The following is a 144,179-nucleotide window of genomic DNA, read 5'->3' on the forward strand; positions in this document are numbered from 1 at the left end:
CGTTTCATTTTAAATTGGGGGTCCAGAGACACAAAACTTGAAAAGTCTATATTTTCCTAATTTGGAATTACACTTATAACTAGGTATTTGGCTTTTTTTACCACTCTATGATCAGCCCAATTGATCTGCCTAGTCATGACAATCTGGGTTTTTCCCTTATTTAGTGAATACCCTGATATCTTCCCAAAATTCTGTGCTTCATGTTCTATGGCTTTAATAGCCCTCTCAGGGTCGGGCGTGATGAAAACTGAGGTATAAACCTTTTATGGCTTGAAAGGCATTAGGTCTAAGTTCATCCTTTTCATAACGCACCACAGAAACAGCCAGGAGACCTGATTGAATGCTTTTTTGGCGTCAAGTAGTATAAGCACCATTGGGTCTCCTGAAATCTGTGCTGCGTCGAACAGGGTGATGGTTCTCCGGATATGGTCAGTAGTACCCCTCTCCAGAATGACACCATGTTGTCATATGGATACCAGATGTTCAATTTTGGTAGATAGTCAGGAGGCGAAGATTTTACCATAGATTTTAGTGTCACCATTTACGAGTGTAATTGGGCGATACTAGTCCATTTCGAAGGGGGGTTTATTTTTTTTAAGGAAGATAATTATCTTGGCTGTCGCCCAGGAAGCTGGAGGGGTGGCCCCATTAAAAATCTGTTCTACCAACGCCGTAATTATTCTGCAAATCTGAGTGGAGAAAACTTTATAAAAGTACACTGGGATGCTGTTGGTGCCCGCCACCTTGCCGTCTGGTAGATTTGCCAGGGCATAAGCTATTTCCTCCCAGGAGGGGAGATCTTCTAGTTGCCTACAGTCGTCGGTGTCAAGATGTGGCAATGACACTGAGTCCAGATATTTATCTATCTCCTCATGTCTAATAGCTTGAGAATCATTACCTTCTTCAGTGTATAATCGAGAGTAGAAGTCGCGAAAGGCCGCCCTGCTCTCGCTAGGCTCGCTAGTGACATCCCCTGTGGGAGTCTGTATAGAGTGTATCCCGTTTGTAGTAAGATGTTGCGTTATCCTTACCACTAGCTGGTGGCCGACCTGCTCTCTGTATTCGTATATCTTTTTCCTTGCAGTGACCCATTTTGCGGCTGCTTTTCCTGCCAAGATTGAGTCAATTTCTGCCCTATGGATGACAAATTCTAACTGGGCGGGTTCGATGTCTGCCCCCTGGCAGACACCGACTTAATAGTGAACGAGAACTTGGAGCCTCTTGCTGCAGATACCAAAAAGGCACTGAATAGGCTCAACAGTTTACATTTGACTATCGTGGGCCGTTGTAACGTTATCAAAATGATGTTCTTCCCCAAAATTCTATACTATTTTAGAGCTATCCCTCTTGAGTTTACGAATCAAGCTCTACAGAAATGTGACCTTTGTTCTCCCAATTCATTTGGGCTTATTCTCAGCCCAGAAGATCACTTACATTTCTTTCTCTTCCTCTCTCGAGAGGGGGTTGGGCCCTCCCAAACTTGCGACTATATTATTGAGCTTCGGCTTTACAAGGATGCACCATATTGCTCCAAGAACAATTTTCTATCTCCCACAAGGTGCTCCCGTCACCATTTGATATATTGCTGGGTCCTGAGGCTAAAGGCTGTTTGTGGCGCCAATTAGAGTTTGAGTACTTTAAGAGGGTAAGATTTAAGACCCTTATCGGAGTGCACAAGGTATTCATGGCCATGCGTAAGCTTCTTGGGCTGGGTAGACTTAATTATTATACCCCCACTAATAACAACTCCAAATTGCCTGGAACTTTTGGGAGGTCTTACTTCCAAAAATGGTATAGTTCAGGGATAAAAACACTAGGGGCCCTCTACTCGCCCACTGGGGTCTTGGCCTTTGAAGCACTTCAGGCGAGATTTAATTTGAGCCAGAATGAGGTTTATAAGTATTATGCAATTAGGGACTTTCTTTCACGGAAGGCCGGGGGGCCCTCGGGCTTTGAGAAACACGAACTCGTAGAGAGATTGTCTGCACCCTGTGTTCCCCGGCTAGGGTCCATCTATGCCTTGTTAAACAAGCTTATGCCTGATGATATGGCCTCAATTTCTAACAAATGGCAGCAGACATTGGAAATTTCTGACAATATCTTTCATCTAGCCTTTCAATACGCACAGAGCGACCTTTTATCGGCCAACTTAAAAGCACAATTTTATAAAACATGCTTCTTCCTTCATTATACGCCAAGCAGAATTGCCAAGTGGGGTACTGGTAAAGGCACGTACTGTCCCCCGATGTGCTGAATATAGTGCAGACTCTGTGCATATATTTGCTCTGTGTATAGAATTGATTACCCAGATACAAGCCTTTTAAGTAAAGAAGTAGCACAGGACGTTTCGCTAACTCCCACGACCATCCTGCAGGGGATTTGTTACTCTATTAGCAGAAGGAAGGTGGGGCCTTAATTTTTGTTGCCATGGCTGTTTACAGGCTTTGTATAACCTCTGCCTGGATTGATCCAACTCCCCCTTTATTTTCGCACTGGTTGGCCCGGCTATTGTCAATAGGAAATCTTAAAAAGGCTATTTATGGGTACGAGCTATAAAAAAGGGAATTGTAATTTGGGAACCCCTGTGCAGATGGCTCTCCCAAGTCAATCAATAAACTGTATTGTGTATTGAGCCATAAAGGTGGGACCGATTTGTATAGCTCTGTCTCTTTTACATTCAATCCTATTTTTCAAGCACTGTACACATTCTAATATGCTGCAATATACTCTGCCTTTGCGTTGTTTACATTTTTTTGCACTTTCAGCACTGGTCACTTTATCCAAGAACTACTTAAAGGTGGACTTATAACATTATACTTGAGCTTTATATCTTGGATGGACTAAAATACATGTAGTCTAGATGGTGTTTTAAATTAACTTACTTAGGAATTGCGCAATCGGATAATCACTTCCTTCTTCTTTTGTCCTTCCTTTCATCAACCTAATGTATCTGTGATTTTCTTAGTGGGTAGGGTGGGGGGGTAGGTGGACGGAATGTTTTGTATTTTTGAAGGCTCTCTCTTGTAAATTGCACACTAAAATAATTTTTTTCAAAGAATAAAAAGGAATTACACTTATAAGATGTATTAAGGTAACCCAATGTTAACATATGGCAGCGATAGGCTTTGCAATAGTGAAATACAAATCTTTACTGCCAAGTCATGTAAAACTTATAAGTACATATCCTACTTTTTAAATACGCTTCACCCTGCCCTTGGGGCTGTCTAGGGTCTACCTTAGGGGTGACTTATATGTATTAAAAAGGAAGGTTTGTGTCTGGCAAGAGGGTTAACTTAGATATAGGAAAGCATAGGAACGTCATCCCTGTGCACACCGCACAGCTATGTGTCCCCAAGGTTTCAAAGAAAAATCATAAATATTTAGATCATTGCATCACTCATTAAAAGTAATGTACACATGTGGTTTGAAAAAGCAATTTCATTTGAATGGTTTTTGATACCACAAATATAGTGAACAAACAAAGAATCTGAGTCTCATACAGTTTCAAAAATTCTAACAAACAATGCATTTACATATGCTGAGTAATGTGCTCAAGGCATATTCAGTGATTCAATTACAACAGGCCCAATGCATTTCGGGTTGTTATACCCTTCATCAGGAAAAATACGTTCTTCAGTTGTATGTCAATTATGGTCTCCTACCGGAACATTGAATAAAACAGAAGAATAAAATATACACTGTGGCGCGATACTGGATTTACAAAATGTACGTATCTGTGTTAGCCCTGTGCGAAATTAGTAGTGCAATGTGGCATGCTCCTTGTGAAACTCAATGCGTGCAGAACCACTGCCTCCGGCTCTAGGTGAGTCTCCTCCTTGTTCCCTGAAAGCACCTTCATTCATTGCCATAATCATCCACTTATAAATAGCGGCCCGATAACCACCGCATTTATTTTATTCAAATGCACTAATCTAAACAAAGTGAACTTCAGTGTTGTGAGTGAAGATAAAAGTGAATTAATTACTTGTGTGCACGGGATCCAACCAAAGTGGGTTGATATGCTCTTTCAAGACTACTTGCCAAAAATGAACAACTGGATCCCAGAGCTCAAAATGTTTTTTCGATCGCAAAAATAATTTGTCTGAAAATAACGAAAGAAAAGTGTGAGTGGTGTTAGGGTTAACACATAGTGGCTCCAACACATGTGACTAAACAGGGTTTAGTCACGTGTCAGATTAGGTAACAGGAGGGTTAACTTGCCAGGTCGACATGGCAGTTTAAAACTGCACACACAGACTCTCATTTGGTAGGTCTAAGACATGTTTAAAGGGCTACTTAAGTGGGTGGCACAGTCAGTCTTGTAGGCCTACTAGAAGCATTTAATTTACAGTCCCTGGGCACATGTAGTGCACTTTACTAGGGACTTATAAGTAAATTAAATAAGTCAATTATGGAGAAGCCAATGTTACCATGTTTTCAGATGAGAGCACATGCACTTTAGCACTATTTAGAAGTGGTAAAGTGCCCAGAGTCCTAAAGCCAGCAAAAACAAAATCCGCAAAAAGAGGAGGAGGAAGGAAAAATGTTTGGGGGTGACCCTGCAGAAATGGCCATTTCCAACAGGGTTCCTACTCTAATCATGTATATTGTTATACCCCAAGATGTTGCTTTATGATGAATTTCTCATTTTATGTCTGCTGGGCTCAAGACACACAAATTTGTCCATTGTAACTTAAGAAAAAGTAAGATACGTTTTTTCGTTCATTAATTGCTGGACGTTTCGCAGCTGGACCACAAAAGGCAATTTCCCAAATCAACTGTTTCTGGCACCAAGGTTCAGATACGTTTCCTGTTTTTGTCTGTAGGTTGTGTAAGCTGTGCTTTATTTTTATGATATTCAATGTATTGTGTTTGAAATTAAATGTACTATTGATAAATGTAAATATTGATATAAACGTGTGCCCTTGAAATATAAAACAAAATTGTGAAGACAATGATATTGTGCAAAGTTGATCTTCCTTTATGAGCCATAAAGTTCAACACATTTGGCAATTATAATTTCAGTTAGTCACATTCTAATAAAAGGTATTTATTAAGTTGATAACATGAGGGAAATATGTACTACCTTACACATATTTCCTGCATTTCCCTTTATGCTATGTGAATTCCATAAGTGATTTCCTGAGACCATTATACGTTGAACTTGATATTTCATTGTCACACTCACTGTATGTTCATCTATTCCTATAGATGTGTTGTCTGTATTTTTGAGGAACTCTACTCCAAGACTCTTGAGTTTCAAAGTGACTACTAACTTCCAACATTGTACGAGTGTTTCTCCCTCCTCCCCTACTACCTTCATCCTTGTTCTGTGAATACTCTGTGGCTACCCACTGTGTTCTCAGAGTTTGAGGGAAGGGAGGGATTGGTTTGAGACCAAGTGGCATTTTAGTCATATACAGCAAAATGACTGTAGGGTTGTTCCCCCAACCATTTATTTTGCATCCTCTGTCTTAGTGAATTAAAAAAAATCAGAACTGTTGAATCTTGCTGTATAGCGAGCGAGGAAGTATTGTGGATAGGTAAAAGTGCATCTCTATGCGATCTAAATGCTTCTGATGAGAACAGCTATTGTAGTGGAACAAATCCAGATCCTGCTAGAACGATGGCCATGGTGAGTGTGAAACAATATTTAGGCAGTATCCATTCAAGAGTGGTGGCCAGTGCAGGTAAGAGTGGTGAGGCGGAGCAGGTGGATTAAGGGGGGAGTCAACAGATGACTACGAGGAAAAAGAAAAAAAAAGAAAACCACGTACCTTGCTCTCACCGCATCGCCCTCGTCTGTAAACTCCGCCCACCCCACTCTGCCCCACTGCTCTTACCTGCACTGGCCATCAGGACAAGTCTCAGTTCTTGCTATTTGACGAGCAGAGCAGTTATGTTTGTTGATGTTGTATGCTCTCCAGTAATTACCTGAAGGTCAGGAGTACATCCAGTACGGCACAGCCCTCCTGCTTTCCCAGAGAAAGGATTCCTGGTAAAAAATCTATTTAAAAAGGTAATCTAAAATCTATCCATAGATCTGCTTCAAATTGTTTTCAATTTTCTCAGTAAAATCTTCATAAAACCTTCTAAAGGAAGACTCACCATTGGAAATAGCCATCCAAGTGGAGGGTAAATGCGAAAGGAAATATAACGTTGAGTTTAAAAAACAAATGTCAAGATCTTGATAACAAGTTACCTTAGTGTAGCTCTTTGACTTAGAGGCAGAGCATTTATTAGAACAATAGAAAGGATTTACAGGACTGAGAACAAATTCTGGAGATTGTAACTAGAGTGCAGTGTTTCTCAAAAATAACTCACTTATGTTGAAGCATGAACAAGAATAATGGTATGACTACTGAACTATCTAGAAACTAGCTCAAACCTGGTGACCAGTGAGCATTGATGTATATATTTTTTGCAGTATATTTATTAACTAATAATTGTTGTCGTTGTTCAGTCATAGCAAGTGACATGTTATAACAGCTTGTACCGAACATTCTATCTAACAAGTCATCGAGACAGTTCAGTGCTGGACCCCAAATGATCCACAGCCAGGATGTTCGGCCCATCCTCTCTCCTACTTCGCCTCATGTTGAATCCACTTTCTAAATGCAGAGGCATAGTATCGCTGTTTGATGGATGCGGCAGCAAGAAGCTGTGCATCAATTTGAGCAGCCGGGACATCTTTGGAATGCTTTATTTTCTGGCAACTTGGGCTGACAAAGGGGCTGCGGGCAGAAGAGGTCCATTGCCCAGGAGAAGCACGGGGACACCAAAGCTCCAAACAGCTTTAAAAAGAGGAAAAAAAGGATGACTTCAAGGAGGATGTTACATGGGAATAATTGCAAAAAGTACAATTGATGGACAGAAACCAGAATAATGTCATACATTCTCCCCAGTACAGAGATCTGGGCCTAAATCCATTGTTCTTTTGCTCACCATGCCATTCCAGTTTGGACCCAGCCATATGCAAATCAGTCTTGACCCTGCGCTTAATGGGAACAGTCCAGTCCGAACTGCTAGGCCAGGTCCTCCCTGGACTGGAAACAAGCAGTCTTGGACCGGTTGTGGGGTTTCACCCCTCATCAGCCAGGATAGCTTGACTCCAGTGGCTTTGAGATCATGGGACCCACGTCTGGGCATACCCGCCCCACTCGGGGTGATAAAGCAAAAAGTACAATTGATGGACAGAATGCAGAACAATGTCATACATTACAGTCTCCGTCCATTATCTCCTTGTGTTTGCTTTGTTCGCCCTAAGTTGGCAGGGTATGCCCAGATGTGGGTCCCTTGCTCACTTTGCCACTGGATTCAAGCTAGTCTGGCTGATGAAGGGTGTTACCCAGAAACCGGTCCCAGGATTCTTGTTTCCTTTTCAGGGAAGACCTGGCTTGGCAGTTCTGCTTGACTGTTCCCATGAAGCACAGGGTCAAGACTAATTTGCATATAGCTGAGTCTGAACTGAGGTGGCGAAGTGAGCTGAAGAATGATGATGGATTCAACCCAGATCTGTGTCTGGGGGTGAGTATGTGAAAAGTTTTAGTGCTCCATCCATCAACTCCTTGTGTTTGATTGGTTCGCCCTAAGTTGGCAGGGTATGTCCAGTAGTGGGTCCCTTGCTGACTTCGCCACAGGATTCACGGCTAGCCTGGCTGATGAAGGGTGTTACCTAGAAACCGGTCCCAGAATGCTTGTTGACGGTTCAGGAAAGACCTGGCTTGGCAGTTCGGGCTGGACTGTTCCCATGAGGCACAGGGTCAAGACTGATTTGCATATTGCTGGGTCTGCGGAATGAGCAGAAGGATGATGATGGATTTAACCCAGATCTAAGAGTGACTGGGGATGAGTGTCTGAAAGGTTTCAACGCTCCGTCCATCATCTCCTTGTGTTTACATGGGGAGAATCATTAGGTTTCACACTAGGGGTAAGTGCTTGGCTGTGTTCTAGTCATGTGCATATTTACCTGGCAGTGGGTTTCTGGACAGGATTCTTCCCTAAATTTGCAATGTTTCTGCTGTTGTGTGGCTCATAATTTTGCAAATTACAAGATGGCATTAGGGACTGCGTGGAGGAAGAAAAAAATTATCAAGTATGGGGAAACATTTAAAATCTGCTGAATTGATAGGGAACCTGGATGCTACTTCATCGTTAGCCCTCAGAGCAAAAACACATGCAGAGCTAGAGATATCAGCATCGGCAAGAGCAGATCGCAGCTTCCAGTCTCGCCATGGGTCCGGGCTGGCAATAACTCCATTGAGCTCTGGCAATCTAACAGCAAATCATTATGAAGGAGTGTCGGAACTGGTAGGTGCACCTCAGGAGATGGGGATAGTAGGCAGCGCCCCCACGGTGGACTCCCTAACAGGGGCAGAAATACTAAACGAGAGTAGCAAGAGCAGCAAATTGACTGAATGTGAGGAAAATGAGAAGGCGACTGAAGCTAAAAATTATATGCTGACACAGTGGACTCTACTGCTACTGCTAATCAAATCAAAACAAAAGAGTAACCGCTGTTCATGAAAGAGAAAGTAATGCCACGGGGACACCTGGGTGTACTTCATCCTTCTGATGTGGTTCTGCCAGTAGCCTTCCACAGTCTTGCCCGAGGCTCAACTATAGGATCATTACAGTTTCAGGACAGTGATTCCCTGCAATGACAGCAATCTCATTCGCAATCTCAGTCTTTAAGTCTAGCTCAGAGATGATCTCGCAAGAGCAGCCCCAAATCTTATTATCATCTCGGCCCCAAATGACACAAGAACAGAATGGGTAGGAAGGTGCAAGCATCACCGTGCAGTAGGATATAAAGATTATGCTTAATGTCATGTTGTATGAATTTAGAGAACTAAAAGCCTCACAAGCAATTGAAATTGCAGACCTGCACCGAAGTTTATCTAAAATCTAAGAAGCAATGGCAAATTTTCCAGAAAAAGAGTGCAGGAAGCCAAACCTAGAATTTTGCAACCAGAAGACCAGGTTGGTGTGATGCAAGAGCAAGTCAGCCAAGTCAGGAAGCAAAAGTCTTCACTGAAATATAAAATTGAGGAGCTGGAAAATCACTTGAGTTGCTCTATTGAGCCTGGTTGAAGTTACTGAGGGCTGCTGGGGCTCCGCAGGTCCTTCACTGGGTAGATTCTTTCATCATGATGCATGTGATTTGGCAATCACACAAGCACATTGGATCCAAACTCAACCATTCCCTAATTCGAAACTGTCATTGACAATATTGGTGAACTTTGTTGACTATCGCATTAAAGAAAGTATACTAGCCACAGCAATTGAGAAGAAACAGTTTTCAACCCTGAAATACCTCACTGTCATATATTTCCTGACAAGTCGGCTGCGGCAGCCACCGCTGAAAAGTATTTGTGAAAATGTTGTATTTGTGTAAAGCACAGGGCGCTCAAGCAGCAATTAAGGTGAAGAGTCTTGGTCACAGGGCAGTTTCACATGTTCACTAATCTTGTTAAGGCTCAAGAGTTTCTGCAAAAGATTTCTAATTAAGTGTAAAATAATGAGTGTGGAATTGGGTCAGTGGAATAGATGAATTTGATGTGGCGTTGGAGGTGGGGCGGGTGGGTTGTCTGTCCACAGAGGTGCAACACCCTGGCACCCAGGGCAGGCCACTGCCGTAGTGACACGGGTATTGTGGGCTATTCCACTCTCGCAGGGTTTGGGTGCTCGGGTGGGGGACACGGGGTGGCTTAGATGGAGGGGGAATTAATGGGTGCTGGAGAGCACTTTCAGCAAAAAAGAGCAGAATCATAATCGATTATGTATTTTTTGCATTTCGCTATATAGGGAGGACAGGATTAAGAGTGTGCTATCGTGGTAATGGGTCTTAAAGCTAGATTTATTTCTTGCAATGTCAATGGTATGTCTAACAAGCAGAAGTACTGGGGATTAATAGATGGTTAACTCGTTTTCCCCACAAGCTCCATTTCTTCTGGGGAACCACCTTAAAAGCAACTTCCCAAACCTTTTTTTACCTAAGCATTATTCAAAGATATATTTCGCTTGAGCTGGGTTGACAGTCAGGGCGGTAGCAGTGTACCTAGGTAAAGGAGTGGAATGGTTGCTCTCTCAAGTTATCAGGGACCCTAAATACAGAATGATCGGGCTGAAAGTTAGTGTAAACGGCAATCCCTTGGGTTTGCTGAAATATTATGCCTCGATTATTGAAGACCCAGATGCAATAAACCAGATCAACAATAGGGCTATGGGAGCAGAGGGCCCAATCATTATAGAGGGGATTTTAATTTTATCCAGGATGTAGTGTGGGATACATCCAACAAAACTAGAAAACAATTAAATCTGAAAACAAAAAAAGTGGTAGATGCAATGAAGCAGGATTACCAATTGATCCACCTGTGGTGTGAGGAACCCTTGGGAATTTCGCATTACACATGCTTTTCATGCAGCTTTAATGCAGCTTCCTATATTGATTATTTTCTAATTCCTCGCTCCCTGAAATGTGTGGGTTCAGGCATCTGGGCAAACCCATTTTCGGATCTCTCCCTGGTCACCACTGAAGTAGAGTTGGAGGTACGGAGAAGGGAGAGGTCCAGTTGGCAGATGGATCACAATTGTCTTGCCAATCAATAGTGGTCAAAGGATATGAGAACATTCATTGGGGATTGTGTTCTGTTGAATAAAGGTACAGCATCACTGTTTTTGGTCTGGTAGCCTTTATGGCAACATTCTGGGGGCATATAATTGCTTATATGGCTCAACGATCTAAAAACTGTGCGGAACGTATGGCTGAGCTCCAATCCACAGTTGATGCTGCTCTCCAGAAGAGGAATAGGTCCCAGGGTTCACAATCTCTTAAAGATAATCAACTGGGTAAAGCTAAACATGATTTGAGGGAACTTTTTATTCTGGAGGAAATCAATAGCTCAAGGGCCTTCCAACAGCAGGTATTTGCTGAAAACAAGATGATTGGGAAATTTCTTGCCTGGTCAATGCAGGGTTAAACAGAATGGGACACTAGTTATCGATTTACAGAAGCCAGGGTCTGGGGAAATGGTTCGTGATAGAGTCTAAGTGTCAAAGGTTATCTTACAGCACTATAGAAATTTGCAAGAAAATACTCTGTCCCTCACTAAAGTATATCCCAATGCTTTCAGCCCTTTATGCTGCCGCAGTTGGCAAATGCTCAGGTAGAGCGAATGGTTGTGGGTATATTAGCGGCAGAGATGTAGCAAGCTCTTGCCTCAATACCTTGCGGGAAGGCTTGTGGCAATTGCGATCTTCCTGCAGAGTTTTTTAAAGCATTTGCCGGAGAGCTTACACCCTTTTTGATGGAGCTCTTTAATTTCATAAGGGAAGGAGGGGAGGTTCCATTGACTTTTAAAGAATCAACAGTTGTCAACTTTTTGAAAAAGGATAAAACTCCAAGAGATGTCAACTCATATTGACCAATCAGCTTGTTAAATACAGATTAAAAGCTTTTAATGAAAATATGGGCAAATCGTATTACTCCGTCAGCCCAGGATGCAATACCTAATGATCAGACAGGGTTTGCTGCAGGTAGGGTATGTCATCCAAAACAGGTTTCTTAATGCACGCACTAGATTGTTTTGCTGTAAACCAGACCCCTTCAGTCATAATAATGGTTGATACAGAGAAAGCATTTGACCTGGTAAATTGGGATGCTCTCTTGGTTTTCTTTCTCAATTTACTGTAATGCTTCGAAATCTGTATCAAGAGGCTCAAGCGAAAGTGTTTATTAATTCTAATCTAGCAGGGGAACGCGCCAGGGTTGTCCTTTTCCCCCAGTTTTATCTACATTTTTTATAGAGCCCTTGCCAGTGAGGGATAATGAGGGGATTGAGGCTCCTCTAATAGAGATGTCAAAATTAAAATTATTTGTGGATGATAGTATTCTCTACCTTAAGCCAGAAAAGTAGTTCATCCAGAAGCTGTTTGAGGAGTTCAAGCAGTTCAGAATGATCAGGGGATATAACATCAATCAGAGTAAAACAGAACTGTTTTTATATAACACCTCTGCTAGTACTCTCCCCTCTTCTCTTCAGCAACAGGCTCGTTCTCTTAACCTGATCCGATATTTAGGGATATATGTAACAAATTGCTATTCCCAGCTTTACCAATTAAACTATGTCATTATGATGAAGAAGATTAAGGATTTGTTGGACAAATGAACACTTTTTCCTCTCTCACTTGTAGGTAAGTTAGCCCTTAATAAAATGTCCATTCTATCCTTGATGTTGATATATTTTTTCAAATATCCCTATAAAAATTAGCAAGACTTATTTTAAGGAACTTGAGGTACTCTTCCGGCGATTTGTGTGGAATAAGAAGGCCTCCAGGGTTAAACTCTCAGTACTCCAATTAGAAATGTTAGGGCGGGTTGGCATTACCTCAGGTGCAGATCTATTATGAAGTATCTCTTATGGATATATTAGTAAGATCAATGGACACAAAGAGGGTGGTAGATAGTTTTTTTAGATAAAATGGTCCAGGAGGTGGAATCTCAGCTTTTGGTCTTCATTAAGACGGCCAAACTCCCAAAAAAACAAGATATATAATTGGCCAGACCTCAAGCATTGTTTTTATCAAAAAGTATATCAGCAGGCTATGAGTATTGGGTGTTAAAGGAATGTAAATATGCCAGGTTGAGAATATCATAACAGTTCCTCAAGATTTTGGAACACAAACGGTTTTAAAGAATTTGGACACTTCTTGGTGAGGGGTAAATATATCACTTGTCAACATCTCCATGTGAGGTGTGGTGATCGATGTAAGTTTTTTTCTGAGGTTTCAGCTGATTATCAGTTTTTGAAATAATGTTGACTTGAATCCAGCTTAAATTCTCACTCGGCAATACGTGCTCTGCACAGGTCAAAACTTAGGTGTATTGATAACGGGTATAGACTGTTACGGAACCAAAAGGGCAGTCAGCAGGTGAAAAATGCTCTAGATAAAGTCAGACTGTCTACAAAATGCACTCTCTCGGAGGTAGAGGGGCATTCGATCTCGTTATTAGGCCACAAGGCTTTAAGAGCAGCAAATTTTAAGAGGATGTCCTTTTTATCCCGCTGGATGGAATATTACACCCCAGGGGCTCTCCACAGAATGTATCCAGCAGTGGAGGATCATTGCTTTTGCTGCCAGTAACAGGGGATAGGTGGTTGGCTGCAAATTCTTTTACCTGCTAAAAGTTTGCTCAGTTTTAGGAAAAAGTGTTTTCAGCCCTTAGTCTTGGTTTTCAGACTAGGATCGATCCGGAGGCTAGTGTGGAACTCTTTGGGTTCTTAAGTAAGAGGCAGAGTATCTTGATTGGAAAAGCGGGTGAGGTGTTTATTGCGATAGCCTCCCTAATTGCTCGCTCATTGATCCTCCAGAACTGGAAGACATCTAGAGTATCAACATATTAAGAGTGGCATGATAGAAAAAGAGCTGGATGAAAAAGCTTGAAGAGGCATATGCGAAAAGAATTGGGGGCATAAATAGATTTAATGCCTCATGGCAGTTTATGGAGGTAATAGAAAATGCAAGAGTAGTAGGGCTGTTTTCAAAGGCATGATTGTACTTTCAGGTACAGATATTGTTATATATGTACAGTAAAATTATCCTGCTGGCAGCTATATTATGTTTGTTAAAGGTATGATCGCGCTTGGTGTGTGGGCTGCTGGTAGATTGGTACCCAACAAAACCTTTTTTGCACTTTAGCGGATGGGTGCTATTGCATTTGTATTTTAGGCACTATTGCACTTTTTGTGTTGGCTGCTGCTATACAAGTATCTTCCAAAATGTCTGCCCTTTTGTGGGTTGCCCCCCATTTCTCTATATTATACGCACAAATTCTCTTTCTGCTGCTGCATAAGTGTAAGGAACTATGGAGGTAAAAAAATATAATTTGGCACAAAGGCACTTTACTTTTGTGTCTAATATATTGTTGTCTTAAATGATTGGCCACACATTAAATGTTTGATCTTAATCTTGCAATCTAATGAGTACGATATTAACAGCTATTTATATTTAATGTTGATGAAATGTTTTCTCTTGTATAGAATTAAATTATGAATCTACTCAATAACAAAAAAAGAGAAACTGTTCAGGTACAATTACTATTAGATCTCCTTTAGAAAGTGAGGAAGGGTTTATTGGTTGTGCATGTTTATGTGACATGTATATCCCTAGTAATCTGATTGCACCTTTTCCTTAAAAGAGCATACTGACCTGGGCAACTGAATGGGCCATAAGAGTCACTAGCTGACTACAGTCCACAGAATTATAAATTGGGAGACAGAACTAAGATCTCTAAGACCTCAGAGTCTTGTTCTCTCTCTCTTTCCCAAGCCTTTCCCCCTACTCTCTGGCATACAGCCTTCATGTTCATCTTTGGAACATTCTTCATATTAAGAGAGCAGGGGTTTTTTGAATCTCTTTTGCACAGTCACAGGGAAGCAGGTTGATGAGTGTTTTTACAGTTCTGACAGTGGGCCAGAGTGAGGTCCTGTGTCGGTTCATACACAGCATCTGATATTTTTAGTTGTTATGGAAACTTGTGTCAAAAGGGCATTGGGGGAAGCTGAACGATTCATGCTCAGTTCGTGATGATCTTCATCAATATGGACAGAATGGGAATATTTCTGTCCAAAGGTAGTTTTCCTCAATGAACAGACAGAGCACATGCCTTCTTAATATACTTTGACAGAAAATAATAATTCATTTATTGGTCTTTGCATATTTTAGTGACATTGGTCCTTTGTCAAAAGGATGGGCAAACATATGTCACTGCACTTCACGGAAGTCTTTTTTCTACAAGATGCACTCTATCTATCCAGCCACAAAACATGTTGGGCACAATACTGTAACACCTTTTTTATTGCTCTACAGGAGTAATATGCAACCATGGGTCCTCACGCCAGCTGCCACTGCAGAAGTTATCCTGTCCAGCTTGATGGCAGTCCACTACCCTCCGCTGCCTGTTGCTGCCCTCTGTTTGTGCCTCCACTGCTCATTTCTGGCTCTGTTTTGCATTTTGTGAACATCTTTCTGCCCTCTGTTTTGCCTTTTCTGCTCATTGTTCTGCCCTCTGTTTTGCCTTTTCTGCTCATTTTTCTGCCCTCCATTTTGCCTTTTCTGCTTGCTTTTCTGCCCTCTGTTTTCCTTGTCTGCTCGTTTTTCTGTCCTTTGTTTTGCCTTTTCTGGTCCTTTTTTCTGCTTTCTGTTCTACCTTTTCTACTTGTTTTCTGCCCTTTACTTTGCCTTTTTCTGCTCGTTTCTTCCCAAAGTTTCCCTCCTCCTGCTGTTTCCCTCCTCCCGCCAAACAGTGTCCCTCCCTCCCCAAGACCTACTTAATGGAGGCCGCCCTGAGATCATGTAGTGGGCGCATGCAGAGGGCATGCCACTGATGCACCAAAGGCAAGCCCGTCTGAACCCGTCCACGCCTGGACTAAGCCCAGCACCAGGAACCCTGGCCCTCTCGCCACCCACCGCTAGATCACCAAGAAGCTCTTCGCTCTGAGCCCCGGACACCAAAACAACTGCTTCTGCACTTCCTCCCCACGATAAACCAAAGGACCTTTCACCTCCTGCAACACAGGGCCATCAGCCTGCCCTGGATCCCTTGCCACTTCCGCCCAGAAGAGCGGAAACCCGGAACTGCTCCAATGCATCCTGCTCAGCACCCAGTCCCTCTGCAAGCATGCCATGGAAATATGGGACACCATCACCACCAGTTCCCCTGATGTTGCCTTCATCATCAAAACATGGCTCAACCCATCCTCAAACCTCAACATCACCCAGTGGCTACAAGATGATACACAAAGACCACACTAATAAACACGGCAGGGGCATCCCCATCATCTTCAAAGAAACCATCCAATGCATAGTCATCAATGACGACCTAACACCCCTCATGGAATATCCCAATTTCCAACTACATACCGACAACAACAACACAATAAAACGCACCCTCGTATACAGACCCCCCAGATCCTGACCAGCTTTCTGCGATGCAATCTACAACCTGATTGCTCCCCTATCCTTTGACTCCTACCACCACATCTTACTCAACGACCTCATCTTCCACATCGGCAATCAGTGTCCGCTCACCACTCAGACAACCACAGCCATCATGTCATCCATTCACTCCAGGGCACCCACTGCCCCCTGCCCCGACCGTCTTTTCAACCTCGGAACAGACACTATCAGCACAAAATTTACCAGTATCATCAACACCTCCATCACCAAAGCAGCAATCCCGAACAGATGGAATCAAAAATGCTCCCTGCTCCCCAACCAGGCCAAAGTACTGGAGAAGGCCATCAACAAACAGCTTACCGAATACCTGGAACAAAACCACCTACGTGGCGCCTCCCAAGCAGGATTCAATGACAACCACAGCACCGAGACTGCCCTGATCGGTCGCAGAGACGACATAAGAAACCTCCCTGAACACAGAGAGACTGTGTCCCTGATCCTCCTCGACCTCAGCTGCCTTCAACTCTGTTTCTCACCACACCCTCATGAACAGACTCTACAATATCGGCACTCAGCAAAACGCCCTCAAGTGGATTGCCTCTTTCCTCACAGTATGCACACAGAGCATCCGGCTGCCTCCCTTAACCTCCGAACCCAAGGACATCTTATGCGGTGTATCCCAAGGATCAGCCCTGAGCCCCACCGTGTTCAAAACCTTTATGACCCTCCTTGTAGACATCGTCAGAGCTCATGGTCTCAACTTAAGTTTCTAGCCAGACAACACTTAACTCATCCTCTTGCTCAGCGAAGACACCTCCACCACAGAATCCACTTCTGCGACACCATGACCAATGTAGCCAACTCGATGAGAGACAACTGACTTAAACTCAAATCCATTAAGACAGTAGTACTGATCTTCAGGAAGAACACAAATGTGTGGGACAACAGCTGGTGGCCAGTAGAACTTGGACAAATACCTACACCTACAGACCATGCATGCAACCTAGGCATCATCCTCGACAGTGAACTGACTATAAAACGACAAATCAATGCTGTTCCCTCCTCCTACTTTCACTACCTTCACACTCCCCGCAGAATCTTCAGTTGGATCACAGTTAATCCCCAGAAAAACCATCACCCAGTCCCTCATCACCAGCCAGCTCGACTACAGCAATGCTATCTACCCCGGCATCTCCAACCAGCTCATCAAAAGACTCCAGACAATAAAGAATGCTGCAGCCAAACTCATACCGGACCTCCCCAAATGGGCTCACATCATCCCCCACCTTAGAAACCTCCGCTGGCTCTCCATCGAAAAGATATGTTGAATATCCACAGGCACGCCCACAAAGCTCTGCATGATCCAGGACATGCCCACATCAACCAACGACTGACGTTCCACCTACCCGCAATACCCGCAAGACACCTGCGATCATCTTTTGCCTCGTTTTCTGAATCCAATTAAGGAGTTTGTTTACATGAAACTATGTAAGATGTGGTTAACTTATCACTGGAACACTGTTGACCTGAGATTTCAGATTACCTGATGAGGTGGCTAAACTACCAGGATTTAAGAAGTGGGATCTATTAGGTATATTGTCACTGCAGCATGAGTGTGATGCAAATGAGATTGTCTCATTTGAAAATCTCCAGAAGATGAAATGGCCCCATCTCAAACATTCAAATAGTCAGAGCTATGATACACCTTGCACACTAGGATCCCAGCAGATGAAGAGACACAAGAGGACTCCCCGTTAGAGAGGAGACTGATCACCTCTAAGGCCATATCTCTTATATATAGCACTCCACTATAAATATAGTTATGATCAATACACAAAACAACTGACAAAGATAGGGAGGAATGGCAAATTAACACAGGGACCATAGAAGATGACTAGTTGTGGGAGGCAGAGTGATTCCCCCGCAAAGTGGCCCTAAAAGTCAGATATAGACTTATACAACTGAAAAACCTGCATAGGGTATACTACGCTAGAACATAGTTGCATAGAATTAGGAAGGGCTGGGACAGAAGGATGCCTACGGAACTGCGGGAAGCAAGGTACATTTTTCCACATCTTGTGGGAATGCCAGAAACTCCAAAGGTACAGGCAGATGGTGATATGGAAAGGCGTGGTTGCCATCAGCTACAAGAAACCACTTATAAACCTGGGATTTATGGTGCCTAAATGGGACATAGCCCCGAAATGGGGGGGACAACATTTCCCACAATACGAGAGCAGAAGAGGAGCCTGGACTCGTGCATGAACCAGAAAAAAGCATTTGCAAACATCGGGATGCCCTAAGAAATTTGACAAGATATGGGTCTGTGGCTAGAGGGTAGGGGAAGAGAACATACTATCAAATAATCGCAGATCACAGTGAACAGTCTTTGCATTTCCCACTTCCACCTTTCCTTCCATCCCCCAGACCCTCCCTACACACAAAGAGTCAATATCACTGACATTGGTAAATGATAGGAGTGATGTACTTCAATTATTGATTGGTAATGTAAACGGCCGGCTTAACTGTCGCTCTATGTGGGAAGGGAAGGTGGTCATGGAAACAATACTGACTTTTTTACTGTCTCATGATAAAAACTCAATACATTTTTAGGTCGAGCATTCAAGACCTCTTGTATATACTTTACTATATACTTATATGTGTATGTACTTTGTGGGCTATGGAGATCAGCCCTAGGACTTGTCTACTTCCGTTTAGGGACTTTTTTTCTGTTCAACTGCCTTTATTTAACTGTCTTGATAGAAAATGACCGGTAGAAGTCAGTTAAATACCAGAATTGCTTTCTGCTTGTTTAACTGCCTCTATTTAACTGTATGATAGAAGACAACCAGTAGAAGTCGGTAAAATTCCAGAATTGCTTTCTGCTAAGGGACTTTCTTTTTTTCATTTTTCTGGCAACACAAATTTTCATGCCTGCACCGGTGCGGGCCCAATAACCACTGTGTCCCGGAAGTGGATGCCTGGGACACAGGATGTGAGCCAGCCCTGGGGATGGGGTCCCCAGGGCCCTTAATGACTCAAGGAGGGGAGGCTTGTGTCCCCCCCTCCCTTTTTTTAAAAGTAGCGGCCCCTGGGAAAGGGGTTCCCAGGATCTTTTAAAGGCTCAGGAAGGGAGGGGGGGCGCACAGACTCCCTCCTCTTAAAAAATATATTGGGCCCCAGGGGCTGCTTTCCCTGAAGCTGCATACGGCTGGTGGAGGGGAGCCCTGCACCCCCTCTCCTCTTATTAATCACTTGGGTCCTGGAGGATGTGATCCCTGCGACCATAAACGGCCCAGGGAGTGAGGCCAGACTTCCTCCTCCCCTTAATTACAGAATGCGGCTCTGGGCAGCCGTTGTAGGGTTTTTTCCATCCATGGGACCTAAGTGGGCAGAGTATCCCTCCCCTGACAGGGGACTAATTACTTGAGTCCTGTAATGGCTGCCAGTAACATTTTTCTAATGTTGCTGGCAGCCGATCAGAGTGCACGCTCCTGCAGAAGTCTGACAACGGCGGGAGTGAGATGGCCCAAAAGGCGGAAAGGTTTCTGAGCCAATCAGAGTGCTCTATTTTTTTTTAACTTAGTTCAAGGGATTCTCGAAAGAGTCCCTCGACCCTCACTGGCCAGATATACAAATATTTTTGAACCTTCATTTTTTTAAAACAACTGAATGGACCTATACCAAATCACAAAACTCACAATCTGTGGACCAAGATCTACCTTCCTGCCAAAATTTGGCCAGCAGTTTTTGCTGTAGCCCTCCCTAAAGAGGTCTATTGAAACTGCATAGGGATTTGGGACCCCATTTATCTGGAAACTTGCTTGACGGATCACCCCAAAACTTTCCATGCACAAGCTAGTCAAAATGTAGCATCTTTTTGGGAAGTTTCATGGAGATTCGTCAAACGCGGCCAAAAATATTAGCAACACAAAAAAGCTTTTCATATGGAATAGCTAACCTACCTATAACCACACTCACAAAGATGTGTTAATGTCTACCTAGGTTGGTTGTGTCTGTACTTTTGCATATTATTGAATGGTCGCCCCTTTTACTTAAGTTTAAAGTTGACACTGTAACGGACTGCGGCCATGTTTGGCCCTTCCTTATCACTAGATATGCGGCGTATTTCACTATATTCGAACATAAGTGGGCCTCAGTGAAAGCCGTAATTTGCCAGTCCTTCTTATCACCCCATTCCTTGCCCTGTACTAAATCATGGATATGACAGTTTGCTTGTGACGTTGTTTTTGAACAGATAAGTTTGGGAATCATGCACACCCTGGCACCTTACCTACGCTATACCATTCAAAACTCCGTATAGAATAATAGTGTGGAACATCAGGGATGAATTCAATGCAAAAACAATACAGAATAGGTTCTATCTTAGAGAAGTGGAAAATCTAGATTGCCTTCCTTCAAGGGATCCATCTTGTGCACAGGAAGATACCTAGATTGCAGCGCCGATGGGCAATATCCAGCACAAGGTACTCAGCATTTACGAGTAGAGGGAATTTGATTTGGCACAAGGCAGATGTTTCATTTGAAGTGGAATTGCCTCATTTTGACAATTAGGTTCAATATATGTTGCTTAAGGGCAGGTTAGATGGGGTGTCACAGATAATGTGGTGTATTTACTCCCCTAATATTGACTAGTTCACTTTCTAGCCCACATTTTGTATTTGCATAGCCAACTAGGAGTATCTGCCCTGGAAGACTGGGGAGAATTCAAATGTGTTTTTGACACAGTATTAGATTGTTCCCATCAATCTCACCCCAGTTTACTCCTGTACACAGTAAATGTAGAACACTGGGAAATATATGGCACCTAGTGATTGCACAACCCAACCAAACTAGAGTAGTCAGTTTACTCCAAGGTGCATGATATGCATTCATGTCAGGACAAAATAGTCTGCATTCCCGGGCTGCAACAACAGATTTCCTCTATAACATATACATCTAAAATGGTTTTGACCACAACATTCTTCAGGTGGTGACAGCCTTGGTTAATGCAATGCCACCTATTCCAACATGGGCATGCAGATCACGGTTGAAGACGTTGGACCATGCGCAAGGGCGAGATGGTATCAAATGCTGCATACAAATTCAACAGTACTAAGATAGCTGCCCACCCTGATCTACCTGGCGCCTGATGCCATCTGCTGCTACAATGAGTGCTGTCTCCGTACTATGAAAGCAGATCTTCTTTAAAGTGCTTTGCATGGTCTTTCAAGCAGCGGAGCATAAAGGATTGCGACATCTGAAATCCTTTTAATAGGTATCTTTCAGGCAGATCTCTTAGGTCCTCTGCTGTTAGAAATGTGATTTTTCCCATCTATCATAGAGCCAGATGGGGAGAGTGAAAAGATCCACTTCAACGCAGTAAATGAAGATAGGTATCTTAATTTGGTAAGATGCAGTGACAGGTACCTCCAGTTCTCTCTTCCAGCTTCACAGCTGCAACTCCTCCTTACTTCAAAGAGTGGCAGTTTCAGTTCAGTTAGTACGGCATAATAACCATGGTTGAAACGCGATCCCGGAGACACGATTCGTGTCGGGCGTGCTCGCTACAGACTAACCAACGGTTGTGTGCCTGGTCCATTGGGGTTGAGAGTTTCCGAGGGCGGGGGCCACCAGGTGTTGTCCCATTCAGAGGAGGTGGAGGCATGGATGAGGACTTCTGTTTTCTCTGAGTTGAGCTTCAGGCAGCTGCGGCTCATCCAAGATGCAACGTTTTTCTTCCCTTCTTGGAAGCTGGGCCTAGTGATGTCAGGTTCCTTGGTGAGGGATAGGATGAGCTGGGTGTTGTCGGCGGATGAGACTATGTTGAGTCCGTGTTTTCTGATGATGGTTGCGAGGGGGGCCATGCAGACGTTGAAGAGTGTGGAGCTGAGGGAGGATCCTTGGAGTACTCTACATCTGATCTCTGTTGGTTTGGAGAGGAAGGGCGGGAGTTTTATTCTTTGTGTTCTGCCTGAGAGGAAAGATCGTATCTAGTCTAGGGCTGTTCCGTGGATGCCGGCGTCGTGGAGTATGGTGGCTAGTCTGCGGGGGGAGATGGTATTGAAGGCTGCTGACAGGACCAAGAGGATGAGTGTTGCTCTGAGGCCTTGGTCGAGGAGGGGATCGGATGTCTCAGTGCTGTGGTTGCTGCAGAATCCAGATTGAGAGGTGTCTAGGATGTTGTTAGTTTCTATGAAGTGTGCAAGCTGGGTGTTGACGGCTTTCTCTGTGACTTTGTCGGTGTCGGTGAAAGGGAGTAGTGGGATCGGCCTGAAGGTCTTGAGATCCGTCGGGTCTGCGGAGGGCTTCTTAAGGAGGGGATTTGTGCATTTCCAGTCATAGGGGAATGTGGCGTTCTCGAGGGAGCAGTTGATAGTTTGTTGTAGTTCCTGTGCGATGATGGTGGAGGCCCTGTGGAAGGTGTGCGGTGGGCAGGGGTCAGTAGGTGCTCCGGAGTGGATGCTTTTCAAAGTCTTTGCGGTGTCTTCTGTGGTGAGAGTCCAGATGGTGAGGGTCTGTTGGATGGCTTCGCTGGGCGGGGGTGTTTAGGCGGTGCCGTGGTCTTGGTCGTCGAAGTTGTAATAGAGCTTCTTGATTTTGAGGTGGAAGGAGGAGCTGAGTTCGTTGCAGAGGTCTTGGGAGGGAGGGACATCGGTTCTTTCGCTGTTTGGTCTGGCTAATTTTTGTATGATGGCGAAGAGTACCTTTAAGTTGTGGGAGTTGGAGAGGATTCGGTCTTGGATTAAGTTTCTCCTTGTTGATTTGATGAGTTGGTGGTGTGAAGTGGTGGCTGCCTTGTAGGCAGAGCGTGTTTTACTGTTTCTCCACGTTTCCTCCAGTCGTCGGCAAGAGCGCTTGGATTCTTGGAGGTCTGTGGTGAACCAGGTGGCTTTTGTATTGTGTCGTCTCATGGTGTTCAGGAGGGGGGCAAGAGTGTTGGTGCAGTTGGCAATCCATTGGTAGAGATTGCTCGCTGCTGTGTTGGCGTCTGTCATAGTATGATGGGGAGGAGTGCAGCTGAGGGCGGATGTGAGGAGTTCTTTGGGGACTTTGTTTCAGTTTCTGTGTGGGAGGTCGGGCATGCGCTTGTGTGTGGTAGGTTTTGAGAAGGAGATTGAAACCTCTGCGGTTTATACAGTGTTCTCTGCCCAGCTGACCCATAAACTGAGAAGTCTATATTGAGGCATTTGTGTCCCTCCACTAGAGTCTTTGATTCTCTCTATTCTCAGACTAAGCAGGGATCCTCAAGAAATGGTCTCTTACTGGCTACTACTGATTTTAAACAAACTATAAAATATTAGGTAAGTTCACTGCCTTCCGGCTTGTTCCACAGCTCCCCAGGTTGAATCACCTTGACCAGAATGGATTTGTGCCAGACACAATACCCCCATTCATGTACCTGGGTTTGGGGGACTCAATAAGTAATTCTGAAGTGACATGGCAACGAGCAGCCTGTGTGAGTGTAGCTCTTTTTAAATTGCTTTTTTATTGATTTTAATGCATCATAAATAACGCAACTTGCTTAAACAGACATATAACTTTGCCACAATCTAATCCCACTGCCCAGCTGAGGAATTACCAGTTTGTTTCACAGGACAAAATGAAAACAAGTACAAGCATAAAATTGAAAGAGTACAAACATGTTCTTCTAGTCCTACATTTTAAGACTAGGACTCTCCATCTGTGGAATGAAGTTGATTGGGCCATCCTCCCCAAATTTGTGTATGTTTTGTGGGGCAGCCCCTAGCTTTATATACTGATTCGTCGGACACTGCCCACACGTCCATGCCACTACACCATTCTGCAATAGGTGGCGTGGGGGAGACTCTCCGATATCTCATTTTTGCTCTCTTAGTGAGTACTAGACATATGAATTGGCAATCTTTTCCAAGCCTGTTCTCCACCTTCATCAGCCATGACCCCAAGCAGGGAGACTCAGTGATCAATTGCTAGTGGACTCGCACTGACTTGTGCAAGAAAATTGGGTATTCTTGACCAATACAGCTGGCTCACTGGGCATTCACACACCTCATGGTAGAAGGTACCCGTACATGAGTGGCATCTATGATATAGATCATGGTTACTTATTCCCATTTAAAACAGTCAAGATGGCATATAAATATATTCTATGAAAATACTTAAGTGTATTAGACACAGACAGCCAGTATGATCAACTAACGGTTGGTCATCTTAGCCTCAATCCAGTTGTCTTCCTCCAGGGAGCCCAAGTCTAGTTCCCACTTCACTCTGGTATATTGGAGGGGATCCAGTGTGTTTATCACCAGGGCCTTGTAAATACAAGAGCCACCCTTGCCTCTCTACTTTGCCTAGAACTCATTTTGATTCAAGTGGGTTAAATTTGGGAACCATAGTTAAGTCGACCCTATAGTCATTCAAGGCATGACGGAGTTTGATATCTAATAAAACCTGTAAGTTATGGAGTTCAAATTCTGTCCGCAGTCGCTTAAAGGACTTCATATGACCGCAGTCCCATACATCCACCACCTCGGAAATCCCAATGGCGTCCCAAGCCCTAAATTTAGTGATGGTGTCTCCCCAGTTATCCTCTTGCTACAGCCCATCATCTTCAGCGCTCGTTGCCATCTGTATATCGGAAGCCTGTAGACCAATGGAAGCGCCAGGGTGATCCTATCTCCATAGAATTGTGACAAAAGGTTTGAACACCCCAGGGTTTTCATCTCAAGGCAAATAGCTGAGTCCACTCTATCGGCAAATAACCAGTCATTTATTAAAATTAAGACAGTGGCTCAGTAATAAAGCCGGTCGCTAATTCCTAGACCCAGTCATAGGGAGATTGCACACACTTAGTGAAGGATAATCTTGAAATACATCCTGCCCAAAGGTACCTTGTGATTTCTGATTGCAAGGAAGGAGGAATCTGTTGGGAAGAGATCATTTTGCAGTCCATATAGTAGTTGAGGCAGAATGATCATATAAAAAGGGTGCCTCTTCCCAAAATGGAAAGCGGCAATTTGCTCCACCTATCCATGTGGAATCTGGGATTTCTGAGTAGTGGAAGACTGCTCAATTCCCAACATCTTGTTGGGTGTCTTGTTATGTCTATGCAAAGGTATTTAAACTGACTGCCCTCATGGGGAACAGTCAGAATTCCAGGTGTCTATAGGCATGCCCCCCTGCATGGGCACCATTGTGGACTTTCCACATTTGACATGAAGGCTAGAAGCATCACAAAATAGCTCCGGCCTGTTAAGAATTCAGGGAACAGTGAAGTGGGGCTTAGAAACATCTAACAGGACATCATCTGTGTAAAGTTCAATGCAATCTTCATGACTACCCACAAAGCAGATTCCCTAGTATTGAGCATCAATTCACACCAACGTCATTAAGGGCTCAATAGCTAATAAAATAAGTAAGGGATACAGTGGGCATCCCTGCTTCAAACAGCTCTGAATTTGAAAAACGTCCACGAGGACCCTGCTAACTCTAGCCAAGGAAAGAGTGTAGAGCAATTTCATGTAGGTGCTGAATATGGGGCCAAAATTCATGTTTTCAAGCCAGTCATTCAAGTAAGGACAACCCACAGAGTCAAAGGACTTCTCACAATCAATTAGAACCAGGGCAGAAGAGGTCTCGGAGGAGATCCACATGGGACAGAGCTACACACAGCCTTCTTCAGCAATGCCTTGGTCCCATCTTTGCCGTGAACCCATTTTGATTCCACTGGATCAGGGCACATATTACCTTAACCAACCTTTTCTCCAACACTTTGGGGAGGATCTTCGCCTCCACATTAATTAGAAAGGTCAGACTATAAGAGGCACAATGAGAAGGCTCTTTGGCGGATTTATGACTAAACACTAAGGCTTTGGCCATGTTGTGGGACAGTTTGCCATTCTCTTCGTTCATCACTTTCATATGGGAGTTAGTATAGAGGCATACTTCTTAACTGCTTGGGTGCTCATGACGAGCTGGCACAGTGGAGCTGGGCTCGTCACAACGGTTGCAGCCCGCCAACGCGCGACTGATTCCCCACCTGTGCGGGAGAATCAACCAGTGGCCGGGGTCATGACGAGCTCAGCTCATCATTAGCACAGCTCCACTGTGCCTCATGACGAGCTGGGCTCATCACGAGCACCGCACTCGCCCGCCCCCCCCCCTCACCGTAAGGGAATTACCCCCGCAGCGAAGGGGTTAAAGAATTTGGCTGGGAAGTTGTTCAGGCCTGAGCATTTTCCGAATAGCATATCTCACATGGGCAACAGCATCTCTTCCTCTGCTAAAAGAACTAAGGGCACTCTGGCTTCGACTTGTGGTCCAGGCATTGGGAGATCATTCAGGATGGGCCTTTCTCTCAATCCTGCAAGGAACTTGCTTGGTGTAGAGTTGTGCATAATATTTGGCCAAATCATTAACAATGCCAAAGAGTCGGTTATCAGCCGATGATTGGCACCTACTATATGGGCTACAAACCAAGCCTCCCGTCAGTCTACACATTTTCCTGCATTAACACCAGCCTCATATTTATGTTGCAATGACAGCCAAGCTGCCTTTGCCAAATCTAAAAGTTTACCCTTAAACCTTCCCTTGCTGCAGCCAGCCAGAGCAGCATGGCTGGGCCCAGAGATTCCTCCGAGTCGCCCATCTGCCAACCTAGCTCATTAACCACTGTCCCTACTTTTTTTATGTTTGGGTGCATAGAATGGTATCTCACCCCATATCACCACTGAGTGCTTCCAATAGTGTGACACTACAGGTCTCTTGAGTCTTTATTAGTTTCCAAGTACTTATCTATATTCTCCCAAAGGTGGTCAGCAAAGTCAGCATCTAATAGGAGGCAAGTACGCCTCTTATCTTTCCTCAGAGTCACTTCCATTGGGGAATGGTCTGTTAATCATCTGGGCAGTATACAAATACCCCCAAACTCACCAAGGTCTGCCACAGGCATAAAAGAAATCTATCCTACACTGTTTTGTGGATGTAGGAGTAATATGTGAACTCATTCATTCTGCCCACTTGGGGAAAGTTGTAACCCTTGCATGTGTAGGTGAGCGAGTGCTTTCCAACCCAGGGAACATTACAGCATTGAAATCTCCTCCCACAATAAGCTTTCCCATTAGACACTGTAGGAACAGCCCAAGCAAACCCTGCAAAGTATCTTCAATCAGGGCTGGCAGTACATACACTCTAACCACATTTAAGTTTTCACATCTATTGACCCTGCTATTGCTATCCAGCGGCCTAAGGAGTCTTTCAAAACTTATATAACCTCCATTGAGAAAAGTTTTAAGTGACAGGATAGCTTCTCCCCTAGAATTCCGAGTGAACTCTGCATGGAATATTTTGATGCAGCCATGTCTTCCAAGGAATTGACAATGGGAGCCAGGAGACCAGTCTCTTGCAGCAAGAGGGCATCCGGAGCCCTCTGCATAACACACTGACAGACCGCCCCCTGTTGAATTTATCATTGAGCCCATTTACATTCCAGGAAATGATCTTAGTGCCTTGTAAACTCTGATCCTGTGTCATGTGATTTTTATCTTTCATGTTGAGCAGTGGGGGCCAAAGACGAGATATCAAAGGAGCACAAACAAAGACCCAAGTTACACCCAACTTACCCCACCCATCACAATGAGAAACATGTCACCCAAACAATCAGCTGTGTGCATTTTCTCAGTGTGCAAGCATCAGCCTCCTTTTTGTAACATGTACTTCCCAGTGACATAAAGTAGTATCCACACCGACAGCCAGGTGTAGGGGATCTCGATCTCAGAGTAGCGATGATCAAGTAGTCTGGCTATGTGGGGTGATCTTCCCTAGTGCCAGAGGATGTTGGGTCCTCATGTGGGATTGTACCTCTTCCTGGATTTGCTGCAGCTAGGTCACCTGCATCTGACTCATCGTGGGCTGACTCCCTAGTTGATAAGTCATCTTCCGGAGCTCCCCTCAATGGTTGACAATTTACATTCCTCCACCCATTCCTTGACAGACTCAGGGGTCTCAAAAAAAGGAGGATTTCCTGACATGCAGGATTTTCAATGCTTGACCCAGATGAAGGGCTTGTTCAGCTGTTGCAATTCTCAGGAAAAACTGACACTTAGGTGAACATCCTCATTTTGGTAGTTCCTTATTTGCATAATCACCGGTCATGAGGGAGTGCCAGGGAAAGGCCTCAAAGTTAATGTTCTGTGGGCTCTCTTCCAGATAAAACAAGGAGAAAGATCAGGCTGTGGGACCCAAGATCAGAATTACTTCAGGAAGAATTGTTCCTGCTTAGTGCCCTCAGCATCTTAATCACTCGTATGTTATTACGCCAGTAGCAGCCCTACACGTCCTCAGCCCTTCTCTTCAGATCCATTGAAATCCCACAAGAGAATCACCCCTTTTTTACAAGTGACTGGAGTTCATCCTAGACCGCGGATATGTTCACGCTGAGTGGTGGGGTATGCCAGGTTTCTAAGACCTTGTGTGAGGAGCGAGTGCTCTGTACCCAATCCTCATATCTGAAGCTCCAGTGCCTACCTGAACTCTCAGATGGCTTGTAGAATCCATGTCAGAGAGGCTTCTGTGTTACTGTTGCCAATTGGCAGTGCAGCCACTTCCGGACACTGGTCTGGCTGGTGCCCTGGAGTGCTTATCAATCTTCCTCTTCTGATGGGAATAGGTGGTCAAGGTCCAGCAACATCAACCCCGGCCTCAACTTTAACAGTAGGGCCTAGAAGAACGTTACTGTTAAACCACCAAGGTGCAGCCCTAGTCTCATCAGGTCGCCACCTCACAGTCCAAGAGTGGAACCACTTTTTAGGCAGAAATATTGAAGGCACAGCAGGTCCCAAGGAATATCAAGTTGATCAGGGGCCCTTCAATCTGAACAGCAGGAGGAACGCTCTCAGGAGCAGCACATAGTTTACGTCCTCCAGCTGATCTTCTAGAAGCATTTCCGCTTGTGACCGTGGATGCACACCTCTCAAACAGCCTTACCAACGTGGTACTGAAAGAGCATGATCGAGGGGCCCCGGCAGGCAGACACATGAGTAGAGCCCAGAGGCAGCAGTGTCCCTCACACCTCCCTATTGGGTGGGCTGGTTCAAGACCATCTCAGTTAAGCTATGCAGACAGCCTAGGATGTCTCCAGCAGGCTCACCGGCAATGCCACTTTGATTTGGTCCACTTAGATCCTGCCCAGCTTGTTCAGAAGATGCAAGGTGGGTCTGGGCACTCCCTGCCTGCAGGCAGCCAAGTTAGGTTGGTAGGCCACCTCCTTGGGGGAGCTTCAAAGCAACAGCAATGCCCACTCCCACAGAGATTCATGATAATCCTAGTTAGTCTTCTTGGCCCCATCCTCCAAACCACAGTGAAGTATGCAGCTGCACGATGATCACCATGGAAGAAGCCACCAATCACCCTTCCTCTTAGAGCTAGGGCAGCTATTGGGTTCAGCAGCCAGCGGACCCCAGTGTGACTGAATCATTCTGGCGATTGGTAAACCAAGTAGCAGGATTTCAATGTAGCTGCTATGGCAGGATTATAGCGTCCCCCCGACACAGAGCTCTGAAAGAGTGCAGCTGTCCGTTTAGGCTGACAGCTTACCCTGTGCGGTGTTTTGACCTTGAAAAGGCGTTGGATTCCTTAAATTGGCTATACATGCAGAGTATGTGAAATATTTGGTGTAGGCTCTTCCATGCACCATTGGATACGGATTCAATTGGGTGTTCAGAGCAGATTGCTACTGCAGGATACTATACAAGTGGTCTCCCTTTATACGGATAATATCCTGATGACACTGCAGACCAGTCATAGCACCGACACTTGATGAATTTGGAGCCTTTCTGGCTTTCATGTCTTAGTCAAAATCTTGCATTTTTCCCTTTCAAACCCAGGGGTTATCCCACTAGATGGACTGTGTTGTAATGCCAACTAGCATAGAAGACCACTACCGTCAAGTATTTGGGGAATAAAGATTTTCCACACAGCTGCTATCCATGCAGGCAACTTGGGCAAAGTAGTATGAAGTGTTAGGTCACAGCTTGCATTTGGTTTTTAATATCACTTTCAATCATGAGTGTCAGAGCTCATTCAAATGGTTGTGCTTGCTGTATTCTTTTGGGAGCCTTCTCTTACTGGATAAGATTGTCAATGACCTAGACTGGATAAGAAGGTTTTTGTGGGCTGCATGTCAACGTCAAGTTGCTATCTCAAGCCTAAAGCGGACTATAAGAGGATTGGGACTCCCAGACATGGAAAACTATTACCTCACTGTGCAGTGGGTAGCCAGGCGGCTATTTGTTAGTTCATTGTACGAGACTCGCCTCCTGGAGAATAGATACAACAGTGGAACTTTGCAGAGAATAAGATTACCAGTTAAAACTGGTTATGCATCCACCCTACTGCACACAGCATTGGAATGCCTGGAACTTACTGTACTCTAGCAAAACATACTTCCTGATAGCGGAGCAACTCCTGTAATAGGAGGACCCATGCATTTAGATGTTTAGGTACACCAGCTCAGAAAGTGGACTGGGAAGGGGATAGGGACTACCTGGGATTTAGTTGCAAATGGGACTACTGGACTTACTCTTGTAGAGGACCAAAACATTTCAGGGAGGGTGCGGGGAACTGGAAGCACCTGTGCAAAGTCTAACACTATGGATGGCAGTAAGAAGTTAGATGGCTCTAAAGAGCTCATCTATGTCGCATAGACCCGCCACGGGTCAAGCTCCATAAAGACTGGCAATCTCATAACCAGCCCAAAGAATGGATGGATTAAGTGGCGTAAAATCCTCATCTACCCAGGTGAAGCATTGTGCAATGCGAAGTTAAAGTGTAAGCAATTTAACGTTCTTCATAGAGATTACTGCTGCTGTAAGATCCAACCTAGTGGCTTCTTGCATTGCCCAGGATGCAGCACTGATGACAGACTTAACATAAGGGCTTGCAGCTTACCGACATCCTATTGGTATGGGGGTACTGCTGTATTAACTGAAATCACAGGCTGCAGTAACTCTGGAGGCCTGTATATTCTGCCTTTTCTCGCACCCCAGGGTGCACAAAGCAGAAGAGGGAGGTTTGTAGACCTAGAGTTACCCTTGGCAATGCAAATGATTGGGGGGGTGGGGATCCCCTTCAATAAAGATTTTGGCTTAATTGAAGCATAAATTGGCTGGGGCAGAAAGTAAGGGAAGAACAGGCGGGATTGGGAAAAACGATGCAATGCTTAACATCCTCAAAAACAAATGCCAAAGATAAATGCTGTCGATTCCCATGATTTGCTGACCTACATCTGGACTACTATGACTACCATTGTAGTTACTGCCTATTTCCCGGAATGGTTCAATATACGATCCAAGTAGATTTGTGATGGGGGAATTTGGCATAATTTGCCTATGAATGAGAGTGGACTGGTGTGTTCCCGAGAGTGTTATGACTGAAGGGGGGGGCAGGTGAAGGTCAGCGGAGTGGTCAACTACGACTTTAATGAAGAAATAAACGAACCTGTATGCAAATTGATGTTTTAGAAACTTGGTGACAAGTGTTGCAATGGTAAGCGCATATTGTGTAAATCCACATACCAGTCTGTGGATGCTAAGGTAACAAAATTGTATAAGATTATGAACTACAACTCCGACTCAAACTATCCTCTTTACATAGAATATTATCTCCCCTCACATTGCATCTGTGCTTGTAAATACTCATTTGCCAATTCCATCCAACCTCTGCTCATTTCTACCGTAACCCTGCCCCAAATTCAATGTAAGCTATACATTCAGATCATATAGTTTCGCATTGACAGTTAAGTTGCTTGGAGGCTTTAAAAAAAAAAAGTGGCTTCAGACTCTTTCAAAAGAAAGCCAGGGGCTTGTTGCAGATACACATGGAGAAAGTTTCAAACTCAGGCCTTCACGGTGCAGAGATTTCTCAAACTCTCCCCTCAAACTATATCAGCTTGTTTAAGAGCAGTGAAGGTTCAGGAAGGCCACAATTCGGCACTGTCATGCAAGGATTTGGCACCAGTATCATGTAGGCAAAGCTTTAATTCATGGTAATCAATTAAGATATTAACGTAGGCGTGATGTGGTGCAAGACCTCCAATGGGAAAACACGGTTGGGGTGGTGGGCAGGAGTGGCAACACCATCCTGCCCCATGATCCCCAGGGTTACTTATGCTCTCCCCTGAAATTCAAAGACTTATGCCCAGAATGAGAAAGGAGAACACCGCATTGATCTTAGTTGCCCCATCATTGGCCTGGTCTCGATAAAGAGGGAGAGTCAGGCGGGGTGACTGTTCCTTCTCACTTTTCAAATACTGCATCGGGGACCTTCACACGGTGAATATTGGCAGCATGGAGACTGAAAGCCAGTAATTGAGGGCTTAGTCTGCTGCATTTACACTTTAGGAATTCAGGAGACCATCTACTTATAAAGTCCTACACCAAACCTTAAGGGTCCTTTAATAGATGGTGCATTGAAGTTTACCGCAACTACGGGGCTGGCCCAATCTTTTCTCCACAGCTCTTCACATGGGTCTGAAGGTCACAATTTTAAAGCCAGTGGCCAGGCAGCAAAGCCTTCAGGAGGCATATGGGGCAAATTTCAGATGTTTTTAGTGCAGAGCCCATTTAGTACATGGTCATTTCCACCCGGTTTTTCCTCCCATTTTACCCATTTGAAATAGGATTTGTTTGAGGGTCTAAATGACCCTCCCTAGTAGCCTCTAATTGGAGAAGCCTTTATCCATGGTCTCAGCTAGAAAACAGAACCAGTTTTATTTCCCACCTTGTAGGCTTTTTTGCACTCATGATCAGATTCAGACTGGACATCTTTGTGTCAAAGAAATTCTTCCTGCCATATAAAAGGAAAGGTGATGTTGCCTCAATTTTTCCCTTTCATAAAGGAGAGATTAGGAAACAGATTGGACACAAGGGCCCTTTCCCATGTAGAGCTTTGACTCTTTCAGTAGAAAGAGGCCTAGTCTGTCAGTGTTGTACCCACACCACTGGTATCCGCACTTTGAAGGACAGCAACCCTGGTGGCTTTGGCTTAAAGTCAGACATCTTTCGGGATTCAATGCAGGTCTAGGGTCAGGTAATTAGCAGTTACGATAGACAAGGCCCCTTGATTGCAGATAGTTGCCGACAACCCACCTGGTCTATGCCTTGAGTTTGTGTTATCACTACAGGGTTGTGCAGGAATTTGGGTTAAGGGCATTTAGTTGCAGGTGCCTTCCTCTATGGACTAAATAGGGGTGGTAGTTAACGGAGAGGAGTTTCCTGCATTTAACGTGGCTTGTCCTGTATCTCAGGACAAGAGACATTTTAGTGAGGGACAAAGTAGTAATGCCAGTTACCCAAGGGTAATTGCATTACCCAGAATCCTTTCCATCCATTTGCCTCCAGGCTAACTGGTTGAGGGTGCATCTTTTGGAGTCAACGGGACAAGTAGGGGCTGCAATGGGATAGATACACACCACTGAGCGGGTACTGTAGTCGAGACATTCTTGCCTCATAATGAAAGGCACCGAAGTGAGGGACAAGGATTTAAAGTAATGGTAAATAATTTAGGAATTACCCTACCAGAAATATTTACCATAAGATTCACGATGCCCTGCTCTAGCTTCATGCTAGATCTTGGAGCCAGATTCTAGGACTGCTTCGCTCCCAAAAACAGACTATAATCTCCGTGCAGTCTTGCATTTGCCATTCTTTCCAGTCTGCTTATGGTTTTAGTGTCTATACAAGCCTTATGAAGTAGCAAAATGACCATCCAGATTTAAAGTGGAGGCACTTCCAAGAGTTCAACTTGCCCCCCACCACCATTCATAGGTGATTGGATCGCACCCTCCTGCTAGACGCCCGAGAACACTCCCTCCGCTGAGACAAGAGCTACAACTAGACTTCGGACGGACCCAGTTTACTATACATGTATTCCAGCCAACAATGCCACTCAAAGTTTCCAATTCTAGACTTGTGCCCGATTATACAAAACAGATTTTCAAGTCACTCAGTCCAGGAACAGCAGGTCTTTCCAGCATGGAGTAGCTGCATTGTTGCCTTCATCCAAAAGGAGCCACAACACATTAAAGATGCGACATGGTAAAGAATGCATTCAGTTTGGTTTGTTTAATAACCACCGCAGACACCAGTTAACAAACATTGGGATAGCATTCGAGTCGGTCACAAAATTAAAAGAAAAAGCAAATAAAAAAAAACGCAGATTCTATAGCATGGCTCATGGAACTGAGCCTCTTGAAAGTACACAGCCGGTGTGGACTATACTTTATCATAGGTCCGTACACATTTCACGTCACCCATGGTGCAAGTCTAGAAAAGACAAAATGGAGAAATTAAAATAAGTAAACCGCTCATACAAACAAGTATTGCATTTAGTACAGTCATGCAAGTTTAGAAATAGCGAGAGCGTTTATTAGAAGTGCTGCTTTCTTTCAAGCTTGAATATTAATTAACCCCAAGAATAGGGAAACCTCAAAACGTCAATGTCATAATGTGCATAATGTTTATTAAAGCAGAGCATTTCTGAAAGGCAATAAAACTATGCACATCTGCTTAAACTCGGGCCATTTCCTCCAGGTGATCAGACTCCTGTTAATGCCTCACTTTTGCTTTAGTGCCTTCCATGCAGGTAGGAGTAAGCTCCTCCCTCCTGGGAAGGCCTGTGCTGTTGGAGCGGCAGGGGAGGAGTTAGGATTGGTTAAAATGTTATGCAAGGGAAGACGCCTGTACGACTAAGTCGTCACGTGCGCTTCCGCAAAATAAGATACACGGACAAGCGATCCCAATGTAGGGGCGGCCGGGAGGGAAATACTGCAGTGCTACCAGCATGGCGGCTGCAGCTGCCAGTTTAGGAGCCCGGTTTCGGCGGCTAGAAAGGCGCTTCGAAATACAGTGTGCATCCAAACTACTTTGGGAATTTCGAAAATTGTACAAAGTAGCTTTCTAGAAATGCATTTTAAATCATGTCAGAGGCCGGAGTACATGCCTCCAAGAAGATTTGAGAATCGCCGAGCAGTCCTGGGAAGGCCTCCTTATTCCACTGAGCATTTCCCAGCAAAGCTGGGTTTGAAATGCTTCTCCTCGTGCCACTGTCACCAAAGGGGACTTGCAGCCGGCACAGGGAGGCTTCAAGGAGAAAGCTAAATAAGGGAGGGGGGGCGAGGGGTGAGGAGCAAGGCATCACAGGAGAGGCAGTGAGAATGGGTGAATGAGTGCAAGGGGGCAATTGGAACGGGCCGATTGAGCATTTTTGCTCGGGCTGCTTGCTCAGTTTGGCCCCAACCAAGTCAAAATTTGACAAAAACCATACATCCTGCATCTGTACCATACAGACAATTTCCCAGCTTGTAGAAATGGCACGTACACAATTAAGTACGATACGCTTGGTACTCCTGTGATCTGTGCTCGAAAAAGGCATAAGTAACTCTAGAACAGTGTTTCAGGCTCAAGTCGAGGGTCTGTCAGGGCACTAGTAGCTATTTTACATCCAATATTACTCCAGCATGCACAGATTGTATTGCAAAACCAAATGGGATGATGGACGGAGTGTTCAACATTACAAGCACTCACCCCCAGTCAACTGATCTAGGGTTTAAACCATCATCATTCTTTAGCTCACTCCGCCACCCCAGTTCAGACATAGCCATATGCAAATTAGTCTGACCCTGTGCCTCATGGGAACAGTCCAGCCCGAACTGCCAAGCCATGCCTGGACCGGAAACAAGCTTCCTAGGACCGGTTTCTGGCATTTCAGCCGTCTTCAGCCAGGCTAGCTTGAATCCAGTGGCAAAGTGAACAAGGGACCCACGTCTGGGAATACCCTGCCAACTTAGGGCAACAACTGAGGCACAGGGTCAAGACTGATTTGCATATAGCTGGGTTCAAACTGTAATGGTGAGCAAAAAAAAAAAAGATTTAGGCCCAGATCTCTGTACTGGGATGAATGTACGACATTGTTCTGCATCCTGTCCATCAACTGCTTTTGCAGATTGTATTGCACCAAGGTAAAAATATTGCTGCTACTATAGTCAAAAAAGGCCAATCACTTACCACCACGAGTTTGCCATCCTTAACTTCCCTTCGGATTGTGGTTTCCTTACCATCCCACTTCTGATGTTGGATTAATGCACCATCTTCACAAGTGACTGTTGTCTGGGAAAAAAAAAGATGCCTCACTACTTGTATAATGTGCATTTTAACCTAACTCCCAAACAACAATCTACAGCTACCCCATACCAAGTAGGTTAAAAATTCCCCATGAAATGTTTCTCAGGTGCTATGCGCTCATATGCCTAGAAGGCAAGGCACAGTGCTTTCAGGCAGAATTTCCCTCCTTCAAATCAGGCCAGGTAGTTGTGTTAAGGATTTGGGAAGTAAGTTGCATGGTCGAACAGCCAGAAATGCTAAAAAAAAAAAAACTAAAAAAGAAAGACGCTCTCCTTTAAAAAAGAAGTCAAGGGTACAACTGTATGGCAGGAGAAGAGATCTACTGGCGAGCCTTTAAACCCAAGCTGGACAAGTTCCTAGTCTTAAAATTACAGAGGGCCATTACCCTGGGGTATTTATCCCCACACTAGGAGCTTTTAGTTAGAATTGGTCCAGGAGTGAAGGCACCGATGATTTTCCTGCTGCTACAACAGGCTATGTAAGGAATCCTAAGTACTACACTGACTGCTACTCCTACAACAGGACCCGGCAGTCCTGCTTTCTCACTCTGTCCTAAACGGACAGTATATCCAGCAAGTCTTTGTTTTCACAGAGGTTAGAGTGAACCCAATGGAAGGCAAGTTTTGCTGGACGCCAGTGCAGGATTAATTAGCAGGCCCTACCAGAAAGTAATGTAATAAAGACCACGAAACATGCTCTGCATAAGTAATTTAATTTTCCCTTTCTGATTTTTTATGCACATTCGAGAATGGCAAGTCCTGTCAATTATGCCTGTGATCATTGGCGATTTCCTTTTATATAAAAAAAAAAAATCACACCTGTGTTTCTGGATTTCAAGATCTGTAACCCTAGCATATGCCACAAATATGCATAGATACCCTCAGCTTCTGATGCGAGTGGCACCCCCTCCCAAACTATACTTCTGGGTAAAGGGGCGTTACTGCTTAGCTACAGATCAGTGACAGACCCCTTTTACACCCTCTCATTTTAAGGGGCATATCAGCAAGGGCCGGCGATAATTATCGCTCAGCGCTCTAAGTGTGAGGATAATTATCGCCGGCCAACTCTGAATTATATCACGGAGATAACGTGCTATCAGCAACGCTTATTGCCAAAGCGATAAAATTCAGAATGCAAGCTGCCAATTGTGCGATTATCGCACAAGGTTTGGCGATAGCTTGCTGATAGGGATAGACATGATATCCACCTTACATAGGATATCATGGTCAGAAAAATACCAGACGTAAAAACTGCAGCGTTAACTGCGGTTAGCACTGCAGTTTTTTTTCTATCTCCAACAGGGTTAGCGATATCCTTGATAATAGGAGAAGTGTCGCTTAGCAACATTTCTCCTATTATTTTACTCTGAAACGCCCCCTTTGCATCTCAGATGCAAGGGGAAGCGTAGAGTAAAATGGTGCTAACATCCGAATTTGCATATTAGCACCCCGTTGCTGAGGGCGCTAGTTTTATCTCTGCTTTTTTGGTTTTTAAACCCCAAAAACGCAGAGAAAGCCCTTGTTGATATGCCCCCAAATTAGTTGCGGAATACAGCCTCGCGACTGGCCCAGTGGTAGTAGGTTAGCTAAGGTGACGTAGGAGGCCCCGCCCATGTATCACCAGGTACGCAGCGCGATGCCCTCACCTTGGTCTTCCGGTTGTCTGCCGTGGTCTCATCAAACTCCTCTCCCAGCTTGAAAGAGATCTCGGTATTTGTGAACGTGCTCTCAGTTTTGACGCAGTACAGGTCTCCTTTTTTACAGATGATCACATTGGGCTTCACCATACCGCCCGCCTTCCTGGTAGCAAAATTAACACCTGCACAGAAGCGAAGAGAAAGCAACATTAATATGCCTTAAATCAGATGGCGAGATATTCTGAATCACACATACTACACAAAGTGACAGTACGCAACACTTACAAGTCAGCTTATACAAAGCTAGTAACCAGCAGAGCTGGCTTTTGGCAGGGGCCTGCAGTTGAAGGGCGCACAGATTGCCGACTTGAGCTGCCATGAATATATCTTATTCCAGACCTCCCGTTCATTGCCTTAAAGTTCTTAGTAAAACCACGTTCTTAAACTTCCCCGATTACCTCACCCAACCCTTCAATCTCCTCCCAGGGATTTCGCTTGCAGTTTAGCAGCTGTACAGGTGATTGATGGGAGGCGGCAAAGCGCGCGATTCTTGCCAGGTCACTGCTGAGGTACAGGACGTGCCCCCCCTCACATTACCATTTTAATAGGTTGACCTATTTAATTGGATGAGTAGAACATATCCTCGTAGTTCAATGCTTGAGCAAGTCAAATGTGTAAACGGTGGCAACCGTATTTCAGTTCACTGGAGAACGCAAAAGTTTCACACGCGTTCGCTCACATTGCAAATTGATTAAAACTGGTTTTATTTTGCATTATGAAATCCCCCCTCCCCCCCAAGAGAAGGGCAGGCATTCTGTGGACGTCAAATTGTGTGTGTCCACAGTACTTTTAATGTAATTTTCGCCTATCAGTATCGGTAGGCAAGAAAGCAGGGAAACGAACTAGCCGCATTTGCCGTGGGACACCGCCCGACTACTAATCCATTCTACGCAAACGCCCCTGCTTCTTACAGCCACGTGCTGGTGCGTCATGTCCAAGCCAGAGTTCTAAGACTAGCCAAAGCCTCACAACTTCAGCATGTTGACCTTCGGCGCGTGGCTGGCTGTGCCTACCAAGGGCGCGCGCATGCTGCATCACAACTTCAGGAACAAGTCGCGTCATTGCACACGCAAGTGACGGTCTTTTGGGTGTATTCTGGGAATTGTGGTCTTGCAGTTTACGATAGTTGATAAAGTACACGAAGCATACAGGGTGGGCTGCTCATTCAAAATTCATACTCAAGACCCAAGGAAAGGAGAATTGGTTTGCAGGAAGTTATATCGCCCGGCTGCCTCACACCGCCAATGTGGGACCCGGGGAAGCGAAGGCGCAGCCTGGTTTTCCACGGGGAAGCTTCGCGAGGTTTGAGGACAGGATTGGCGGATTGCGGGCGGGGTGGAGTTTGGGGGTTCACAATACAAGTAGTCAGGAGAGGGGGTTTCAGCCCCTTTCTGACTCCTTGCACTACCAGGGGAAAAAGTTTGCCCACCACCCTACAAGTTTTATTGGGGGTTGGGACCTGGTTGTATTGTGTGCTGAAGGGTTGCCATGGTTGGACAGGTTGCACTGGCAGAGGCGTTAGTGGGGGGTGGGGGAAAAGCATGTGAAGGAAGATTGTGTATGGGATGGCTGGTACAGGACAAGAAGGATGCTGGGTTCAAAGTAGTGTGAAAGACTGGGAATGCAAGGTGGTTATTGAAAGGATGAGTAAGGCAAGATGCGGCGCTGAGGTGAAAGCTGGGGGTTGGAGAGAGAATGGTGGGAAGAAAGGGTTTACGTTTAAAGATTGATGATAAACTGTTGACGTGTTTTAAGGTATGCAATCCTGTCCTAATAAATGGCCTTTTATGAATCAGAGTGCAGTGTGATTACCTCGCAATTAAAACGGAGGACATTCTTCCATGTCAAATTATGCTTTTCGTTAAAAAATAAACCAAAAACTCCACAGGTTTGACCTTTTCCCACGAATGAGGGAGGGTAGATTCCTTTCACCTGGAAAGTACAATTGCCGTCCCCGTATCTCGTTAAGCACAATAGGGCCGACAGGATTAACATCTGTTGACGCATCAGTGCTTTAAACGGACCAGTACCAAGTACCGGCACTTCAAGAGAGACACTTTTCATTGGAGTGTACCGACCCTTCTCAGAAACAAGCAGGTACTCTGGCACAGAGTACCTGCACTTCTATTTTTCCATTTCCAGCACTGCGTTGATGTCATGTAAAAGAACCACACAGCTCGAAAAGGTGCCTGGGTGAGAGCCCTGTAACCCTACTGCTAGGTTGAGGCATAGTTATTCCAGGGAGGGTTAATCTGATCACTCATGCTACACTTTATAGAACGGAATCTCAGGATGCCGCCCTGTGGTCACTAAAAAGGTACCGAGGCAAGATGGGTAGGAAGAAACTCGATGGGATCCGGAGCCACATGGCAATCAGTAAGAGCACTTCTGAAAAGAAAAATGGCGAAGTCAGTCCATAGGTGCGGCTTCCAGCCTTGGGAGACAAGCTGTCTCATTTGGTCATGTTGTATTAGAGCTTAAGGGTGGGTGTTGCTTCGCCCTTGTTGGGGGTCGTAGGAACATTTTTTGTTTTCAAAAAGCACACGTTGCAATAGTTTATGAAACTGAAAGGAACGATCTTGCAAGAAGATCCGCATTCAGAGAGAAGCAAACCAAGGGCTGAAGAGAACTCACCCACTGCCCATCATGCAGTGGTCGGAAGAAAAATGAATGGATTAAGAGGGCTGGCAAAGACAAACTACAAGTGTATAATTTAGTAAAATGAAAGTGGGTTGTGTAACGAAATCAGACTGAATGGGGAGGGCTGCACGTGTATTTTGCTACCCCAACAATCAGAGGGGGAAGTTTCCTCATTTCATGCTAGCTATATTAACCCCTGCCCCTCCTACACCATCGGGTATTAAGAGAAGCATACATTTAAGGTGTCATTGTTTGGCCATGACAGTCAATGAAACCTCAAAAGCAGAACACCAGGACAAGCCATGGTGATAGAAAGGCCAGTTCGGGTCTAAGCAGAGATGCAGTGAAGACAGGAGAAGCACAAGTCAGGGCCCTGCTTGGCCACTCTCCTGGGTCCTTTGAAAGGAACAGAGAGGGGTGGAGGAGAATCACATGAAAAGTTAAATTGGGACTAGGGCTCATCATACAAGCTGGAAAACACATGGCAACCGACCCACCACTTTTTTTTTTTTTTTTTTAAATAAACAGGACTTGTGTTGGAACACCTTCGTGTATCACAGACAGACCCATAAGAAAAGACAAACAAAAAACCCACACCAAAATTACAAGTTAACTGCCCCCAAACAGTACCTCCCTTCAGTGTTCGGTTTCCATATTGACTGTCCCTATTTTGGCCCCAGAACCTACAGACCTGTTTCAGCACGCACATCGTTTAAAACGATAAATATATACACAATTTATTTTTTAAAAAAATAAAAAAGGATTTCCCGATATTAATTTATATACAGCTTTTCCTCTCCTTCTGAGGTGTTTTTTTTTTTGGGGGGGGGGGGGGCGGGGTGCTTTGAAGCCCATTTGCAAAACCATAATCTTGAGGTACACCCAGCAAGATCTAAGAGGTAAAACCAAACTACAAAAAATGCCCAACATAAAATTGTGCACCCAGATACGGCTATACAGCAGGTGCATTAACCCACCATACCTTCACAGCACTGGTGCCGGTTAGCCGCAACTTACACATTACTGGAGAAAAACGAAAAACACATACAAGGGAGGGTGGGGCGACGGGCGTCTACAAGATAACTCAAATACGGATCTAAAGACTATGGGAATGGACTTCTCGGAAAAATGTCCTCCATCGGCACCTCTAATGCTCTATCACCCCTACAGTCTCCATCATAGTCTCTTTGCGCATTGTATCATCGATCTTTGGTGGTGTATCCCCCAGTGACCAATAGGGTGACTCGCACTTCTCGCATGCAGTGCAAGGACCGAGATGAAGCCAAGACTGGATGCGCGGACGGTAAGCGTCCCTCTTACCGAGGCTCTGCATGTACTGATCAAAACCCTCGCTGCTGCACAGCTTCCAGGTCCCAAGCATCTCGTCCGCCATGGCAAAGAGTAAAAGAGCAGCTCAAGCGTCCACGCACAGGTGAGGAGAAACTTTGCGTTGTGCGCGAGGCAGGGCTGCGTCTCTGCCTTTTAAAGAGGAACCGGCTCCCGGCAGCTCGCCTCGGCCAATGGGCGGATCCCGACCTCCCTCGAGCCGGGAAGCGCCGGGTCAGCACCATGTGCTGCAGAGCCAGGAAGTCACTAGGGCAGAGAGCGCGGGCATGCCCCTGCTGAACACCCAGTCCCCGTCCGGCTCGCCTCGGTCCCGTGCCTCTGCACGTGCCCACACGCAGTCACCCCACACAGACATAATACCAGAAAATGCAAACTAGGAATTCAGATACAGCTGACAGCACGCGAGCCAGAGCTCTGGACGCCACCCGATCTTTAGTTTTCAGGCCAGTACACCCAGAGGGGTGACCCTCTGTTTTGAGTCACTCTGCTTGTGCTGGAAATTATTTCGAAGGTGAAAGTGAGGATATTTTACAATCCTATATATGCACTTTGAACGTGCAAAAAGTTATATGCATTTTCATGCTTTGTAAACGCCAGTGTGCGATACTTGAATTATTGCTGGGGATTGTGACTACAGGGTGTGGCTGGGCCTCCAGTTGATCGACTCCTAGAATATTTGCAAAAAGAGCAGTTTTACGAAAATTAGGCTACGAGTCTAATTTACTGCCCTAACACTAGCCCTCTACACTTTTGAGGAATAATTCCTCCAAATATTGTGAAGGAGTGTTAAAATGTAAATATATTGGCCATAGGTCAGTGGGCGCTGTGCTGAAAGGGCGGAGGCGGTAGTGAATACTGCAGCCTGGATGACGTCTTGTGGCATGAGGAGGCAGCAATGCTGTGCTCGCATTGAGGGTAAGCTAGACCTTCCACAGGCTGGCAAGTGTTGATGGTGCACAAACACTATGAGAGGTGGTCTTGCTGTGCCTACATAGACCACTCCCCCTCTCCACATTGCTTGGAGTGACGCAGAAAGTGAAAACATGGCACACCCCGCCTTAAGAGAAGAGAGGTTGCCTTCTCTGCATATCTCCTGCTGTAAATTGCAGATGACTATAAAATATGCTGTGCAGTAGCCTACAAGATCAACTATGTTGTACAGTCTTAGATAAAGAGACGCTGAGTGGGGCACTTTGCCAGTTTCCTCTGTCAAGACGATGGCCATGTCTTTGGGCATATGCAATTCAAAGTAATCTCTGACTGACATTTTGGTAAATTTGTAAGAGAAACTCACTATGTGTGTAGTGTCCTTCCAAAGAAGATGACCCTCGTGTACAATTTAGAAGCTGCCTCTAAATTTCCAATGCTGGAATCCATGAAGGAAGTCTTGATCTGTAAGCGGATGAAACCTGACAAGGCAACCATCACCATGCCACGATTCATGTCACATTTATAACCTGTGAGGAATACTACCAAATCTCTGAAAGTGGATTATCGGATTCCCAGCTTCTTAGACATAATTACCATGGTATAAGATGCAACCCTGTTAGATTTAGTAGACAGGAGACTGTAAGCATCGTTCAAGAAGAGCGAGGCCGATTTCTTATTGACAATGAGGATCATACATATGAGTGTCAATGTTTCTCAGTCACAGTTGCAGGATTTGAGTTCTGCGTTCAGCAGCGGATGTGGTGGTGGCTATGCAGAGGTCCTAGCCATGATTGAGTGACAGATCCAGCTACTCTGTCACATCTCCATGGGTGCGGTGGAAGCCTCAGCTGTAGCAAGGGGGTGGGGGCTATTTTTCTGCCAGGCGCCACTTGTTTTGTACAGGTTCCACCCAAATCAATATGCTGATGGAAATTCGCCATTCCAGGGGTCAAGTGTTTTGGTCCATCCTCAGAGCAGGGTATACAGAACAAATGTTGAGATGGGGACATATGTATGGCTGCCTGTGGTAGTCAAGGTAGCCTTTTAAGCAATTATATTTTAGAAAACATCTCCAGCCACCACCAACCCTATATCCTGCACATCCAGTAATTTCCCATGCCTGGTTCTACCCAGGCTAAGAAACTGAGGACCTCACTGAAGACTGAGTAGAAGTCTCAACAGGGATCCTGGCTACCTTAGACTGAATCGTTCAGAAGATGGATTGGTTGGAGGTCCAATTAAGCCACAACACAAAGGAAGAATTAATACCAATGCATGGGTCATTGCTGTTCCACAAGCTGGCCATCATATAGAATTCAGAGACCTTCCACCAAACTTCAGACACATAATGATCAAAAGATCCAGCTATTTGGTACATCTTACAGGAGGGTATCATTTAGCTACCTGAGAAGCAGCCATTACACCAGTCCCCAAGCAAAAGTGGGAAACAGGGTTTTACTCCACCCCATTCCTGGTGAAAACTATCTGGCAGTTCAAACAGTGGTGGACATACAAAAGACAAGAAGTGGGTCAGGAACAAAGGTTTTAATTTACCTGAAGCAATTGTTAGCATCTTTGCACTTTCAGGATGCCTACCTCTATGTTTGAGTTTCCATCTCAGAACAACACTGCCAGTTTCTATGCGTCCAAATTGGCTGCCATCAGGTCCCAGCATGTTCATCACTATTAATGCACCAGCGGTGGGGGATTGCATGCAGAAGATATTTGCATCCACCCATAGCTGTATGAGTAGTCTACCAATATTACCTTCACCGGATTGGTGGGTAAAACACAGAAAGTATCTGTCAGTTCTCGCGTCCCTGGAAGGCTCATAAACTGTAAGATGTCCCACTTCTCACCAAAACAGAATTAGGACTTTAATGAGCTGTCCTTCATAATAAGCCTGGGGTGGATTTCAGGATCCAGAAACTACACGAAAGCCTTTTGTGCAGCTCCAAATCTGTTGCATGGAAGGATGCAGTTACAGGTTCAGGGGACATTTCTGCAACGTGGGTCCTGGTCCCATGTTCATGCATGCAAATTAAGCCATTACTTTTCTAAACGCTTGCCATCCAGGATCACAGAGGACCAAGATTTCAAGACAGCAATCCTGGTGGCCCACTGCATCAGATCACAATGTTGGTTACACCCTAGGAACCAAGGGGAGAGAATTTCATTTGGCCGCCATCTCAGGCGATGAAAATGGAAGTCAGTGGTCTCAAATGGGGAGTAACCATCGGATCTTTTAATGTCCATAAGAAACTGCCATCCAACAATCTCAATCAGTTCTCCAATAAGGAGGTATTGGAGGAGAGGAGAAGGCTACGGAGGCTTTCAATTAGCATTTGAGGGGGGAAGCAGGGCTGATCCAGGGAAAGGCCTAAAAAAGGAGGCTGCAATGTCCATAAGGCTCACAGAAGATAGCCTGTTTTCACTCACTGCAATACACGCGTTGTTGAACAACACTCCAGCAACCAGGGTTAGCTTTGCAATCGGTAGCAGTGGTTATGTTTACTCGCACATCCCCAATAGCATTCAGGGTTTGGAAAACAGCAATGTATATATTGCAGAGCTACATCAGACTGCCCTCTAGCTACGAAGAGAGTGCAAACAGAGTGCGGGATATTATCACACTCAATACTGTAAAATGGTCTGGAGCACACAAGGAGTAAGAAACCAAAGTAGTAACATAGGCATATGATAAACAGTCACCAATTAGTAAAGCTGGTCAAGTTCCAAATCATTCTTATCTTCACAGGAACATAGTTTAATTCCACCAAAGCCCATCACTGAAGTAGAGGTGTATATAACGAAGCCCCTGTGAAGACAGAGCCAGCATTATCATAAACTACAACCAGATGTTGATACAATAGTTGTAAAATACTTCTTTAGAAGCAATTCAGTTCTACATTTTCCTTGGCTGTGTGTTACTTCCTGAAGAATGCTAAAAATGAGTGAGCTCTTGTTCAAGTTTATCCAGTCACAGGAGAGTGGCTGTCTGTGTGGAAGGCATATAGCAGACTACCTTTTTCTCATTCCCTGGGCAAATCTTTTTCTTTCACCATTTGTGCCTCACCTTCACTCACTGCTCCCATTTCATAGGGCTTCACAGTAGTGGCACCCTATGAAAGGGCAACCCTCTGCCACATCCCACGAAGACTCCAATAAATGCGGACACCAGCAGTTCCATTTGGGGTGTGACAGTGGTATTCCAGGAGGTACAGATCAATGGTCCTTTAGGGAAAGGAGATCTGTTTCCTGCTGATTGGTGCTCCATACCCTCAAATCTTTTTCTTAGATGATCGTCCACAAGTCAGTCCTCAGAACCAACAATATGGTGACTGACACTTAAATTAACATCAGCTCACCCATTCAAAACATGTGACAAACCGGGCCTTAGAGGTGGGCTCGTCAACACCTCATATTAAAGGTATAGACATTGTCCAGGAGGATGGAAGGAACAGGAAATTCTCATCCCACGTGGAATGCTCAATCTCAGGAAGGATTCAGGGTAGAGTTGCCAGAAGTTCAGAACTATGGAACCCTTATGTCACCATTTAAGGAAGCACCCCTTCAAATTATGCCTCAAATATCCAGATTTCAGGGCATGGGGGTCAAGCACCCTTTTCCTGAATTGGCCAAAAGGGATCCTGCATTTATTTTTCTGTTTCTATTCATCTTGCAGGTGAAATTCGGGATGAAAGAGGCAGAGGAGGGCTTGGTGTTTGCTTTTGACCACTCAAGCAAGGTTTTTTGATGCTTTGGCATATGCGATTACAGCAGTTTGGGAGCTGCTTCTCCAGTGGTGCAATGAGTAGCCATTTGGGAAACCTGGGATCACTATGGTGGTATAGCAGAAGACAAATTGCTGCTGGGGCTACTTCTCAAATTTTATATTAATTTCCGAAAGTGTAATTTGTGTTTACGCCTGGATTCCTTACAGACTCCCCTGTTTAACCCACAGAGCCCATCAATACAATGGGCTTTAAAATGATGATTGGTATGTTAATGGTCATTACTTTAGCTAACAGACTGGACGAATTAGGTGTCTTGTTATGGGGTGATTCTTCTGTCTAATCCAGTTTCCTGACCAAAGGTGTTGTCTTCCTTTCCTAGTTGTCAGGAATATGACTTGCCTTCTATTTTCCCCTCTCATGCTCTCCTGGAGAATCTTCCTGGCCCTGCCTTGATGTGTGTAGGGCAGTACTAAGGTACTTGAAAATCTACCACTTTTTGCCTCATAGGTAGGCGTTTTGTCACATTCGAAAAAGCAAGGAAGGAAGGCTCCTTGGTCACCCAAAGCAGGTGGAAACCATCTATGATATTGGTGGCTTACGTAGCGACTCTGGATGCACTAACATGAAGGTATTCTGGGGAAGTTCTTGGAAAGACGCTTCTACAGCATTACCGTCTTGAGATTAAAGATGCTTTCAGCGCCCGATCTGGCATTTTTTATTCTTAGTAATGTGGAATAATGAACTTCATTTGTGGTTCTTGAATATATTGACTGGGTGTGCAGCATATTGTGGTCTGGTGTGATCTGCTATTATGCCAGTTTTTAGCTTATCACTTTGTGAGCCTCTTGTGCAAGAACAAGAAAAATACAGGGTTACGTGACAGCACTGCGGGTATGATTTAGCAGTAATACTCATTACTCCAAATCCTACCTTTCTATTTCACAATCCTTATGACAAAGGGCGGGAAAAGTGAAAGCCTTCTTCCATTACATTGAATAAAATAGAGACATTTTGATCTGTGTGAAAAAAATGATGACATTTCTCGACTTCACAAAACCTGACCATTTCCTGTAGCCAGCTGCCCCTCCCTCCCCCCATCATGAACGGGACTTTAGGCTGTATGGATTTGTGCTGTCACTCCTGGTTTCCCTAACCCTAAGTAATAACAGTGAAGCACTACAGTTTGACCAAATGTCTCATTCGCTGGACTATTGTTGCCCTAATTTTGAGGTCTGAGCAAGACGTTTTTTGTTTTGTTGAAAGTGTTTGTATATATAATGTACTTATAGGGACTTTCGGCCACAACTCTAATTCTATTGGTCTGTTGTTGTGTCATTCACATTTCACTTCATCCCGCTATAGCATACACCATGGGACAAAGGGTCAATTCATTTTAGCCACTGGCTCGCATCACTGTGAATGCTGGAATTCTGCTGTTTCACAAGAGGCACGTCCACACACAAATAGTTCCCTTCAGTCCAGAGACTAGTATGGCAATGCGTGCGTTTTGAAACCCAAAAATATTTTTGTTTCTAGCCAATATTTTTTTATGATGTGAAGGGCCCAGCATCTCCTCCAACAATAAAGTTTTACAAAAACTATGAAATAACACAACAAGCATTGACAAACCAAAAGGTTAGAAGGCAATACCGGACCTCTTGGTTTCACCATTGCTTGTTTTAAAAATGTTCACAGCATTGCATTTTACAGACCTCTGAACTTTAAAAAAATCATTAGCAAAGTTACGAGTTGTTAAACTTTTCAACTTCATTCCTCCTTTCGACCCGCCCACCTTGTAGGTGATATTGTAGTTTGTATCAGCTTCAGTATAGGGATGAATCTATAAACATGCTGATGGGATTAAGAGGCAAAGGCCCTGCCTGGGGCGATGGCAGGAGGGTGGTTTGCACTAGCAGCAGCTTAGCTTCCTGTCTGAGAAGTGGGTACAGCTCACGAACGAGGTCTGTAAAAAGAAGGGTAGCGCTAGGATTAATGAGGATTAGCATAAGTAGCCCCTGCTACATGATATCATCCATCAAGTTGACGAAAGTCAATTTTATTACAGTACCCCTAAATCTGTTTGGAATCCATGGTATTGCTTCCACTTCAGCGTGGAGGAAAATAATGACATTTATAACACATCTGGGCACATGCCAATATCTTGCTTTTGCATAGCACAGCAGTCCGAGGCGGCAGAGATGTACCTTCGGAAGCTGGTATCTATAGTATTCTTTAATTGTCAATGGTTGTGTTGTGGAATTCCTGGTGACAGAGGATTTTTACAGACACGAGGTCTTTTTGTATTTTCTGGTACTTTCCACATGACACAGCAGGTGCAGCCAAGGATGTGTTCCACAGAGCAGCGTCAGCCTCCATGGAGCATTGACTTATAATGTTACATGCAGGAGCTTAGACCTTCTGCTTCAGCCAGTGGGAGCTTCCTGTTTGCACTACAGTGTACTCTGCAGGGAATCTCAACTTTGTACTGTACATGAAGGTGGAGTATTCAGCAGTGGTTCATAAAAAGAACAAATCCCTCGGATTAGACATATATAAAAAAATAAGCAAACACGTTTTGCACATGATGTTTCGAATTGACGTTTCTGGTGTCGTTTATAGTGGTTCTTTTTGATTGGGATGACAGCACAGCTTTGCCTGCTTTTTGTTCTTACCTTTTATTAGTGTTAGCTTTTTTCCATTGCATTAATTCCCATGGCATGATATTAGGTCATCTATCTATTAACACAACTTTGGGATTCATTTAGCCTGTATCGATAGAGGACAACAGACGTAAACTGGTGAATGTGCCCTTCTTTCCACACTCACATCGTCTCTTCATCGTGAGTCATGTCTTGGAAACCCTGAGTTTCTAGTGATATAACCTCAGCTTGCTTTTTTGTGGGAAGCCTCTACCTCTAACTGTCCACCCTTGGAAGGCATACCTTGTTTAGGGTGTGACTTCTAACGCTGTATTTTTAGGTTTCCCCTGCACATTGCTTGCTTTGTGCTTGTCAATCTCTGGTAGACAAAAATCTTAAAAAGAAAGGACTTGGAGCCCACTTACAATTGGTTGGCTTCCACTTCACTCTGATTTCCTTGCTTCTCATTGGGCAGCGGCTTGAATTCCACTGTCTTCCTGTTTTTCAGCTGATCTGTGGAGCATAGACTAAGTACTGCTTCCGTCCGAGTCCTTCCACGGGGTGCAGCACTTTCAGGGGTACTTTTTTAACTTTATTTGTTGCAATCCTTAAGAGTGAATGTGTTCACAGTCTGTCTCTTCTGCTCGAAGTCCTTGTTTGTGCCACCCACGCTCCTCCTGCTGTTATGATGATTGCTCTTTTGCACCACCCAAGTCCCCCCCCAGCATAATAACCTCTCCCACCTCTGTCGGTTGTAATGCTCCTCTGTGCCCGGAACCTTATTGCCTGTACGTCAGATGGCTTAACAACAGTACTCTTAAAATGATTGCATACAATATCACGTTGCTTCTTGTGGTAAAATATGGAAATTAAACAATACAAGTAAAAGAAGACAGACAGCAAAGTGGCAGAAATGTTCTGCTTTGATGGTGTTTTATTGACATAGTCATTGCCTTCAGGCAGCCGAGTAGAGAGCAGACGGAAAAGTGCCATGAGTAATGGAGCTCTCCACAAGGACCAATACACACCAAATACTACCACCAACCCCGCTCCAAGCACACCCAGTCACACTGATGGTCCAACACAAACGCTGTCCAAAACGATCGCTGTTCCCATTTGCTAGAAAGTTCAAGAAGGAAATGCAGGTGAACAACTTTTCTAAGGTCATAAATAACCCCCTCAGCCCAGACAGCGCCCGTCTCTGCCAGTATGTCCCTTCCTGGGCGCTTTCATAAAGTCAGTCTGTCAGCTGGGGCTCTCATAAATATTCTTTAGTGAAGGGGGAAAAGTTTCTTGTAAGTAAATTTCTTCGGCTGGGTGTTGTCAATCTCTGTTTTGGTCTGATCAATGCAGGTGAAGATTTGTATACGCTATATCATGATGCAGAGGCGAGGCTGCTTTTCCGGGAATTGCTGAAGTCGGGGACCACATTTGTGTGCACAGAGATGGCCTTCAGGACAGGGTCGGATTGGGAACAAAATTAGGCCCAGGCACCTAAAGAGGAACAGGCCCACATTTGTGGATAATGACCTTTCATGAAACGTTGCTTAGTATTGAGAGTATTTTTGGGAGAAATGTTTGATAAATTAAGCCTTCAACGCTTATGGAGTCAGTAGCATTGGCAAAGACTAGACACACCATTATTCCACTGCAACTCATCCACAGGTCACCTCACCTATTATTCACACCAATACTTTCTCTACTTCAGGTGCCGGAATTTCTTAGTCGCCTATTGGTCCATTAGTCTGTGCTACCCCCACCCAAAAGATCCCTGAATATCCTGTATTATATCAGGTCATGAGTCAGAGAGCCGTGTACATCTTTTGTGTCTGGAGGTTTCTATTCACCCTCAAGGAACCAGGGGTCCTTCTGTTTTGGTTGTCACTCAGGAGCCTCTCTGAAAGTGATGCCTTTGGGGATTTCATACAGCTTCGTACTTAAGGCCTCATTACGATGTTGGGCAGAAACTTTCTGCCCGACATTGTATCGGATTCAAGAACCGACCGCCTTGCGGTTGGCAGCTCCAATTACAATGCGACCGAACTCTGTTCGGTCGGAGTCCCATTGTTCCCTATGGGAGCCCGTGTTCTACACGACAACACAGACTCTTATGGGGAAATGGGGTGTTTGTTGAAAACCCTGCACCCTGTCACAGGCACCCCATCGTGCCTGCCACACAGTGCAGGGTTTTACAGGGAGAGGTCCCTTAGGTACCCCTTCGGCCTCCAACTGGACGCCTCAGGATGCAGGGCTCCAAAGTCACTTTCCGACAGCCTTTTTATGTCGAACAGGATGTTGGAAATTGACATGGTAATCGGTCAGCCGGAAACGCAGCCCATAGAGGTGCATGATGCGGTTCCAACCAACACGAATACTCCGAGAGCGAGTTGGAACCGATTCTGGAATAACCGCGCAGTTTCCTTTCCGACCGCAAACATTGTAATCGGTCGGGCGGATGAGTCGGTCTGAAGGGTTCCAACGCAATCTAGGAGATTCCGATTATCAGGTGGAGGCTTTCCACCCGACATTGTAATGAGGCCCTTAATTTCTTTTGTATTGTGCGTAGAGACTTGATTTGAATCTGGAAACGCTGCAGGAATTCACGCCAAATGCCTCTATTTCTATCTGTCTCTATCTCACTTTCTTACTTGCTGTGTATACCTCTTTCCTTCCTTATGTCACTTTTTGTCCCCTCTTTCTAGTTCTTCAGTTTTCTCTCATACTCTACTTCTTTTCCTCTCCTTAGTGTCTGTCATTCTACCTATGTCCTTTGCTCAGTCCCTCACATTTCCCATCCGTTTTTTCCTGTCTTTCTCTCTGTCTACAAATCCCCACTCTCTTTACCACTTCTGGCTCCCCTGTGGGCTCCTTCTTCAGTTATTTTTATATCTCTCATGCCCTTATTTCTCCTGTCATTTTGTATCACTCCTTGAAGTTTGATTTCCTTGCTCTTTCTTGCAAACCTTCCCTTTTATTCCTGTCTGGCTCTCTTTTGTCAGCCTCTTTCACCCCCCTCTGCCCTTTGAATTCCTTTGGTAGTATACCTAATGGTATATTCTCATGTGTCCCCCTAATTACTTTGCTGCGGACTGTAACAGAACGTCCTCCTGTGCATGGAGGCAGCGTTTAAACCACGGGTACTCATAGTACGGCCCGCGGGCCCGGCACGCCTTTCTTGGCGGCCCGCGGACCTTGCAGACATCGTACCGGTGTTTTTTGTTTTTTTTTACAGTGTCAGCAAACAGTCTCTGCTCTGTGGGGGCCGGGCGATTCAAGTGATAGTCCGAGTGGCGCTGCAGGGGCGCTAAGAAGAGGTGAAATACAACAAAGCCTCGTTATCATGCAAATGGTCTCTTAAAGACCTGTGAAGTACTCGGGTGGGGCTGCGTGTGTGCCCGGGAAGGGAAGCTGCCTCAGCTGCCACACAAGCGGGGGTGAGGTGACAAAGAATGACAGAGTTCACTTCATCAAGTGAGGTGTGTAGGCATTTGATGACTATTTTCATTAAAAGCACTCACGTAAGGACCCATGAATTCTATACTTAACGGACGTGGGGCGTGTTCAAAAGTGGAGTGGTTTTACTGTGTATTAATGTTAACTGTTGGAATAGCAACTGTGGCAGGGGAAATACTCCAGGTGAAGAATTATACATGTTTGTTCATTCTGAGACATTGAGTTGTTTTGGTTAAAAGGTGGAAAACACTCGGTTTGTAGTTTAAATGAACTCAGGTTTACGTAACCAGCAGACACAATTAATCACCTTTAGGTCATTACCAAGGGTGGAAATGCACATAAAACAAGGCCTTCCGGGCAGCATAACCAGTTGCATTTAATTAGAATACGCGTGCTCCGAGAAAGATGAAGTTACGATATTTTTAAATAGATGCAGTTGAACGAGGCATCATGTAAATATGTTTTAGGACGATCTGGCACGTCATGGTAAGTGCACAAAATACGATGGGCGCCTGTCTGTTTTTGTTAAATAACCGAGGATACTTTTAATAGTGAAATACAGAATGTATATGAATACCGTGGGAGCATAAATGACCGAATATAATTTACAAGCGGCAAGGTCAAATGCAGCAGTTTTCATTTATTCAGTGCTCTACATATAGACCTGTCATTAATATCTGGGATAAGTGGTATGTAAAACGAGAGTGCTTCATTGACACAATATGATTAAAATAACACATTTGTTTGTATTCCTAGGTGCCCCTGACAAAGGGAGTGTTATTCCCGAAATGCATTGGGCTCTTGAAAATATATCATGACATGCAATCCACCCAACGCTCCTGAGTTTTTTTGAACATGGTCAAGAACGGATTGAATAAAATGAATTGAACACAAGAGAAAAGTGATAAAAATGAATGGTGAAAAGCGAAAAAAGCTAAATAAATTAGATGCATTTAATTCATTGGATTCAAGCTACAATATGGCTGTGCAGCATTGTGGAATCTAAACCGGTTCCTTCGTGATTTATTAAAGAATGACAGAGGACAACAGGGTGTGAGAGCCGGGTGAGGTGGCAGAGGGTGACAGAGGGCAGTAGGGAGAGACAGAAACAGACAGAGACAGTTTGAGACAGACAGAGAAAGGGACAGACTGACAGAGACAGAAACAGATAGAGGCAGAGACAGATAGAGACTGGGGCAGACAGAGCTAGATAGAGGCAGAGACAGGGACAGACTGACAGAGACAGATAGAGGCAGAGACGGATAGAGGTAGAGACAGACAGAGACAGACTGCGATAGAGACAGAGAGAGGGACAGAGAGAGAGACAAAGATAGAGGCAGGGACATATAGAGGCAGAGACAGATAGAGGCAGAGACAGACAGAGACAAATAGAGGCAGAAACAGACAGAGATAGAGACAGACAGAGACAGAGACAGATAGAGGCAGAGACAGGGATGGGGCAGACAGATAGAGGCAGAGACAGACAGAGACAGACAGAGACGGAAAGGGAGACAGAGGGAGGGAGACAGATAGAGACAGGGGCAGACAGAGCTAGATAGAGGCAGAGACAGGGATAGACAGACAGAGACAGATAGAGGCAGAAACAGACAGAGATAGAGACAGACAGAGATAGAGACAGACAGAGACAGATAGAGGCATAGACAGGGACGGGGCAGACAGATAGAGACAGAGACAGACAGTGACGGAAAGGGAGACAGAGGGAGGGAGACAGAGACAGGGACAAACAGAGACAGTGACAGACAAAGACAGATAGAGGCAGGGACAGACAGATAGAGGCAGAGACAGACAGAGAGGCAGAGAGACAGAGAGATGGAGAGGGAGACAGAGGGAGACAAAAGGAGGCAGGGAGTGGGAGACAGAGGGAGGGAGACAGAGGGTGACAGAGGGAGGGAGAGGGAGGGAGACAGAGAGGGAGGGACACAGAGGGAGAGGGAGACAGAGGGAGGGACACAGAGGGAGACAGACAGAGGGAGGGAGACAGAGGGAGGGAGTCAGGGGGAGATAGAGGGAGGGAGAGGGAGACAGACAGAGGGAGACAGACAGAGGGAGGGAGGCAGAGGGAGGGAGACAGAGGGAGACAGAGGGAGGGAGGGAGACAGAGAGGGAGACAGAGAGAGAGGGGGATAGAGAGAGAGGGAGATGGAGAGAGAGGGAGACGGAGAGAGAGGGAGACAGAGGGATGGAGACAGAGGGAGGGAGAAAGAGGGAGGGAGAGGGAGACAGACAGAGGGAGACAGACAGAGGGAGACAGACAGAGGGAGGGAGAAAGAGGGAGACAGACAGAGGGAGGGAGACAGAGAGGGAGACAGAGAGAGAGGGGGATAGAGAGAGAGGGAGATGGAGAGAGAGGGAGACGGAGAGAGAGGGAGACAGAGGGAGGGAGACAGAGGGAGGGAGAAAGAGGGAGGGAGACAGAGAGGGAGGGAGACAGAGAGTGAGGGAGACAGAGAGAGAGGGAGACAGGGGGAGGGAGACAGAGAGAGGAAGACAGAGGGAGACAGAGAGAGGGAGGCAGAGAGAGGGAGACAGAGGGAGAGACAGTGGGAGGGAGACAGAGAGACAGAGAGGGGGAGACAGAGAGGGGGAGACAGAGGGAGACAGAGAGAGACAGACAGAGGGAGACAGAGGGAGGGAGACAGAGGGAGGGAGACAGGGAGGGAGACAGAGAGGGAGACAGAGGGCGACAGACAAAGGGAGGGAGACAGACAGAGAGAGACAGAGGGAGGGAGACAGAGGGAGAGACAGAGGGAGGGAGACAGGGAGGGAGACAGAGGGAGGGAGACAGAGAGGGAGACAGAGGGCAACATACAAAGGGAGGGACACAGACAGAGAGAGACAGAGGGAGACAGACAGAGGGAGGAGGGCGACAGGCAGAGAGAGGAGGGCGACAGACAGAGGGAGACAGAGGGAGGTAGTCAGGGAGAGACAGAGGGAGGGAGAGGGAGACAGACAGAGGGAGGGAGGCAGAGGGAAGGAGACAGAGGGAGACAGACAGAGGGAGACAGACAGAGGGCGGGAGACAGAGAGAGAGGGGGACAGAGAGAGAGGGAGACGGAGAGAGAGGGAGACAGAGAGAGAGGGAGACTGATAGAAGGAGTCAAATAGAAGGAGACAGATAGAGGGAGACAGAGGGAGGGAGACAGAGGGAGGGAGAGAGAGGGAGGGAGACAGAGAGAGGGAGGGAGACAGAGAGAGGGAGAGAGAGATAGAGAGAGGGAGGGAGGGAGACAGACAGAGGGAGGGAGACAAAGAGAGGGAGAGTGAGATAGCGAGAGGGAGAGAGAGAGAGATATATATATGTATGCCGGGTCCGGTGGCTCAGTGGACGAAGGCGTCCGCTGCAGGGGCCTGTATTCCACCTCATGGTCACAGGTTTGTTTTGTTGCTCTAGCTCCGCCCCCTCCCCCAATGACCCCACCCCCACGGTGCGGCCCTTGGCCACAAACCACACTGTAAATTTGGCCCCCCGAGAGAAAGTTTGGGAGTACCCATGGTTTAAACCAAAGGGGAATCCACAAATGGAATTTCCTTTACCATTTCATCACTTTGATGAAGGAAATTCCACTGGTGGATTGTAATTTACATTTAGCACTACTTCCTGGAATGCCAACATCCTCTAAACTTAGCGATAGACTGTAGAAGAAAATTAGTGCATGTGAGGCAGTAAGTATTCCCTTTTACTCATCGACCAGGAAATGTTTGACACCCTCTTCTGCTTCCCTCTCCATCATTTCCTTCATCTTTCAATTTTTATTTGTAGTTCCATATAGCGCAAACACTACCCAAAGGAATTGAAGCACTTTACATGGACACATTCATTTTTTAGGTACAGGGATTTTAAGTGATTTGCTCAGAATCACAGGACATTGAGCCGGCGACAAGAATCAAACCGGGTTCTCAAGTCCCAAAGTAGGCTGCTCTTGCCATTACCCCACATCCTGTATCACTTTCCTGTCTCTCTTTTCTCCACTGTCTTTCATCACTTCTTCTCCTTAATCTCTTCCCCCTCTTCCCCCTCACTGCCTCAATCTGTCTGCATCTCTAGCATTCTTAGCCTCTCTCCTCTACCCTCTCTTTCTTCTTGATTTGTTATTAGTCCTATATTTTTGTCATTGTTAACCACTCTGCTGTCTCACTTCTCCATTTGTCGCGCTCCACATCGCTCTACTCCCTCAATCCATTTTGTTACTCTCCTGCCATGTCTATTCTCCCTTCCCTTTGCCATTTTGCTCCAGAATGAACGTTTATCACAGTAATGTTTTAAAAAAATAATAATTGTTTTGTGTTGTCAAAAACATTTTCCTTTTTGCTCATTTTGTATGTTTGTGTTGTTTTTTTTATTTTCTTTCAGTGGTGAACAGTAGTGGCAGCAAAGATGACAACAAAGTGGGAGGGTGCACCTGGTGCTCATCTGTCTGCTGCCGCAGACACACATAGAGTCTCTTAGTGGTCACCACTCATTCTGTTTTCCTGCACAGGCCCCTTTGGCCCCACCCCAGGTAACATTACTGCTAGATGTGATGCTCAAAAAGATCGCATTCATCCCAGTGGCCTCACTGTCACGTTAAGAGACTCTGGACAGGAGGAGACCCACCACATTCTGTGCCAGCTCAGTTTGGCCCACTGTCCTACTGCAAAAGGCAGTGAGCCAGCCATTCTCTCTACTTAGCTATAATGAGCTCCGATCTTCCCTCTAAGGCTGCAGTGGCCCATAGGGTGAGGCACCAGTGGGCAAGCAGGCCCAAGCAAATGTGATTTTATCTACTTCTCAAAAAAACAGCCCACCAGCTGGCCTTGGCTTTAGGCACCATGGACAATGGCCGATTGCCCACCCTGCCAATCTGATGCTGCTTCAGGGTGAGGTGCAGACCCGTGATCTTGGGTCTTTTATCTCTGTGTGACTGCTCACAAGACAGCCCTGCTTTTAAAGCATGTTGGGTGACTCAAAGAGTTTAAGCTTACTGCTAACTATTAGGGTGATCTTAAGGTCACAAGTTCAGAGGAGAGAGCACTTACTTTTCAATCCACTTACTATGGGCAAACAGAGTAGCATAAATTGGGTAATGCTAGTATGTGTTATTTATGGCTTTAAGAACCTAGAAGTAGGGAATTAGGTGTTATATAAAACAAGCTGTTGCTATTAGAAACATGCATGTTTAACAGATCTATTGGCGCTTTTCCAAGCATTAACAAAGCTAAAAAGTTTTGGCCATTCAAGATCTATTGGTTTTGTCACAATTTGTTAGACGTGTTGCACAGCAGGGTGTACTGTTGTCCACAGCTAAAAGTAAAGAAAACAAAAGCACTAGGAGGTTGCCAGTGCTGGCTGCGTCATAGCACTTTTAGAAATGTACTTTAAGCCAAAACCATTGACAAAGCCAATACATCCTGCATTCGCAAATACATTGGATTTACCAATGCTTGTTTTGTTGGTGACCAGTGTGAAAACCATGGCAGCTGCAAACATGAAAAAAAAATGACTCCAATGCACGGAGAGGACTCCAACTGGTTCACGAACATTGCCCATATGTTTTCCTTGGGGTCTGTTTCTGCTAAACAGAAGACTTAAGCTGGCCCACTATAAGATAACAGCCCTCCCGGTATTTAATTTGCTCCAAAAGTGCTTTTGAAGTGTTGGCGGGAGCACGTATGATCAAAATTATGGACCACAGCTATGGGGCACTCTAAGTTTGGCAGGTGGGCCACAGCAGAAAATGTTTGTGACACTCCGGTGGCGTAATGTGCAGGAGCATATTTATAAAGTCATGCAAAGCCACTTTACGTGGATTTTCATGGCCTTGTAAATATGTGCCTCTTTTACACAGAACACTGCGTGGCATGAACTGGGCGTTCCATGAGTGCTGCTGTGGGAGGTGTTCCCACGCAACACCCATGGAATCTGAGGCTTTCCCAGATTTACGAGGCTTCGTAAACCTGGAAATGCGCCAGATTCAGGGGTGGCATTAGGGAGGCACAACAAGGATGAATATCCTCATTTTGCCTCGTTTTCATCTCTTTTTTCACCTCCATTGACTGATTTTATTCAGAATGGTGTCCCTTCCTGCACAAAATCAATCATCCCTGCGACGCAGGCACCCTTGCAACATGGCGCAAGGGTGCCTGCATTGGCATGGGCTGCTTTATTAGCACAGGGTCAGTACAGGAATGCACTGTATTCTTGTAAATACAGTGCATTCCTGCACTTTTAGAATGATGCGGCACTGCAAAATTGCTTGCGGCTCCCCACTGCACCATTCTATTGTAAATGAGGCCCTAACTGTTTTCTTCGCCTTCCTCGACTGATGGGGGCATGTAGGAGGACCCCATTTTTAATTCTTGCGTACAGGCAGCTTATAGATGTCTGTTGTTGAAAGCCTATTGTTCACAATACCAATACCTACACAGGCCTTCGGACCAGTCCACTGATTACCTTGGTTGACTTTATTGTCACTCTCATTTGCTTGCCTCTTATTCAATGGCTTTCCTTCTTCTTATGTTGGTTCGTATCCTGGAGCATAGCTTCTTTCCCATCATTTTGACTGAATGACTTACATTCTCCCACTGCTTATATTCTGTGAAGTACTTTTTTAGCACTCCATGGGAGTACATGTGTTTACTTGCTTTCTCACTTCTGTGCTGCTACCCTTCTCAAATACCCACTCGCCCACTCCGGCATGGACCTTGTTGCTCCTTCTCCCCCTCCTCAGTTTGTCCATAGCTTCCTCTACCCCTCCTAGCCTTTTTTGCTTTTTTTAATTTCTCTTTCCAATGCCCTTAAATTGCTAACCTGTTGCCCTCACTCTCCATTTCCCACATGGCTCCCCATTTCCCCCCCTCCCCGGAGTTTCACCCCACTTGCTCTTCTCCCACCTGTCCTATTGCAGCCCACTTGATAATTAGAAAAAAAGCTTTTTTAAATCTACCATTTGAACATTCCAACAGCTGCAATGTTGCCAGATTGCTCCTTTTTAGGTCTTGGCTCTTGATAGCACACATGCGCTGTCTTGAAAAGAGGAATGTTGTAAGTACTATGTGGTCTTCTGCCTGTCCATAAGCTTTTAATTTGCTGGCTCCATCGTCGCTCCAGTATTCGTTCTTCCATGCATACGTCATGCCTCTGCGATGGTTTAGCCCTCCATGAGAGCATGGACCAATTACCCTTAAATATACGCAGCGGCTATTTTAGAGCATTATTTCGGAGCTACTTTTTTATTTCTTTAAGTGCGCTTTTCACGAGCGCTCCTGTTTCTACTCTTCCCGCTCTCAGTGACAACAATCGGGCGAAACTGCGCAGTTTGGTTTCCTTTTCCAATGCATTGTCTCAGTGTAAGCTGTGCCCTGCCTTTCACAATTGGTTGGTAAACTGCAGGTGAATGCACAGCTGAGGGGATTGCTCACCTCACCAGAAAACAGTAGAGCAGCTTGCAGCATAAACTTCCATGCGCTGCGGATGGTGCATTTGTGATTCCAGGCAGCGATCGCTGAAGGCAAGTATGTTTTGCTGACAGCTGACAGATTCTCGTGCATGGGTGTGAGACTGGCAAAGCTTGGCATCCTTGAAAGGCAAGGCTCGATTTTGCTGCTACGTTGCAGCTGCAAATGGCACCAGGAACAGCAAAACATGTAGATGTGAGTTAACACCTGCAAGGAAAGGTTTGAGCTACCCAGAGCACCGTTCAATACAGTGCAGTTTCCTATATCTCTGACCCATGGAGACAAACAATAGCACAGAATGGGTTAAATTTAGGACACCCGTTTACTACGGCCGTTTTGGGAAGGCAAATATCTAGAAGCTTTTGGGATTATTTCAAAGATAATCATTTTGGAGAAACATGGTTTAGCATTAGGCCATTTTCAGTAGAATGTTCAAAATTAGAATGTAATTATTGTTCAGGTGTGTAATATATTGCAGGGAGTTAGTAATAGGATGAGATTTCCTTAACTACAGATAGATGTTAACCTATATTTGAAGAATAATGCTAATATGTACCTGTGGGTGTAGTTTTATGTAATAAGTGGCTTCTTTATTTGCTAAAATGCGACATGCCCTATAAGGGCATGTGTAAGAGTTAAACAAATGAATAAATATACTATTTTTCGACTCCATCTATTCTCAAAACATAAAATAAATATGGATAAATACCAATAAGATGGCCCAAAAAGTAATATGGATAAATACAGACGGAAATGTTAAAAAAATAAAAAGCATAAAACTGGGAGCCCTAACTACGAGGTCCCTCCCCGCCAGCCTTTCATTGGCGGTTCACCCGCCATGGAAAGGCTGGCGAAAAGGGACTTTGGAGGCCCGTAGCGGGCACCCCATTCGTTCCCTGGCCCTTCGATGTGGGCACTGGGGGTCACATATGGTGCCCCCTATATGTCCCTGCACCAGGTGGCAGGCACTGCATGGTGCCTGCCACGGAGTGCAGGGATATGTTAAGTGGCCCCTTTTTTGCCAGCAGCGCCCGCCAGAGTACAAAAGATAGGCATTGCAACCGCCCTGGTGGCAGTCGCATCATAATGTCTATGTCGGGACCGCCAACAGTCTGGCAAGCTCCCGATTTTCGATAGGGTCCGCCCACCATCATAATCAGCCCTAAGATCCCAACATTTCTGGTCAAGAATCCTCAATAGGTAAAATTGCCTCTGTAACATACACAGCCCTCAGTCAGCGAGGGTGATTCCAAAACTTGGAGATGGGTAATGCTGCTGGAATTAGTTTTTCCAGGTTAATCTTTGACTCACATGCTCACCTGCAGTATCCAGTATGTCCTAACATAACAATAGCACAAATAGACTGAGACAGACGTAAGGACTTAAAAGAGCAAGAACTGTACATGGGTAGAGAAAATTACCACTTCCCTCTTCCTCATCATAGTCCTTACTCAATGAGAGTAAACCAAAGTAATGTCCACTTACTAACTTTCCTATAGAACATATATATCAGACGAAAATGGTGCAGACCTATGCTGTATGAAAGAGGTATGTATTTAACAAGCATTGGCATAGCCAATATTCTCACCTTTGGGACCTTATAAGTGTTTAGCCATGCAACACTTGATGTTGTTGCACCAAGGATATTTTTCTGGATAACTAAACACTTATAAGGTCCCAAAGGCGAGACCTATTGGCTATGCCAATGCTTGTTTCCTTTGCTTTCAAAATGACATCCTACATCTTTCATGAGCAAATTGAATGTAAAAACGACTTTCTCAAAGTCAACCTTTTATTTCAGAATGAGTTTTTCTGCTACAAGTTCTTCAACCTGTTTCAAATACAAACATCTCAAATTGAAAAACCCTTGTCCGGTCGGTTGACCAAAGTGCATGTAAACACTGTCAACAAGAATGGAGAAATAAAGTTTTTCATATTCAATTGGGATACCACGTGAGCAACACCAAGTGAACGGTGCTTCACCTTCATATTTAAGCGTCAGGAAAACATGGTCACGATTACCTTGGGGTAGAAGTAACCGTTGGAGTCGAGACGAAAGGCTTTTCAGGTACGTGGAAAGAATGCGGACCACTAGAGCTCGCAGCGGGCAGTCAACAAAAACGCAAGGATATTTATTTTAATTTTTTTTAACTTAAAGGGACTTTGTAAGAAAGCCGCAGCGGCGAGGTTCAGATTTAACCCTAACCTTGAGCCCCTAGCAGGAAGACAATAACAAGCAGGAAGTGGGATAAGGGAGGAGGGTAGGGCACGTCGTGCGCACTAAGGCGGAGCCCGTTGGAGTCGAGACGAAAGGCTTTTTAGGTATGTGGAAAGAATGCGGACCACTAGAGCTCGCAGCGGGCAGTCAACAAAAACGCGAGTATATTTATTTTAATTTTTTTAACTTTAAAGGGACTTTGCAAGAAAGCTGCAGCGGCGAGGTTCAGATTTAACCCTAACCTTGAGCCCCTAGCAGGAAGACAATAACAAGCAGGAAGTGGGATAAGGGAGGGGGGTAGGGCACGTCGCGCGCACTAATGCGGAGAGAGGCACGCAGGCTGGCAAATGGTGTGCACTTTCGCGGCCGCTTTGATGTTCTCAGTGGCCGTGCGGCTCACTGAGAACATCAAAGCGGCTGCAAAAGTGATCACATAGGCTGACAAATGGTGCGCGCGCCCGCCACACATGCACTGTAGCTGGAGGCCTGAAAAAAGCCACTAGTTAGCACTTCCAAAACCCGCTTACTAAAACTCTCGCCAGAGCAGCACTAAAGTGCTGGCTCAGGTGAGACCTAAAAAGGAAGTTTTAGACCTGGTATCTTTGGCGTAATTTCCTCAGTCTTCTTGCTTCTAACTTCCTGTTGTTTGACTGTGTGCTGCATTTCGTTTTTGCTGGTTTTGGGACTCTGGGCACCTAACCACTGCTGACCAGTGCTAAAGTGCAAGTGCTCCCTGTGTAAATTGTATTGGTGTATCCAAAATTTGCATATTTGATTTACTAAGAAATCCCTAGAAAAGTGCACAAATTGTGCTCAGGGCTGTAAATCAAATGCTACTAGTGGTCCTGCACCACTGATTAGGCCACCCACAGGGGTAGCCCTGCCATTACAGTGTCTGTGGGTGCAGTGTAAACTGCCATTTCGGCCTGGCATGCGCACCCACTTGCCAAGTCCAAACCTTCCATTTTATTACCTGCAAGGCACCCCTAAGGCTGGCCCAAGGAGCCCCTGGTTAGGGTGCAGTATCTTTAAAAGGTAGGACATGTACTGTTGTGTTTTGCATGTCCTAATAGTGAAATACTGCTAATTTCGTTTTTCACTATTGCAAGGACTATCTCTCCCATCGGGTAATATGGGGGTTGCCTTGAAATATCCTTTAAGTGTAATTTCCCATTGGGAACTGATAAAGATTGGTAGTTTGGGGTCCCTAAACTCACAATTTAAAAATATATCTTTTGTGAAATTGGTTTTTAAATTGCATGTTTGAAAAATACCATTTTAGAAAGTGGTCATTTTCTTGTGTAACCATTTTGTGCCTCTGTTTGTCTGCAGAATCCACGTCTGGGCTGGTTGACAGTTGGGCTCTTGTGCATTCACAAGGTAGGAGGAGTTGTCATTGATACCAGGCTAGAGCTGTACCTGTCCTCACACAAAGCTGTCTCTACCCCCTGTAGTGTATCTGGAGCCAGGTCAGGGAAAGGCAGGGTCCTGTGCACTACAAAGACTTTCCTTTGAAGTTTGCCTACTTCAAAGGCAGAAAGGGGTATAAGTATTGCACCTCTGAGACCCAAAAATCTGAACACTTCTGGAATAAGAACATTCTGCCAAGAAGAGCTGGATGCTGTAGTAGGGACTGCCACTGTGCTTGTTGCTTTGTAGAGCTGGTCTGCTGCTTTCTGCTTCTGTCCGGGAAGTGAAAGGACTGGACTTTGCTTTCTGAATCCTGCTTGCAAGGTTCTACGCCTTCACCGGAGTTGAGGGCACTGCTCGTGAAGGTGCAACTCACCTCAAGACTTACATCGCAGCCCCAGTGTTGCTGACAACAGCAACAAATTGGCGCCAACGTTGTTATCGGGGCCGCCACATGCACTGGAGCCAAAGACACTGCTTGTGAAGTGCACAACACACCGCCCGACTTGTCCCGCAGCCCCGACCTCCACAATGACAGTGCTTCGTACTGATGCCACCGCACTGCATGCACTGAAGCCAACGGCACCACTCGTGAAGAGCATGATGCACTGCTTGATTTACACCCCAGCCCTGATGCCTGTCAATGCCAGCGCTTCAACCTCTTCATCGTGGAATCGATAACTAAATCAGTAACCTCCCAAACTCATCAACACCACACCATCGTAAGGAACCGAGGTCTCGCTGCCAACGCCGCATCACCTCCCCTGCGCAGCAATAAGGAACCAACACCGCACCAGCGCCAGTGATGCCTCCCCTCCCCAATGCCGTACAGCATCTTTGTTTTCATCATTTTAAAGGTAGTGTTGCTGAGGGTCGGTGTGACTCCGTAGCCAGCCCACGCTTCTCACGGTTGGCGCCAAACCATTGGATTAGTTAGTACCTGTCGCAACGTCGAGGTAGCCCCTGTTGGAGCTATTGTTTTCTAGAAGCTATATTTTCACAGAAATCTTTCGAAAATGTATATCTTGACTTGTGTATGTTGAATTTTTGTCATTTTGGTCATGTTTTATTCACATAAATATTGGTGTGAACTCTGTAGTTTTTTCATTGTGTTACTGTGTGTAAGTACAAATGCTTTACACATTGCCTCTGAGATAAGCCTGACTGCTTGTGCCAAGCTACCAAGAGGGTGAACAGGGGTTATCTTAGCTGTGTGACTCCCTTACCCTGACTAGAGTGAGGGTCCCTACTTGGACAGGGTGCAAACCACTACCAACTAGAGACGCCATTTGTAACAGGAAACTGTTACAACATGTACATGTAATGGAATGTGAGGCGACTGGGGTTCTCAAATCTGGAGGTGACTGGACTGGTGATTAGCAGCTCCCTTTCAATGCATTGTACAAATAAACTACTGCTTACTGCAGAACCTTAAGTTGTCTCTTCCTTGAAGGGGTATTCAAATTGGTGATGAGCAGCAAACCTGGTGGTATCGTTCTTGACAGCGGATTTCATTGAGAGGAGAGCACCTGCTGTTGAACCAGCACCGGGCATTCAGCAGTGTGGCCAGCAGCTTTAAGGTCACCTTGTGTGATACTCATGACAAGTGAGAGAAGTGAGTTATTATTAATTTGGGAGCCACCCCACACTTGAGCCAGGCTCGGTTCAACTGTTGTTGTGTGCAGGTTACTAGTAAAGCATGAGCAATGCACAAGTGGTTGCTCGATCGGCATCATGCCGCTTTGTTGTTGTTGTTTGGTAACGGGACACAGAAGAGCGTCAAAACCTTCTCACCCAGATTGGTTGGAGTTGTTTTACAAACATGCTGTTGTTGGAAGGAATTACTGTGTAAGCGCATTTTGTGTGGAAAAGAAAAAAAACCCACCAGAAACAAATAACTGAGATATTGTAATTGTTACTGCCACAGCCAACTTTGCAGCTGTTTCCAACGCGCTTAAGGTCTTTTGCAGCGTGGTTACTCCTTTCTGACGGCTACTGACGACTGCTGCCCTGACTGTCGCCCTGCCTTGGCCCTTCCTTTGATGATGTATGGTAAGGCGAGACGATAGACGGGCCTCTGTTGGTGTAAGAAGACGTCCTTAGTTAAGTATTTCGTGGGTCGCGCCCACAATTTTTGTCCTTGGTACCTCTGGTTCTTAGATTCGACTATTGCAATAGCCAAAGCCGAGGGTAAGTGCATTTGTGCTGCGTAAACTGAGTTTTACCCCCTTGAAGTTTGTGAACAGTCGGGTGAAATCACGAGATGCCTGGTCTGACTAAGTTTGGAAAACTTTGTTGCTTTGGTTGTAATAGGGATTCCCGACTTGAGGACTCTTGTCCGATTCCTTCGGTTGGAACTCCCACGTATGAGCTCTATTCAAAACATGGTATTGGCCCCATTGCCTTTAACGAGACATGGACCCGATACACGAAGAAAGATGGTGTTTTAAAATGGCCAGAAAATGGTAGTTTCGATTCTGATGTGCTAGATAATTTGGAAGCAGTTCTATTCAAAAGAAAAGCCCGGCCGGCAATGTTTGACTCTTTCTGCCTTTGGCGTATGGAAGCCAAACAGAGAGAAATTAAGCAAGCAAAACGAGATAGGAAAGCACAGGGTATGACTATTATACAGGCTGCCCAACAATTCAAAGATGATGAAATTAATAATGTGATGGAAATTTCAGAAAGACAGCATCGTATGGCGATAGATAAATGTTATCCGGTATTGCCTGTTTCCACTTCCGATAACAAGAAAGATTTAGAAGAAGATCCCCTAATGTCCCATTTATTGAGGTTGCCTCCGCCCTATGCACAAGGTACTAATGCACCCCAGTTGTTACAGCCTGTTCAGCTGCCAGCAGTACCTCTGCCTGTTCCGGCTCTTCCGCCTTTGCCCCTTTTAGTATCTCCGCCCTTACCGGTTTTGCCCTTAACTTCAACTTCCTTGACCTCATCTCCTGATCTTCGATCTCCTTTGCCTTCTGCTCCTCCTGCAATTACCGGTTCTCCTTCCACTAGTTCGCCTAATACCTTGTCCCTTATTCTTATGTCCAATTCTCCGTCTGTGCGTAAGCGTCTTACGGACACCGTCACTGGTATTCTATCTCCTTTCTTTGAAGCTTTAAATGTGTCTCCGGCTTTTGCTCGAAGACAATCTCGCAGTCAGTTCCCAGATTTTGAAGAACGAGAAAGGTTGGACTCTCTCGCACGTAAATGGATCAAGAAGGGTCCTCAGTATAGTGTACCTGACATTATGCCTACATTCTCACAATGGAATGCGCCTACACAAAGATATATTTTTAATGTAATGTGTGATACTCTCATTAAAGAATGGGAGGATGTGAATTCGAGTCCGATCCCACAAGGTCTGTTAGATGTTCAGACTGATTTCGACAAAGGGCTTGTTGTGGGTTCTAAGGTTGAAGAAGCTGTAAGGACACTTATTTCTTATAGATCCTTATTGTCCTCTCAGGCTTTCCTTGATTCCAATCCGTCGGTTAGACTGACACTGAAAAATTATCCCATGAGAGAGGTTCCACCAGTATGGAAGGAAGAGGTCGCGGCAGTAGGTGCTAATCCAGCTATTCCTGCTCATTTTCAACGTATATGGGTACATGTTCCATGGAAACGATCTGATGTTTTCGCTCTTAAACAGACTCTACCGGATCCTCGTAAAAATCCTGCAGGTTATTATAAAGAATTATCACAGACAGTTGACGCTTGCATCATGAACCTAGCTGATATCGATATGTTGATGGGAAATGTAGTCCCACAGACAATATGGGCTAGGATTCGTAAAGAGAATCACGCACAGGAATTAGGTGCTAATTGGGATGTTATAATTGCCACAGATAGAGACCAAGTGGGTGGTGCAAAGCCTGACGCTTTGATTTCGGAACTCCCTGGTAGGATTATTACATTAATGAAAACGATGATGCCTGCATTGAGAGTTAACTGGGATAAATTAGCAGCATGCAAACAAAAGAAAGATGAGAGTGTCTCTGATTTCTTCACTCGTTTCGAGGAGACATTTATTGACCACAGTGGTCAAGATATGGCTACAGAGGGTGGTCAGCGATTATTTGTGGACAAATTCGTATTTAATTTGCTTCCCGAGCTGTCACACAAATTGAAAGATTCCGAAAGTTCATGGGCTGTTTCTTCCTCTGCCCATAAATTGGCTACTGCACAATGTTATGAAAATAGAGATAAAGAAGAAAGAGAAAAGCAAGAGAAAAAGACGAAAGAATTGAAAACAAAGGTTCTCTTGCAACAAGCTTATCCTCCTCGCTATGTTCAGCCTCAGTTTCAACAGCCTCCGCAGTTTCAGAGGTTGTATCAAAAACCTGAGCCATATATTCCGCGACCTTTGTTAGGACCTAATCAATGTGCCTATTGTAGAGAAGAAGGTCATTTTAAAAGTAGTTGTCCGGTTTTATTGCAGCGCAATGGAGCATTATCTGCTCCACGAGATCGTGCTGGCCTCCAGTCCGCAAACAGGGGTAGAGGTCGAGGTATGTCAACTCAAGAACAACGTTCCCTTCCTCTTCCCAATTCTGTGAATTATTTTGATCAGCAAAATATTAGGACTACACAGTATTACAATGAGGATTGTTATGTTGGAGGCGAGAATGAGAGTCTTCATACTAACTAGGACAGCCATGGACAAAGTAAGGGAGTTGTGTCGATTCCAGTAGATCAGAATGGACCCTATGTTAATGTCACTACAATGGGTGTTTCAGAGCCATTTCTCCTAGATACTGTGGCGATGAGAAGTTCTATCATTCATTATAAACTCCCTGGGGCACCTTTGTCTGGCTTAACGAATGTTTCTGTAGGAGTTTCTGGCGCCCCTGTTCGTAATCCGGTTTCCTTCCCTTTGCCTATTTCAATTGGCCCTTATGATTTGGAAGCTTCACTTCTTTTGACGAATGGTTGCGGTGAGAATCTGTTGGGTTTGGACTTATTGAAAAGAATGCATGCTACGATATATTGTTCTCCTTCTGGTGTATATCTTACTTTAGGACAAAAACCGACTTCTCCAATGTATTTGTCCAAAGATCAGTTTCCACCTGAATTGCTCTCTCTTCCGACAACGCTTTGGGCCACGGGTCCGAACGATGTGGGTTGTCTTGAGATTCCACCTTATGTTGTCACTCTCAAGCCTAATGTTGAATTGCCACGTATTCCGCAGTATAGAATTTCCACTGAAGGTGAAAAAGCGCTTCTGGAAATCATTCATGATTTGATTCAGAAGGGTGTGGTTGAGGAAACGAGAGGTAATATATGCAACAGTCCTATTCTTCCTGTTCTTAAACGCACTGATCCTTCTCAGCCTCCTGTATATCGTTTCGTAATTGACCTTCGGGAGGTAAACAAAATTGTTGTACCACAATTTCCAGTAGTCCCAGATATCACTGCTCTGTTGACGATGATACCTTCTACAGCGACTTGGTTCTCTGTTATCGATCTAAAGAATGCCTTCTTTAGTATTCCCATTGCTGAAGAGAGTAGGGATATTTTTGGCTTCTCTCTTGGAGGCCGAAGCTTCCGGTTTAAGCGCGCACCTCAGGGCTATTGTGAAAGTCCCTCTATTTACAGTCAAGCTTTAAAATGTCATCTTGGTGCTTTTCATTTGCCGTCGGGTGCTGCTCTTATCCAATACATGGATGACTTGTTGATTGCTGCTGATTCAGAAGATATTTGCAAAGATGTGACTGTTGCATTGTTACGTCATCTGTTTGATCTGAATCATAAGGTTTCACCTTCAAAACTACAATATGTTCGTCGAGAGGTTACCTACTTGGGTCATCTCCTATCAAAGGAGGGACGACGATTAACCCCAGAACGAATTCAGGCGATTGCGCAAATGTCTGTGCCATCCACACAAAGGGAGGTACGTGCCTTTCTGGGTATTACTTCTTATTGTAGACAGTGGATCCCTAACTTCTCTTTGTTGGCCAAGCCTCTGTTGGCACTCACTTTGAAAAATACACCACAGCCCCTTCCATGGACTGACGAATGTCAGAAGAGTTTTACTGATTTACGTACTGCTCTATGTTCTGCTCCTGTATTGGGTACTCCCGATTACAGTAAACCCTTCACGCTCTACGTCTATGAAAGAGAAGGGTGTGCGTTGTCAGTTTTGACGCAGCGATTTGGAGACAAACAGCGTCCATGTGCATATTTTTCGGCTACGTTAGACCCAGTAGCTAAAGCATTGCCTAGTTGTCTCAAAGCAACAGCAGCAGCAGCGATTTCTATTCGACAGTTTGCTGGAATAGTGTTAGATAACACACTTATTGTTATGGTGCCCCATGCAGTGGATACCTTATTAAACCGAACAAAAACGCAGCATCTTACGAGTGCTCGTTTGTCTGGATATGAGTTGACACTTTTGGCTAGTCACGTGCACATCAAACGATGTAATTCTTTAAATCCAGCTACTTTGTTGCCTCTTCCAGTAGACAAAGATGACCAAGAACAACATGACTGTTTCCTCCATACCGAGGAAGAAACGAAAGGAAGAATTGATCTGAAAGATACGCCGCTAGAGAATCCGGATGGAATTCTATGGGTGGATGGTTCTTGTTTTAAGCTTCCTAATGGAGATACAGTTTCAGCCTATGCTGTTCCTACTTTACATACAGTTGTGGAAACCGCACGTATCAGACACAATTCAGCTCAAGCAACAGAATTGATAGATAGCTTTAACGAGAGCATGTGTGTTGTCAAAAGGAAAGAGAGTGAACGTGTACACCGACAGTCAATACGCCTTTGGTGTAGCGTTTAATTTTGGACGTCTTTGGAAAGAGAGGGGTTTCTTTACTTCTCATAGTACTAAAATACAACATGGTCAATTAGTGACTGATCTTCTCGAGTCACTTTCTTTGCCTGCCCAAATAGCAATTGTAAAGTGTAGTGCACACAAAAAGATTACAGATGATGTTGGCCGAGGAAATGCATTTGCAGATGAAGTTGCGAAAAAGACAGTGAGAGACGCTACAAGTCGAATGTATGTGGCAGGTCCTGCGAATTGGGTTAGAGAGACAGGAATGTATGAGGATACAGAGGAAAGTGTAAGAGCGATTCAGAAAGAGGCTACAGAGAAAGAGTTGAGCAAGTGGAAAGAAAGTACAGGAATGTTGGATGAGATGGGATGTTGGATGGAATTGTCTGAGCACCAACGTTGGCTGTTACCAGACGCCTATGTGCTGCCAGTAGTCACTATGGCACATGGTCCAGCTCACCTAAGTGCAAAAGGTATATGCAAGCTTCTGGCTCCAGTGTGGCAAAATGAAAGAATCCCAAAATGTGCAGACAATGTAGTGAAACATTGCATTGTTTGTTTGATGTACAATCCAGGAAAGGGAACCCCAACTCCAGCAGGTCACTTTGCTCCTCCGACATATCCATTTGAGGTGTTGCAGATCGATTATATTCATTTGGAGCGATGCAACAACCTCAAATACGTTCTGGTGGTAGTATGCGCCTTTTCAAGATGGATAGAAGCATACCCTCTAAAGGACAACACAGCCTTATCCACAGCTAAAGCTCTATTAAAAGAATTTTTCCCCAGGTTTGGTTTGCCGCGCGATATCTGAAGTGACAATGGGAGCAAATTTGTGGGCCAAGTCATGCAAAAAGTTTGTGCGGGTCTTGGTATCAAGCAAAAGTTCCATGCGGCAAATCATCCACAGTCAGCGGGTTTAGTAGAATGCTACAACGGTACACTAAAGTTAAAACTAGCGAAAGTTCAGGCTAGTACAGGACTCAATTGGCCCAATGCTTTACCATTGGCTCTTCTGTCCACCAGAACTGCAGTACACTCTCGTTTGGGAGTTAGCCCTTACGAAGTGGTTTTTGGACGCCCGGCTAATGTATGGGGAGTCCCTCGCCCTAAGAAATACTCAGACTTACCATATCCAATGTTGATTGACTATTTGCATGACCTTACGACTAAATTGCGTGTTCTCCATCAACAGGTTCAGAGTGCTTTACCAGAGGTTTCCACAGACCCAGGTCATTCCATCCGACCAGGTGATTGGGTCTGTACAAAGAATTTCCAAAGGACGAAAAATTCGGAGCCCAGGTGGAAGGAGCCTCGATTAGTACTTTTAACTACGAGAACAGCAGTCAAAGTCGAAGGAAAGAAAAATTGGATTCACGGTGTGCATTGTAAGAAAGTGCCTTTGCCTCTACCTTTCGATCAGTGGGTTCGTAGGGGTATTGGTGACTCTGAAAGTGAAAAAGTCCCACGATTCGTACCTTTCAGTGATGCACACCTGAATGGAACATTGTCTGAGAAAGAGGACGACGACATTCTGCAGGAAGCGATAACACCACATTGTCGCTTGGATACGACAAATCCACGAACATTGTTTCAAGACCAAACGATATCTGATAAAGAACATTATAATTTGAGACCTAGACCAAAGAACTCTTAAGATTTCTCTCTCCTATGTAGTATTCTGTCCCGGTTGCAAGGTCACGGTAGGAGTCTTAGTTGCGACCTGAGTAGTGGCAATAGGCCTGCAGGACTTGCAGTGTCATAGAACGGCAGACAATCGTGATTAAGTGATTGAGGAAGATTGCCGTGAGCATCCACTTAGAAAGATGGAGACTACATTAGGCAAAAGAGAAAGTAAAGATAAAAAGAATCATTGTAAAGAAATGTATAGTCGTTGTGGTATTGCTTTATGTATTATTATATTATTGTGTATTCTTTTGGCGTGTATAAATTGGATTGTTATTGCCCTGCAGCAAAACGTTGTCTCTCCTTCTACTTCTTCGTCTTCTTCTACTGTCTCTCCACATCTGTTTCATACCCTTCCTCAACATGAACTCATTAGAAGAATTGAATATTATAACAATTCCTTTGTCCAGTTGTTACATCAACATCAATTAGTGATCAATACAACTGACTGTTGGGTGTGTGGACTCATGCCACATACCGTAGAAAAAGGAATGCCGTATTTAGTCCTTCCGTTCTCCTATGAAGGTTCTGCTTGGGCTTATTTTGTTATCTTCTCCAATGCCTATCAAAGCAAATTCAGATGATCCGTTAGTTCACACATTAGTGATCCGGATTTTAGTCATAGTTCGTTGATAAAGGGAATGGTAGCTATGGCTAAAATCATGGAAAATAGTAAAATCTCCGTTGACAAAAGAAAAGCATACACTAACTGGAACGTCACCCATTACGTCACTAACCTTAGTGATAAAGTTAGAAAAGGAAAATCTTCACCGATTTGGACTATACCACATCAAGGTAATTTCTGTTTACAGATAAATGGTCAGTCTGTTGACACTGTACAAAGAAATAGCTGTTCCCACACATATGTCTACTCCTCTCAAAACTCGCCTCCTCTAGTGCCGTCTCAAGGCACATATTTCATTTGTCATAATAGGGCTTACACATGGTTGCCGACTGGTTTCTCCGGTACTTGCTATAATAGCTTTCCTTCTTCCCCCTACATACACCGCTTCTGCAAATCATAATCGAAACAGATATGGCAGAGGAATTATTAATTCCAAGGACACAGCAGGACAAGAGGGAGGAGATTTCCTCAAAGGATTTCTTCCTTTTTGGGGTCCAATGGCCAACAGCAGAAATATAAGGCAATTGGTTCGTGTCGTAGAAACCACCATAGACATCACTGTAGGAGCCTTAAGTAATATCACGGCAGAACTACAGGCAGATCGTCTTATGACTTTACAAAACCGAGTTGCCTTAGACTTTGTTCTTGCAGACCGTGGTGGAGTATGCAAATTGATCGGGTCAAGTTGCTGTATTTTCATACCTAATGACGCCCTGACAGTATACCAAGCTATCTCTAAGTTACACATGATCTCTGAGTCGATTCATCAAGACGAAGGAGATTGGTCATTATTGGAGTGGTTTTGGGGACTACTGTCCAAATGGGGTTGGAAGGTATTGACATTCCTTGGAATAGTTTTAGCCATCGTATTCTCTTGTTGCCTTTGTATGCACTGTGGCCCCGCCATCTGCGACCTCTGTGCTACTATGTGCATCCCTAAACCCAAGTCACAAAGAACAGAGAATATCAGAATGATGCTACAGCAACAGCTCGATGACCTTATGGCCATCGACATTGACTCAGATTAATGTGAGTCTGAGTATCTTGCCTGAGTTCTGGCAAAAGGAGGGTCTGAGGAACTTCGATTTTCAATTGTGATCGTATCGACCCACCATTTTGTACTCCGCCGCCATCTTGTGTTGCCCTCACTCAGGCAGCATGACGATCGAAGTCTTTTTCTGCTTTTTCTGCAGCTTCGTGTCAAAATTAGCCTTCTGCCTCTATTTGCAAAGCTGGTGTTAGGATTGGCCGAGTACACTAATCCCTGTCTGGTTTTTCTAATCCCCGTCTCAACTATCTGTTGGTTCACACTATTCTCCTCTGACTTTATCTTATCGTCTGGCCTTCACTGTCCTCTGCTAGCATTCTCTCGTTTCACAACTGTCCTCCAACACACACAAATGTATCTCGCCACCTGCAAGTTAGTTGTGGATCTGTTAATGAATTAGTTTGAAGGAGGGGTGACAAACACAGTTGGAGGAGAGGTTTCTTCGAGTCATCTGATACTTTGTTTTCAAACCTTTCCTATTGGTGCTGTCCTGTTTTTCAACTTTTCTTATTGGCTCTTTTCTTTATGTTCTGGGTGTGTATTTGGTTAATGTATATTTCACCTATGTGGTATATAAGATTGTGCGCCACGGAGTGAAGTGGCAGTCTCCTGAGAACCTACCTTGTGTACTTCTGGGACAACTGTACTAGCTGCAGCTAATAAATCTGATCTTTTACGCCGACAGAGTGTCCCCGTGTCTCTGTGTAGCTAAGCAGGAGAACCCAGGAGATTAAGGCGTACCCTGCGCCGCCAGGTCCAAAAGGTTTTGGTTCTTCAGCGTAGTGCCATTGGTGTGATATATTTACTACTTCACGCAAGTTAGCGATGCTCAAGCATTGCTTAGGGGCAGAAGGCCAATTCATTTTAAAATGTTTTCAACCGTTACAAGTTGAGGATGATTAGGATTTGGATGATTTGGAGATTGGCATGGAAAGATTGGATATAAACGATGGAAAAAAGAAATGAGGTGGTGAAAAGATTTACGTTTCTTAGAAGAAATCAGCATTCTGGTGAATCAATTGATAATTTCATGGCTGACTTACATCAGTTGGCTATGACTTGAAATTACAAGAATTTCTTAGATGATATGTTGAGAGACCATTTGTTATAAAAGATAACCAGTAAGAGAACAAAAGAAAAATTGTTGAATCCTGAAGGTTTGATTTTGTGTAAAGTGATAGAAATCACGAAGAGGGCAGGGAACACTGAGGAGGGTTTAAAGGAAATGACGTCTGGACGTATAGATAGAGTAAGAAGTGTGCAGAAGGTGATGCCCAAGAACGATTTTGGAAGGAAATAAAACATGTCAAGAGGGAGGTCTACTGATACTTTGGACAAAGAGATAATATGTTACAAATGTGGGCTAAAGCATCACTTTGCAACCAGCTCTGTTTGTCCTGCTACCGGACAAATATGCAGGAGATGCAAATGTAAAGGGTATTTTGCATGGGTGTGCAAGGCCAAAAGCGAGAATTTTCCTATGAAATTCAAACGTTTGGTTGCTGCTGTGGATTTGCAACATGGATGATATACCAGAGGAGTTTTTATTGCAAGTTAGCAACGTAAGAACTGTGAAGCACGCAGACAATCCCTTCTGTATGATATCCATTGACAATGTAGATGTCCTCGTTTTAGTTGACTGTGGAGATCGTTATACTCTGAATGGGGAGCATCAGCTTGTGAATTGTCCTAGTCAAGTTAAGCTATTGAGTTGGAGGGCACTTTGGGATTCCAAGGTGTCACAACTCAGTTGAAAGTGTACATTGCAGCAGATGTTTCTTGTCTGTTGGGTTAGCCACAACAAAGAAACCTACTGATCAGATTGGATCTTAATCATCTGTTGTGTGTAGAAACCAGCATAAATACAGTATCAGAAAACAAATAGAAGTAGAAATGTGTGGCGGTCTTTAATAACAATATACTAAAAGGCTTTTCGGACAAAATAATATTGAAGGAAAAGGCCTTCCTGAAGTATACAAGGTACATTCTATGCCTTTCATTATGAGGGACTATTTGAGGAAAGAATAGTGCAGACTATGTGAGGAGTGAGGATAGAGGAGATTGAAGCATCTAAATGGTTGGCTCCTATTGTTCTTGCAAAAAAGGCCAATGGGGATATAAGGATGTGTGTGGATCTCCATGATTTAAATCCAGCAATCTTGAGGGACAGGCATCCTTTGCCTAACATTGGTAAGATGTTAGTGTTGATTGAAGAAGAAAAACTGTTCTCTATGTTGAATTTTTCATATGCATACCACCAGATTTTACTAGAACCTGAGTCTAGACCAATAACGTCCTCCATTACACCAGAAGGTATATCGGTGCGTACACATGCCTTTCGGTTTTGTGTCTGCAGTTTTCTAAAGTGATGAATCAACTATTTGGTGATATGCCTAATGTGTCTTACTTTTAAGATGACATTCTTGATTATGGCAAGAACTAAGAAACCCATGATAGAGTGCTAAATGATGTGTTTTCCAGTTTGCAGAAACGTAGGTTGACAATCAACCCGGAGAAATGTAAGATTGAAGTGAGTGGTGTGGAGGACCTGGGGATGGGTTGGAAGAGTATGGACTGTCGTCTATGGTGAAATTGGTGACAGCCATACAGGATGCTCTGTCTCTGGTAAACAAGGATCAGCTACAATCATTCTTTGAGTTGGCTGAATACTACTCTCACTTCATACCCAAGTTTGCTGATATAACGGTGTGCATGAAGAGATTGATTGCAAAGAACTGTAAATTTGAATGGTGTGAGGGAAGTTTTCATTGCCTATGCATCAAGTCTGTTAAGGGATGCAGAGTTATCATACTCTACCATTGAATGAGAGGACTTGGCCTGTTGGTGGGGAGTTGATCATTTTCAAAAATGCATTTGGGGTATGAAGTTTATTTTGTGCACTGATAACCGTCCATTGGTGGAAGTTTTCACCACGATGGTTCAGGCATGACATCTGCTAGAATAGAACGGTGGATGATGAACATTTTAGAATATTTCTACAAAATGTAATGTGTACCAGGAAAGAAGAATGTCTTGGCTGATTGTTTGTCAAGGTTACGCGTCAATGGTCACGAAAAAAGTGAAGTGTGTGAAAATGACTGGATGGTGGCTGGTGTGGTTGTTGTAGGTCATGTTTCGCATGAGGAGTGGGTACAGGCTGTGAAAGATGATGTGGTGTTAAAGGAAGTTATTAAGTTTGTATCAGGAGAATGGCCAAGGAAGGGTGAAGGGTCCGATCATGCCAAGAATTATCGTCATATTAGTGACAAATTGTCAGTGATTGATGACATTTTGTGGAGAGGTGAAACATTGTTGGTACCTGAAACTTTGAGAGAGCACATTCTGAAAATTGGCACATAAAAGTCATGTTGGGATGAGTGCAACTAAGTGTAAAGTGAAAGCTGAATACTGGTGGGCTGGTATGAATTGAGATGTGGAGTGTAGCATCAGGAATTGCACACCATGTGCATGGAGGGACAAATCACAAAAATTGTGGAATATCCACCGGTGCCATGTATAAGATAGATGATCCGTGGAAGAAAAATGGCTTGGACATATCGGTGCCTTACAGTGTTTTGGATTCTAGTCCTAAATATTTCATTGCAGCAACCGATTATCATTCTAGGTGGCCAGAAGGTGCATTTACCAGTCAGGTAACCACTCAAAAAGTTATCAGTTTCCTTGTAGAGGTTTGATATAGGGAAGAAGTGTCTAAAATAATAGTGACTGACAATAGAGTACAATTTGTTTCAAATGACATGGATGACTTTTTGACAAAAGGGGGTGTGGAACATAACTATTCATCTGTTTATTACCCTCAAGTATATGGATTGATAGAAAGGTGGAACAGAACCCTCAAGGAAGGATTGCAGTTGTCTTTGTGTGAAGGTGGTTAATGGAGAGTTGCTGCAAGCAAATTGATATGGGTTATTGTACAGCTACTAATAGTGTTACAAGTAAGACACCTTTTAAGTTGATGGGAAGGAAACCTAGGATGTTGTGATCCATGGGTATACAGAGGCGTAGTTTGGATGGACATGATGGAATTAGTGGTACAAATAATGCACATGCCATGGATATATATTAGTTGGTGATTGGGTGAGGGTGCAGTGGACTTAAGGTGCTATTAAAATTTTCTGACTCTTCGCAGGTGAGGAAGGTGAATCTGTATACTGTGCTGTTGAGCAATGGAAACGTGTGGAATCTCAAGACGGTTATTAGAATGACTTACTAAAGATTTAGTCCAGAATTCTAGAAGAGTCGTGAAGAGTTTTCTTTCTGGTCCACAGTAGTCATGGAGCACAAGGATTAGGAGTTCTAACTAGTTCAAAGTTTACGAGATGTACAAATTCTTTAATCACACTGTCTATGGTCATTTAAAATGTTTAAACTTGTTACTGACCATCAGTTTTTATATTCTTGTTTTATTATGCTTACGCTTGATTGGATGTGTGCATTTTTTCTTTCCCTATTGTTTTTTTTAGTTGTTGTTAAGGAGGGAGAAGTGTTGCATCTATGTGTCATGGAATATGTACATGTAATGGAATGTGGGGAAACTGGGGGTTCTCAAAGTTGGAGGTGGCCAGGCTGGTGACTGGCAGCTCCCTCTCGATACGTTGTACAATAAACTACGGCTTACCACAGAACCTGAGGTTGGCGCTTCCTTCAAAGGGTCATCACAGAAGCCACCTGAGTAACAGTGACCTGAAAGGCAGCAGAGCGAAGCTTCCAATGAAGAAATTAACTACTGAAAGAACACAGGAGGTCCACTTTGGTAGTCTCACACAGATCTCCAAACTGGGAGCATGACACCTCTTTCTGGAAGTGGTCGTGGAACAGAGGCAGAAATCCAGACACGCCAAATAAGAGGGTAAAGAAATGGAAAAGCATCACCTCAGAGTAGTGGAGGAGGAACCTGTGTAGTAGCATGAAGCTTAGAAAAGAAGTCTTAGATAAGAGAATAGGCCTCTGGGAGCAATTTCCCAGAGCCCAGACACAATCACAGAGATGCAACACACCATGCATGGGCACAACGTTGGAAAAATAGAGTAAGGCACCAATTTCTCCAAGAAAAACCAGAGAAAAACCCTTGAATTCAAGTGGGTTAAAATTAAGAAGCTCAGTGTTAAAACAATACTCTATCTGGTAGTACACAGAGAGGGCTATCACCTGCATGTGGAAAATGGAGCAACTTGAAAAGCCCACAATGGAAGCCTATCCCATGCGGAGACAGTCACGGCCCATGCAGGTAAGAGCAGTGGAGCGGTGGGGCCGGATGGGAGGGGGATATTGACAGACGATGACTAGGGAAAATTAAATAAATAAATAATTTTTCCTTGTCATCGTCCGTTGAAATGCCCTCCCCCCACCCGGCCCCACCGCTCTTACCTGCATGGGCCACGGCTGTGCGGAGACCAAAAGGAGGGAATTTTATCACAAACTGACAAGAGATGATATTGGAGATATCTGCTAGAGAGAGCCTAGCCTTTAGACCCTGGTGAGGGTGCATAATGGGTCTCGGGACACACATAAACGAGCAGCCAGTTGTAGAAAACAACCAGTCTGCTGAGAGTCCAGCAACGAAAAGGAACCCACTGCCTGTGATGCTGTCCAAAGCAACAGCCCATAAAGGAACTCTATGCAATGAGGTGACCTTGTGTAATGTTATTTAAAAGTTCTAATGCATTTGGCCCAGGTTGCGCTTTATAAAAACTGCAAAACATTTTTGAAAAATAGATCTGTGCTCATGCGCAACTGACTTTTCAGAACTGCGCATACTTCACAATCCTTCAGCTCACCACAAACTGGACATGGGTCACATACACTATGTTCAGCCCCTCCCCCGTCCCACCAATGTCTTCAGATGTGTTATTCAGTGGTGTGAGGGGGAGTTAATGGTTGCTTTGTGTTTGATTTGTGTTATGGCTCCTACAGCGTGGCTCTGTGTTGTGCTCCTAGCATCAAGAGTGTAGTTCCACCTATCAGTGTCTGGGATGGAGGTGAATTTACTAGGTAGGATCCATGTGCCATTCAGGATGATAGAAAGGACTGATGAATGGAAGAGTGGGCGAATAAATGGACGTGCAGGTGAAATAATGGATGGATATATGGAAGTAAGGCCGTAATTATTAAAGGATGGGTATGTGCACTGGCGTAACGAAAATCAAGGGGGCCTCCCTGCACGGAACGAAGAGGGGCCCCCCTCTAGGCTCAGTTAGGAGCTGTCTGGCCAGAGTGTAGTGCCGATGGGGCCCCCTGGAGCTTGCCCCCCCCCCACACACACTGCAGGGGCTGCAGGGGCCTGTGTTATGGCCCTGGGTATGTGAACAGATGAATGGACGGAAAATGGTTAGATTTATCGGTGGACAGAAAGCTGGATGGGTGGATAAACGAAATAGTAAAAGTATAGATGGACAGAATGGTGAAAGGGTGGATGGAATGGTGAAAAGATGGATGGGCGGTAGTTTGAAAAGAATGGGTAGGCTAAAGGATGGATGGACAGAGTGGTGAGTGAATGAGTAGATGGAAGGATATAATACTGCATGTATAGATGATGGAAAACAGTATGGAAAGGATCAGGTACTCTTCCATGGAGGGCCATTCCTACTCATTTTAATTACTCAGTATCATTAAAGGCACGGTTCAAAGTGCAGGGTGTTCTAGTTTTCTGGCTACTTCCTTGACCTTGATATTGGTTTGAACTGGGGACAATATAATGTTAGTTGTGTGGCCTCGGCACAGCGAAAAAACAATGAAAAAAGTTAATAACAATCGATTTCAACTGTGACCTTTCCTTCTTGGTCCAAATTAAAGATGCAAATATTGTTTAATGTAAAACAAATTATGTTATTAAAACAATACAGAATATGGCCTTTTCCTTATGAATTTGACATAATTGTTACCCGCATGTATGTATATATTTACTATGAAAGGTGCCTTATATAGTTCAACATACAAAACATTCATTAATGCTGAAATCCTGCAATTGGTTATTGACTCTTCAAGAGCCCTTAACACATATGCATGTATTACCCCCCCAGACCCCACCCCAAGGTAATAACTGGCTGAAATGATGCATTTGCAAAGTTTATTGAGTTCCTAAAACTTGATCTGTTGCTCAAGTTTCCTGCAGAAAAATGTTTTTGTTGAGAGACTTCTCCGAGTTTTTTCTCACACACGAAACTACTTTCTTCACTCACAGTTTTGTAAAACGTTGAAATCTTCATGCAGTTCACAGCGGGCCACATGTACAAAAGATAGAAATTGTGAATTCCTAATTGCAATTTCCTGCGAACAGCAAATAGGAAATCGCTATTTCAAATGTATGAAAAGCTTTTGATTTTCATTTGCGATTGCCAGTGGGTCGCAAATAGACCTACCTCATAAATATTAATGAGGAAGGTCTCGGTTTGCTACCCATTGGGAATCGCTAAAATCACAGGGATGGTGGCCTGCTGGGGTTAGCAGACCACCATGTCTGTAATTGCTTTTAAATAAAGCCATTTTTTTAAAAGCAGCTCTTTTTCCATGAACCCGTTGACCGCGGCGCAAATTCCGCCGCGATGCGGGCGATTTAATCAGTGGGCGGGGTCTGAACACGCCCATCATCACGTGGGACGGCCCGGGACCGTCCACAACACCGAAGGGGTTAAAGGAAAACAGAATGCATTTAAAAAACAAATGAAAAGTTTTCTTTTAATTTTTAAGAGTATGCAGTGGACCGTGGAACCACTGCCTGCTCTTAAAAAATGCTTTATCATATATTCACAAAGGGGAAGGGAGTCCGTTGAGCCCCAAATTGAATTTGGTGGTAAAATGTGGTTTTGCAACTGCATTTTGGTCGCAAAACATTCATACATACCACTGCGGTTCAGTATTAGAATGGGAGGCTCTTGACACGCCCCTTCCTAATACCGAATCAGGTTACCGAATCGCTGTTTGGGTATGGTACATGTCAAAATGCCTTTTTGCGTTTGCAAACGGAAAAGCCTTCATACATGTGACCCAGAGTTATTAATGTGTTATTAAAGGTCATAGAGTATGTCCAGACAAAGGTGAATACCTTACCTCACGGTTATTATTAATTTAGTTCTTTACGTCAAACAGAGATTCGTTCTAAAGGCTTGACATTTTTGTGTGTAATGTAAAGCTTAAAATCAGTCCAATTAAGCGATTTAGCCAAGATCAAATAATGTGGGAAGCAGGGATGGCAGCCCGTGGGGTTCCTCGCCCTGCACTAGTCAGCTCAATCACTAGAGCATGTTCTCTCCAGCCTGGAAGCACATTAAAGTAACTGCACGGATACGCCGTTCTCTAAAACTTCATGAGGGCCTAAACTCTCACACATTTATTATGATGTTGGCTTAGTTTGACTGAGGGTTGATTCTGTCCAGCTATTAGACAACCAGAGGCGAAAGGTAGGGAGGTGACACAATCAGTACAAAAATCACACCGTGTGGCTAGGAAGGAGATCAAGAATAGAACCCAGGTTTACTAATCTGCAGTTAGGTCCTCAAACAAAGGATAACAGGCACAGTAAATTCACTCTCACACATCCCTCTCTGAAGCTCGTGAATAGCTGAAAACAAAAACAAGCAGTTGATGGATGTATGTTTATTTCTAAAGCCCTTCATAGAAGGCCCATTATCTGTTTTATCACTTGAAATGTATTGCTTGCAAAATTAACACATTGCCTAACATTTTAAAAGCGCTGCTCCAATACCAAATCCAATGTTGTAAAGTGGTAGAAGACTTCAACCTATCCCATGAACTCTCGCATAGGACATGCAGACATACAACAAGGTCCTGGCATCTAGGTGACAGGAGAAGGAGACCCTGAAACATCCTACTAAAACCCACAACATTACAACCTACCACTCTCTGCCTCCTTCTCGTTCCCACTCATCTCTTTGCATTACTACCTAGCCCACACCTCCTGCGTGGTCTTCTCTTCTCTCATGTGCGCTTTCTGCCTTTTCATCCTCCATCCCACTTTTGCTTCTCAGCCTCCCCTTTAATCAACTCAAGTTTTCTCCTTCTTCCACCCTACAGCCCCACACAAAGCCCCTCTCTTCCACTCCTATCCTTCTCTACTATTCAGCTTCTCTCTCTCCGCTCTAATAGTTCACTGCCCACACCACTCCACCTCACACCCATGCCAGCTATGATCCATCTTGTGAGAGATGGTTGCCCTCTGTTGGATTCAGGGTTACTTTTGAAAGGTCCCAGTATCAGTCAAGGGACATTTATTGGCAACATAATCATCACCTGTTGCTCGTTTACCTCTATCCTCCCATTGCTCCTCAACCAACTGTCCATCGCTGGGGGTAAGTGCTGAAAACCGCAGTGCTGAATAGTCGTGTTGTTCTCAAAAGGACTGCAGTTGTCATGCCCTGAATCACATACAGGTAAGTTCTCTCCCAAAATGCCACAAGTGCAATGGTTGCCGGGTTAACTGGACTGGAATATTTAAGGCTTCCGTTATAATACTTATCTAACATGGTATTTTATGTCTGGGTGAACCTGGCTGGGTAATCTCACTCCTCAGGGAACAAGACCGGTGCATTTGAGGCATGAATAATTATCTGCTGCCTCAGCATCTTACATATGATGGAACTGAATTGGATTTTTGAGATGCTTCAGCACCTGGATGGGCCTAGTCTGGGTATATGCCCTTCACTGAACTCTGATGAAGAATTTGATGACACCGTTTTTCTCATCATCTTTGTATCTACTGATCAAGGTGGGGGAAATCAGCACAAATACCCATAGGTTTTGATGCAAAGCCCAATGTACTGAGATAGCCAGACTGGGTCTTGAGTCAATAACTAACACCTCCTTGGAGCATACATTAACTTCTTAATTTCTCAAAATACTCTTCACATTGCATGTGTACTGCAATGCAGTGCAGACATCCAATGCATGGGAGCCTTTTGGGTTTATCTGGGAATACACATTTGTCCTGGAGGATACGCTTCCAGTACAAATCTTATGCTTTACAGCGCATACTAATCTTGATATCATGGTGTGAGACTGTCCATCACTTAAGGTGCTCAAACTGTGCACCAGCACAAGGAATGACAGGAGCAGCACTCCAATCTTAGGGCCTCATTTAAGAAAAGTGTTTCATCGCTGGGGAAAAACAGCGATGCAACACTTTTCACTGCGCCCTTCTTGCGACACCATGGATGAGCCGCATTTACACTACGGTGCTCCATGTCGCAAGGATTGACCAGATACATCATCAATCCTGACATATCTGGTGGCACAGTAAAGACACATTGCTGGAGTGTGTCAGTAACCTGATGCAACTCCAGCAATGTGACATTACACATGTGGCGAGTGCCATGTGAAAGACCCTGCGTCACTCCTTATGCCTACTTGAATCAAGCTTAAGGATTTGACGCAGTCAAGTCATAAAAGTGGCACAGTGAAATCTCATAGATTTCAATGCGCCACTTATACGAACCTTTTTTATGTGGGAATGCCTAGCCTTCATACATTATACATGACGCTGGTATAATGTAGCCCAGGCATTCACAAATGTGACGCATGTGCCTAGTCTTCAAAAAGGATTTCCCATGGTAATTACAATAGGAACATTTTCCTCCTAAACAGGAAAATGGCTGAACAGATTTACACCAAACTGACAAAAAGAGAGAACTTTATTCAGAAAGCATGCAGTTATCGAGAAATTTGCGTTTCAAGAGGTGCTTGGGTTGGCCATGAAGGGGTTAACCCTCAGAAAAATAGATATGTATATCTAGACAGTTGGTCCTGCAGGAGGAGCCCACAGGACTCCCATTACAAAGGTACCAACAAATTAAAATAATAGGAAATTCTGATTGCTGTGTGGATGTCTATTGTTTCCTACTTTATTTGTTGACTGAAGAGGAAAGATGGCTTCTCCTGAATTTTCACTCGTCAGTGTTCCCAGGACAGGAGATGTTTATTTAGCACCTCAAATAAAGCTGATTTACAACTTTTTTGCTTATATAAGTGGAACCTTGGTGTGCAAAAAAGTATGAATCTTAGGGCCAGATGTACGAAACATTTTTGTGTTCGCAAGATTGCCAACACAAAAATGCTTTTTCTGATAAAGAAAGCCAAAAGTGAGATTCAGTAACCTGTTACCGAATCAAAATTTGGGTCTGCAATTCGGTATCTGGAAGGGGCGTGTTTGGGGTTTCCCTTCCAAATACTGATTTGCATTGGTATGTACAAATGCACTGCAACCGAAATGCGGTCACAAAACATTCGCACTTTACCGCTGTTGGAAAACGAGGCAGTATCTGTGAGGACTGCACAAATAACATGTCACATTTATCCTTCACTGGGAACCAAACACCCTAGTGTAGCGCTAGCGTCTTAGAGGGTAGCGTTGCAGAACAGTCTAAGGCTTACTCAAGGGAGGTGGTGTGGGCTAGTAATCGCCATTTACAGGTACGCAGAAATAACACTCAATAATTGATTGTCCAGTCTGTACTTTGCTTTATAAAAGTAAGAGTACATTTATTAAACACACACACTACTCAATACTATGCACCAATTTACAAATATACATAAGCTGTTGGAATTACTTTGTGACATTGCATAACATTTCCACCCCTCCCGCAGGGGGTGTGTGGTCTAGTACCACCACTCCCATGTATGCACATCATCTTGCCCCTAATGCAGTTAGTTGAACATAACCTGGAGCGAGGGCCCTGCGCACTGGCACCATCCCAGTGGCAACCCATCTCATTATCTCAACCAGCATTTAAAATAGGCACCCCTGCCCTGGTGACACACAACCCTGACTGAGCATCCCATACTGACCATGTCAGTATACATCGCTAAATCTTAGCGACTAACAGTCTAGGTTCTTCTTCACCTAACGCAGCAGCAAGTATACATGTTTAGGCTTTCCTTTAAAATAAGGTACTTATTAGACTTGATAACATTTATAATGCATTGCAATTACAACCTCTAAAAGGCATCACAGATGAAATCACAGGATTAATCCACGACACCCTAGCAGGAATGTCCAGCAACATAACCCATCATTGCTTATGACTTCACATTACACATGTGACTTACAGTCCCGCCATAGAAATAACATTGGTCAATGCCCTTCATTGAAATTATATTACAAGTGCACTTCTTGTGCAATTGCACCTCTTCACCTCCAGGGCATGCCTGTCTCCAGACATCCCCAACTCAGCCCTTCATCCCTTTGTTCACTCCTCACTACACTCCCAGCTGTAGAACAAAAATTCCAGCCTAAGAGGTGATTCAATGCTGGCTGAGCCCTTGAGGGGTTATTTCTCCTGGATCCCCATAGACTTAGGGAGGGACTTCTTCTCTTCGTGCTGGGGGAGCCTGCATTTCTCCTGCAGCTCCCCCTGCACCGCTGCACTCACTTGGTGGTGACCCCGTTCTCCTGGGGCCACCACAGGCAGAAACTCTGGCAGGTTTTCATACAGGCCAGTCCTGACTGTGCAAAGCATTATGGGGTGATTTTCATCACACACGTGCATATTATAGCAGCGGCTCTCCTGCTGCGCCGGGGAGAGCCTCGCTGCCCTGCTGGTGGCCCCACGCCGCATTTGCACTTTGGTGGGAACCCGGTCCCACCCGGACCCCCAGACGAGTGGTCCCCGGCTCGGGGAGCCCACCACCAGCTGCTCCTGGCCTCTTCTTGCTCCCTGTGGCGTTCCCCAGCCACTGGGAACACTCTCCTTCGCTCTCCTTGTCTCCAAGAGGGTGCTTGCAGCAGGGAGCTGTCTTCACTGTCTCCCTGCGCCAGCCTTTCACCCGGCTCTCCTCCAGGACCTCTCTCCTCCTTGCGCAGAGGCCCAGGCTTCTGCTCACTGGTCCTGGACTCCTCTCCTGGCGCTATTCAGGATCCTGGGACAGTCAGGGGGTTCCTCTTTCCAACTGCCCATGGCGCCATGCTCCAACACTCTCTGCGTCAGCAGACCACACCCCGGAGATCTCCTCTTCCAGTGCAAGTTCTTTTAAAGAATTGGGGAGGGGGCTGGCAGGAAGTCTCTGTTTGCCCTATCACACAGCAACACATCACTTCTCTGCCCCTGCTGCCTCCTTCCTGCCCAGGCCTCTGGGTTTGTTCAGGATGGCGTTGTCCAGGGGTCTCATTCCACATTGTCTCTGAGAGCCCCTTCCCCCCTAGCTGCCTTCTCTCCAGAGCAGCCTGGTGACTGGCACCAGGTGTCAGCTGCTGATGGATGAACCTGTAGCCCCACCCATCTTCTCTTCTTGGAGTGGAGGCCCTCGCCCTTGGAATGTTTGTTGTGCAGGGCTGGGCCTCTGAGGCTACAGCTTGAAGAGGGAGGTCATTAATTCAGCCTGGCAGGGTCAGCCCCCAGCCAGGCCCTGGTTATGAGCTGACTCGGGAAATATGACATTTCTAGATGACCCAAAAGCAGTACAAATATGACTTCGGACTCTGCAGAATACTTCTTCTCACCTAAGTTACAGTGGACTTCGGTGAGTGTCTGGAATTTGTAGGCCCTAGGAAAGTGAAACTAGCCCATGTGCTCCCCATCCTCTTAGGAGAATAATGGAGTGAAAAACAGTAAAGCACACTGACTTTCCCCGGCATGTCTCTTCCCACTGTATAAAGCTTATTCCATGTTACCACCCAGCTCTGCATAACTCCTGCCACACCATTCTATCTTTTAGCTGCTCCTGGGCTGCGCACGCTGTTACACTTGTGCACACGCATGTACACACGTGTCTGCATGTAACCAACCCGGTGCCCCTTGCTCTGGCTGCAGCACAGTGGCCTACTCGCGCCAGGTGGACACCGGTAAAAATACACATGCAGTCTCCTGTGCAGGCCCTACACGTGTGCACACGCATGTACACATGGGTCTGCATGTAACCAGCCCAGTGCCTAGTCAAGCCAGGGGGACACCAGTAAAATCCACATACAGTCTCTTTAATAATGAGTTCAATGTAGGTGAGTCCCAACTTATGAGGCTCTCCCACAGTAAAAGCTCAACAATTAGGTGCTCAAAAAGCGAAAAATCCGGGCGGCTCAGATGGTCAGAACCACCTTCTAACAACCACCAACTCAAAGTAGTGGTAACCCATTTGCAAAAGAGAAGGGGTCTCTTTGGGATCCCTTCCTCTTTGAGAATGGCTTAATTAATATTGTTTTAAGAGCAGGTAGTGGGTCCAAGGAACCACTGCCTACTCTTAAAAAATCAAACTTCAAAGTTTCATTTTTTTTTTTTTGTAAATGCATCCTGTTTTCCTTCAAGGAAAACGGCTTGCGCATCAAAAAAATATATTGCTTTATTTAAAACCAATCGCAGAAATGGTGGTCAGCTGATCCCAGCAGCGCACCATCCCTGTGATGGCTGCGAATCGTAGTGGGTCACACATTGCAACCTACCTAATTAATCTTCATGAGGTAGGTCTATTTTTGACTCACTACGAATTGCTCATGAAACTCAAGAATTTCCTACATTAGAAATAGAGATTTTCTAATTGCTTTTTGCAAAAAAGCGCAATTAGGAAATCACTATTCCTAATTTTCATACATGTAGCCGTAAATGCCATATCTCAGAACCAGGATAGGTGGAATTTTAGGAGCGGCCTCTATGGGGTTGAACCCATCCATCTTCTCTTAGCAATGAAAAACCGGAAACTGATCAATCCGAGGACACTTGAATACTTTTTGTATTCCACTCTTATGAATGTATTGTCAATTTTTTGGGGGGAGGTGGGTCTGTTTACAGGCCTAAAATAGAAGTGGAAACCGATAACGTTCGTGTGTGTGTGAACAGACAAGGTTTATCCAGAGGCAAAAAGTGTTTCCCAGTGGAGAAATAATGAAAAAAATATCGATTGTCTGCTTAATAGCGAATCCATCGGGCTATATACAGAACAAGCATTTGCAATGCAATAGGTCTCGCATTTATACGAGTTTGAGCTATTGGCATTGTAAATGACAATGCTTTTTATTTAACTTTGGTTTTTTTAAAACATAAATAAAAGGCACTGTCATTTACAATGCCAATAGCTCAAACTCGTATAAATGCGAGACCTATTGCATTGCAAATGCTTGTTCTAAAGGGAAGCGCTCAAATCTGGTATTGTTTCTGGAGTGAGCTGGAGCCATCTGAGAATTCTTCAAAACAGAAATCCTATTCATTCATAAAGTGCCTGGAGACAATAGCATCCTTCTGTGAGGCCCATTTGTAGAGCTCGGTTATTTCTCAGCTTAGACGCCAGTAAAAGAGCTACATGAAATATTGCATCCACTCTAGAATTAATAAGCTCCAAATTCAGACATCCATCCTTCAGAGGTCGATAAAATGAGTTCCATTGAGTTTGGTAATAATTAACATGTGTCATCAGTGCCTACATCCCAAACAAATGTGGATGGCGCAATGTAAATATAGTAATTATTGTATTATTTTGTCTGGAACAACCGTACATAAGTTTCCTTAGCAATACTTTTCCAAGACCAACTACACATAATTGTACATTAAAAGTAGTATCTTTGGTGTTCACATTCCTTGCACTCGCTGTATTTTCAAATGTAAAAAAGAGCGAAATATTTCACAATTCCCAAGCCGTACATGGTGAAGTCACCCTGCAGCTGGTAAAACGAGATGCAAACGGCACCAAGTGGTGAAAACATTTGGTGAAATGGGAAACACTAAACAAAAGGTGCAGTCTCTGAAGTGTGGTGGCAGATGTGTCACTTAGCTGTGACAAGGCCGAGGTGGCGGCGTCAAGCTACAGTAGGGACCCCGGGAGAGGACTGCACAAAAGAGAAGAAGGATCGTGAGAAGCCAAACAAAGAAGGGACAGAAAGGAAAGAGGAAGGAAACACGAAGGAATAGGAGGCCTGCAATAATTATCTTCATTCAATATGCATGAGAGAATGACCGAATGGCACTCACTGTAGCCCCCTACCGTCGTGCAGCAAAAGGCAGCCGCATGTGAATCAATAAAACATGCCTGCAGTGGGATTGCTTATTTCTGGGCTTTAAAAGGAAAGTTATCTGTATACATCACAAAGGAGGGGGTCGCCAAAGTTCGACATACTTGCACACTGACAACGGCATGGCCACGCCAAGCTGTCTCCCAAAATCAAGACACCGGATTCTCAGTCGCTGATTGGGCTGTGGCTACCGGCTCCATTTAGAAAGTCTATGCACCCACCATGACGGCCGGGGGAGGGAGACAGAGGTTCCCATTGAGGAGGAGCGAAATCCCGCACGGAGGTGGTCACACCCCTTGTGAAACATGCATGAGGACTCTCAGTCGCTGATTGGGCTGTGGGCACCGGCTCCATTTAGAAAGTCAATGCACCCACCATGACGGCTGGGGGAGGGAGACGGAGGTTTCCATTGAGGAGCAGTGAAATCACGCAAGGAGGTGGTCACACCCCTTGTGAAACATGCATGAGGACTGTAACAGTGCCTCACCTGTTAACTGGGAGAGATGAATACTTGACTTTTGTGATAGCCATTCCCCGATGTTTGAGCTCGACCTTTAGGTCGATGATGCGCAGTTTGCGATCCTTTTACCCTCTGAGGTAGCGGCCGACATTTTGCAGATGTGTGAGCAGGAGAGAACGAGAAAGCAGCCAAAGAGCGCAAGTGTGAAAAAACAGCAGTGTCTCAGTGTGTGTGCGCCTACTATATAGCCAAGCAGCTGGAAGCTGAGGGGGTGGCAAATGGCGTGTACATTTCGCGGGCGCTTTGATGTTCGCAGTGGCCGCGAGGCTCACTGAGACTATCAAAGCGCCCGCAAAATGTACACGCAGGCTGCCAAATGGTGCGCGCGCCGCATGCACTGTGTGAAAGTGATCGCAATCGCGATCACATCGAAGCGGTCGTGCGGCCCGCGAAAGTGAAAGCAAACGAGTGCTTTCAGGCCTCCAAATGGTGCGCGCGCCCGGCGCACATGCACTGTATTTGGAGGTCTGAAAGCACTCGTTTGCACTTCCAGATCCCCCATTTACAAAATCTCTCCCGAGAGCAGCGCTAAAGCGCTGTCTCAGGCGAGACCTAAAAAGGAGAATGCTGTTGTAAGAAAGTCTGCAACTACATACATTTCCAGGAGTTCTCAGTGCTATGTTTATGAATCTCTGAATAATGAGGACTCTTCGAAGTAGAGGGCTTTGTGAATCAGGCCCTATAAACCAAGTTGCTGTCTTGGTTTTTATTGTGTGTTTATTCTGTAATTCTGTGCCCATTGCACTTACATATGAGTGGCTTGTGCTGGAGAAGGAGGAGCACACTGGGGCCTAAATGTCACGTTCAGCATCGTGAATGATGGATATATGTATTCCAAGCGTGTACTTTGGGCAACGCGGATATATGATCACATGCACACATGATAGTTATCCTCAGAGAGTTGGGTGTGGGAAAGGAAGTCTGTCCTGGCGCTGTGGTTTTGACCTGATGCCAGTGTCTGAAGCTCTGAGGAGGGACCGAAGAGCGGTGGCGACAGACTGTCGGCTGCAGAGAGGCCGCAGGGTGTGTGGCCTACACCTGAATGCACTGGGGCTGGAACAGTTTTCAGAGAGGGGTGCTGACCTCAGTGTTACATCTCAGAAGTCATAGGGTTGGGGAAAATCCAAACGTCGCACAAGGAACAAGTGCAGCAAATAAGCCATGTCAATTCTGCAGCAGATTGGTACGGGTGGGGTAGGATTTTGGAGCAAACTTTTACAAATATATTGCAAAAGCATGGTGTGGTAGGTACCTCTCTCTCATACGCAAACAGCACATTTTGCTTTGAAACGCCCACTAAATTTGCACAAACATACAGGTTGACTGGTAAAACTATATAGCGCAACAACCATGTGGGGAAAACGGATTTCAGTGAATATTTATCATTTTTGTATTCATTAAAATGTTTGTTTCCATCTCACTTCCAATTTAAAAACGCGCCTCCCTCATTTGTGCGTTTTTTGTTGTTGTTATAATTTGAAATATTTTTACAGTTCATTTACAAGTATTCAAATTGTGTTGTGAGTTGGAAAAAATGACAACCTCATAACTTTCTTTCTCAGTCCCTGTGCCCCAGCCCAGCAATAGGTTCAGATAGTACATTTTGTAAAAATCACTCACTGTGCAGTCACAAACAGAAAAGTGAACTCCAATATTCCTTTAAGCAGCAATTGTTCACAAAACATAACCTGACGTTTGACCCCTGTCTTTGGATGCATTGCAAATGCGACAAGAAAAACCAAAATGTAATGATATCTTTACTGCAATCAACAGAATGTGCTTATCTTGTGAGGCGTTGCTATTTAGCACTCAACGCTGAAGTACACAATGGGCAGGGAAATCGAGATTCAGAATAAGACACTAAAAGGAGTGGAAGGGAGAGCTGACAGCAGTTTTATGCCACTTGATACCCAGCTGAATAAGTACCTGATTATTAGGAGTGTCCCCAGTGGAATATTTAGTATTTCTTGCATCTGATAAAACTAAAGACGATGGGGTTCGAAATTTGTGTGTGATAAATAGCACATATTCCAAGATTTTCCACCATTAATTGGAAATAACATGCAGATATTGGTACTTACAGGCCCAAAATCCGCACGTCCAGGTAATTTCCCTGGTTAAACTACAGCAGATTTTGACTTGATGAAAATTGGCACGGGGTGCAGACTTTATTGCACCGGGTAATTACCAGGTGTGAGAAAGTTGATAAAATTGTGACCCCTGTACAAAAAGGGGTTAGCACCTAGATCTGAATTTTCCAGCATAGTTGAAGTTGGGCCATGATCATAATTGGACCCAAGCTGACAGAGCAGTGGAAATAAGTTTGGTTGCTATGAGAATTCGTTGTAAATAGAAAAATCATATCCTGTCCTGTTTCCTCCCAAGACCCCCCTGGCCCCCTCCCCATCCTCTATAGACAATGCAGATCAGCAGTAGAAGTAACTTTCAGATGGTGCTAGGATTCGTTGGCATACTGCTAGACAGAGATGTCTGGCCAGTTAGAATATCTCAGAATTGCTCCATGCATCAGCTAAATGGTTTTGTAGACAAGATCGACGCTTGGGACACAGTATGTGACAAGGAAAGGTGATGAGAACCAGAAAGCATCTTTCTTCATTCTTCTATTATGAGTGAAGCCACTCAGGGATCGCACCCCTCCAATTCTCAAAGATACAGAGACTTTGAGCACTCCATGGTCGCAGTGTCACATGCCTTCAGGTCAAGATGCACCAGCAAGCAGGCACCACCCCATTCAATATAATAATACATGTCATCTTCCAACAAGTAGTGTGGCTGTCTCCAATCTAGATAGGGACCAGAATCGAAATTATATGGTTATAGAAGAGAATACAATACATAAGATGGCTAGTCCGGAAATTAAAATGTTCAGAATAGTCACCTTTGGAAGAGTTAAGAAGAAATTCTGGTCCTATCCGAGACCAGGAACAGGCCGTGTGATAGGGATGAGTTCACAGAACGATGAATTGTGTTGAAGTACACAGTGCCTATCCATGTTGAAGCCTGAAAATGACTGAAAACACTGGTGCCCTTAGAGGTCGTGAAAAACGAGTGTCACCCTACGGATGGATGTTCATGAATGGCTGGCACGCCAGATTATCCTCTAGTCTAGCGCATGTTCAGCGCTCTAGCGCCGAAAAGACTTGGAGCGCGCTTTCAGATGTAGCTGCAGAAGGTAACAGGAGTAGAGAAGAAATGGAAACAATGCACCTTTTTCTGTGCCATTTAACACATTCACTAAATAACACCGCTGGAAACTCGGTAGTTAAGTTCAGACAATGCTTAAAGTTGACTTCAAAGGCACTCTAAAAAGTATACTGCCCGCTCTTAAGGAATTTAATATGCTTATCTTTTACTGTAGGCACTCTAGATGGAAAGTGAGTTCTATTTTAAGAAGTCCACAAGTTGGCCTATTTACTAATAAAGTTTATGTTTACTGTACAAGTGCTTGTTGTAATGAAAATAATACAAAGCACTAATTGTTATTTTCCAAGACAAAAATAATAATATTAGAAATTGAACCAGCATATTTTAGTATTCCGAAGCTGCTCTAGGCATCTCCAGGGTTCATAAAATCAAGCAAATATTACATGAGCAGCAAAAAATCGCATTCTTGGTGCTCTGCCCGTGGCCACCTGCAGCAGGAGAACCCTAAGAGCTGCAGAAGCAGACAGGTCTGGTGACTGAAATGCCCAGGGTGCCTTCGGTAAGGGCATGCCACAAAAGGAGGCAGAAGGTATTGGATGTGAAAACTCAGAGCACAATCCCGTTTGCCGCTCTTCTTCCCAGTGAAAAAAAAATGAATAGATCGTGCCACCAAAGAAGGCTTGCAATTTAATGGTGGACTGCTAGGGTTACTTCACGTGTTTCCTTGCCAAGGCTCTATTGGATTTCCGCAAACGTTGCACATTTGAGGAGGGTGAATTCTTTCTCCGGCTGGAACAGTTGTGGTTTCACAAATTGCGTGTTTTTGTCTAATAAAGTGGGGAACAGACATACGAACAAAGCGAGGAATATAGTGTTTGTTTTTCTGAAGTTGCATGGGAAGTGCACCTCAGGTCATGAGCAGAATGGGGGCAGTGAAGTACAGCGCGTGGCCAGCTGGTCCAGTAAATAAAACTTCTAATAAGAGGAAATAAATGTAGAAGGCTGGCAAGACTAGCGGATAGGGTGACCAACTGGCATTGGTGCAAATTCAGGACGGTGAGTGCAAAAATTCAGGACAAAGGGTGAAAATTCAGGACACAAATTCAGGACAGGAGGTCAAAATTCAGGACAAAACTTCAGGACAATAGGTAAGTTTTACAGACACATCAGAGGAGGCTGTGCAATAGTATATAAGTAGGCCCAGCCATATCCAAACATATTCAACCATTTGCAAACCTATCCATCATGTATCCTTCCATCTATCATTTCACTCATCCATCCCTTCATCCATCCTTTCACTCATCCATCCTTTCACCCTATCCATCTGTACACTCATCCATCCACTCTTCCACCCATCCATCCATTCACTCATCCATCCAGCCATTTACCCATCCAGCCATCCTTTCACTTAGCCACCCTTCGTTCCATCCACCCACCCACCCATCTACTCATCCACTCATGAATCCATCCATTGACCCTATCACTCATCCATCCTTTCTCTCATCCATCTATCCTTTCACTCCTTCACTCATCTATTCATCCTTTTGTCGATCTACCCTCCCTTTCACTCACTCATCCATCCTTACATCCACCCTTTTACTCATCCGTCCATCCATTCACCCTCGCACTTATCAATTCTTCAATCCATCCATCATTTCACTCATCCATCCACCCACTCACTCACTATCCACCTTTTCACTCATCCATCCTTTCACTCATCCATCCACCCTTTTACCCATCCAGCTACCTTTCCACCCATACATCCAGCTATTTACCTTTTCTTTCATCCATCCTTCCACTCACTCATCAATCCATCCATCCTCTCTCATTATCCATCTATTCAATCGTTCATTCATCCATTCACCCTTTCACTAATTCATCCAGCCATCCACCCATCCCTTCACTTACTCACTCGCCCACCTTTTCATATCCATTTTGAGCTGAGCCTTTTTGAGAAGAGGCCCATCAAGAACTTCACCCTCACTGCAGGAGCCATTCCAGGACTGGGACAGAAGCCACCCAGGGCGGAGACAGGATCCACCACGGGGGCGGGGGGGGGGAGGGGGGAGGAGAGGAGCCATCACAGGGGGGGGGGCAGGAGCCACCACATGGGGGGACAGGAGCCATCGGGGGGGATGCAGGAGCCACCACAGGAGGGGGAACAGGATCCACCAGCGTGGGCACAGGGGTGGGCATGCAGTATTCTAGGTCAACTTGGTCTCTTCCAGGGTGGGGTAGGGCTCCTCACCCCCTCCTGGACAAGACCACGAGACAACAGGCTCTCTTTCTAAAATGTTAGTTTTGCCATCCCCCACTGTGATGTACAGTACTTAAAGGAGATACTCCAAGAGAACTGATTTAACTGATTGTCCTCCATACTTTGTTAATCAGAGTGGGTGCGATTGTGCCGTTTCTTTATTTTATTACATTATAGACTGCATGTTTGAAGAACCGAGGTTTGCTTACAATTTAGTGACAGTAATTAAGCTCTGTGAAGAGAACCATGTGCTGCCTGGTGTAATCAGGGCTGGTTCTAGGGTGTTTGGGGCCCTGGGCAGAAAGGGAATGTGTGAAATCCTGCTAAATTGCAGAGACATGGCACAATCAGGGCTCTTTGCATCTGAATAGATGCCCCTGCTCTTGAAGCTGCAGCCCCTCCCTCTCAGTCACCTTCAAACACCTCTTAACAGCTCATGAAGGGCGAAAGGTGTGAGGGTGGCCATCCCGCTGTGCCTTTCCAATGCTGCTGGGGATCTGACCTTTGGTACTGCATCGGAGTCAAGCAGGGAGGTGGGTGGAAGCTGTGCCGGCTTTAGGGTGGTGCGACCGGTGCCCGGTTAAAATTACGGACAAATAGCGTCCGTTAAAGAATCCTTCACGGACAACGGACAGACGGCCGAAATTACGGACTGTCCGTGAAATTTACGGACGGTTGGTCACCCTGCTAGCGGACAGAAACAGGCTCCTCTCTTCAGAAGGAGGGACAGTTAAAGAATGCCTTACCGAGCTCTTTCATGTATGCGTCAAAGTTGTCACTGGAGACCAGTTTCCAGGTTTCGAAAAGGCACTCCATTGGAGCTGCGCGCCGCGTCAGACAAGAGGCCTCGGGGAGAAGAAGAAGAGCTGCTGGCAGCGGAGGCGGGAGGCGGAGTGTCTGGGACAGAGGAGAAGGCACGCATTTAAGAGCTGTCCCGGATCCTGGCAGGTGCGTGGTACCAATCTGCAGCGAGCACGCGAGACCCGCCCTCGAACAGCCAAAGCAGGGTTTCCGTTGAAGCCCCGGGGCCCTGGCGAGTCATGTTCCTGGCAAGCTCGAACAGGATCGCGCCACGGAACACGAGGGCGTCATGTTGTAGCGTGGGACTCATGTGCCCACACAGGCCTGCTTAGGTACAGGGCTGTTTCATAAGCCAAGCAGGGCTTAGCAAGTTCACTTTGTGCAGCGGCCCGCGCGCTCCTGTTCCAGGTGTTGTACTGGCTGCATCCATGCAGGGCAGGGCTTGAGACCAGAGAGCAGCCGCTGTTGTGGACGTAGCTCTAGGTGGCAGCATTAAATGCTAGCTAAAATACTAACAATGCCAACTACTATTAATTAATAATAACTCGATTTATATAATGCTCCATAGCACCATTCTGTCATTTCTGGGATCTGTACCTAAGCTCTGCTGTTGTCAACCATATCAAGGATGTAGTTTACTGCTCATTTTTATTGAGAGCGAGAGAGCAAAAGACACACTCAATTGATGGACTGAATTCAGAACTAATCAAAACATTCACCTCCACTCAATAGATCCGGGTTAAATCCACTAATCTTTTGCTCACCATGCCACCCCAGTTTACAACTGGCCGTATGCAAATTATTATTATTTATCATTATTAATAAACTTATAAAGCGCATAGTTCCACTAGAACAGTGTGTCCCCGCGCTGCGATGAGGGCAGCAAAGCAGGTACTGAGGTCTATTCAGGAGGGAATAGGAAAGTCTTCAATTTCTTCCTAAAGGTGCCTTCCACGGGTTCCACTCAAAGGCATACTGGAAGTTTGTTCCAGAGTTGGGCCGCTAAAAACCTAAAGGAGCGGCCCCCCATCCTGGCTCTTTTCACCTTCAGAATACAAACCAAACCCAACCCCTCAGACCTGAGGCGGCGGGTGGGAGTGTAAGAGGTGAGGAGGTTCCTCAAATAGGCTGGAGAGGTCCCATGCATAATGCGGTGGCACACACATAGAGCTTTAAAACGAGCACGTTCTTGGATTGGGAGCCAGTGCAAGGAGGAGAGAGCCGGTTTAGAGGGGGCTCTCCTCGGACGCTTCAGAACTAGTCGGGCCGCTGCGTTCTGCACGCATAGGAGTCTTTGTATACATCTTTCTGTAGCACCCAGATAGAGGACATCCCCATAATCAAGATGGGAGGTCACGAGTGCATGAACCAGGGTCTTCCTGGCAGCAGCGGGCAGTATGTCCAGAGTCTTCCTGAGTCCTTTAAGAACTCCGAAACATGTGCCCTCAACCCGTCTGGTATGATAATCAAATGAGAGGTGGGTATCCATCCAGACACCGAGGTTTTTAGCCTGGGCACAGGGAACGGGAGTAGGACCCAAATTCTGCGGCCACCACGCGGATGACCAGACAGAAGGAGCTTTTCCCACCACCAGTACCTCAGTCTTATTGCCATTAAGTTTTAAACAATTTGTGTCCATCCAGGCTGCAAGTTCTTGGAGGCACGCCACCAAGTTGGGGGCCGCTGATTGTTGATCCTGAGTCAGGGACACAACCAACTGGGTGTCATCGGCGTAGGATTCCACTCCAATCCCAAAACCTTCAGCAATCACAGCCAAGGGAGCCACATATAGATAAAAAAGGGTGGGGCTCAGAATTGAGCCATGGGGGACCCCCTGCTGCAATGCCATCACCTTCGAGTAGAACTTACCCTGCCTCACCTGAAAGCTACGATTATCCATGTGCCTCATGGGAACAGTCCAGCATCAACTGTCAAGCCGGGTCCTTCCTGGACCGAAAACAAGCATCCTAGGACCAGTTTCAGGGTTTCACCCCTCATCAGCCAGGATAGCTTGAATCCAGTGGCATAGTGAGTCCGGGACCCACGTCTGGCCATACCCGGCGCACTGAGGGCGAGAAAGCAAAAGACAAACAAAATTGATGGACGGAATGCAGAACAAATCAAAATATTGGCCCCCCAGTCAAAAGATCTGGGTTAAATACATCATTCTTTTGCTCACCATGCCATCCCAGTTTAGACCTGGCAGACCTGTACTGGCGTTAATGTATGACATTGTTCTGCATTCTGTCAATCAATTGTTCTTTCTGCATTTATCATCCCGAGTGTGACGGGTATGCCCAGATGTGGGTCCCGTGCTCTCCTTTCCACTGGAGTCAAGCTATCCTGGCTGATGAGGGGTGAAACCTCGAAACAGGTCCTAGGATGCTTGTTTCCAGTCCAGCTAGGACCTGGCCTGGCAATTTGGGCTTGACCGTTCCCATTGGGCACAGGGTCAAGACTGATTTGCATATGGCTGGGTTCAAACTGGAATGGCATGGTGAGCAAAAAAACGATGGATTTAGGCCCAGATCTCTGTACTGGGGTGAATGTATGACATTGTTCTGCATTTTGTTGATCAATTGTTCTTTTTGCATTTGTCACCACAAGTGGGACGGGTATGCCCAGACGTGGGTCCAGTGCTCTCCATGCCACTGAAGTCAAGCTATCCTGGCTGATGTGGGCTGAAACCCCGAAACCGGTCCTAGGATGCTTGTTTCCAGTCCAGGTAAGACCTGGCCTGGCAGTTTGGGCTTGACCGTTCCTATTGGACACAGGGTCAAGACTGATTTGCATATGGCTGGGTACAAACGGGAATGGCACTGGTGAGCAAACAAACAATGGATTTAGGCCAAGATCTCTGTACTGGGGTGAATGTATGACATTGTTCTGCATTCTGTCAATCAATTGTTCTTTTTGCGTTTGTCACCCAGAGTGGGATGGGTATGCACAGACACGGGTACCGTGCTCTTCATGCCAGTGGAGTCAAGCTATCCTTGCTGATGAGGGGTGAAACCCCCAAACCGGTCCTAGGATGCTTGTTTCCAGTCCAGGTAGGACTTGTCCTGGCAGTTCGGCCTGGACTGTTCCCATTGGGCACAGGGTCAAGACTGATTTGCATATGGTTGGGTTCAAACTGGAATGGCATAGTGAGCAAAAAAATGATGGATTTCGGCCCAGATCACTGTACTGGGGTTAATGTATGACATTGTTCTGCATTCTGTCCATCAATTGTTCTTTTTGCGTTTGTCACCCCGAGTGGGACGGGTTTACCCAGTTGTGGGTCCTTTACTCTCCATACCACTGGAGTCAATCTATCCTGACTGATAAGGCATGAAACCCCGAAAGCAGGTCTAGGATGTTTGTTTCCAGTCCAGGTAGAACCTGGCCTGGCAGTTGGGGCTGGACTGTTCCTGTTGGGAACAGGGTAAAGATTGATTTGCATATGATTGGGTTCAAACTGGAATGGCATGGTAAGCAAAAAAAACAATGGATTTAGGCCCAGATCACTGTACTGGGGTTAATGTATGACATTGTTCTGCATTCTGTCCATCAATTGTTCTTTCTGCGTTTGCCACCCCAACTGGGACGGGTTTACCCAGTTGTGGGTCCCTTGCTCTCCATGCCACTGGAGTCAAGCTATCCTGACTGATAAGGGGTGAAACCCCGAAAGCAGTCCTAGGATGCTTGTTTCCAGTCCAGGTAGGACCTGGCCTGGCAGTCTGGGCTGGACTGTTCCTATTGGGCACATGGTAAAGACTGATTTGCATATGGCTGGGTTCAAACTGAAATGGCATGGTGAGCAAAAAAGCTATGGATTTAGGCCCAGATCTCTGTACTGGGGTGAATGTATGACATTGTTCTGCATTCTGTTGATCAATTGTACTTTTTGCGTTTGTCACCCCGAGTGGGACAGGTATGCCCAGACGTGGCTCCCGTGCTCTCCATGCCACTGGAGTCAAGCTATCCTGGCTGATGAGGGTCTCGACCCCGAAACCGGTCCTAGGATGCTTGTTACCAGTCCAGGTAGGACCTGGCCTGGCAGGTCGGGCTTGACCGTTCCCATTGGGCACAGGGTCAAGATTGATTTGCATATGGCTGGGTACAAACTGGAGTGGCACTGGTGAGCAAACAAACAATGGATTTAGGCCCAGATCTCTGTACTGGGGTGAACGTATGACATTGTTCTGCATTCTGTCCTTCAATTGTTCTTTTTGCGTTTGTCACCCAGAGTGGGACGAGTATGCCCAGACGCGGGTCCTGTGCTCTCCATGCCACTGGAGTCAAGCTATCCTTGCTGATGAAGGGTGAAACCCTGAAACCGGTCCTAGGATGTTTGTTTCCCGTCCAGGTAGGACCTGGCCTGGCAGTTCAGGCTGGACTGTTCCCATTGGGCACAGGGTCAAGACTGATTTGCATATGGTTGGATTCAAATTGGAATGGCATGGTGAGCAAAAAAACGATGGATTTAGACCCAGATCACTGTACTGGGGTTAATGTATGACATTGTTCTGCATTCTGTCCATCAATTGTTCTTTCTGCGTTTGTCACCCCGAGTGGGACGGGAATACCCAGTTGTGGGTCCTTTACTCTCCATGCCACTGGAGTCAAGCTATCCTCACTGATAAGGGGTGAAACCCCGAAAGCAGTCCTAGGATGCTTGTTTCCAGTCCAGGTAGGACCTGGCCTGGCAGTCTGGGCTGGACTGTTCCTATTGGGCACATGGTAAAGACTGATTTGCATATGGCTGGGTTCAAACTGAATTGGCATGGTGAGCAAAAAAGCTATGGATTTAGGCCCAGATCTCTGTACTGGGGTGAATGTATGACATTGTTCTGCATTCTGTTGATCAATTGTACTTTTTGCGTTTGTCACCCAGAGTGGGACGAGTATGCCCAGACGCGGGTCCCGTGCTCTCCATGCCACTGGAGTCAAGCTATCCTTGCTGATGAGGGGTGAAACCCTGAAACCGGTCCTAGGATGTTTGTTTCCCGTCCAGGTAGGACCTGGCCTGGCAGTTCAGGCTGGACTGTTCCCATTGGGCACAGGGTCAAGACTGATTTGCATATGGTTGGATTCAAATTGGAATGGCATGGTGAGCAAAAAAACGATGGATTTAGGCCCAGATCACTGTACTGGGGTTAATGTATGACATTGTTCTGCATTCTGTCCATCAATTGTTCTTTCTGCGTTTGTCACCCCGAGTGGGACGGGAATACCCAGTTGTGGGTCCTTTACTCTCCATGCCACTGGATTCAAACTATCCTTGCTGATGAGGGGTAAAGCCCCAAAACCGGTCCTAGGATGCTTGTTTACAGTCCAGGTAGGACCTGTCCTGGCAGTTCGGCCTGGACTGTTCACATTGGGCACAGGGTCAAGACTGATTTGCATATGGTTGGGTTCAAACTGGAATGGCATGGTAAGCAAAAAAACTATGGATTTAGGCCCAGACCACTGTACTGGGGTTAATGTATGACATTGTTCTGCATTCTGTCCATCAATTGTTCTTTCTGCATTTGTCACTCCAACTGGGACGAGTTTACCCAGTTGTGGGTCCCTTGCTCTCCATGCCACTGGAGTCAAGCTATCCTGACTGATAGTGGGTTAAACCCCCAAAGCAGTCCTAGGATGCTTGTTTCCAGTCCAGGTAGGACCTGGCCTGGCAGTCTGGGCTGAACTGTTCCTATTGGGCACATGGTAAAGACTGATTTGCATATGGCTGGGTTCAAACTGAAATGGCATGGTGAGCAAACAAACAATGGATTTAGGCCCAGATCTCTGTACTGGGGTGAATGTATGACATTGTTCTGCATTCTGTTGATCAATTGTACTTTTTGCGTTAGTCACCCCGAGTGAGACAGGTATGCCCAGACGTGGCTCCCGTGCTCTCCATGCCACTGGAGTCAAGCTATCCTTGCTGATGAGGGGCGAAACCCCGAAACCGGTCCTAGGATGTTTGTTTCCAGTCCAGGTAGGACCTGGCCTGGCAGTTCAGGCTGGACTGTTCCCATTGGGCACAGGGTCAAGACTGATTTGCATATGGTTGGGTTCCAATTTGAATGGCATGGTGTGCAAAAAAATGATGGATTTCGGCCCAGATCACTGTACTGAGGTTAATGTATGACATTGTTCTGCATTCTGTCCATCAATTGTTCTTTTTGCGTTTTTCACCCCGAGTGGGACGGGTTTACCCAGTTGTGGGTCCTTTACTCTCCATACCACTGGAGTCAATCTATCCTGACTGATAAGGCGTGAAACCCCGAAAGCAGTTCTAGGATGTTTGTTTCCAGTCCAGGTAGAACCTGGCCTGGCAGTTGGGGCTGGACTGTTCCTGTTGGGAACAGGGTCAAGACTGATTTGCACATGGCCGGGTTCAAACTGGAATGGCATGGTGAGCAAAAAAACAATGGATTTAGGGCCAGATCTCTGTACTGCAGTGAATGTATGACATTGTTCTGCATTCTGTCCATCAATTGTACTTTTTGCATTTTTATTTAGAGGCAACACCTTTGTGCATGGGCCTACAACTATTGCTTTAAACGGGCAGGCACTATCAGGTACTCAGTATCTGCACTTCTTACATTTGAAAAGGATGGTGCCAACACTTCTTAGCACTGCTCTAATGGTTTTAATGGGAGAGTACCAGTACTTCTCAGCGGCAAACAGGTACTTTGGAACAAGGCATACCTGCACTTCTGTACCTGCACTTCTATATTTCCATTTCAAGCACTGCCCGCAACCTCTGTGGCAGTTGTTGTGGGACCCAGTTTGGGCTTGACCGTTCCCATTGGGCACAGGGTCAAGACTGATTTGCATATGGCTGGTTCAAACTGGAATGGCATGGTGAGCATGGACTGTTCTCATTTTGCACAGGGTCAAGACTGATTTGCTTATTGCTGGGTTCAAACTGGAAGGGCACTGGTGAGTTAAAAAAAATGATGGATTTAGGCCCAGATCTCTGTACTGGGGTGAATGTATGACAGTGTTCTGCATTCTGTCCATCAATTGTTCTTTTTGTGTTTGTCAACCAGAGTGGGACGGGTATGCCCAGACGCGGGTCCCGTGCGCTCCATGCCACTGAAGTCAAGCTATCCTTGCTGATGAGGGATGAAACCCCAAAACCGGTCCTAGGATGTTTGTTTTCAGTCCAGGTAGGACCTGACCTGGCAGTTCGGCCTGGACTGTTCCCATTGGGCACAGGGTCAAGACTGATTTGCATATGGTTGGGTTCAAACTGGAATGGCATGGTGAGCAAACACACGATGGATTTAGGCCCAGATCACTGTACTGGGGTTAATGTATGACATTGTTCTGCATTCTGTCCATCAATTGTTCTTTCTGCATTTGTCACCCCGAGTGGGACGGGTTTACCCATTTGTGGGTTTACTCTCCATGCCACTGGAGTCAATCTATCCTGACTGATAAGGCGTGAAACCCCGAAAGCAGTCCTAGGATGTTTGTTTCCAGTCCAGGTAGGACCTGGCCTGGCAGTTCGGGCTGGACTGTTCCTATTGGGCACAGGGTCAAGACTGATTTGCATATGGCTGGTTTCAAACTGGAATGGCATGGTGAGCAAAAAAAACAATGGATTTAGGCCCAGATCACTGTACTGGGGTTAATGTATGACATTGTTCTGCATTCTGTCCATCAATTGTTCTTTTTGCGTTTGTCACCCCGAGTGGGACGGGTTTACCCAGTTGTGGGTCCTTTACTCTCCATACCACTGGAGTCAATCTATCCTGACTGATAAGGCGTGAAACCCCGAAAGCAGGTCTAGGATGTTTGTTTCCAGTCCAGGTAGAACCTGGCCTGGCAGTTGGGGCTGGACTGTTCCTGTTGGGAACAGGGTAAAGATTGATTTGCATATGATTGGGTTCAAACTGGAATGGCATGGTAAGCAAAAAAAACAATGGATTTAGGCCCAGATCACTGTACTGGGGTTAATGTATGACATTGTTCTGCATTCTGTCCATCAATTGTTCTTTCTGCGTTTGCCACCCCAACTGGGACGGGTTTACCCAGTTGTGGGTCCCTTGCTCTCCATGCCACTGGAGTCAAGCTATCCTGACTGATAAGGGGTGAAACCCCGAAAGCAGTCCTAGGATGCTTGTTTCCAGTCCAGGTAGGACCTGGCCTGGCAGTCTGGGCTGGACTGTTCCTATTGGGCACATGGTAAAGACTGATTTGCATATGGCTGGGTTCAAACTGAAATGGCATGGTGAGCAAAAAAGCTATGGATTTAGGCCCAGATCTCTGTACTGGGGTGAATGTATGACATTGTTCTGCATTCTGTTGATCAATTGTACTTTTTGCGTTTGTCACCCCGAGTGGGACAGGTATGCCCAGACGTGGCTCCCGTGCTCTCCATGCCACTGGAGTCAAGCTATCCTGGCTGATGAGGGTCTCGACCCCGAAACCGGTCCTAGGATGCTTGTTACCAGTCCAGGTAGGACCTGGCCTGGCAGGTCGGGCTTGACCGTTCCCATTGGGCACAGGGTCAAGATTGATTTGCATATGGCTGGGTACAAACTGGAGTGGCACTGGTGAGCAAACAAACAATGGATTTAGGCCCAGATCTCTGTACTGGGGTGAACGTATGACATTGTTCTGCATTCTGTCCTTCAATTGTTCTTTTTGCGTTTGTCACCCAGAGTGGGACGAGTATGCCCAGACGCGGGTCCTGTGCTCTCCATGCCACTGGAGTCAAGCTATCCTTGCTGATGAAGGGTGAAACCCTGAAACCGGTCCTAGGATGTTTGTTTCCCGTCCAGGTAGGACCTGGCCTGGCAGTTCAGGCTGGACTGTTCCCATTGGGCACAGGGTCAAGACTGATTTGCATATGGTTGGATTCAAATTGGAATGGCATGGTGAGCAAAAAAACGATGGATTTAGACCCAGATCACTGTACTGGGGTTAATGTATGACATTGTTCTGCATTCTGTCCATCAATTGTTCTTTCTGCGTTTGTCACCCCGAGTGGGACGGGAATACCCAGTTGTGGGTCCTTTACTCTCCATGCCACTGGAGTCAAGCTATCCTCACTGATAAGGGGTGAAACCCCGAAAGCAGTCCTAGGATGCTTGTTTCCAGTCCAGGTAGGACCTGGCCTGGCAGTCTGGGCTGGACTGTTCCTATTGGGCACATGGTAAAGACTGATTTGCATATGGCTGGGTTCAAACTGAATTGGCATGGTGAGCAAAAAAGCTATGGATTTAGGCCCAGATCTCTGTACTGGGGCGAATGTATGACATTGTTCTGCATTCTGTTGATCAATTGTACTTTTTGCGTTTGTCACCCAGAGTGGGACGAGTATGCCCAGACCCGGGTCCCGTGCTCTCCATGCCACTGGAGTCAAGCTATCCTTGCTGATGAGGGGTGAAACCCTGAAACCGGTCCTAGGATGTTTGTTTCCCGTCCAGGTAGGACCTGGCCTGGCAGTTCAGGCTGGACTGTTCCCATTGGGCACAGGGTCAAGACTGATTTGCATATGGTTGGATTCAAATTGGAATGGCATGGTGAGCAAAAAAACGATGGATTTAGGCCCAGATCACTGTACTGGGGTTAATGTATGACATTGTTCTGCATTCTGTCCATCAATTGTTCTTTCTGCGTTTGTCACCCCGAGTGGGACGGGAATACCCAGTTGTGGGTCCTTTACTCTCCATGCCACTGGATTCAAACTATCCTTGCTGATGAGGGGTAAAACCCCAAAACCGGTCCTAGGATGCTTGTTTACAGTCCAGGTAGGACCTGTCCTGGCAGTTCGGCCTGGACTGTTCACATTGGGCACAGGGTCAAGACTGATTTGCATATGGTTGGGTTCAAACTGGAATGGCATGGTAAGCAAAAAAACTATGGATTTAGGCCCAGACCACTGTACTGGGGTTAATGTATGACATTGTTCTGCATTCTGTCCATCAATTGTTCTTTCTGCATTTGTCACTCCAACTGGGACGAGTTTACCCAGTTGTGGGTCCCTTGCTCTCCATGCCACTGGAGTCAAGCTATCCTGACTGATAGTGGGTTAAACCCCCAAAGCAGTCCTAGGATGCTTGTTTCCAGTCCAGGTAGGACCTGGCCTGGCAGTCTGGGCTGAACTGTTCCTATTGGGCACATGGTAAAGACTGATTTGCATATGGCTGGGTTCAAACTGAAATGGCATGGTGAGCAAACAAACAATGGATTTAGGCCCAGATCTCTGTACTGGGGTGAATGTATGACATTGTTCTGCATTCTGTTGATCAATTGTACTTTTTGCGTTAGTCACCCCGAGTGAGACAGGTATGCCCAGACGTGGCTCCCGTGCTCTCCATGCCACTGGAGTCAAGCTATCCTTGCTGATGAGGGGCGAAACCCCGAAACCGGTCCTAGGATGTTTGTTTCCAGTCCAGGTAGGACCTGGCCTGGCAGTTCAGGCTGGACTGTTCCCATTGGGCACAGGGTCAAGACTGATTTGCATATGGTTGGGTTCCAATTTGAATGGCATGGTGTGCAAAAAAATGATGGATTTCGGCCCAGATCACTGTACTGAGGTTAATGTATGACATTGTTCTGCATTCTGTTGATCAATTGTACTTTTTGCGTTAGTCACCCCGAGTGAGACAGGTATGCCCAGACGTGGCTCCCGTGCTCTCCATGCCACTGGAGTCAAGCTATCCTTGCTGATGAGGGGCGAAACCCCGAAACCGGTCCTAGGATGTTTGTTTCCAGTCCAGGTAGGACCTGGCCTGGCAGTTCAGGCTGGACTGTTCCCATTGGGCACAGGGTCAAGACTGATTTGCATATGGTTGGGTTCCAATTTGAATGGCATGGTGTGCAAAAAAATGATGGATTTCGGCCCAGATCACTGTACTGAGGTTAATGTATGACATTGTTCTGCATTCTGTCCATCAATTGTTCTTTTTGCGTTTTTCACCCCGAGTGGGACGGGTTTACCCAGTTGTGGGTCCTTTACTCTCCATACCACTGGAGTCAATCTATCCTGACTGATAAGGCGTGAAACCCCGAAAGCAGTTCTAGGATGTTTGTTTCCAGTCCAGGTAGAACCTGGCCTGGCAGTTGGGGCTGGACTGTTCCTGTTGGGAACAGGGTCAAGACTGATTTGCACATGGCCGGGTTCAAACTGGAATGGCATGGTGAGCAAAAAAACAATGGATTTAGGGCCAGATCTCTGTACTGCAGTGAATGTATGACATTGTTCTGCATTCTGTCCATCAATTGTACTTTTTGCATTTTTATTTAGAGGCAACACCTTTGTGCATGGGCCTACAACTATTGCTTTAAACGGGCAGGCACTATCAGGTACTCAGTATCTGCACTTCTTACATTTGAAAAGGATGGTGCCAACACTTCTTAGCACTGCTCTAATGGTTTTAATGGGAGAGTACCAGTACTTCTCAGCGGCAAACAGGTACTTTGGAACAAGGCATACCTGCACTTCTGTACCTGCACTTCTATATTTCCATTTCAAGCACTGCCCGCAACCTCTGTGGCAGTTGTTGTGGGACCCAGTTTGGGCTTGACCGTTCCCATTGGGCACAGGGTCAAGACTGATTTGCATATGGCTGGTTCAAACTGGAATGGCATGGTGAGCATGGACTGTTCTCATTTTGCACAGGGTCAAGACTGATTTGCTTATTGCTGGGTTCAAACTGGAAGGGCACTGGTGAGTTTAAAAAAATGATGGATTTAGGCCCAGATCTCTGTACTGGGGTGAATGTATGACAGTGTTCTGCATTCTGTCCATCAATTGTTCTTTTTGTGTTTGTCAACCAGAGTGGGACGGGTATGCCCAGACGCGGGTCCCGTGCGCTCCATGCCACTGAAGTCAAGCTATCCTTGCTGATGAGGGATGAAACCCCAAAACCGGTCCTAGGATGTTTGTTTTCAGTCCAGGTAGGACCTGACCTGGCAGTTCGGCCTGGACTGTTCCCATTGGGCACAGGGTCAAGACTGATTTGCATATGGTTGGGTTCAAACTGGAATGGCATGGTGAGCAAACACACGATGGATTTAGGCCCAGATCACTGTACTGGGGTTAATGTATGACATTGTTCTGCATTCTGTCCATCAATTGTTCTTTCTGCATTTGTCACCCCGAGTGGGACGGGTTTACCCATTTGTGGGTTTACTCTCCATGCCACTGGAGTCAATCTATCCTGACTGATAAGGCGTGAAACCCCGAAAGCAGTCCTAGGATGTTTGTTTCCAGTCCAGGTAGGACCTGGCCTGGCAGTTCGGGCTGGACTGTTCCTATTGGGCACAGGGTCAAGACTGATTTGCATATGGCTGGTTTCAAACTGGAATGGCATGGTGAGCAAAAAACAATGGATTTAGGCCCAGATCTCTGTGCTGGAGTGAATGTATGACATTGTTCTGCATTCTGTCCATCAATTGTACTTTTTGCATTTTTATTTAGAGGCAGCACCTTTGTGCATGGGCCTACAACTATTGCTTTAAACGGGCAGGTACTATCAGGTACTCACTATCTGCACTTCTTACATTTGAAAAGGATGGTGCCAACACTTCTTAGCACTGCTCTAATAGTTTTAATGGGAGAGTACCAGTACTTCTCAGCGGCAAACCGGTACTTTGGAACAAGGCATACCTGCACTTCTGTACCTGCACTTCTATATTTCCATTTCAAGCACTGCCCACAACCTCTATGGCAGTTGTTGGGGTACCCAAGGGATTAGTGATCAATGGTGCAGTAAGCACGGTGGCACTGGGCCCATGGCAGGACCTACCAAAGCAGGACGTTGATTGGGGTGGAGGATATTTCTGTGCTTGTGTCAGTGCTCATTGGGCCCTTGCTGTGCCACTGGCAGTACAACATTTCCATGCAATGTTTGATACAATAAAGCAGCCCTTGTGTGGACGCAGGTCTAGATGGCTGCACTGCGAGTTGATACTATGACTAATAATAACAGTAGTAATTACAGATATGTGTTTTATGTAATGCCTCATGCATCAGTCCCAGCTGCTCACGGCTCTGCAACTAACAGGTGCTGCTGCTATTAGCTTGATTAATGATGTAGTTCAGTACTGGAGCCATGAGGAGACAGGAGACAAACGGGAAGGTTGTGCTTTAACAGATTCAACCCATCAGGCAGTATATGTGAAAGGAAAAGCACAGCTGATGCCTATTCAGGTGGCTGATGTTCCCATGGTCAATGGTTATAGCCAGCAGGGATTACAGACTTCCCGGTTCCCACCGCATTTTAGGCTGTACATGTTACCTGAGACACTTGCCATGCCATTCATTGAACAGCTATGTCTCTTTGCAGTGAGGAGACTTGAAATCATATGAATCGTTAAGATCAGGGCATAAGTCCTAAAAAATAGTGGGTGGACCAAGGGTCTGATGTTCAAATGCGTTCTACAGGCACAAAACATGCAATTTGCACAATATCCGGCTTTGCAACTGCCAAACACAAAAGCATTGCAGCATATATGCCAACAATCGAGATTCAGGCAGGCGAGTCCCTGTTTTTAGGGACTAATGGCCAACAATCGAGATTCAGACAGGTGAGTCTCTACTTCTTTTAGGGACTAATGGCTCTATTTCAGCTTACTCACACCTAAGAAATCCTCCTCTTCAGTCCAAGTAAATGGGGAAACTATAAATTCACCTGCGTTTTCATTCTAATGCTCCCTCATTTCTTTTCCCACATGTTGGTATGTATCCAATATACAAAGAGTACTTTGCAAGCCAGAAATATCTTTCTGACTCGCAAAGTACGCTATGTGATCCCTTGTAAATCGAAAGTGGAGTAGATGTGAAAGGGACACCCACCTCCTTCTTCTGAGTAGTTGTGGTTTTCTGAAGTGGTTTGTGATTAAGAATGGGAAATTTCCTAGCTAATGTTACGGAAAGTTTCAATTCTATTAAGGACTTGGAGGCGAGGATTATGCTGTACTTTCAGTGCTTTATTCCAACAGCAGCCATTTTAAAACTTGAACTGAGACCACATTTCCCAAATACCCTCAGGAAAAAATGGTCAACAAAAACAAAGAAGGGACAGCATATCCCTTAGTCCAAATAGCCAATCACGATCCATGATCCATAGCCCAGTCCGTCGTCATCCCCTTGCTCATCTTCTTTCTTTGCACGAGTGCGCCATTAATACTAGCCTATTTGTCCTGTTTCCCGGTGTCTGCTCCTAGAAACCAAAGAACAACATCAGGACTCGAATTGTCAGAGACGAAAGCAAAATTTGCAAACAAGGGAATCGACAAGAGAACATCAAAGAGTCAGAATCATGCTGAAGGCAAATGAAACAAATCAGGCAATGAGCAGAATACATAAGCAAAACATGCACAAACAAAATGCACAGTATAAACCATAAAGATACTACTTACTCCCAACGGGCAGGATATCTCGCAGAGACCTGTGGGTGGGATAATCCTCACCTCCGAGTCCTTAATAGAATTGAATCTTTCCGTTTTGTTTGCTAGGAAATTTCTCATTCTATGTCAGTATCGGAGGCTTCGGTTTATGCTAAGTCAAAGCTTGCTTACCACCAAATGCGCCATATCGATAATAGGCTTAAAATAGAACTGTTTAATGGTTGAATCTGAGGACCAATCTGCCGCATTCATAATGTCCTCCAGATGAGCTCCCAGAGAGAATGCCTTGGAGGCCATCACGCCTCGTGCAGAATGAGCTCCAAATTGATGTAGGCTAATGCCTGCTTCCTGCATAACCCACCGCACCCAGCGTGCGATAGTGGGCGATGACACCGCCCTGAGGGGCTTCAGGAGAGCAAACAATAGCTGTCTCTCCCCAGGTCTGAGCTCCGAAGACATCTCATAAGCTTTCAAAACAGCGCACCACACACAGCTTGGGGGAGTCTGGAAATGCTGGGTATTCAATAACACACGTATAACTCTTGGTCCTGTGACTGATTGTAAACGACACCCCCGAAGGAAAAAAAACTCTGCCCGTGATGTCCAAGGCTCGTACGTCCGACAATCTGCAGCACAAAATCAAACAAAGAAGCATCACTAGTTTCACAGTAAGCTCTTTGCGGGATAAAAACTCATCAGGTTGCCATGAAAGAAACAAATTAAGCACTCTGTTAACATCCCACAGCTCCGAGTACCGGGGTTCGGAGGAAGTGACAAGCGGAGGCCTATCAAGAGTCTGCATACGAAAAGATGTTCTCCCACCGGCTTGCCGTCCAGTGGGATATGCCCTGATGAAATTGCAGAGAGGAAAGTATTGACCGATCGGTAAGCCAAACCCTGCCGGGCCAGATTCGCCAAGAAATTCAAAACGTGGTCTAAATCTGCGCCCACGGGATCGCAACTCCGTCGCACACATTAATGACACCATTGTCCCCAGGCCGAGCGATAACGCTTGACGGTACTGTCCGACCAGGCCTTGGATAAGAGGCTCTCAGCGAACTCCGAAAGGCCTGGGATCGACCATCTACCCCTGTAAACTTCCACGCCATGAGGTGAAGAGAGCCGTCGAGGACCATCTGATGAGGATGGTTGTTGGGATTGAGAAGAAGCTCTGGAAAGTGGGAGGGTGGGATTGGAAAATCCCAAGAAAGTTCCAGAAGAACTGAGAACCAAACTTAAGACCTTCAAATGGAAGTAATGAAAACCATGTTGGCCTGTTGTCGCCTGATCTGAGCTGACACTCTGATGATCATGACGAAGGGCAGGAATGCATAAAGCCATTCCTGCGTCCAATCTTGCAGGAATGCATCCATGGCTAGAGCCAGGGGATCCGGCCTCCAGCTGAAAAAGCGAGGTAGCTGATGATCCAACCTGGAAGCAAAAAGATCCACGGAAAAAGGACCCCAAAGGTCCTGCACCTGAGAAAAAATGTTCGGATGCAACTTCCACAGACTGGAAGTGTCACAACTGCCAGTCTGCCACCAGATTCTCTCGACCTGGGAGATATTACGCCGTCACCGAGATATGATGGTCTAGGCAGAACTGCCAAAGATTTGTTGCCAGGTCCCTAAGCACCTTCGAGCGAGTGCCCCCAAGGTGATTGATGTAACAGACCACCAATAAGTTGTCCATTTTTAGGAGGACACAGGACTGGACTTTGTCTTTGGTCCAACAACACACGACGAAGGAACCCGCCAGAAGCCCCAGTCAATTGATGTGAAGTTCCTGCTCCTGCGGGGACCATAAACCGCCTGTGGAGAACTCTCCACACCTTGCGCCCCAGCCTGATGTGCTGGCGTCTGACTCTATAACTAGGTCTGGGGCGGAGCCGAAAATCGCTCTCCCGTTCCAGGCCTCCATGTAAGAGAGCCACCAGCGAAGTTCTCCTAGCGCCTCGTCCAACAGGGAGACCGGATGGGAGTATGGGATCCCTTTGCAAAGATGTTTGGCCTTCAGGAGCTGCAAGGCCGGACAGTGTAGTGGACCCGGGAATATTGCCTGGATCGAGGCTGAGAGCAACCCGACAATGCGGGCAATCTGCCGACGGGGAGCCATACCTTTTGCCAGGGTGCGCTTGAGCTTGTGGCGAATCTTTGCCAACTTGCGTGCTGGAAGACTGAGGGTCGCGTCCGTGGAGTCGATCACAAAACCCAAATAGGCGACTCGCTGGGCCGGCACCAACAGGGACTTCTTGGAGTTTATGACAAACCCCAAACTCTCCAGCAGACTGATTGCTAGTTGCAGCAACTGATCGCAAAGCACCCCGGGAGCCTGGGCCAGTAACAGCATATCTTCTAGGTAAACAATGAGACTCGGCCCTCTCACCCTGAGGTATTCCACAACTGGTTTGAGAACCTTTGTGAAGAACCACGGGGCGGATGAGAGATCGAAGGGAAGAGTTGTGAAGTGATACACTTGTTGGCGCCAGAGAAACTGCAGGAACCTTCTGTGGGGGAAAAAATAGGGATGGCCAAGTAGGCATCCTTTAAATCCAAGCAGACCATCCAATCTGCCGGCCTGAGCACGTCTTGCAGGAGGTGAAAACCCTCAATCTTGAAAAGGCGGTACACCAGCCATTCGTTGAAATCACGCAGGTTGAGAACCGGCCGCTTCCCCCCATCCGTCTTGTCCACCACAAACATATTGCTTAGAAATCCCTGTGGATGCAAGACGGTGGGACAATAGTGCCTTTGTCTAAGAGCGCGGAGACCTTTGCGTCGATTAATGCCTCTTCATGTTGGGAAAACCGAATAGGGTGGGGCCGAAACGTTTGTTTGGGATCGCCACAGAACTCTATTTGAAAACCTTGCACCGTCTGTAGAACCCAAGCATTGGACGTGACTGTCCTCCACACATTCAGAAAATCGGCCAGACAGCCTCCCACTCGCACTAGAGAAGTTGTGGAAACACTTACCGGAGTTAGAGGTGTTGTCTCTAACGCGGAAACCTCAGCCTCTGGAATGTCACCCTCGGGAGGGGTAAAAGTTGGAATACCATGCCTGGTTCTGGTATTGCCCCTGCCTGGAGCCTTGCCCCCTGAAGTTGCTGTTGTTATTTGGGGCCTGGCCAGTCGAGTGGCCTTTTCCTTGACCGGCCCCACAGAAAACCTGGGAGGGAAAAACTTTCTTAATGGAAAACTGCACCCTATTCAAAGATGTGAACTTACCCAGCTCCTTTATAAATGGTTCTCCAAACAAACCTCCCTGGGCAACCACCCCGGCCTCAGAGTCAGCCAAGTCTCCCAGTTTGGGATCCACTTTTATCAAGAAAGACCTCCTACACTCAGTTGAGAGCGCAAGAATTTTGGTTCCCCAGAAACACTACTACTCTTTGCGCCCACTTGGAGAGAGCGTTTGGAGATATTACTGCTCCTGTAGACTTAGCGTCCTCTGCCATGACCAATATCATGGTGATTGGGCCCAGGGCATCCAGGAGCTTATCCTGGCATGCCCTCCAGCATCAATCTATCCCTTTCTTATGATCTTTCGTGAGAAAGGTCGCCATCCTAGGATCGAGCTCTGGTATTTGAGTGACTTTCCCATCCAGAGAGGGACGAGGGCATTCTGAGCGAAGGCGACTGCGAGCCTCCTTGCCCATTGACGTGCAGATCCTGCTTGCTACATAACCAGCCACCTTGGTTGAAGACGTCCATTCCGAGGACTTTGGGTGCATTACCAACTCAGGATCCAGTATATCGGATTCTGCACTGGTACCCAGGGCCGGCTCTAGGGCGGTGCGAACGGTGCCACCGCACCGGGTGCAGACTTCACGTGGGGGCACCTATGTGCTACTTTATCTTGTTTTCAAAGCACACGCTGCCGTGTTCATGGCCTCCAGCAATTTTCGGCCAATAATAAAAATGTCAAGTGAACTCCGGTGATTAATGTTCTTCCCGGTGAGAGACCGTAGTTTTGTCTAGTGGAAGTTTTGACTGCTGGAAGTTTTAATTCCTCATAAGTTAGTGCAGACGGTCAATATGCCTGCTGCAAAGAATGTGTACTATGCAAATCACAAAGTGAATATAACATTAATAGGTCAGTGAGTTAGTGCTTTCATCAGACACTTCCTTTTGTTACTTGCAGTTTACAAGTTAAACTCCTAATGTAAAACAGTGAGCTACTACCTGTCATCAAAGAACTGAAATGCAGACTTCAAGTACAGATTAGAGCGTATTGATTTTTCCCCCAGACTTTCATTATCCTAATGTTTCACAAAGGGTTCATTTGGGTAGAAATAATTTCTGATTATTAAAGAGAACCCCCAAGCATGGAATTATGTTTCAAATTCTGAGTTTGTGCTTCTCCAGACCAAGCCCCCCTAAACTATACTCCCTACCAGTATGGATGACATATAAATCCTACCCCTTGTAGTCCTCCGTCTTATGTAACGTGTCCTATACATTGATTTACACATATATGATTGATTGTCTCTGTAATGTGTGTGCAATGTAAAGTGCTCTGACAACCTTCACTTTTATGAGTGACACTATAAAACAAATTAAATGCATCTGTGAGAGAGTGGTTATGGAGACAGTTAAAGGGTGGTAGTGCGGGAATTCATTGCAGAGGTGGTCATTGGGGAGGGGGGGCGCCAAAAATCATTATCGCAAAGGGCACCACCAGTGCTAAAGCCGGCCCTGCTGGTACCCTGCGGATCCGTAGGGCGGGGGATGGGGCCAGATACCACAGCCTGGAGGGACCTGGCTCCTCGTCTGTATCCCCGTGAATGTCATCCTCAAACCCTTGGGAGGGACTGGGTGGATCAATAGGCACAGAGGAAAGGAGAGGGAGCTAAGGGAGGTGGTTGCTGAGGGTTGTGTGCTAGAAAAGCTTCTCTCAAATGCTGAAAAGTGTCTTGGTCTACGCCGTCCACATTAGGACGCTTAGCGGGCACAGGGTCACTGTTAGAAATTGCTAGCGGTGCAGCTGGAGCCGACACCGCCGTTGGGGCCCATTTAGAACAAAACTGCTCCAACCTTTGGCATAAACGCTCCTCCATGGGAGCCATGAACTCTTCTACAGCGCAGTAGATGGACGCATCCACCGAGTTGTAGAAATCGTCATCCCAGGGTAGCTGCTCAAGGGGATCCTCTTCCTAGTGCATGTCTCCCTGCTGCAACATGATGAGCACTAAGACGTCACCCACAGGCTCCGAAGCTTAAGCCTAGTGGCACCCCCGCAGTCAACCGGCAGCTTAATCAGTTGCTGGGAACCAGAAAATTTAACAGGGCACAACCCCAATCAAATGAAAGGCACCTTGAGGAGCCTGGGACACCCTGCACCAAGTGTAGGAAAGCGGACGCTCCACTCGCTCTAATTAGCCCTAGGAATGTGTCCCTGCAGGCCCCAATTCAGCCTGAACCAAATGCCAATAAAAAATACACCCAGCGGGCGTCAAAGAAATTATGCTCCACACACGCACACCTACTCGATTAAATTGAGCGTCAAATTGGCCTGAGAAAATCTCTACAGACCCTCTGCGAGGGCGTATGTCTCCAGGGGTGCGAGGCAGCCAGGCAACGGTGGACGGAATGCAGGAAATTGACACAGAGGTCAAATTCTGCTTGACACGTGCGACAGCACCCCTAGGGGTCAGGGGTGCAGACCGCGCCCCGCTGCAGGACAAAAGTAGGCGGTCCCGTGTAGGTCTGATAACAGGCCCGTGGGCCACGGCGGCGACCAAACTGTGAGTTTACATCGCCGCACCACAGCACTGAAACACTGGAACAGGGCTGCACACAGCCCCGGGGCAGAAGGTAGCGTGCTGAGGCAGCCCCTCAAAGGTCAACTCTCCCCACTGAGGCGGGCCGCAACAGTGCCCCAGCGCTGCAAATAAAACACATTATGCCACAAGAAAGATCTGCAGATGGCAGAGATGAATAGCTAAAACATCCGTAATAAACGGCAGGCGCGGGACGCGAAGCGCGGTCCCATGGCTGCCGGTACAATCAACAACAGTTCAATTATATGAAGAGAAAAACAAGAACACTCATCTTATGGTTGCGAGCAACAAAGAAAGAGGATGAGCAAGCGGATGATGACAGACTGGGCTATGGATCCTGGATCATGATTGGCTATTTGGACTAAGGGACATATTGTCCCTTCTTTGTTTTTGTTGACCACGTTTTCCCGAGGGTGTTTGGGAAATGTAGTCTCAGTTCAAGTTTTAAAATGGCTGCTGTTGGAATAAAGCATTGAAAGTACAGCATAATTCAAAGCCTCCTGTCCTGACATAGAATTGCAGTTGCAAACTGAGAATACAAACCTGTCAAAGTAGGGGCACATAGTCACAACATGGAAGCTGTCCATAATGGACTGTTTGCACTTTGTGACTGGCAGCTGTGGTCATCTGGTAGGGTATTAGCAGAGAGAGTTTCAAAGGACCATTGCATGTAGCGCCAGTGATCCCTAGCAGCATGCCATTTCTCTTTTTAAGGTCGAGCCTCTGAGAGCATTCACTAGCTCATGCGTCTTGCTTGCAAGACACTTGTTAACAAAAAGGGATTGCAGCCCGCCCATAGCTTACCGTTTGTTGGCTCGCATGGTGCTCTTCTTTACAGCCTCGTAATTCAAGGCAGGCCTAACATCATTACAATACATCTTTGTGGAGCAGGGACTAAGCACTGATTGTTTTAACTTAATCAGGCCCTGACAGCTTCTCCCCACTTGATTGAGGTGCTATTTTGTTCTGTTTAACTTTTAGTACCTTGCAAACAAAAAGCACGTGACTGGCAAAAATGTGCCCAGCAGAACAAAAAAAATTACAAAGGTTTATTTTCTATAATTCTATTATATTGCCAAATCTTCTTTTTTCACTTTGCACAAAATTTTCCTTTGGCTTTTGCTTGTGGGCTCTGTTCTAAAAAAATTAGGATTATTTTATTGCAAAGTGACACTTTTTCTTTCTTATGTGTGATCTCTGAAATTATGCGTTAACACACAGTCATACAGAACACCCCAATCCTCCCCACTTCAGCTTGCGCCAATCCACTCCACCTCACACCAATCTGCCCCAGACAAATCCAGTCCACTCCAGTTCACTCCAAACACCACACTCCAATCCTTCCAACCCACTCCAATCTGCTTCACTCCAATCCAAAATAATCTGCCCCACTATAATCCAAAACAATCTGCCCAATCCAATCAAAAATAATCTGCCCCACTCCCATCCAAAACAATCTGCCCCACTCCAATCCAAAACAATCTGCCCAACTGCAATTCATCTAACTCTAATCCAAAACAAAATACCCAACTCTAATCTGCCACACTCCAGCCTGCCCCACTCCAAATCCACCCAACTCCAGTCCAAAACAAACTGCCCATTCAAATCTGCCCCACTATAATCCAAAACAATCTGCCCACTCCAATCCACCTATCTCCCGTCTGCCCAACTCCAATTCAAAACCATCTTCCCCACTCCAATCTGCCCCACTTCACTCCAATCCACCCACTCCATCCCAATTCACCCCAATCCACCCACTCCAATCCACCTCACCCAAATCCAATCCACCTCACTCCTTCCCCAATCCTACCAACTCCAATCCACCCTACTACAACCCCAAACAAACCAATCCAAAACAATCTGTCCCTCTCCAATCGAAAACAATCCGCCTACCCTAATCCAATCCACCTCACCCTAATCCAATCCACCCCACCCCACCCCACCCCAGTCCAGCCAAATGGATCTACCCCACTCCAGTCCACCCCACTGAACCCTACTCAAATCCAGCCCACCCCACCCCAATCCAATCCACCTCAATTCAATCCACTCACTCAATCCAATCAATTTCACTCCAATCAAATCCATCCCACTGCAATACAACCCACCACCTGTTCAACCCACCCCACCCCAAATCACCCCACTCCATTCCACCCCACTCCTTTGCACCCCACCCCACTCCATTTCAATCTAATCCACCCCACTGCAGTCCAATCCCCCCCTCTATGCCAATTCAACCCACTGTAGCCCAATCCAGCCCACACCACCTCAGTTCAGTCCACCCCACCCCACTCAATCCAATTAACCCAGCCCACCACACTCCAATCCAACCAACTCCAGTCCAATCCACCCCACTCCAATCCAATCCACCCCCTCCAGTCCACCCCTCTCAACTCTAATTCACCCCACTCCAAACCACCCTACTCTAATCCAATCCAATCCACCACACCCAAACCCATCCACCCCACCCCGCTCCAATCCACCCCAATCCAATCCACCTCACCCAATTTCAATCCACCCAACTCTAATCCAGTCCACCCAATCCAATCCTCCCCACTCCACTCAATCCAACCCACTCTAACCCAATCCAATCCATCCCAATTTACTCCAATCTACCCCACTACCTCAATCCACTCCAACCTACTCCACCCAAATCTATGACACTGCACTCTACGAAACTCTCTGTCACTGACCCACTGAACTCTACTCCCCTTTACTCAACTCTACAAATCTCTGTTCCCCGTACTCTACTCTACAACACTCTACTCCAACAAGTCCAGACTACAACACTCTACCCCCACCACACTTTAGGACACTCTACTCCAACAAATCCACTCTACGACACTCTACTCCCCCCCACTTCACTCTATGACATTCCACGCCACTAACTTTTAGCCATGCTGAACAGCAGCCACATTGATTTACAACAAGGCAAAACACATTTCCAAAGCCAATATGTGTAGGCGAGACCTATGGACTTTGTCAATGCTAGTTTTAAATTCAGCCCCTGCCATTTAAAGGGGCTTCACTCAGAAAAATAATTTACTGTTTTGAGATTGTGACTGCAGTAACGGATGTCTGCTGTTGCTCTTGGATCTCCATCCATCTATTCACAAGCATTCTGTAGGATCACAACATGGAATCCTGCCTCTCTAATATTAGTGAAGATGGTTAATGAAATGCAAATTGGTGCACTGAAATGGATTTTGTGACTTGAGCAATGATATATCAAGCCCAATTGGGCCTGGCACAGCTCAGTCAATGGAAATGGAGTGAAGACACAAGAACTGATGTCACAGCGCTATCCTACACCTCTACAGTTCTATTGTGCAGTCAACGCTGAAAGACAGCCTTTAACATATATTTAATGTATGAATGTAAACATTTGTATAAAATGCATTATTCATATCTAAACCAAACATACATTACATCTATCTACTTGCAGACTGCAAAGGCAAAAAAGATCGCTCTTAAACATCTCATGTAACCTTGGAATTCATTACATTGTTAACAGGGATTTGGACAATTAATGACAATAATTTGTGATACATTTGAAGATTGTGTCATTGTGCATGGGTTTGTCATCATAGACTTGTTAGTGGCACTGTGACGTGGCCTCATTACTGCATGTGCAATTTTTAAAGACAACATTTAATCACACTCAAATGTGAATATAAAATATTGAATTTCCATTTCACTTTCATCAGTCACGTATTCAATGCAGAATGCAGTGGCGGTTCCTCTGCTACGGTAGGGGAGCGTCGCCCCACTGCTATTTCAGCAGTGCCAAAAAGAAATTTATAACACCTGGATGGTATTATAATTTTCTTTTTCTATGCAGGAGTGGGGTGGAGCTGGCTCTGTGACACCAGAGCAGGGGAGGAGTAGTTTGCACTCCTCTAAGTGCACATGACAGTTTGTCCAGCCCTCTAGGACTGGCAAAACTGACATGTGCACTTGACCTGTTCTCCATTGGGCTGTGTTGCTGTTCAGTGCCAAAGTGCAAGTGCTCCCTTTGTAAATTGTTGTTATGGATTGGTGTTTTCAAGATTGGCTGATTTGATTTACTAGTCAGTCCCTATAACAGTGCACTGTGTGTGCCCTGGACCTGTAAATCAAATGCTGCTAGTGGGCTGCAGCACTGATTGTGCCACCCACATAAGCAGCCTGTAAGTGCACCTCTGGCCTGCCATTGCAAAGCCTGTGTGCAGTTCTAGTACTGCCATGTCGACCTGGCAAGTGCATCCACTTGCCAGGCCCTAATGTTCCTGTTTCTTGCATGTTATTCACCCCTAAGGTAGGCCAAAGGAACCCCTGTGGGCAGGGTGCAGTATATGTGAAAGGTAGAACATGTCCTGATGTTTGTAAGTGCCAGATCGGGCAGGGTTCTGTGGTGTACTTGGGACAACAGGTAGGGAGCAGCCAGGTGGCGCCCCTACAGCCCAAGATTGATACCTTTCTGGCTTCGGAACCCCCCAAGACCCAGACAGAGGTGAGGGCATTCTTAAAACTCACCGGGTAATACAGGAGATTTGTCAAGGGGTATGGGACCATTGTTGCCCCCTCGACAGAGCTGACTTCCGGGACGCAGCCCAGGAAGGTGAACTGGACTGACGCCTGCAAGAAGGAATTAATGTCTTGAAATCTGCCATGTGCACGGCGCCCGTGCTTCAGGCGCCCAACTTCTCAAGGGAAATCATTGTGCAGACAGATTCTTCAGAGCATGGTGTAGGGGCTGTGCTCTCACAGCTAAATGAGGAGGGCCTAGACCAACCTGTAGCCTTCATTAGTAGGAGGTTAGTTCCACTGGAACAGAGGTGGAGTGTGATTGAGCGTGAGGCATTTGCTGTGGTCTGGACGCTGAAAAAGCTGAGGTCCTACTTGTTTGGGACTCACTTCTGGGTTCAGACTGACCACAGGCCCACTCAGATGGTTGATGCAAATGATGGGTGAGAATCCAAAGCTGTTGAGGTGGTCCATTTCCCTACAGTGGGTAGACTTCACAGTAAAACCCCGCCCTGATACAGAACACGCCAATGCTGATGATCTATCCAGATTTTTCCACCTTAGTGAAGAGAACTCCCAAGAGGGTGGATAGTTCTCTCCACATTTCATCTAGAGAGGACATGTTTTAGACCTGGCACCATTGGCGTGGGTCTACCCTGCATTTTTTGACTTTGCCTCCTGTGTTTTTGCTGTGTGTTGGATTCCGTTTTGCTGTTCTAGATGCTTTGGGCACTATGCCACTGAGGTTCAGTGCCAAAGTGCAAGTGCTCCCTTTGTAAATTGTTGTTATGGGTTCGTGTTTCCATGATTGGCTGATTTGATTTACTAGTCAGTTCCTATTACAGTGCACTGTGGGCAGATGGAGTCTATGTCACTCAGGAGTGACCAGGAGACTTGGAAGACAAATGCCCTTTGATGTCGGGTGTTGCAGGAGAGCTGTCGATGACCTTGACTCTGCAGCTGTGAGGACCAGGCAATGCTGAGGAAGACCAGGAGCAATGCACAAGCTGCCCCACGAAAGATGTTGAGTGTGGAGGGGTCAGTATCTAGCGGGAACACCAACAAGCCTTGGCAAATGCAACCAATGCAGGAGTTGAAGAAAGAACAACGTTGGGACCAGCGAGGTCCAGGGGACGCACCACAAGCTGAAGAGTCAGGGCAAGCCCCAAACAATTGGGGGTGCCCAAAAGAAACAAAGGTGACCCTCAACAGGACCCATAGGCCGGAGGCACTGGAGTCTCAAGAGGGCCTCGAGCAGCTCACCAAAAGATGCAGGCCACTGTGCACACGATGTGATGTGGATAAAGACTTTGGTCACTGGAGATGCTTGAGGCTGGGGCTACTTGGAGCCCAAAGATCTTAGTAGAAGGAAGCCAACAAGTCTTTGCAAGTGCAAGTTGGCGCTGTGCACAGGGGTTTGATTATTGCAGCCCCCACAAGGGATACTGGCCTCAAACTTGGTAAGAGGGCAGGGCACGGCAGACCTCAAGAGCTTTGGAAAACTAACACCTGTGTTGCAGAACCTTACGGAGTCTGGAGGAGCTCAGGAGCAGCAGACCGCTCGACTTAGTTGCGGTGCCAGGGAATGGAGGGAAGTGACTCCTTCACTTCAAGGGAGATTCCTTCAGGTGTCTTTGATGCCCACAGGCCTTGGAAGGTTCCTGTATGGTGCACAGGCACAGACTGGAAGGGAGACAAAGTCAAGCCCAAACAAAGTCCAGGGAAGTTCAGAATGCCCAGACAGTAGAAAAAGAAGTGGTTTCTGATCTGAATCTTGTCCCATGACGAATCTAGGAAACCATCCACAGGTAAGCCCTTAAGTACCCTAAGGAAAGGGTTGCGATGATTCAGGGGACCCTCCCAGGGGAAGGTCTGGGCAGGGGGAAGGTTACTCCCATGTCCTTTGTCCAGTTTTGAGCCAGAGCGTTGACTAGTTTGAACAGGACAATCTATGCAGGCACCAAATGTGCCCCTCATGCAGACTTAGTGGCGCTGGCAAGTGCTCCCACCCAGTCCCAATGCACTAAATCCTGTCTAGGAGGTGGTCACACCTCACTGTGACAGGATGCCTATTGTTCTGCCTTCCCCTGCTGGAGCCTGGCTCAGCAGTAGGAAGTCAGAAATGTGTCTCTGGTCTGCAGCAACCATTTTGTGCTGTCCAGGTCTGGAAGGCTGGCACCGGGAACACTGAGAGCCTAACTGAGGGCTCTTCCAGTGCTTGGAATCATACCTCCCACACCATTTACAGTGTGGGTGTATGATTCCAACATGCTTGATACCAAACATGATAGGACGCGTTGCAGCCAGTTTCGAGATGATCATTGCGTAATTACCCCGTGCCTCTATATATGGTATATGGCTGCTTCACTGACAACCCGGGAGAATGGACTCCATAGGCTGTAGGGGTGTCCTCTCACTTAGAACCAAGCACCCTGCCTTCAGGATTGCAAAGGCCTGGTATAGGGGTGACTTATAGGTTTTAAGTGCAGTGACCCTAGATATAGGAAACCTATATCTTTGGGAAGTGGTGCTAGCACCAGCTTACACAGGCTGCAATGGCAGACCTGTAGTTCCATTCTGAATGGTCTCCCATGGGTGGCATAATGCATGCTTCAGCCCATGGGGGTTCTCTGGGGTACCTATGCCCCAGGTACCTTAGTACCATATACTAGTGACTTATAATGATACCCCAGTATCCAATATGGGATGTACCTAAGTACTTACCACAACAATTTAAGGGAGACTGGTGTACTGATTAGCAGGATCGCAGTCAGACTGTTAAAAACAGCTTAGCACCCGCAAAAATTGGGGGTAACCATGCAAAAGGAACCTACCTTCTTACACACACTCAGAAAAGAAGAGGAGTAAGCGTAGAGGTCTGTACCTCTCAAAGTCCAAAGTAAAAGTGCCCAACATCAACCCGTGGGAACGCCAATTAATACCACACCAATCTTCTGTGTAACGCCCCTTGATCACACCATCAAGGGCTCCATTGTTCTTTCCATTCTCATGTTGCAAGCTGTAACATTAGCAGACTCTCCCAGGTGAATCCTGAGAACAACATCATCCTTTGATATCTGCAACAACTCAATACATTACTGCAATTAACATTCTGGCTCTCTATGTTCTTCTCAGGCTCTCTATCATTAGTACAGACTTACATCTATTCTCAAACTAACAAACCATGTGAACGTACCTGCAAAGGAAAAGACATCCAGAAATGAAAAAACTGTAATTTATGCAAAAAGAAATATTGGCCTGTGTCAGTCAATCTAAGCATATAAATCAATGGTGCACATTAATACGTGTTTTTTGTGTACCGCAAACACAAATAAATTACACATGTACATAAATTCAGCATTAGATTCATTCATTTACACCTTTAGCAAATATAATATAACTTCAAATGCATGAATATAAGATTTGGACTAAGAACTACATTATGAATACTAATGTGAAAACATAAGGGCACACGTTTACATAAAGCTTTCTCGTTTCAAATGTAAATACATTTTAATAGTGTGAAGACGATTTTATCCAATCTCCAAAGACTACATTTTATTTTAATAAGGTTAATGCACCAGAAGAATATGAATTCCTAGTTCTAGAATGAATGCACTTCAATACTGGATTCAAGTGCAATACTTTACATTCATAACGTTAGGACACACAAAGTGTATAGTGCTAAGTGCCTGTATATATACATATTGTGTATTTATGATGTGTAAGGGTGGAGCCAAAAATACGCTACTTCAATCCCTCTTCTGAAGGCAAATCAAGCCATCGCATCAAGATCTTATCAGATGAGACTACCATGGGTCTCATAAATGCTTGTCTGGATTCCTCCAGATGTTTCATGTCATCTTAGTATCTGCTTTGTATTTCTTATAGTTCTATGTCTGCTCTTTTTCTCTTTGTTCCCTTCTTTGCTTGCATCCTCTTGTATGCCTTAAAGAGCAAAACCAGGTATATTGCACAAAGAGCAATCATCTCAACGGGCTTCAACATGCTTCCAAAAATTCCACTTCCTAGGTTTCCAAACCATCTACTTACAGCAGAAAATTAATTTCCAAATGCTTCCAAAGCACCTGTTGCTTCTAGCTCCTCCAAATCTCCCTTCATGTCAGTAATGTTTTGATAAACATCTTCTAGTCCTTATTTTTCTCAGGGTTGAAAGTGCAACATTGTTAAACTTTTAACATCCGACAGACTACTTCCTACTTTGCGAGAAAGATGTCTAATGCAAGACAGTTCTCCAAGACCATAGATCTCACAGCTACTATTTCAGTATCTACAACTAATAAGGCAGCTGCTGTACGGACAGACAACTTATCTACAATTGTGGACAATTTTCAAATGTTGATGTCATTAAAAAATCACACCTACAGATGGGAAAAGTACACTATGAATAATGTCAAATTGTTCCACATGATAAATCTTTGGAAAAGCGTAGTTTCAAAAACATATACCTTACCATCCTTTTGGCAATCTAAAATTCATTTGCTCCACATATATAATAAACTCCTGGAATAGCAGGATCTTTCCCTTCCAATAATGATCCCAATGTCCTTTAGTTTCAAAAGTGTGTTCAGACTGGCTCTTTCCCACACACTTTGGTGCCGATTCCGATCCGGTAAAAATATTTCCCGTACGACTCGTATCCGTATTTTTTTACGTACAAGTCCCGTACAAACGGCCAAGTACGATTCGTACTGTCAAATTACATACGAATTGCCTCGGGAAAAGTCTACGAGACGTCCCCGGACAGATTTACGTACGAGTCGTAAAACTGAAGTCCGAGCGCACAATTCCGATCCGTACCGGCGTTCCGAATCCCCAAGCGTATGGAAAACATCCCGTACGGAGCGAACTTTGTATGACCACTACCCCAGTACACTTGGGCACGGGGTACGAGTCGTATGGACCCCCCACCCCACCCACGCATGTACGCGCCGTACCCCAGCACCCGTGTATGTATGCGCCGTACCCCACACCCCAGCACCCGCGTATGTACGTGCCGTACCCCCCACCCCTATGTACACGCCGTACCCCCCTACCCCAGCACCCGCGCATGTACGCGCCGTACCCCCCACCCCAGCACCCGCATATGTACGTGCCATACCCCCCTACCCCAGCACCCACACATGTATGTGCCGTACCCCCCCACCCCAGCACCCGCACATGTACGCGCCGTACCCCAGCACCTGCATATGGTTGCGTTGTACCCCCCCACCCTAGCACACACGTATGTAAGCACCGTACCCCCCACCCCAGCCCCGTCCTCGGACGCACCGTGTGCCATACCCCAGCACACGCATATGTAAGCGCCGTACCCCCACCACAGCACCCGCGTATGTACGCCCCGTATACCCCACCCCAGCCCTGTACTTGGACGCACCGTACCCCAGCATTGCGTATGTACGAGTCGTACAACACCATTGCACATGTGAACACTGAACAACATAGCCATGGACGCACCTTACCTATGCGAAAAAGACTCGTACTGAACCAGGACACTGTAAAACAGCACAAGGACCGTCAATTCGACTCGTACAACACCACAAAAGACGTCTACAGGACAAAAAACTACTAAAAGACTGACCTGGCACATCCAAACAGTCAAACAGAGGCCCAAAATCACAACCACCTCTTATAACACACCCAACAAAAGTTCAAACACAGCCACACCCACAAATGGACCAATAAAAAGGGCCCACAAACACAAACCATGAGCCTTTGCAACAGACTCACTGCTGACAGACATCACACAAAAACAACTGCACCCATACACCTTAACTCACACACTTTCACACTACCTCCTCCACACAGACCCCCTCTACACATACACACGCACCTACACCTTCACACCCACAACCATCCACACCCACACCCCACACCATGCCCACAGACAAGAATACAAAGTTCACAACGGCGGAGCTGGACATCCTTGTCAACAAAATGATCAGAGTCGAGCCACAGCTCTTTGGAACATTGGTCAGACAGACCAGCATAGTCCAAAAAACTAGCCTGTGGCAGAGGATCGTCGATCGGGTGAATGCTGTTGCGGCCATCAGAAGGACCAGGAATGAATGTCAAGCCAGGTGGTACGATCTGCGCAGGGCAGTCAAGCGCAAAATGAACGAGGAATACGCCCAGAGTAACATCACAGGAGGTGGGCTGCTCCGCTGACCGGTACATTACCATCCCTGGGAGGAGAAGGTGATGGCCCTGCTTCCGCCGGTGGGAGTACACGGAGTCGAAGGAGTCCGAGAGCCTGGGGAGTACACAAACAACTCACGTAACATGGGGGAATGGCATCCACACCCCAACTACAACAAATGCACTCACCTACCCCCAAGCCTTCACCTGACACAACCACACTCTAAACAACGCTCAGGCCACTAACATGAGTATGCCCCATTTACAAAGCAAGGCCATGCCATGTCCCAGCCTACACAAACCACAAGCCCAAGACAGGATGTCCGGGATGCTGGGAGGGTGGGGATCATTAACCATATAGTAAAACTCAGAAACAGACAACAATGCCCTCAGCCCATATGGCCCAGGTACATACCCATGCACCATGCGCAATGCACAGGGACTGCCAAAGTACTGACAAAGTAGCTGACACTTGGCCCTGCTGTAGGCAGCACAAGGCCCTCCTGTGACAACTGAAAAATCTAACACAAACACAACCAGCTAAGATAGCTAGGACAGGAACTCACACTCACTGACATGGCAGCATGCGCCATGGGGGGACAGATAAATCACCTGGGAGACCAACCACAAAATCACACTACACCCACCAGCAGGCACCGTCAATCAATCAACAATCGATCTGGGTACTTGTAAGGCGCGCAACTTTCCCGTGAGGGTCTCAAGGTGCTGAGGGGGGGGGGGGGGGGGTGGTTACAATACTGCTCGAAGAGAACGGTCTTGAGGAGACATCAGAAGGCAAGAAGTAGGTCTTGGGTCAGTCGTAGGTGGGTTGGGAGTGTGTTCAAGCTCCTTGCGGCAAGGTCGGAGAAGGATCTGCTGCAGGCGGGCGTACGTTAGATGCGGGGGACAGCTGCGAGGGCGAGGATGCCGGAGCGGAGCTTGCGGGTGGGGGTGTAGAAGCTGAGTCTGATGTGCAGGTAGGCATGTCCATGGGTGTGGAGTGCCTTGTGTGCGTGGCTAAGGAGCGTACAGGTGATCCTCTTGTCGATGTGGACCCAGTGCAGGTCTCTCAGAAGGGGGGTGATGTGGCTGTGGCGGGGGGCGTTGAAGATCACTTGTGCCGAGGCGTTGCAGAAGCGTAGTATCTGCCGTTGGTGTGTGGATGGGAGTCCTGCATAGAGTGCAGTGGCGTAGTCCAGTCAGCTGCTGACGAGGGCCTGTGTCACTGTTCTACTTGTTTAAGTCGGGATCCACTAGTAGATCTGGCGGAGTGTGCGTAGGGTGTCGTTGCAGGAGGAGAAGACGCCGTTGACCTGCTTGGACATGGAGAGGGAGGATGCGAGGATCAATCCTAGGTTGCGTGCGTGTTTGGTGGGTGTCGGTGATATCCCCAGAGCAATTGGCCACCAGGAGTCGCCCCAGGCTGAGTGTGTGGTTCCCAGGATGAGGACCTCCGTCTTTTCCGAGTTCAGTGTCTGATGGCCACTCCGCATCCAGTCGTCTATGGCCCTCAGACCCTCGTGGATGTGTGTCTTGGCGGTGTGAGGGTGCTTGGTGAGGGAGAGGATGCGCTGGGTGTCGTCGGCGTAGGAGATGTCTTAGAGGTTGTGGTGGCGGACCACTTGTGTGAGGGGGGCCATGTGGATGTTGAACAGCGTCGGGCTGAGTGATGATCACTCACCCCTCACACAAGCACACACCCCCGGGGCAGCCAAGGGAGTCACACACTCTCACAATTGACATGTGACACAACAAGATCAAGCCTCAGCCAAAAAAGCATCCAAGGCCAAATGCGACATGTCAAAGACCATGGATAACCTTTCAATCTGTCCCCTGCAACATACCAATCCACAAGTGAACATTGATGTGAATGCTAGGCACATACAATTACCTGGAGGAACTGTGGCAACCTGAACATGTATGAAACATGGATGTCGCATTAAAATGCATTAACATTGTCTCCCTCTCACACACAGGGCAACGTCATGGATCTCCCCCCAACACTGGGGGGGAACAATCACAGGCCCAGGCTCAGCAGGAAGATGATCCCACCGGCAGCGACAACTCTCAGCACTCTCTGGATGACCCCAACCAACCTGGACCCTCTGGTGCCCCAGCCCCTGCAGCACCTGCGTCAGGTACATCTGTGCCAACCACCACCACCATTCTTGCCACATCCCAGGAGACACCCAGGAGCCCTGCCCGCACAGAACAACTGAGCCAGTCTGACCTGGAGGGACAAGGTTCTCCGGCCACCCAGGAGGAGGCCGACAACCCTGCAAATGCCATCTCTCAGGGGTCCGGTAGACCTGATGTGCCCACAACGGCAGGCCAGGCTCGTGTGGGCAGGGGTGGTGGGAGTGGAGGCAGGCGGAGGCGCAAACCTGACCAGCCAGCTGAGGGAACCGGTATGACACATACGGCACATCTTGGAGACATACCGGCGTGACACCAGGGGCATCAGCCAGGTAGTGGGGAGCCTCACAGAGATGAAGGGGACCCTCGACGAGATGAAGAACCTGCAGGCCGAGCAACATGCCAGTCAACAACAACACCAAGGACGGATGGAGGCAAGACTGGCTGAGCTCCTGGCGGTGCAAACGGACATAAGCCGTTCACTCCGTCGGATCGCCGACAACATGGGCAACTCTCCCTGTGCCACCAGGCGAAGACCAGCACCAGCCACAGGGAGGGAGGGAGGAGGAGGAGGATTCATTCGACGGAGCGTCCCAAGCATCGTCAAGGCCTTCATCGGAGGGTCCCCCGAGGAAGGTGGGTCGTCCACGGAAAAGGCCGTGAGAGGCAGCGTACCATCCACATCTCCCAGGTCACCTGGCCTGGCACCTGGCGCAACAGCAGCACCTCATCCAATGACATTCTCTGCCACATGGACTTGCTGGTCACAGTCTGACCAATGATGACCAACACTGTGGTCTGGACTCTGATGACTCCAACTGGCAAGGATGCCATCTCCCCCTGTGAACTTTGGATTCCATGCACACTGTATAGCACCTATTTGTCCACACTAAACAAGCCCCCACCGAGAATAATTCTCTTTTTCTACAATTACATGGCGCATTAATTTTGCATGAGTACACAACCTACGTGTGGGGAAATGTCAAACTAGGCATGAGTGTTGAACTAACTCCAGCCATCCATACCCTGGAATCTGAGTCTGGGACAGGACACACATGGGTCACAATGTATCATACTATACAGACATGGAGCACAATACTCACCCATGATGGCCTCAAGCTGCTGAGGGGGGGCATGCATTACTGTGCGGACAGACCAATTGGGAAGAGTATCCTGATGGCGTAGAGGTCATGGCTCATGTGGATGTTGCCGGGGAGGGAGTAGCAGGTATGTCTTGCCAGGTGGGAGAACTATGTCCACCATGCTGGAGTACGGTGGATGTGAAGAATGGTGGCCAGGGCAAGGTTGGATGCACGGAGTTGGCACAACGGGGTCTCGGATGACAGACGGCCAACGTTGGTGTGGGCTCTGGGGTTGTGCCCAGCCTCCTGAGTGTGGGTGAGGAGTCTGAAGGTCATCCTGCAGCACACAGTGATGCATTGCAGCTATCTCTGGTGGACGGTGAGGTGGCTGGGGCGCATGATGTTGAAGCTGAGGAGTGCACATGCAGCCTGGATGTGGACTGGTTTCCCGGGTGTTAGGATGTACTTGCTCCATAGAGGGCGGGGCAGTAGTTGACAGGGCTGGTGTTGTGCTCTTGGGTCATGGTCTGTCTTTCCCTGGAGTGGATCTATCTGTGGATCATGTGCATCATGCAGAGGGTGTTGCACCCTGAGGTACAGATGCTGGTGATTAGCATGGTAAATGTGAGTGACAATTCCATGATGCACACCATCTTGTGTGCGTGGCCACTGGGTGCATGTGCAGGGCTCTTGCGGGTGGGACACAAGCAGTTGAGCCACCTGTAAGGGGACAATCCTCAGATGATTACCTCAGTCCTGTACAAGTTCAGCCTCAGGTGGCTGATATTCAGCCATCCATCAATGGATCTCATGCCTTCTTGAATGTTGGAACTGTCAATAGCTGCGTCTTTGGTGAGGGTGAGGAGCACCTGGCTGTCAATGGCATATGAGCTGATGAAGAGGTGCTGTGTGCATGTGATGCCGGTGAGGGGGACCTGGACGCATTGAGGATTGAAACGCTGAGAGATGATACCTGGGCCATGTGCCAGATTATGCCACTATACTACATGCTGAAGGCATGAGTCCCACTCCCATGGCCTTGCTGGTGTACGGAGCCGGTGGGGATTAGGAGGGACATTACCTGGTTGCTGTGACAGGGCCTGGAAGGCGGGGCAGGGCTGTGTAGGCATTTGGAGTTGCACAATCATCATGCAAAGGTGTTGTGTGTGCGTCTGGGGTATGGCTGAGAGCAGGCGGTAGCTCCTTGGATGGACAATGCTTGGAGGGTGGCTGCAACATCAGACTGTAGTGTGATGTGGGTCATGTGAGGACATGAGGTTTGTGCAATGTGCACGTTGCATGTGCTTAAGGTCCAGCCTTTGGCACCGCGTGTGCGCTACAGTGGCACAGACAAGCTGATGCCAGACAAATGCATGGGTGGAGGGAGGAAGGGAGGAGCATCTTTGAGGTGTGTGTGTTGCCGAATCTGTAAACTCTCAGTGCCCTCGCTGCAGGGGCTGCAGTAGCAGGTGGCATGACATGGAAACTATGCCACTAGTTGCACACAAAGACAAGGATGTCAGAAAGGACTACTGCAACAGGCGTATGTAAAGGAGGAGTGTCCGGTTCCCCATGGCACACCCAGAGACAATGGATGCACAATCCCCAAAGATGACTGACACCGGATCATTAAACTGAAGGAAGAGCTACACACAGGATACACATCCTCAGCAGGTGTTGACGGTCTGTTGTGGCAACCAACATGCTCAAATACATACACAACCATGGACATCATGCACAATGGATATTGTAATCCCTGAAGAACTGCATGCATGTTGCTAAACTACACATAGACTCATATGCCCAATCTTTGACAACTATGCCAGAGATGCTGCATGCAAAGTGGCAAGAGACCAGCATTGACAGAGATGAGGCACCTTGGAGGGTGAGGTACACCTTTATTACTCAGGTTCATACCTAGGGAAATGCATCAATAGGAACAGACTCACAGGTCATTTGGCAGAACATGTGGGACCTACACTGGACACCCCCTTCATAACACAGATGCTGTAAATCCATTGAACTGGCACACAAGTGAAGTGTGTGAGCCAAACACACCCTGCTGCACACGGAGGGGCTTCAATTCCCCATTTATCCTCTCATGGGGATGTCCCACACTATGTCCACCCGTAGCATCCCGTATGTTTCAGAGGGAAGTTGTACACACATTGATACCTTCATCAGAATCCACTGTCCCATCACAGATGACTGCTATGAAGGGTGACTATCAATACATGGGAGTCATGCAACATATCATGTGCCCCATGGTGAGTCGACATGTATGTATAGTAAGACAACATGCACAGGAGCAGTGCCCACACATTACAAACCCCTACCAACACCAAAATGCCGTGCAGCAATCCTTAACCAAATAGACTTTTCACCATGTCCGTGCATGGGACGCTGATTCAGCACACGTTGCAATACTCATGAGGAATAGCGGGAGCCCAACGATGACACGAGCAGACAGCATGCCAAACAACCTGGGGATGACAGAGACACAAGAAGTCAGGGAAGAGATTGTCATCCGCATGCATGGTAATTTACTCTACAGGAATAAGTCTGTCACCATGCTATAATACAATTGAGTGTCTAAGCTAAAATGTGTGGAAGGACATCATCACTCGAGTGACACATCTGAACACACATCTAAGTCACTTAGCATACAACCAGCTGGACACACACATTGCAACACATGCCACACAAGGCTCCAGCCGTACACACTCAGACCCATGGACTCACCATTATGAGAAGAAGTTGCGTATGAGCTGACTCCGGATGTCGTCCTCCTCCTCTTCCTCATCGTCACTTGCCTCATGACCAAGCGCTTCATCCTCCACGGGTGGATGTTCCTACTCATCCGGATCCAGGATGAGTGACACAGCCTTCTCCACTGCCATGTTGTGCAGCATGCAGCACACGAGGAAGATATTACAGGCCTTCACCGGTGCATATGGGAGGGACCCGCCTGTCTTGTGAAGGCACCGGAATTTGCTCCTCAGGTGACCAAACGTCCTCTCAATCACTCGCCTGGTCTGCCCATGTGCGTTGTTGTAACGGTGATCTGCAGCTGTTCTGGGGTTGCGGAGGGGTGTCATCAGCCATGGCATGTTGGGATAGCCAGAGTCCCCTACATGGAAACATCATGTAAAGAAGTGTGTCAGGAGATGCCGTAAGATAATAAAATAGCGCTAAACAGAGGACAAACAGAGTATACCCACCAACAAGACATGCTCGTTCGTTGTGCAGCCCCAGCATCATTTCTGGCACCCTGCTACACCTCATGATGTAGGCATCGTGTGCTGACCCTGGAAACCGTGCACAGACATGGGAAATCAGCACGTTAGCAAGACACACCACAAGGGCATTTATAGAGTGGTAATGTTTACGGTTGCGATAGGCCACCTCCTGTGCCTGTGGTGGTACCAAAGACACATGTGTCCCATCAATAGATCCTATGACATGGGGCATCCCTCCCAGTGCATAGAACTCACCCGTGACACCTGTCAACTGCTCATGAGTTGGAAAATGGATGAATTCATCCAGGTGCTCCAACATGGCTTCTACAAAGTCATGGAGGACACGGCTGAACATTGTCTGTGACATGCCACCAACATCAGCTATGGTGAATTGAAACGTACCGGTGGCAAAAAAATGTAGGGCTGCCATCACCTTCATCTTGGGGGTCAGCGCAGTAGGATACCTGTGTCGCGGTTGGAGGTGTTGTTCAAGCTTTGCGGTCAAGTCCTCAATCAACTGTTGCGAGAAGCGGTAACGTCTTATGCAGTCACGTTCCCTCATGGCAGCCAAGTCTGGCATTGGTCGGGGGAGAGGCGGTGCCCTGCAGATAATTGGAAGGAAGAACGAAGAGTGAGTACCTAACAACATCAATGTCAATGAACTGAGCACATGCTCAACTGCTACTACACATCAGCTAAATACAGAGTCAGGTCTGTGCTACACATTCAGGACACGTATGGCAGCCAGGTGATACTCCTACGACAAGCCAGCTACACCCGTTGATAGTCACGTTCTACATGACATGGCCCGGAACTAGCTGTGGGCCAGTGTAAGTGAACAGCCAGAGACATCACAGGAGTGACATACATCCACAAATCTGCATTGGAAGGATATCATCTCATACAGACTGCTGGCGGCAAGCTAGACGCACAGGTCACATGTCATTGGAAATGTACAGATCATACACATAGCGATGAAGGGGTACACGTGAAAAACAAAAACACAGACATGGATACGGCGCAGATATGTCCTCATGTCATAAAATCATCTTTGAAGCATCCAGACACACGTAACGTGTGAATCCACATGCGGCATGGTGTGCGTATATGTGTTGATGAAATAAATGGGGTGTCATTGCGCCCCTGACCAGTCGCACAGCTACATATGCAAATCCACAATGCTTCAAATTAATCCTTATTATGTCAAATATTCGTTTAATTCTCTTCTCCAACTCAACTCCACTCAATCCACACTCGAAGAACCATGCAATTTTCCAGGTTTCCTATGTTTCTGATGAGACCATCCGGACTTCTATCACAAACACGATCAACGCAAGATTCATCCCAGGCATGTTCTTTATTTAAACCCAATGCATTTCGGACTGCACAAGTCCTTTGTCAGGGGTAACTACAAGTGAAACATGTTATAATTAATAATGGACATGTGCATATAACGTGATGCAACTATTCAACAAAATATGTGTGCCATGCCCATCTACACACAGACACATGTTGGATGCAGCAACAGCAGATGCAGTTGACGGAACAACAGCAGCAAGCTCATGGGAACACATGACACACACAGGACCTGTTCACATCAGGGCACGGTGTTACTTAGATGTCAGGTGTTAGTGTCCCTGTCCCTGGCATCAGGGGACATTTGCGGGTGTTGGTGACTGTGCCATACCAGTGATGCAGTGCTTGACACGTTTGTACTACATGCACACATGTGCATTGTGGGAAGGGGAAGTGTGCCACATACTGCCCCATCACACATGACATGTGTACACAGGTCATCACACATCTATTGTGTTAAAACATGAGGAGACATGTGCCACATCACTGCCTGACACACCTAGGCCCTGCACATGTAGGACTGGAATGACTATGACTTGATGTACAGCCGTGCACGAGTCTGACACCTCCATTCCATTCGTGTGCGCCTCCTATCACCTGTGTAAGCTGTGAAGCGGACAGTACACACGCTCTGAGGGCGTGTGAACGGTCCGTATCATCACACTGTTGTTCCCGCTGGAGTACGGGTGTGTGTACGGACCGTACACATGTACGTGTACGACCAGTGTGTACACGTAGGTGTACGACCATTTTGTACACCTACGTGTACACACTGGTCGTACATCTACGTGTACACACTGGTCGTACACGTACGTGTACACACCGTTAGTCCACGTATGTGGACTACCAGTGTGTACACGTACATGGACTACCAGTGTGTACACGTACGTGGACTACCAGGGCGTACACGTACGTCGACTACCAGTGTGAACACGTACGTGTACGACCAGTGTGTACACGTATGTGGACTACCAGGGCATACACCTACGTGGACTACCAGTGTGAACACGTACGTGGACTACCAGGGCGTACACGTACGTGTACGACCAGTGAATACACATACGTGGACTACCAGGGTGTACACGTACGTGTACGACCAGTGTGTACACGTACATGTATGCCCTGGTAGTCCAAATACGTGTTCACACTGGTAGTCCACGTACGTGTACACACTGGTCGTACACGTACGTGTACGCCCTGGTAGTCCACGTACGTGTTCACACTGGTAGTCCACGTACGTGTACGCCCTGGTAGTCCACGTACGTGTACACACTGGTCGTACACGTAGGTGTACACACTGGTCGTACACGTACGTGGCTAACTCAATGTGCAACTGGTGCGGTAGGAGTACGTGTGAAACGCACCGTACCTGTGTGTGGATAGCTAAATTACATAGGGACACATGAGGGACAAGTATTGGGGCCTAAATGCATGCTGGTTGTCATGGATACCGATTTTCAAGTTCAAATTTTCTATCATGTGGCCTGGAATAGGCAGTTGGCAACTAAATACAATGTTGCTAAGTGGTTGTTGACTTCACATCATGCTCAAATTTTGAACCATGCAAAGGCCCTCACTGGGGTATGTTTAAAGGGAATGGAGGAAACGTAGGATGCAAATGAGACTGACCAATCACTCTGTACTCCTGTAAATGAAACAGTCCAGCAAGGCAGATATAAGTCAGCCAGAACCCATGAGAGGGCACTTGCCTGCACTACCTTACACTCGACACCACTGCTGCTGCTTGTGATTCCTCTGGGACCATGTCAGGGACTGTGGAGAGGGCCCAGCCTTTGAGCCATGAGGAGAATGAGGCATTGCTTGATGTCATCCTCCCACAGTACCCCAGCCTGTATGGGAGACCAGGGGAGCAGGTGAGTGCTGACTCCACTAGCTTTGGCTGTGCCCCTTTTTAGTGACTGTCACTTCTGGCATTGTGTCCAGGTGTGACAGACATGCAATGTTGTTTAGCGTGGGTCCCGGGGGGGGCAATGGCTTATGTCTCCCATGCAGAGCATGATGTAGTTCCTGTGTGCACTCCTCACTTGCATTGTGCTTACTGTGACATTCACTGCATAGTGCATTGCAAATTCAGCCTACCCAATCCTTATGCCGATTTTTGTCCTATTGTCCAGAGGTGATTCCCTGCCCCCCCGGTGTGACAGGTGACTGTACCCACAGATGTGTGTGAGTTGAGTGGAGCTGTGGTGAGAGTGTCCAAATGATGTGTACGCCCCCTGGACATTGATGTGTGTGAATGTTCCTTGTCATGTGGGTGAGTGTCTATGTGGAGTGTTGCACCCCAGCTGCATGGAAGAGGCAACAGCTCCACCCATCTGAGGGGTTTAAGTAAGCCGTGCAGAGTGTCTGACTTGCTGAGCTAGCACCACACCTGTGACACCCCACAGGCAAGTGGCACATGTGCAGAGTGAGGTTTGTATCCGCTGTTGCCAATGGCAGGTGATTGATCTGTGCCTGTGTGTGTCTGTGTACTCTGCTGAGGTTGCTTCAGTGGCCTGGGGCATGTGACTGCTTGGAGGTGCTGTCCATCAGCCTGGTGTTGCATTTGATGCACAGCGTGTGCCATGATGATGGAGTGTGTTGCACCCCTCATGTCACCTGTGTACTTTCAATGCCATGTACTGCTTTGGGGCTTCCACATAGGCTAATGTCCCTATGAGAAAGGTGCAATTGGTTGCCAGCATAATATGCCCTGTTCTAAATATCAAAGATGTTCAAATGTGTGTCTCTGTGACATGGAGCAGGTGTAGTGATGTTGTCTCGCTTTGTCATCCTCACAGGTAACCGCATACGCCAAGTGGGAGATATGGAAGCAGCCCTTCAGGGCCGTGAGATCTGTGGAGGGTCGCAGTCGGCGCCTCGCCCAGGTGAGGAAACGCTGGCAGGACATCCGGTGCTGGACCCGGAGGATCGCCCGGTGGCAGCTCAAAGACTCACCTCCACACAAGCACGGCGGGGGCCGCCGACTGTCTCAACAGATGAAGCGTGTCCTGGCGGTGACCTTCCCTGAGTTGGACAGGCGGTTACAGGAGTTGCAGCAGCAGGAAGGGGGTAGGTACATGTGTGTTTGTTGTGTGTCACTAGCTTTTGTAAGTGCTCAGTTGCCTGGATACACAGCGAGGGTTAATTTGTGCAGTGCATATCATGTTCCCCAAAGTCAAACGGGGCTGTTCCTCCTCCCTTCCCATAAATGACATGTGTTCCCTGGTCTGTGTGTAATCACTATTGCACATGGTCAGCTAGGCTGCCAGTTAATCCAAGTGCACATTGCTTTCTGCATCATGTGGGGGGGGTCTGAGACATGTGTTGTTACCGTGCCTGTGCCCTGTCCTGTACAGTCATTTGGGTGTCCATGTTAGTTGGCACTGATGCTGAGTCTCAACATAGGAGTGTGAGTTTTCAAATGAACAGACTTGCAGCATGCATTAACAATGTTGTGGCCTCAGACATGATGTGCATGAGTGGGAGATATGCATAGTGCAGGGACGGTAGCTCAGGTTACAGTCAGATAATTCCAGGACAATGGAGCTGTGTTCCCACTACAGTCCCCTAAGACACCCTTGCCTCTGAATCATGCGTGTCATCCAACACTGTGCCCATTCTCTGTGTGTTCAGCATAGTCTGGCCTCTGTGGCATAGTTCCCTGCCCTCATTTGTATTTCTCTGAAGTGTGCTACATGTGCCCATTATACATGCTGACCCCATTTAGCTTGTGCATCCTCACACTGGGCAGTGCCTGTGTGTCTATGTACAACTATCTGTTGATGGTTGTTGGTCACAAATATGTGTTGGCAGCCTCACAAGGTGATATGGAGTACATTTAGGAATTCGTGATGCACATTGGAGTAAACCCAGATTAAGAGGTGTCACTTCTTGATCTGTCTCAATCACATTGTCTCAGGTATGGGGGGTTTGTGCGGGCAAGGCCTACATGTCCAAACCTTATGTCTCCTTGCCATGTCTGACCTGTGTGTGATAATTGTCTGGACAGACACTCAACATGCAGTGACCCAGCCAGGTTTTGCTGGGTTTAATGCTTGTGATTTGCAGCATGTGTCAAAAATGGAAATACATGGCTCATTCTCATCCATTTTTGCCACCAGTGTGTGGGCGAGATGCTACGTAGTTTGGTCTGTGTGTGCTGACATCTGTGTGGACATTCTTTCTTGCCATGAGGGTGTCTCCTCAGTGCAGGTGCTCCTTATCCAGACACATTGCAGGCCCATTAGCTAATGCATTGTCCTGTGTTTGGACATGTGTGCCACTCCATATGACAGGCAGTGGGTCAGATGTGTTGCCAACTGTGTCATCATGGTACGGATGGCCATGTGACAGGTGACATGATTCAAGTTTTCAGTCAATAAGTATTGTACCTTGGCACTCACTACACTTGTCAACATGTCTGCATTTTTCCTATGCTTGGTTGTGAAGGACAATAATGTGCCTGCATGACAGATGTCTCCCAGGGAAGTGCAAAAGAAAGTACTTTTACACTTTCCGTGGACACGCAGGCACATTTCACTGGAAGGCACAGTTTGATTACCACTTGTCTTCTGAATATACATATCCATGTTCACACAGTGTGTTTGCATGTGTGTAAGTCCTTGGTTGTTGCTGATACGAACTTACGAGTGTCAAGTCATCCAGACCACCGTGGTGCCATGTATATGTACCTACTGATACCCCATTTCTTATTTACAGTGGCTTTTTAGAATTCGGCTGCCAGCTCATACAATGACTGTGTAAAAGTATTTTTGTGTGCACATCATTGTGTGACTTCTGTCATGCAGGCAGATGTGTCTTCTGTTCACAAAGTGGCACATTCACACATTCTAAACATGTACATTGTGTAAAGTGTTGTGAGTCCCAAGGGATTGCAATGTTTTTGGCTATGGTTTCCTAAGTACTTGCAGGTCTCAGAGTGTGGGGACACCTTCAGTATTGAGGTGTGTTATTTGGCCTTGGGTGCACCAATACTGTTTCGTTCACAGTGAACAAGAGGTGGCATGGATTAATATTCTTGCTGTGCTCAACTGTCCCCAGACAGTAGCTTCTCAGTATAATTCGATATCAAGTTATTTGCTGTTGTGTCATGATCTCCATTGTTTCCAAGTGTCATGGTGGGTCAACCAACTGGGGAGTGCAGGGTTACATATGTGCGGACTATTCTAGATGTTACTCATGATGCATTTCCTGATATGCACTGTGACATTTTAATTGGGACTCATGTGTCTATTGTGTACAGGTGACTGATTATTTTCTGTCTCTTCACCTTGCCCACAGCATCATCGGAGGACACCGAGAGAGACACCTGCACGGACATGGAGGAGGGATCCAGCACCGCTGCCACCACTGCTGCGGAGTCTGCGGGAGCAAGTGGCACGGAGGGCAAGGGGAGTCAGGCGGAGGACCTGTCTAGTGACAACACTGACTACGACGCAGACGGGTCTGATGCTGAACTCCTCCAGGGGGTGGAGGCTGCTACGACACCTGGCAGCAGCACTACATCTGTCACCGCCCCCTCCATTCCCATCACCGCCCTCCCAGTTGCTCCGGTCCCTTCTGTCTGTGCTAGGCAACACCGTGTCTCCTTCGTGCTAGGCACCGCACCCCCTGCCCCTATCGCCCCTGCTGCCCTCACTGCAGAGTCTGTGGAGATTCTGCGTCAGTTGCAGGTTGGACAGACATCACTGCTAAATATCCTCCATGGCCAGACCCGAATGATGACACAGATGGTGTCGTACATGGAGGGCATGTCATCAGCGATGTCTGACCAACGGATGTTGCTGAGGTCCATGGACTCTTCACTGACAGCAGCAGTGAGTCTCCTGCAGCGCTTCATCCCCCCCAACCCTGCACCATCCACACTTCCCACTCCCATACCTGTCCCAAGCACACACAGACATTCACAAGCACGCACCCCACCAGACACAGCCAGCACACCACCAAGTAAGGGCAAGCGCACTCCTCCTGGCATGCACACTCAGGGGGATGAGGGCACACCCACTGGGTCTGGGGCACACAGGCATACACGCAGCCACAGTCCGAGGCCGCATGGCGCACTAACCAGTCCCTCCAAAGGCACTCCCCTCGGCTCCCCTACCACACATCCAGAGAAAGAGGCCTACTTGGCTGTGCTGGGCCTCAGCCCCTCTGTCTCTCCAGCCCGCAAACGGGAATGGCATTCCACGGGTAGGGGAGTTGAGGCCCCCCGTGTCCCCCTTCCCCCAGTAGCGCTGCACCCCATCACTCCGACCCCCCCCCTCCTTTGAGGTTGTGTTGTCTTCGGGTGAAGGGGAGATGCTTGACGACCTGGCAGCAGTGTGCAGCGCCAAGCTGACCTCCACCTTTGGCGCTGCCCCACCCCCTGTGGTGGAGGCATCCGCCCCTGCACCCACCACACCTACCCTTCCACCTCCTGTCCCTGCGGTGCCTGTCCTTCCCCACATGATGCCCCCCCTTCAGTCGAGGAACCTGAGGGTTCTAATGTGCAGGCAAGCTAGGGGAGACGTGTGGCCATGTGTCCCCCCCAAGGACTTCAGATCTGGACTGGCCATGTGCCTTTGTTAATAGTGTCGTTAACTACTTTTTCATTTAATGGTGAATAAAGCATTTTGTTTTCCGTTTGAACACATTTGCATTTCAGGTATTGATGTGGGTGCTGATGGTCCCGGAGTTGGGGTGGTGGTAATGTGTTATGTGTCAGGAGAAAGTTGTCGTCTGATGCTAATGGGGTGGACCATGGTATCTGCCTGCCATCACAATGTCTCTGCAAGGTATATTTGGTCGTGTGTGCTATTTGTTTTTGGAGACATTGTCCCAAGGACTGTTCCTTCCTCTGTGGCACCTGACGTCTACCCTGCAGGGAGTTGCACTTTTGTAGTGCTGACCTGTGTCTACATTTCCTTTGTTGGTGACGGATCCCTTCAACTATGGCCATGCCTGCTCAGCAATGTCTCCGGCTGCATCCTCTGTGCCATCCTTGCTAGTCACTGTACTTGTGTATTGAATATGTTGTCATGCCTTAATGGCGACAATCAGCATTTTCCACACTATGCATGTGTGTTATCCCAGCCTAGCACACATTTGGTACTTGTTCTGCAGGGTATTTGAGCAACTGACTGACAATTGTGGGCATTGTATCTGTGGGAAGTCCACCCTATTCCTTCCATGAGAGGCAACATCTTGGTGGCTGTCCCGGCACCTGTACATTCCTATCAGTCCTGGGATATGCGTGACAGTGTGTGTTCCCTTTGGCTCTCTTAGTGTAGTGGCCATTGACATGAGTATACAGTCTTGTGGCATGATCTCTGTGTGTGTATTGTGCTGCATCCGCCAGGGGTGGGTATGCATGTGTCATTTGTCCTCACACCCACATGTGTTGTGTCATGCAGTGGGGGAAGGACATCCATCCTCATGGGAGTGGGACACTGCTGTCAGTGATGTGCTGTTATGAAACTATCACCATAGTCGAACATTAGGGATGCGTACATACACCCATGGAGTTGTGCTCATCTGATCATGATGTACACACACCCATGACTCTGTCCACTGCTGGGAGTCATATACACCCACCCCTCACATGTCTGTCCACTGCTGGGAGTGATATGCACCCACACACATATGTCTGCCCACTGCTGGGAGTCATATACACCCACCCATCACATGTCTGTCCACTGCTGGGAGTGATCTGCACCCACCCCTCACATGTCGCTGTCCACTGCTGGGAGTGATATGCATCCACACACATATGTCTGTCCACTGCTGGGAGTCATATACACCCACCCCTCACATGTCTGTCCACTGCTGGGAGTGATCTGCACCCACCCCTCACATGTCTCTGGCCACTGCTGGGAGTCCTCTGCACCCACCCCTCACATGTCTCTGTCCACTGCTGGGAGTGATCTGCACCCACCCCTCACATGTCTGTCCACTGCTGGGAGTGATATGCACCCACCCCTCATATGTCTGGGCACTGCTGGGAGTCCTCTGCACCCACCCCTCACATGTCTCTGGCCACTGCTGGGAGTCATATACACCCACCCCTCACATGTTTGTCCACTGCTGGGAGTGATATGCACCCACACACATATGTCTGTCCACTGCTGGGAGTCATATCCACCCACCCCTCACATGTCTGTCCACTGCTGGGAGTGATCTGCACCCACCCCTCACATGTCTCTGGCCACTGCTGGGAGTCCTCTGCACCCACCGCTCAGATGTCTCTGTCCACTGCTGTGAGTGATATGCACCCACCCCTCATATGTCTGTCCACTGCTGTGAGTCCTCTGCACCCACCCCTCACATGTCTCTGTCCACTGCTGGGCGTCCTCTGCACCCACCCCTCACATATGTCCGTCCACTGCTGGGAGTCATATACACCCACCCCTCACATGTCTGTCCACTGCTGGGAGTGATATGCACCCACCCCTCATATGTCTGGGCACAGCTGGGAGTCCTCTGCACCCACCCCTCACATGTCTCTGTCCACTGCTGGGAGTGATAGGCACACACCCCTCACATGTCTCAGTCCACTGCTGGGAGTGATATGCACCCAACCCTCACATTTCTATGTCCACTGCTGGGACTCCTTGAAAGACACACACCCACCCACCCACACCCTTGGTGCTGTACACTGCTGTCCTGGCCATGTACACACCCCAATATACTGGTTATATGCTGCACCAGGCCCTAAGCCAACATTTGTGGCGTGTGTACGCCTTGTATCACTAATGTGCTGGTGCCCTAGAGGTACGGGTGATGCGGTCCGTACCCCCGCTCTGAGGGCGTGGGTACGGCCCGTACCACCATTGTAGTGGTGATGTAGGGGTACGTGTGGTACGCGCCATACCCGCGCCCTCAGAGCGTGGGTACAGCCCGTACCACCATTGGAGTGGTGATGTAGGGGTACGTGTGGTACGGGCCGTACACACGCTCTGATGGCGTGGGTATGACCCGTACCACCATTGGAGTGGTGAAGTAGGTGTACGCGTGGTACGGGCCGTACCCACGTTCTGAGGGCGTGGGTACCACGCATACCCCTACATCACCACTCCAATGGT

General features: G+C 46.4%; 1 protein-coding gene across 2 annotated transcripts; it reads right to left on the reverse strand.

Annotated features, from left to right (window-relative positions):
- Window positions 1-34,043: 34,043 nt before the first annotated feature.
- LOC146831130 (myelin P2 protein-like) lies at window positions 34,044-96,598 on the reverse strand. 2 transcript variants are annotated; one of them, XM_085605363.1, is made up of 4 exons: window positions 96,440-96,598; window positions 37,762-37,934; window positions 36,000-36,101; window positions 34,044-34,259 (listed from the first exon to the last, which is right to left on the reverse strand). In XM_085605363.1, exons 1-4 carry the CDS (start codon window positions 96,507-96,509, stop codon window positions 34,209-34,211), a joined length of 396 nt encoding a protein of 131 aa, XP_085461489.1. In that variant the 5' UTR covers window positions 96,510-96,598; the 3' UTR covers window positions 34,044-34,208. The 2 variants fall into 2 exon arrangements, with proteins under 2 accessions (XP_085461489.1, XP_085461488.1); XM_085605362.1 differs by lacking the exon at window positions 96,440-96,598 and adding an exon at window positions 41,773-41,928.
- Window positions 96,599-144,179: the final 47,581 nt, after the last annotated feature.

The sequence above is a fragment of the Triturus cristatus genome, chromosome 5_1 (genome assembly GCF_964204655.1).
Source record: "Triturus cristatus chromosome 5_1, aTriCri1.1, whole genome shotgun sequence".
Lineage (NCBI taxonomy): Eukaryota > Metazoa > Chordata > Amphibia > Caudata > Salamandridae > Triturus > Triturus cristatus.

Excerpts from the sequence above, each read along its gene's own strand:
- LOC146831130 (XM_085605362.1), bottom strand. The coding sequence starts at position 41,845 with ATGGCGGACGAGATGCTTGGGACCTGGAAGCTGTGCAGCAGCGAGGGT. Across the intron at positions 37,935-41,772 it reads TCAGTACATGCAGAGCCTCG|GTGTTAATTTTGCTACCAGG; the intron begins GTAAGAGGGACG and ends GCTTCTGTGCAG. Across the intron at positions 34,260-35,999 it reads AGGATGGCAAACTCGTGGTG|ACTTGCACCATGGGTGACGT; the intron begins GTAAGTGATTGG and ends TGTCTTTTCTAG.